Source organism: Pyrus communis, chromosome 7, assembly GCF_041283825.1.
Source record: "Pyrus communis isolate YQ-2024b chromosome 7, ASM4128382v1, whole genome shotgun sequence".
NCBI lineage: Eukaryota > Viridiplantae > Streptophyta > Magnoliopsida > Rosales > Rosaceae > Pyrus > Pyrus communis.
In genome coordinates this window covers 28,688,265-28,801,609 of record NC_142571.1, presented here as the reverse complement: position 1 = coordinate 28,801,609, position 113,345 = coordinate 28,688,265, and the positions used below count along the sequence as shown (strand labels likewise).

Below are 113,345 nucleotides of genomic sequence, written 5' to 3'. Positions count from 1 at the left end.
CGCCTAGGCAACTGCTTAAGTCCACCTCGCCTAACTGAACGTTTTGGTCTAAATTGAGTTAGAGCTCCTCCGCCCAGCGCCTAGGCCAATTTTTAGAACATTGCGTCATGTAAACCCAACTTTCACTGCCTTGTTGCAACGAAAGTTTGTTGGGCTAATTTTTGTGCGACGTTTTTTAACTTTGCGCGACGAAGGATCCGCGTTGCGCAAAGTGTTTTTAGTACTTGTGAACTGAAGAAGGTGATATATATTGATTTGTTGTTGAAGAAATCAGAAGCATTTGCGAAGGAAGCACATAGATTTAAGGAACAATTGCAATATCAGATTAGAAGTCTCAGAAGGTTTTTTTGTGGCTAGTACAATTTTTGTTTAGGTTGGCCAAGGTATAACCCATCGCACCATTTGATAACGAGACCTCTTGATTAGAAGTAGATGGATGAACAAATTCTGGTTCAACAATGGATGAACCATTTTGACACAGAAGAATTGGTTTGCAGAATCTGGAAATATTGTATTTTCCAGTAAAAAAGTTTGACATTTCAATCAAAGACCAAAGATTGTCTGAGGAGATGCAACTGTTTGACAATTCCATATACATGTTCCCATGGGAATTTGGGAAATTATGTCGCGAAGTTTTGGAATAAGAGCATATTACGGGACTGTGGTGTCTCGACATGCTGATGCAAATTCATGTACTGTAAGAATTGCTAGGTTTGGTATGCTATCAAACTTCACTCATTCATTCTTCTAACGTGGTACAAATAGTGAAATAATACAAAACGTTGAAGAATTGCATCAAGCTTTTCTCCACGATAGTGTGATGGTTTATTCTTGTATCTTTCCATATATTTTAAAAGGTTATATGGACATGATTCATTCATTTGTACAGTCGTCCAAATTTAAAAGAAGTGAGCGATGTTGTGGACACTAAAAGTATTTGAGTAAGTGTAGAAATGCATTTGTCCCTTTTAGGACTAATCTGTATTACGTACACTACAAACGTATTTGAAATGTGTCTACAAGGCAATAGCCATGAGAACTTGGAGAGTTTAAAGTGCTAAGAACCATGAAGGTGCCTCTAAATAAAGTGCCAAGTTTTCCTAATTAGAAGGGCTGATGAGGCTAAAAGGCTTGGCAAGTGAAGATAGACGGAGAACTTATCTATCACATGTTCTTACTTCTTAAAGTATGAAAGTGAATTATTAATAGCATTAAAAAGCAACCACAAAGTGAGTGAATTGTGGGGGAGTGACATAGTTATCTTTGGATTATATGTCAATTTAAGTAGAATGAAAAAGTAATTTGCTTCTAGAAAGAGATAAAGATTATCTCTTGCAATTAATGGTATTTTTAAGGTATTGAAGGGTTATAGGCTTTTCAATAATAAATACCTTAAATGTGGGGGGAGTTTACCCAAGCATAGGCAAATTACTTAGTAAGTCCCAATATATGTTTGAAAAACTTAACATTGGAAAACAACTACTCTCAAAGGAAATAATTTCCATGCATGGATATAAAGTTTGTAATGGCCATAGAATGAGTAGTCAACCTAGTGGTACCAATTTTTAAAGGTTTGACTAGAGAGTAAGTTGTATCATCGAGGGGAATGGGTGAAAGCCTACGTCTTAAAAATTTCCATAATGGCAACCCAACCTAGCTGATTGGAGATCCCAAGATCTAGGTTCAAAGGGACAACCGAATTGTGGATGATTCAATGGGAGCGCTGCGAAGATAATCTCCTACCATATCTTATGATGAAACAGTGTTATTTGCAGCATATTTAGGATAAGCTTTGATTTTAATGATTCATATACTTGGAAATAACAAGTGGGATATTGCAGGGCTTAGTTCTCTAAAAGCATTAATGAGAAACCAAGAATTATTCAGGGCCAAAATGAACACAACCGAGCAACCACGGGGTGTCTAAAAGGGTATTGTATGATTACTATTGTCTTGGTTTACACAAATGGTTGAGCAGTTCAAGACATCGCGTTCACTGATTAGCCAAGTGAATCCAATAGTAATCAGTACAGAAGGTTCAAAGACAAAAGCCACATATCCCAATGCAGTACTTTTCCTACTGAATTCTCTCTCTAGTGTCTACATTGTCATTTGGTTGGTATTGAGTCAATTTCCATTCATGTAGGGAATTGTTGGAAAATTTAATAATAATATTATTATATTAAATTTATTAATTGAATGGAAATTAGAAGTGGATCCATTTGGTAAAAAGATGTGTCTACTCAAATAAAGAGTTGCAACTTTTGACTCTTTACAAATAGTCACATGCTTTCCAAAGAGGTATTTCACATTCTATAAATAGGGAAGTCCCCTATAATCACAAAAAAAACCTTTCATTTGTTTTAAATAATTATACATAGAATGCACTAAATATTAGAGAGTCTCATTGAGTCCATTTGAGAGGGTTTTCAACACAATTGTGGTACATGGAGCCTTGTGATTTGGAGTGCTATTATTATAAGGATGTGGTCGTTGTATCTTGGGAGACATGCGCCGATTAACCATGAGCACCATAATGGGACATAAACTTGTGTTAAGGATAAAGTGTCCAACACTTACCTCGACCATATTTCCAAGTTTTTTTAATCCATTATGTCATGTTCATTCAACATTGATTACTCATGTGCATGCATTAATTTTGATATATAATTGCATGAATTATTTCTTAGTTTTCTATGTGATTTAATATAGCAATTAGACCATATTTTTCTAACAACAACAACCCCAACGTTTCAAGAATGGTACGTACCCACACACACACACACACGAGATACCGACGGGCAATTGGTCGGTTGATCAGTCCGACACGAATCAGCTGTCGTTTTAATTGGACCAAGAATAAATGTATCAACTAGTCTTTGCTGACTGCCGCAACAACCAAAGCAGAATCGCCTTCAGTTTCCACCTTCCACCTTCTCCAAATAACTCCTCCATCGATTGCCCAGCTCATCTAGCAACCTATACATACCAGCATGTAAAGGGGACTATATAATATAATCCGTTATTGTTTCTAGTCAAAGCAGGAACATAAAATAAAAGGTGGAAGAAAAAAAAAGGAAAATAGAGTCATGGAAAAAGTAAGGGTTAAGCAAGATAGTTTTCCCAACGAAATCAGGAGTAGACTCGTATAAATAAATCTTCGGCTCTTCAAACTACCAAAACATTCACCCAACCTGCCTATACACTCAAACGAATACTAAAACCCCAATTTGCATGCCTTAGCTAGTTATCACACAAAAAATCCTCATACCTAGCCGCTGCAATGGCAGGCCAGGATTACGAAACATCCAAAGCGGCCTCTGATTCGACACTGGAATCGGAAGCAACTATGAGCAAAATGTACGTTTCAAAGAAATCATTTTTGGTGTTGTTAGAGAATAGAGCTTTGCGTCATAGATATAACAAAATAATATACAATTTATATATAAGAAAGATTCACTACTAATATCGCGGAGACCTTTTACTAGTTGGTTAAGTTGAAGACATGGTGGTTTTCCATTTCTAAAATAAAAATATAAGTTTTTATGCAATTGTTTGTAGTATAAAAAGGTAAAACCAAGAAAAGTATAATATGGCTATTTTAGAATAGGATTTTTATTACAAATGGTCCTTGAAATTGACCCACACCATCAAGATAGTCTTTGAAATTGAAAATCGATCAAGAGTATAGCATCAAAACGCGTTGATGGTCAGTCGGTGCAGATCCAAAAATATATGGAGTCGAGGACTGTTGGAACCAGGTGGGAAGGGTCGGAAAAGGAGAGGGAAGAAAACCATGGATATGGCAATAATGCTATTCTTACCACAATTTTATACCACATTTATTTACCATCTTAGGTGGCAAATGAGTTGATTAAGCTACATCATTTAATTTCAGTCTTTTTATTAATTAAAATACTTAAATAATCTTAGGTGGAAGAATGAGACTCCTTATATACCACAATCATCATTTAATTAACAATATTTTTATTAATTATTGTTTAACATTTTGATTAAATGCTAATTAATTTAGATGATATGACTGTCTAACTCATTTGGCACCTAAGATGGTAAATAAATGTGGTATAAAATTGTGGTAAGAATAGCATTATTGTGGATATGGAGGATGACTGTAACCACAAACGATTATTTAATCAATAGGGCTTGACTTGAAACACTAATAACTGAAAATCCTTGGTTTATTACTTTATTTCTTAATAAAAATACTGACAGAATTAGGGTTAGCACAATCTTCATCTCCAAAGAGATTAAAGCGGCTGAAATACTATTGGCAATCCATAGGAAGGCCTCATTGTCAGCATAATACAAGGAGAATGGCAATATGTCGGAGAGATGGTAAAAGAAAACCTAGATAGAATTAGGGTTAGGACAACCTTCATCTCCAAAAGGTTAAATTTCGACCAGTGCACATTCTTCCTCCAAACCCAAAAGATAAGTACCCCATCTTGTGCTTGCAACCTCCATGGATGCCGTCCTTGAACCTCTCTGGCTTGAACTTGTTGACGTCGTCGCCCCATAGGGCTGGGTCGTGGATCATGCCGACTATGTCGATCCACATATATGTTGGTTCCAATGGGGTCTGTTAGGTCATCATTCACTCGGATGTTTCCTCTTGCTTGCCGTTGGGAATTTGGTGCTGAGGGATACAGTCTAAGTACCTCACTTTTCACCCATCCCAACTGCAAGTTAATTACACGATAAATAAACAGATAGAAGCGATTTTATTGAATCAAATCGGAAAGAAAATAAAAGAGGGAGCAAAAATTGTCTTGGGTTACTTCAACTCTATCACTATACGAGGAGAAAACTCAAAATAGCTGTCGACACTAGTTGTGCAGAAAAAGGTGAGTAAAAGGCGTATCAGTAGGTAATGGTTCAGAGTAAAGGCATATCAGCAGCTAATGAAGTTGTTGAGAATGAATCCTATATTGATGTGGGAAGGAATTTTGCATGAGCTTATAGGTAAGTTGGGGTAGTTCCATATTGCCAATTGGTTATATGGTCGAACTTCAATTTTTCTTATGGTATTGGAGCAAGTTGTTCCGTGCATGAAGCTCAACTGCCATGCACACGTGCCCCACATTACCCGATTTGTGTTGTTCACATTCTAGGCTTGAGTGTGTTGAGAATGAATATCACCCTAATATCACCTTAATGGAAGACCTTGTATAAGCTTAGAAGTAAATTAGGTTACTTCCCATATTTTTAGTTGATTTTATAATGAAACCTCTACTTTTTCCGAAGTTATTAGCCAACGATGAGTGTTCTACCCATCTCATTTTGCATTTAATATCTTTGCCTAATAATTGTCTAGTTTTTATTAGTATATTTCATAGATGGTCCCTAGTCTTTACACCAGAGACTCGCATGCATACACGCACCGTAGAGCTCTGGTACATGACACAACTAGCAAGTACTGATGCATTGATGCATGCATGTAAACAATTGATTCGATATAATTAATCGTTAATTAATTAGTTATGGAATACCTTCTTTAGTCCAGCAAGCCTGTCCACGTCAACTTCAATATCTCCAATCACTTCCCTAATATCTTGTCTCAATTGGTTTTGCCACTCCGGATGCATAGCCAGAAGTAGCATCGACCATGTGATTGCCAATGCTGTTGTGTCATGACCACCAAAGAAGAAGGTCTTGCACTCATCCACCAGTTCCTCCGTCGTTAAACCCTTGTTCCTAAAGACGGCGCTTCCTATTGATTCTTCTTCACTACTCTCTTTAAGCAATAACCCAAGCAAATTGGAACGCGGCTGAGACTCAGATGATTCTCTTATCAACTATTACAAGTAGAGTTGTGAGTGTAATGTCTTTGTCCAGTGGTTATTTTGATATAAAGAATATAAATACAAAAGCAGCTTTGCTTCTACTTCCTCTTCTTCCATAGCCATTTCTATTACTGCTTGCAGGTTGAATAGGGTCCTGAGATTTGTGATCCTATCAACGGCGGATTCTTTCTCGGGTAAGTCCGATTCAAATTTTACAAAATTTGAGATTCTGAAACCCTAGTTTCTACTGTATTTGGTATTTGGGGCATGTGTGGGATTGGATTGCAATGTCAACGTCAAACCCCTGCGAATTTAGGGTTTTAGGTGGATTAGCTTGCAATTTTTTCTTAATTGTGTTGTTAGTGTGTTTATGTGCAATTACTAGCACTAATATGAAAAAATGAATTGGTTTAGTTGTTTTTCTTTTAGGGTTTTGGTTGAAATTGTGTGTGAAGCACTCTCTTATTGCAAAAGAAAAAAGCTTGAATTGGATTTTTGGTAATTCAGTTTGATTGTTGGTTAAGTCAATCGAATTGGGTTCGGGGTTAATTGTGATTTGTTTATAGCTCTCTTATTTTTAAGTGGATTCGTTGACTTGTGTTGATTTTGTGTTTTACATCTGGACTGGATCCAGGATCATTTCGTTACTAGGCTTTCCAGTATCTGCTCCTGATGTAAGCACATCAGGCAAATCAGAAATAATAGTAATAATTATTATGTTTGTTAGTTTGAAGGCTTTAGGGTTTTGATGGATTCTCCCGAACGTAGTTGAAGTCATGTGAAACGAGAGTTGGCGGATAGCTCAGATTTGAGGAGTGATAAGGCTGGAGACGATGAAGAGTGGGAGGGCAGTGATAAGAGGGAGCACAGGTCAAGCCGATGAATAAAGTCTGGCAATGCATAAGACACGGGAGGAATAGAGAGCGGTGGAAGAAGGAGAAGTTATGGGGACAGAAGTGAGAGCCGAAAGAGATCAGGCGGCTCTAGCATTGTAGATAGTGATGAAGATGATTATGACTCAAGGAAAGAGTCGCGTTCTAAGAAGATGAAGCAAAACAAGAGAGCAGTTTAGAAAAGTTCAGCAGTTGGTATCAGGACGGCGGATTAGAGAACAGGCAAGATGGCGGAGATAAGTCGGGAAGTAGAGGGTCAATTCGAGCTGAAGAAGGTGATAGAAGGAAAACGAGCTCAAAGCTTACACATCATGAGGATACTCAGAGTGAAAGTAGGAGTAAAGAGGAAAACCCCATGAAGAAGAGCCCGAAAAGACACTTGGTAGAGATTCCAGGCATTCAGAGAGCAAGGAAAGCGGGGCGAGAGGACGCATGGTTCTTCTGAACAGGTGAAAACCTCAAGAAGAAGATGGGATGAATCAGAAGTTGGGAGAAAGGCAGAAGAAAGTCATTATGAAAAATCTGATTCAAGAAGCAGTATGCCTTCTGATCCTAAGTATGAGAGTTCTAAAGAGAAGAGTGTCTCTGCGAGAAATGAACCCAGTGACAGGAGAATCCGTGGTGTGGATTCAAACAGTGATAGGCCTACCAAATCTAACAGGGAAGAGAGAAAACCTGATGTGCAAAAGAGTAAGAGCAAAAGCAGGACAGAAACACTGGAAGAAGACAACAGGGATAGTCCTGCCACCTGTGAAGATAGATCAGGCAGGGAGAAAACTGAAGGGCATAGACAGCAGAGAACTCCAACTGGTCGGGATGTTGCTGAAAGCAAGGAGAGGTCTTTGAATGCAGATGAAGAAACAAATGGGGGGACGAAAGACAAGGGTCCTAGAGAAGTAGGAAGTACCACCAGGTTGAGGACATCTGATAGGAGTGGGATGTTGGAAATTCAAATCAAAACAAGTTGCTATTGTTGAAAATCAATGTCAAAGTTAGGCATTGAAAGTTAGGCAATGTTAGGTATGGTTGAATAAAAATTATTAGGTGCAATTAATGTGTTTTGTGTGGTAATAAATAATTTTAGTTTAATCATTTGGTTTGCTATAAATACCCAAGTTCTCAAGCATTGTAAATCATCCCATCCAAATCCCACTTCCAATTGTGAAGAAGCTTGTAAGCTTTTTTATTCCAACAATTTGTAAACCTTTTCATATATCAAAGTCCAAGTGTTTTGCCAAAGCTTTTGCTTCCCTCCTTTCTCTATTTCTTTCTTTGTCCAATTTTATTTGAGAGTGCAAAGTGAAAGAGGTGTGATAGAGTTTGTAAACTTATCACCCACATATTTTGGTATTGAGTTAGTAAACTGTCAAATACTAACAATTGGTATCAGAGCCAGAATACCATTCTGGCAGGTGCAGCAGTTATGGCGTCCAACTTAGTGCAACTCCAAGTTCCCACATTGAAGAAAGAAAATTATGAAAGATGGTGCATCCAATTCAAAGCATTGTTTGGATCACAGGAGCTATGGGAAGTTGTCAGTAGTGGGTATGTTGTACCCACTGCCGAGCAAGAAGCCGTATATACTGCGGATCAAAGGAACACTCTCAAGGACTTACGAAAGAAGGACCAAAAGGCGATGTATCTTCTATACCAGGGTTTGGAAGATTCAACGTTCGAGAAGGTTGCAGAAGCAACAACGAGCAAGCAAGTATGGGATACACTCAGTACAATCTACAAAGGAGTAGATCGAGTCAAGAAAGTGAGGTTACAATCACTTCGAGCAGATTTTGAAACTGCTCATATGAATGAAGGGGAGAGTATCTCCGACTATCACTCAAGGCTCATTGTGATAGTAAATCAGATGAGGAGAAATGGCGAGAGACTCGATGAAGTACGAGTTGTGGAGAAGATACTCCGGTCACTCACATCTAAGTTTGAGCATGTGGTGACTGCCATTGAGGAATCCAAGGATTTGGAGGTGATGAGCGCAGAAGAGCTACTAGGATCCCTCCTAGTTCACGAGCAACGCATTCAGAAGAATGCAAGCCCCACAACGCTAGAGCAAGCTTTGGAGTCAAAGTTGAATATTGACAAACCAAATAAAGGTCGTGGGCAGTGGAACTCACGTCGTGGGAGCTCATCCAACCGTAGCCGAGGACGAGCCCGAGGAAGAGGTCGAGGCTATGCACAAAATCAAGGTCAGTCTCAGGAGTGGAGATCTACTCGAGGAAAGGCGCATATCCAGTGTCACAACTGTAAGCAATATGGACATTATGCCAATGAATGTTCACATAAAAATGGTGAGCATGTCAACATGGCAGAATCAAGTGGAAATACTGATGAAGAACTTACAGTCTTACTAGCACACCATGATTCCAGTAGCCAACAAGATGTTTGGTATTTGGACTCTGGTGCAAGCAATCACATGTGTGGAAAGAATGAGTTTTTTGCCGAACTCAAAAAAGGGGCCTATGGATCTGTAAGTCTTGGTGACTCCTCAAAGTTGCCAGTTGAAGGCAAAGGGAAGATCAAGATCATCCAGAAGGATGGAAGAGAAGAATACATCTCCGATACCTACTACATACCAGGTATGAAGAGCAACATTCTGAGCATTGGTCAACTGCTCCAGAAAGGGTACATTATACATATGGAGAACATGCTTCTCACTCTCAGGAATGCAAGGAGAAAGCTTATTGCACGTGTTCGAATGTCAAAGAACCGGATGTTTCCGTTGAATTTGAACACAAAGATTGGAAGCTGCAACATCGGTGTAATGGAAGATGAGTCATGGAAATGGCATCTTCGATTTGGCCATCTTAATTTCAATGGCCTAAAGTTGCTGTCAAGTGGAGGAATGGTTCGTGGTCTACCCCAGATTGAAGCCACACGCCAAGTATGTGAAGGTTGTGTGCTTGGTAAGCAAGCACGACTATCGTTCCCTGTTGGTGATACATGGAGAGCAAAGGCACCACTGCAGTTGGTGCACACAGATATATGTGGTCGATTGGATCCCATGTCTTATGGAGGTAATATGTATTTTATTACCTTCATTGATGATTTCAGTAGAAAGACTTGGGTCTATTTTCTCAAGGAGAAGTCAGCTGCCCTAAAAATTTTCAAGGAGTTCAAGGCACTCACAGAGGCAGAAAGTAACCACAAGCTTGTGGCTGTGAGATCAGATAGAGGTGGAGAGTACACCTCCAATGCTTTCCAAGCATACTGCAAGGAGCAAGGAATTAGGCATCAACTTACTGCTGCCTATACCCCACAGCAAAATGGGATAGTCGAAAGAAAGAATCGAACCATCCTTGACATGACAAGGTCCATGCTTAAGGAGAAGAATTTGCCAAAAGAGTTATGGGCAGAAGCTGTAGCTTGTTCGATTTATTTGTTGAATCGATGTCCAACAAAGAGTGTCAAGAGGATGACACCACAAGAGGCTTGGAGTGGATACAAGCCGAATGTTACACACCTAAGAATTTTTGGGTGTGTTGCATATGCTCAAGTTCCAGAAGCCAAGAGGAGGAAACTTGATGATAGAGGTGAGAAGTGTGTGTTTGTGGGCTATAGTGAAGAGTCCAAGGCATACAAGCTTTACAACCCACTAACTGGCAAACTAGTGGTTAGTAGAGATGTCATCTTCAGTGAGGAAGAGACATAGACGTGGAACAACAAAGAAGTCAGTAAAGAGAAGATCGTCTCCACTGATTTTGAAGAACCAGAAGTTGTACCACCGATTGAGCAACAGCCGGCTCAAACAATCACAACAACTCCAGTGCACAGAATTGCAAGGAGTGGTCCTACATCTAGTGAGGAAAGCAGCTCCTCAACTCCAGTGAGGTTAAGGAGTCTCACAGAGATTTATGGACAAGAAGAAGAAGAAGAAACCAACCTTTTCTGCTTGTATGCAGACCACGAGCCTTTCTCATTCAATGAAGCTGTGGAAGAAGATTGTTGGAAGAAAGCCATGGAAGAAGAGATCCATGCCATCGAGAAGAATGACACTTGGGAGCTGACAAAGCTCCCACCAAATCAGAAGGCTATTGGTGTCAAGTGGGTTTACAAGATCAAACGCACTGCAGATGGGAGTGTGGATCGATACAAATCAAGGCTTGTAGCAAAGGGCTACAAACAGAAGTATGGAGTGGACTATGATGAAGTCTATGCTCCAGTTGCGAGACTTGACACGGTAAGATTGTTAATCTCTCTTGCCGCACATCATAAATGGAAAATTTATCAACTAGATGTCAAGTCAGCCTTCCTTAATGGAGTACTTGAGGAAGAAGTGTACGTGGAACAACCGGAAGGCTTCCAAGTACAAGGAGAAGAAGATAAGGTGTATCGTTTGAAGAAGGCTTTGTACGGCCTCAAGCAAGCACCACGAGCTTGGAACTCAAGGATCGACAACTACCTTCACCAAAATGGATTTCAGAAATGTCCATACGAGCATTCAGTTTACATGAAGAATGGTGAAAAAGGGGAGTTCTTAATTATTTGTCTCTATGTAGATGATTTATTGTTTACAGGAAACAATAAGGCAATGTTCCATGAGTTCAAGCAATCCATGTTCAGTGAATTTGAGATGACTGACAATGGATTAATGTCATACTTTCTTGGCATAGAAGTGAAGCAAGAAAGTGATGGTATCTACATCTCTCAACAAAGGTACATGAGAGACATATTGAAGAAGTTCAATATGGACAAGTGCAACACTGTCAATACCCCAGTCGCAACTGGATTGAAGCTGTCCAAAGGAGGAGAGGGTGAGTTTGTAAACTCAACAGTGTACAAAAGCCTCGTTGGAAGCCTAAGGTACCTTACAATCACAAGACCTGATATAGTTTATGGTGTTGGACTCGTGAGTCGATACATGGAAACACCAAGGGAGTCTCATTGGCTGGCCGCCAAGAGAATTTTGAGGTACATAAGAGGTACTCTAAACTATGGTCTATTTTATAATTTTGGTGAAGATGCAAAATTATTTGGTTATTCAGATAGTGATTGGGGAGGTGACCAAGATGAAAGGAAAAGCACAACTGGCTATGTGTTTTTTCTAGGATCAACAGCTTTCTCATGGACTTCAAAGAAGCAATCAATTGTTGCTTTGTCATCATGTGAAGCCGAGTATGTTGTTGTAGCCTCAACCGTGTGTGAGGCAATTTGGTTAAGAAATCTGTTGAAGTTAGTGTGTCATCCACAAGTGGAATCGACTGTGATTCACGTAGATAACGTGTCTGCAATCAAACTTGCAAAAAATCCTGTTCAACATGGAAGGAGCAAGCACATTGATATTAGGTTCCATTTTCTAAGGGACCATGTGAAGCAAAAGACAATTGAACTTATCTACTGTCACACCAAGGAACAAGTGGCAGACATCTTCACAAAGCCATTGCCAATTGAAACATTCCGGCTACTGCGTGAAATGCTAGGAATGAAGGCGTTTTGATTTGAGGAGGTGTGTTGGAAATTCAAATCAAAACAAGTTGCTATTGTTGAAAATCAATGTCAAAGTTAGGCATTGAAAGTTAGGCAATGTTAGGTATGGTTGAATAAAAATTATTAGGTGCAATTAATGTGTTTTGTGTGGTAATAAATAATCTTAGTTTAATCATTTGGTTTGCTATAAATACCCAAGTTCTCAAGCATTGTAAATCATCCCATCCAAATCCCACTTCCAATTGTGAAGAAGCTTGTAAGCTTTCTTATTCCAACAATTTGTAAACCTTTTCATATATCAAAGTCCAAGTGTTTTGCCAAAGCTTGTTGCTTCCCTCCTTTCTCTATTTCTTTCTTTGTCCAATTTTATTTGAGAGTGCAAAGTGAAAGAGGTGTGATAGAGTTTGTAAACTTATCACCCACATATTTTGATATTGAGTTAGTAAACTGTCAAATACCAACATGGGAGGCGTTATCAGGATTCGGAATACTTTAAGATGGATTATGACAGGAATTTTAATCTTAAGCGGAAGGAACTGGAAAAAGATGGTTATAGGAATGATCGACCTAAAGGCAGAGATGATAAGTGGACTGGCAGGAGTAAGGACCAGGAAGGTTCCAAAAATGGGGACATCAATTATGATCATGGTAGGGAGTGAGAGCTGCCACGACGCGGTCGTGAGAGGACTGACAATGAAAGGCCTCACGGTTGGTCTAGTAATAGGAAAGATGGAAGATATGGTGGAGCTGTGAAGACCTCATCAAATTTTGGAATTTTAAATGAAAGTTACGATGTGAATGAGATCCAAACTACACCTATAGATTAAGGAAGAGCAGAATCAGTATCCTACTTTGCTAGGAGGACCGAAGCTGGTCAGCAGTCTGATGGGAAATCAGCACCGAGTGATGAAGAGTTGGCATATCTGCAGGATGACAGGACAAGGAGTGATGTATGGATCCGGGCCACCTAGGGAAGATTCAAAGGAAAGATATACAGATGATATTAACTCCTTGCGAGATCAGAATTCATGGAGGAAGGACTCTGATGCCCATGGAGGCAAAGGAAGAGGACAGAAAGGTTCCATGCCTGGGTACGGTACTGGTGGCCAAAGTTCTGGGGGGTAGTTCACAGCCTCCATATGGAAATGCGGAGCCAGGTTCCTTCAATAGAAATGTTTCGCAAGGGATGAAAGTGGGGAGAGTTGGTAGAGGAGGAAGGGGTAGGCTTACTGGAAGAGATAGCCAACCGGTAGGAATCCCACTTCCAATAATGGGATCGCCGTTTGGCCCTCTTGGAATGCCACCACCTGGACCTATGCAGCCACTTACACCTAGCATGTCACCTGTTCCAGGTCCACCGATGTCCCATGGTGTCTTCATTCCTTCATTTTCTCCCACCGTGTGGCCTGGGGCTCGGGGAGTTGACATGAATATGTTAGGTGTCCCACCTGGTCTCTCCTCAGTCCCTCCTGGATCATCAGGCCCAAGATTTCCTCCTAACAGGGGTACTCTGACAAACCCTGCCATGTTTTTTAACCAATCTGGCCATGGAAGGGGAGTTCCTCCAAACATATGTGGCCCTGGTTTTAATCCTGCAGGACCAATGGGACCAGGAACTCCGGCTGATAAAAATCAAGGTGGGTGGGTTCCTCATAAAAGTGGTGGACCTCCTGGTAAAGCTCCATCCAGAGGAGAGCAGAATGATCACTCTCAAAATTTTGTCGATACTGGTATGCGACCCCAGAATTTCGTCAGGGAGCTAGAGCTTACAAATGTTGTGGAGGATTACCCCAAGCCGAGGGATCTTATACAGAAAAAGGATGAGATTGTGACCAACTCTGCTTCACATCCCATGTATTACGAGTGTGACCTGAATTTCTTATTCAGGAGGTCAAGGAATGTGCTATATCTTGCATGGGTCTAGTTGTGTCAACATTCGGGGATAACCTTGATGTTGAGTTACCTGTATGCCTTCCTGTGCTTGTTGATCGAATGGGAAACGAGATCACTCGACTTTGAGCTGTGAAGGTAATTATTTTGCTCACTTTTGTGATTCTGCGCATGTTCATTTTTTTTTGGGCTTTCTTTTCTCAAGGCAAAAACACGGGACTCTCTATTTCAATGTTTATGTGTTTAGTTTTTAAGGTCTTAAGTGCTTTGCTTCCAGGCATTTTCCGTCATTGCTGCTTCTCCACTGAAAATAGATCTGTCCTGTGTGTTGGAGCAATTGATTGTGGAGTTGACTGCATTCCTAAGGAAGGTGCGGTAATTTGCTTAATTTGATGTTGAATTGATACTTTGTACAAATATTTTTTATGACATTTGTTTTAGAACCCCTCAAACATGTATGGAATTTTTTCTAACATTCTTTGCCTTTGTGGAAATCAGGCCAATCGGCCCTTAAGACAGGCCAAATTGGGGACCTTGAATTCCCTAATTATTGCTTACGGCAACAAAATTGGTTCAGCAGCTTATGAAGTTATTATTGTAGAGCTTGCTACACTGATAAGGTTCTTTTGCTGCTTCAACCTTTTTTTCTTTTTGTTCTATTCATAGTATTGTCTGATCAGTAGCTGGGTGGTTTAGTTTCTGAACCCTAATTTCCTTTCAATACCCCTTTACAGTGATTCGGACTTGCATATGACGGCCCTTGCCCTGGAACTCTGTTGCACCTTGATGGCTGACAGGTCAAGCCCAGTTGTTGGTTTGGCTCTTAGAAGCAAAGTTCTTCTGCAAGCACTAACGTTAATTAGAAGCTCATTGCTGCAGGGGCAAGCCCCTTCGGTAAAAAATTTCTATCTAGCGGGTGTTTTGTTATGATATTGAAACTTTGCACATGTTTGAGAACATACTTTGTTGAATAATGCAGGCTTTGCAAAACTTTTTTGCTTCCTTGGTGTATTCTGCAAATACAAGTTTTGATGCCTTGCTAGACTCTCTTCTTTTGAGTGCTAAACCATCTCCTCAGCTGGGTGGGATTGCAAAGCAAGCTTTGTATTCAATAGCTCAATGTGTGGCCGTCCTTTGCCTTGCTGCTGGTGACCAGCAATGTTCATCTACCGTGAAAACGCTCACTGAAATTCTCAAAGATGACAGCACTACAAATTCAGTAAGTCGTCCTGTTCGGAAAAAAGATGAAATCAACCCAATTATGATTATATTCACGGATGACAGGATTTGGTGGTGTAAGCAAACTGTCATTGTACAGTTGAGGTAGCCTAATAGATTTTAGAAGAGATTAAATCCACTACCACGACCATATAGAGAATCAACGTTAGTTCTTAGGCTGAAAAAAAATAAATAAATAAATAAAAGTTGCATGTAGGGTTGATGTTTTTATTCTTAACACATTAATACATCAATGTTAATTGTATAAATATAAAGTCTTCTACGATAATATTTTCTACATTAACCTCTACTTCTTCAAGAAAAATATATGAGTGAGGTTTCGCAATGCAGACTTGTGTACATATCTTTTTCACCAAAGTGAAAAGACTTTAGGAATTGGATTATGTAAATTATGGTTTTAAAAATTCATAACATGTCAATATTCTTTTCCAAAGAGAGGAATGTATGAATGGGTTGAGATGGGTATAACATTTTTAAGAGAATTAAGTTGACTGTTTTCTTGTCCAAAGACTTGAAATCTCGGTTGTTTTCTTAATCTTTTACATGACTGTTATACGATAAGGTTACATAATCTATTATCAAATTATGGCTGTTTATGTTTCTTGCCCAAAGGTGTAACATAATCATGCATGAATAATGAAAATTAATATATAGTGGAGCAGATGAAGAAGGCGAAATTCATAGTTTTTGGGTATGTTTTCTGTACCAATGATTCTGCTGTTTTGGGGATCAATTTTATTGGAAGCATGACATAGAAACTGCATTCGGTATGATACTAGATACCGACCCCTGAAATATGTTTGCATCTAGTTTTCACTCAATGATTCATGGTAATAATATGTTTTGACCCTGTGTGCCATGAGTTTTCAGTAGAACTCCACACCCCTGTTCCATTTGGGTACAAACTCTTCCAAAACTCAGTGTAGCTCTTGACAATGTGTTACCACTGGTGCAAGTTTTTTCAGCACCGTACTTCCTGCTACTCTCTGATAATTTAGTACCTATTGAATATGTATTTCATGAGTAATTTTGGTGAAGGAGTGTTTTCCCAAGTGGGAGAATAAAAGTAAAAAGTTTTGGGCTACATACTCATTAAATTGTTCCATAGGCATTGTGTTCTAATTGTATGTGGGAGTTGTTTTTGTATCGTCCTAACACATGAAAATGAACTAAAGTTTTACCATATGTATTAAGGTTTCCTTCTATGTTGAATGTATGTGTAATACATTAGCAACTAATTGTTGATAGCAACTGATTGTTGAAAGAATTACCGTTAAATCATGCTTCTGACAATGACAACATGATTAAGTTGCATAAGTATATGATGTATGTGTGCATTGTCAAACTTCTGTCTCTTGCATATGGTTGCCTTGGATGGTTGCATGTTGATCTTTAATAACGAGTATGATGTTAATAAGACCTAAAATTAATACCTATATCTCTGTAGGTCTAATTATCCCTTACTGTTTGATTATATATTTTGGGTATCCATCGTACATGTTGAAACGAATGCCAACAAATAGATGAGATATCTTGTGAAGGACAGACCGTGATATTCTTTTATTGAGATTGTGATTAATTTGCATGCTTAGGAAATTTTATGGTAATATGCTTATGTATAAACTGATTGACGTAGTAAAGTGGCTAGTAAAGCGTACATGTTTCAAAATTTTATCAAAAGTGTTGTTCTGCAATCAAGTTATGATGTTGTAGATTAAGATAATTCTATATTGTTTTGCATTATATCTTGCATATTAACCTAATGTACGCTTATGCAGTAAGGATTCCTTTGGTTTATTTAAAGGATGTGTGCAATAAAGAATCATTGTGGCTAACCAGTTAGAAATTGGCTAATTCTACTGCTATAAGAAAGTCTTTTAGACATTAAGTTGTTGATATGCTAAATTAGTGGGAGTGTTGTTTGCCCTATGTTATTTCTGTTTAAGACTATTGTGTTTTCAATTCAATTCATAGTTGCATGTCACGGTTATTCGTTGAATAACTAGTTTAATTGTGTATGGAAGAATTTGTTCTTCACTGGAAGTATATTGGCAAACTCATTGGAGTTTGATAAAGGACCAAAGTAACAATGTTTAAAGAGCACGTTGCAAAGATGGGAGTACCGGAATCATTTGATTTAGTATATATGTGGGAGTGAACTTCCAATCTTGTTTGTTTACTTTATAGCTGTTTGCTGCCAATGAATGGAACTTGGTGTTTGTTTCTCATATAACAAAATATTCGTTAATTTTTTTTAATCAAATTAGAAGTTATTTATAATTGAACAAAAGTGAGGACGAAAGAAGGTCTACTTCTTTTTTAGAGTTGAAAAAGCACTTCTGGAACCATGAAGTAAAAGAAGAAAAGGTAGACAACTCATACTAAGAACCTAACATAACAAGTAATGCCCCATGCCTTTCTTTGAGAGAGTTTTTTTTTTAATCCAATTAGATGTCTTAAATATTTTCGATTTGGTTAATGTTTTACAAGAATGATCTATAAGGTACAATTTGAAAAATAAACGGTTCGGGTAGTTAAAATTCAATATGATGTGTATCCCACAACTAATCCCCATTAAAAAAAAAAAAAAAAAATTAGAAATCTCCTCCCTTAAAGGTTTCCTTTCGTCACGTTTTCTGCAGTCAGCACCAAACCAGTCTATTATGGGGTGACGACGGAGGCATATTGAAGCAGCAACAATCGATCGGGAGGCGCTAATCTGGCTATAACGAGTGAGTTTTCTGATCAGAGTGAGTTTGTCCGTTTTCATGATACACACATTGCTGCTACAATTTTGGGAGATCAGTTATGAAATAAGAACTTTGCTTTTTATGCGATCCAATTTGGAATGGATCAAAAGTGTTCTTTAACAACTAAAAACGCTTTTGATTAAGTCATGTTTTCGAGTCATATTAATAAGAGTTACAATTAGTGTAGAATCAGAAGTCATGGAAGAGCATGATAGCATCATCAATCTTCAATTGGGATGCGTGCATAACATAAACCACATTTCTAAATCTTTGCCATTGTTTCCCCAATGGCCCCGTTCGCTTGTGCGCTGGGAGAAGTTGTACCTGCAAATATGAGACAACTTCGATTGTTCAGAATCCGAACGTGAGCCGTTTCCGAACTGAACATACTAGAACCATAACATTGTGTGTTTTTACGAACCTCTTTAATCTGTTCGTCCTCGTATGCCAGTCGAAGACTCAGATTCAGCGCTGCGTGGAACATCTCATCTAAAACATGTTTCCAAACAATGGGCCTGTCTACCTTCCACACCAAGAACTGTGCCTGTCTGGCTCCCGTCACAGCTAATCTCTGCAACGAGATGACACATTGTCGTAGAGAGCAAAAGTAAGAACACTAGCACGGCTGCGTGTGCGTGTGCATGTGGTACATATAACAGGGAAGTGCTTTACCTCCATAAGCAAGTACTCATCCTTCCACAGCTTATAGAGAATTGTAGGAGTTTCCTTCTTTTCAACAAGTGTCATATCTGAAATCTATAAAGTATTGGGGTAAGTATTCGAAATATCAAATGTGCTATTCTAACAACAACAAAAACCTTGACTTGCTCCAAACACGTTAAATTCTGTGGTCATGCTACCAACGCTCATGATAAACTGAATAATTCATCGTACAGATGCGAGCGGTGGAACTCATAACAAAGTTATTACCTTATCCGTCTCAAGTGCACGACTTGAAGTCGACAGTAGCCTAAACATTTTATAAGCATCTCTCCCATATCTTTTCAAAACAATTGACTCCACCTGCAGAAAAGAAAAGGTACTTAGACATCGGTCCTGGTGAATAAAAATGATTGAAAGAACAAAATCAGATAAAACCTCATCATTCTGAGCCAGCTCCAGAATTTTCTTCAAGTCTGTACAAGAAATAAATGCGTCAATGAAAACTCAGTGCAAATCTGTTACTATGTTATCCATAAGAAAGATAAAGGAAAAATAAAAACCAGAAATCAATTGTATGAGAAGAAGCGAATTGTACCAACACTATAGGACTCATCCTCATCTACATCTCTTTCATCGCACAACAGGCTGAGGGAAGCTTTGACGCGATCACATGTCAAATTACGACCAGCTTCACTGTTTATCACCTCCTCATAAATAGTACTGAATGATACAGGAACTGCAAAATCAATCAGCAAAACAATCAACGAAACTATTCCTTCGTTTCATTTATTAAGGTTTCACGTTATTTCTAAAATAATTATTATTTGTATTTGTTGGTTTAATTTATTAAGGTTATTCCTTGGCTAATTTTCGAACTTTTCTTTTTTGTTTGATCATACTCCTCCCCAATTACTATTGTTAAATTGTTTGTATTTTAAGTAGTTCTGAATCAACACTGTCTTGGCCTATAGAAATTATTAACGTATCATGTTATTTCTAAATTCATCAACATTTTCTTGGCCGAATAATTGAACTGAAAATAACCAATTCACCACGCAATAATCCACACTTCAAGTTTACCTGAATTTTCCATCTTTACTTTCTTCTCTGCAGTTCTAGTTGACTTAAGCATTGCTCTTAAGACAAGTGCAGCTCCGTCATCCAGACGTGCTCTCACATTCTCGACGCAAGCCTAGACCACAAAACAAAAATTTACTTTCACCTCAGGCAGACCATGCAGAACCATATCAAAAGATAAAGGAATGCATCTCGTAAAATGATAAGGTTACGTATAGGAACACAATTAATAATGCAGAGAAAGAACTCAGGTAGTATTTGGACATTCCACGGAGGATTTCCCTTTCCCTTGCATAATTAATTCTTTTTTGTCAACCAAGCAATGCCCATTTGGATGTTCAGTCTACTCTAAGGTTCATTTCAATGAACCAAACTCTATACTTACAAAAGAGGGAAATGTTTGAACTTTGAACTCAAATGGAAACCCAACATGTAGTTTCTGAAAAGCATGGCAATATTTAACTCACTCTTGACCTTCTTCTAGTCATCGAAAACTGAACTATCTCTACCAGTTAGTATCAATAGAGCATACAGAGCATCCGCATAAACAAATCCAGATTATGCCAAAACATACGCAACATATAATGTTTAACCAGAAAATCCAACTGCTCTCATTAGTATGAATGGATAATTATAATTCAAAAGAAAGCAGACAGAAAACTGACCTTGTGCCTTAGGCAGCGAATGAATTCCTCAAAATTAGCACGCCAAATAACCACTTCATTATTAGCAAATTCTTCATCCAACTCCAAAGCATCATGCTTTCGCTGTAAATGCAGAAAATAGCACATTAGGATAGAGTAGCTTTTCAAGAACTTCTATATTAGAACAAACTATCCCTGGTGTCTAAAAATGACCATACTTATACCAACCTTGTCCCCAGTACTCATACTAGAAGAACTACCCCCATGAGCATCGCTTTCAGAATCAGTCAGGATTGAAAATCTCATAGCTGCTGAAGGTGCTGCTGCTGCTACAACACGTTGTTCTATAGTCTCCGGTACTTCAACAATCTGTTAAAATTCCAAAAATGATTTATAAAGATACACTTTTGAAAAAACAAAGTAAAAAATGTGCAACTTAAGGAGGTGCATAACTAAAGATCTCTTTTCTTAATTTTCAAGCATACAAGTGGAGTCTTTACCTTGGAAGACTTAGGACCTCGCTTCTTTGGAGCATCTTTACTTGCTTCTTCAAGAACTGCTTCAGGAGCAGGGCAGCGTTCCACAAAATGAGCGTTCACAAGTTTAAGAAAGCTTTTCTCAACAGTATCCTTAACTGCATATTCTCCTGCTTTGAAAAATAAAACAAAAACCTATAATTTACAAAACAAAAACATAGCAAGTTATGGGAACTGATACTAGTTGTACGCTCAAACGCAAGAACCCAAATAGCTGTAAATTCAAGCAAAACCAGTCAACAAAAAATGCAATCAAACGCTGAGAAAAGGGTTACCTTCAGTTATTTGTTTTAGTGTAAGCCTACCATTCTCAAGCAAATCCTTAATAATTAGTTCACACTGCAAAACAATGAGCAAAAGGAAGTAATCTGAGAATTGATCAATTAAAAACAACAAACCAAAGTCAAAACCAAAAGAGGCAAAAAACTAGCCTCTTTATCGAATTCCTGGGAAACAACCGTCATGAATTTGGCAAACCTCCATCGATGGAGTATGTTATCGAACAGCGCTACATACTGAGTGACTTTCGGGCCCTCTGAATCACATTCACAAACCAAGTCACTCACTTTATCATGCACATTGATCAAATCAATCAAATCCCAAAAGGGGTCACAAAATTTTCAACAAACACTAAGATTGTTAGGGTTAGGGTGTGAGAGAAGTACCTGCTTGGTCGACGGAGAAGGGCTGAACGCAATTGTGCTGGATTAGGATGAGGAGGGAGTTCTTGCCTTGCTGAGGGGTGAGCTCCGTGAACCCAATTAGGAGTCTCAGTGTTAGGGGTCCTCGTTTCAAAAGATTTTCACACACATTCTGCATCCGTAAACACATTAATTAGTAATCATTACAGAAAAATTAGGAAAAAAGAGGGGGGAAAGGTGGAAGCTTTAGAGAGAGAGAGAGAGAGTACAGCGACAAGATTGCCGAAGTGGGAGGTGATGATGTGTACGGCGTACTTGACGCCGAAGTGGGTCGCCGGCATCTTCTTCTTCTCAGTTGAGGAGCGGCAAAGATAGGCGGGAAATGATCAGAAAACTGCACAGGCGAGAGTTGCAGGCTCTCAGGGTTTTTTTTTTTTTTTTTTTTTTTTTTTTTTCTTTAATTCAAACACAGCCGATTGAACCCTATTAAGCTAATACGGGCCGATTAACAAGGACCAAATTTTAGCCCTTAGTAGGCCTGGTCCATAATTTGGGCCGAATGGCAACCTCTAGACTGGATTTGTTAAGAGAAACATCATCTCTTTGTTTGAAACAGGAGAAACATCACCTCAATCCGTTAAATTTAAAAATGATATTATCCGGTAAAGAGTTTGTAACTCAATTGGTTAAGAGCATTCGTGCCTAAATATGAGATTTTTAGATTCTCCCTTCATTCAATATCGATTGTAAGAAAGAAAAAAACTACCGATCACCTTGAGAATTGTTGAAAAGTTCAATTGGTTTACTTCAAGGAACGTATTGAGATTACGTCGTTTATATATTTTTATTTTACTTGACACACTAAAACTTGTGTATACGATCAAAAATATATATAATTTTCCGTATTTATGAATGATTGAAACGAAAATATGTCATATTCAATGTTGAGACTTGAGAGGGGTATGGTCATGGTTAAGCTGCAAATTAAACTATGCACTTGCTAGTGGTAGTTGGCTTCCTTAATTTTGTCTTAATATAAATGTCTTTTCGATCACATTCAAATCAACCCCAATGCAATTAAACATTTGTTCATGTGACATCTAGGTTAACAACATTAATTTCTTTTACTATAAATAAAGTCGTGTATGTATACGTGTGAACATGCGTGGACAATGTTAAATATACTAAAATAATTAAAACTCTCTATATATGAAGGGAGAAGGCAAATTGGTAACTCATTCATAGTACCAAAATGCCCCTCCCTTCTTACAACTCTGAACAAGAATAGTTTAATTAAATAAGACAAATTAGTAAAATAATCAAAAGAAAACAACCCGACGTAAAGAGAGTTACTAACCTTTATTTTTCAAATTATAGACAGTAAATTAATTTTTTAATACAATTAAATATTTAAAATAATAAAAATTAAATTTAAAAAGAGAAAATTACACGCGTGTAAAGCAAAATGTCATTTTCTATATAGGGAATAATGCTGAGTTTTTTGGTGGCAAGAATAGATATTTGATTACAACTTTTACCTGCTTTATATGAACATGCAAATGCAATTATGCAGTTGCCCCCATATTATCTTGTCGGTTCCCTTTACTACTACTATACCCCGTTTAGAGATTGATTACTTTTGAACCGATTGAATGCCGTAGGCCACATATGTTCATATATGATGTGGTATTCATTCGTTATTACATACATAATACCCCCCATTAATTAATTGCCCAAATAATCGATACATACAACTTACTTATGGTATATGAAGAAATATTTGAAAAGAAAGTATTAGCGAGATCATATTTTTGTATTGCATGGCATTGTCGCTATATGTCATATTATTTAAGAAAAACTAATCAAAAGGTTTTGAAAATTTTGAGTTTTAACGATAAAGACAAAAAAAATGATAAGGTGAATAGTACCAGAATTGACATTTTAGTGTAACAATGTGATTTTTCGTTAAAGTAAATAATACCAGGAGTTTTTTGTTAAGTTCCCTATTATTTAAGAGGAACGGATACATGACACCATTTCTTTACACATATTTTTGTAGGACCCACTTCGTAATGTATTTAAATGATCCGAATCGTCTATCGTTTAGATATTTCCTAAAATATCATGTCTACAAAAAATCACATAAATCTAAAACTCTTAAGAGTTTAGGGTTTCTTTGTAGAACTGTATTCGTCTATTTTTTTTACTACAAATGAATATCTAAATGGTAATGAATTTGTCTAATTTTTTTCAAGGATGACCTAGGCTATGAATGATCTTCTAAAAGATAAAAGACTCAGATCGTTAAAATACATTACGAAGTAAGTTCCATAAAAACTTATATAAAAAAATGATATCATGGATCCGTCCTCTTATTTAAGAGGATTTATCTCTTTAAATATTAATTGTATGCATCATTGATCACGTACGTAGCTAATATATTATTGAAATGTGGTTTGAAAGCGTGTGGATTCTGACAGTACTTGTTGAGAAAAGTAGTTGGCTGACCTTTAGTAACTAGGTAGATTGGAAAAGATAGACTGATAGGAAAATAAGCATCTCGATTCTCATGACTCATACGCAAATGAACTTTCCCATCACACGAAATGCATGAACAGAACAAAAAGGGCTTAGCTTGTGCATTTAAAAGACAGCTAACCTTCTCATCAAGAACCCAAATAACCAGTTCCTGAGACTTGAATCACCATATACGCCATATGCATATTTCTTTTGAGAGCTAGGATTTTGAAGAATATATATCTAGTGCAGGTGGAGGCTTCCAAAGGGATCGCATTGATCTAATTGATCATATATGTCAAACATCGTCAATACAGACATGGCGGGTTATGTTTTCGTCTATGTAAATAGTTGGATCATGCAATCCCTTCGGACGTTTCCATCATCTGCTCTAAACTTCTAACTCATGTGATAATCGGTTTATCCAGGTATGAAATCAAAAGTAAACCCTCGTTACTTTGCGAATTAATTTGATGAATTTTTTTAGAGCTTATTAACTTCATGATTATAATTTAGTTAATTTAGTTAATTCGCAGCTGGTTATTATAGGGTGAAGCATGAAATGTTTGCAGAAACTTCACTGGCTAGGTTTTTTTTAACTGGAAAATAGTTGCAAATAATATATCCACCTAAGTGCTAGATTGATCATAAGCATATAGCTGATGAGTATATCACTCGTCAATATTATTTATGGAATTATATGTGTGTGTGTGTGTGTGTGTGTGGTTACTTGTTCTTGTGCTAATTTCTTGATAGGGTTCGTTCTTAGTTTGATAATGGTTGTTCCATTATCATCGGAGTCTCCGTGCAATTCAGTTCACCATGCGCCTGCTGTGATCACGCAGGGCAAAAAGATGGATCATTTCATCATCCATTTTTTTTGTAGAAATTCATCCATATTTTTATAGAAATTCATAGCCATGCATATTATCATTGTCAAGAAACTGTGATGTTTTAAATCACTGGATTCAAATAAAATAAGATTAAGAACAGTCTTCTTACACTACAAAATCCTGCACGAGATATTTTATCAGACAAATGTCGAAGTCAACGTCTCATCAAGAAATTTAGTATCAAAGCAGTAATTATTGTCGGATATTTTCTTGCCTCATGGAGCCATGGGGCCTCGCTGATCGACACACACACACATATGTTATTTATGCGTATGCATGAGAGCTGAACTACTACTCTGATCCCTTCATTTTTTTTGTTTCATTTTTTTTGTCGTTCTGGAATCAGGGCCACATATATGAACATGTACTCAAAGACATGGCAGGTGTGAAGGAACCCCGCATGATTAATGAACGAATAATCATCAATAAAAAAACAAGTTAAAGCAACAGGAACACCATTATACTGGATATTTATTTATCACTGTCTTTCGCTAGCTACTAGTTTCTACCAATCCGTACAGAGCATCATATTCCCATGTTCGAATTGCTGAGCTATAAGCTCTGTTGGTGCAAGATCGAAGAATTGAAGCTTTGAAGAATCAGTTTCTGGGTTCTTAGTTAGAAATGTTCTTAAGTTTTTATGTTTGTTCTTATTTGTAATGGATGCCCAAGATTAAAACATTAAAGGGTGTATATTGTGTCATCTGTCAAATTAATTGATGTAAGTAAGTGGTCATGTCTCTAGCACATCATCAAAGCTCACGCTGAAAGTGTGAAGGATTGGAATGGTGGCTAATTCCCTCATGCTTGCAGTGTGAGGTTTAATCGATTCAGATCAAATCTAAGGGAGCAACGTACTCACTTTTCTTCATCCACGGTCTCTGATAGTAATTTGTGTAGAAATGTTAATATATATGGTTATTTAAAACATTCATAAAGTAAATACTTTTATATATACACATCATAAGCCTTGGACGTCAAGAAATAGAATCTCGGAGAGTAAGAAGGCGATGCATGATCACTCTTGAGGATCCATAGATTTGTAACCTAATGTTCATTGCAATAATGGATATTATAACTGCCTGCTACTAACCAGGGGTGCGTATTTCATTTTTCTTGTTTTTGAGAATAAAGAGAAATGCATATTTATTGGAAAAAAATAATTACAAAAATGTTTGAAAAATTGCAATTGGATCTCATGGAAAATGAAATGGTTAAGAAGCCCAAAGTCCCCAAACCCTCTTAACGATAGCTCTTAACAGAAGCCCAAACCATGTCTAAAAGTCACAGACTCACAGTTCGATGCATGGAAGTCAATTACGATTCAATACCTCAAGTCCCATGCATGGAAATCCTCTTCCGCACATCATTTTTAACGAGTGAGCGTTTAGATTTAACCAAATGAACAGGAGAGCATGTTTCATGTCATGCAAACAAAGGCGAAATATTAAGTCTTCCAAATCAATTATCATATCTTATTAAATTAAATTGAGACTAAAGTCCAAAGCAATTTAATATTACTCAGTACTACAATCTATTAGTATTCCTCTTATAAGTTAAAGGTCTTAAGTCTGAATCTCGTAAATGATGAGTTTGATACCAATTTATTCTATCCACCCTTTAATTAAAAATATCATTTGTATTAAAAACAAAGCCAAATTTTTTTTTCTTGATCCCTGTGGTGACACGGCACTTTCAATGTGACTCTTGTGGTGAAAAAGTTATTAATTAAACCTCCGTGGTGAGCCCTGTTAGCAATTGAGGTCCAAATCCAAACTTTTGTTAATGATCCGTTAAATAAACTCATGTGACTATCATGTGGATGAATCAAATTCATCATTTCAATTCAAATTACATCCTATTCCATGGACATCTAGCATGACTTAGGTATACCGTATACATGTGCTCTTTCTGGGTGAGTTATGACATGCACTTGTTTCTCTTGTGAGTTGGCATTTGATTCCAATGTACAAAGCAAATTGAAACAAAGGGGAGATAATTTACATTAACCATTCATGAAAGTCATCATTTCTCATACCATAATGTATTTTGCACACTAATGACAAAAGCATATATCCAACCCAAAAAAAAAACACACACACACACACACACAAAGACAAAAGTATGTCTTCCACAATATATTGTGGTTCATCATAACAAAAAGTCATTAAAAATATTTTCCACAAAATAAACAAATAAAAAGTCAATCCTAGTATTATTCATTTTACCCTTTATTTTGTCCTTATTATTAAAACTCAAAGTTTTCAAGCATTTTTTATTAGTTTTCCTTTTATTTGAATGAAGAATAATGGAAGTTTGAATTGGACCTCAATTGCTAACAAGGCTCACTACGAGGGTTTAATTAACAACTTTTTCACCACAAGAGTCACATTAAAAGTATCGTGTCACCACATGAATCATGAAAAAAATTTGGCCTAAAAACAATGTCCGAATCAATAAATGTGCAATATACTATATATTGTGTCGCATACAGTACATTCCACTTCGTCCGCAAACGCAGAAACTAGGAGCTACTGTTTGTGGGACAATTTTTCTCGTTCCCATGAGTTAATTATGACTTAATACTTAACGTAATCATTTGAGTTTAAGTGCTTGACAAGAAATTCAAAAGAAAGTTAGGTCTAATCACACTTTTGTTCCGACACCCGGAGTTAATTTCGGGGTAACAAAAATTCAAAGAATTGAGGAAAGCATGGCTCCCCAGACATTAAAATGGGCATGGAATTAATAGGCAAAAAGGAATTCAGACTTGAATGTCTAAACTGATGTCTCAGTCGGTTAACAACTATTTCTGCGCCTTAGTCCATGCCCTAACAACAGCAATCTCAAACCATTGTTTAGTCAAAGCTTTGACTCCGCAAACCACGGGGGAGAGCATTCCATGTTATATGGAGGTAGTTTTTCGTCAACATTTATAATAAATTTATTTTCATGTAACTGGAATCACGTCATATTAGTATACTACTCAAATTATAATATGGATATTTATGAATCAGTAATGTTATTCATACCATATTTTTATATCATATTTTTATACCATCTTATGTCGCATTTGATGTGAACAGCCACATCATTTAAATTAATCAGAATTTAATTTAAATTAAAAACATTTAATAAACCAATAATTAAAAAAAAAAAAGCTAGAATTAAATGGTGATTGTGGCATGCGAGGAGTCTTCTCCTTCCTTCTCCGTTCAATCCTGCTTCTTCTCCCGTTTCTTCTTCCACTATTGAATCAAAGAACTTGCTGGAATGATCTTCCATTTTTTTTCCTTGGTGGGGTGGTCTCTGCTCTGTGAATAGCTCTGGTGTGGTGAGTCTACTTATTTATATATTTAGGTGAATAAGAATAATATTTCTTACTGTTTTAGACACTTTGTACTGTTTGATTTGATCTTTTTGGCGCCAAGTTAACTTCTTTTCCAGTTAAGTTAAGGGAAGTAGATTACTTGTTGCAAAGTTTCAATCTTTGGTTAAAACGATGGAGATTGGATATATCTGCCTAAAGGGTTGAAAAGTCAGAATTTTTAAATGTGATTTTGTTTCTGGTGTACCGTCGTTTCTTTATTTGGGGTTTAGTGAAAGCTTTTTGTGATGTTTAATGTTGTAGAGTTTGATCAAAACTAGTTTATTATGGTGTTGTTAGAAAGCCATCGATATAAATCTTCAATATTTAATTTGGAAAATAAAGATTTGATTAATCCTGAAAGAAAAGAAGGAACTTGGGATTTATCTACAATATGAAAAATTCGCATTTTTGAATGCCATTCTGATTTTGGTGTTTTGTTTAGTTGGGGTTTAATGTAAGATTTTTGTGATGTTTGATGTGGTAGGGTTTCAATGAAGGTCATAGAAAGAGAAAAGCTTTTCAAAGGTGGGGAAGTAAGCACGTCGGAGAAGTTTCTTCCAATGGAGGTGAAGTTGTACTGGAAGTTCGAAGCGAAGAGATAAATGCAGCAAAAGGATCTCCCTCCAAAGGCTCAGAATATGCAGCTCCCAAGCAAAGCAAAGTGGACTCACCCGCCAAAGCATCGGCTGAGTCCAGCTTTTTTTTTTTTTTTTTTTTTTTAATTATTGATTTATTAAATGATTCTTAATTTAAATTAAGTTCTAATTAATTTAAATGATGTGGCTGTCTCCGTCAAATGCCACATAAGATGATATATAACTGTAGTATAAAAACATGTTGAATATTCGAGACGTACAACCAACGGTTTTTACATGTATAAAATTCTAACAGACCACCTTATTGTGTTAAAAAAATAAAAATAAAAATTAAAGATTGTAGTTTTTCTTGTATATAATGTTCAACAAGGTCTTACGGAAGCCGGTCTACGTTTTACTTTTCAATAATTTCTTCCAAATACCAGTAATTGCCATGGCCCATGAAATAGGGAAACGTATGTTTTATTCCGATATAATGTGTTAGTTTTCTCTCCACCAAGCTGACCAAGAATTGACGAAAGACCGGCTTTAAGATCTGTCCATAAAACATAGACCTGCTGCCCTATGAAATATGAATCATCTGAAATTAATCAGGACAAAAACAAGAATCATCATTTTAAATGAGATGTTTTAGATGCGATTCTCATTAAAAACGAATTTAAACCATATTATTATTATCTAATTGTGAGGTTTAGCCTACTTCCTTGCTCTCTTAATGTAGATAATATTGTTAGTAAAAAAAAATTAAAAAAAAAAAAAAAAGAATCATCACAGAAATCAACATCAAATCAAATGTAATATGTTTATGACATTGCGCATATGCGTACAACGTGGTAGATCATGCAATTTCGTACACAACTTTGCATGCATACGCCTAATTAATTAAGACTTTTCGTTAATTAATCCATATATAATATTGTCATATTTGTAAAATGGTCGAGATTTGTGGGTTGGCGCCATAACTTTTAGCCATGCATATTATATTTATACGGTACAACTGAAAGTTGGGCTGATAGATCGAACTAAATTATTAATTGGTTTACCATACATCATAACGTTTAAGACAAACTTTATGCCTTTTCTTGTTTATTTGTTGGTATAAAATTTCGTTTTTAATTAGTACTTTTTTGTTAGTTAGTAGTATTGTCTAGTTGTGTTTTTCTTCACTTGTAATTGAGAAGTCTTATATTTGATTTTTGTCATAGGCGAAGTTAAATCATATTATTATGACAAGTTCATTGTAAGGCTTAACTCACTCTCCTACTTCCTTAATGTAGATACTATGTTTGTTAAAAAAAAATAATAATAATAAAATACTCTTTTTTGTGATTGTGTTCGTTGGAACTGGAACTATTGCTGAAAGGAAAAGAAAGTATCGATTGGTTTTACATGGGATGCCTTTTGCCATTTAGGCGTCGTTATCAAATAGTGTGGAACGTTAGCTCCATTGACTTCACTAATACAATCATAGAAACCTTTTCGTCAAAATGAATTTTGAAATTGCATAACTCTTTATTTTAGTTAGTAGTATTTAAAATCGATAGAAGGGTTTTTTATTTTGTTCACCATAAATTATTTTGATCTGTCTGTGAAAAATCTGTCAATATCATCGTTAAGTGAATGGGTTAGTTTGACAAAAATAATCTTAAAAATGTGGTCATGTCGTTCATGTGACAATTTAAAATAATCACATAGTCCTTCATGTGATAATTTAACGAGAATATTAACAGATTTTTCACAGACAAATCAAAATGATTTACAGTGGACAAACTCAGCGACCACTTTTACTGATTTTCATTATCAAGGATCAGAATGAGGAGTTATACGAATCTCAAATAGCATTTTGACGAAAAAGCCTTTGAAATATAAAATTATGTTGAGGTGAATTTCTTCGTTACATTGAAAATGAGGTTGGTTAAGTTGATAAAATAACATGCATTAGTTTTGAACCAAAATTCAAAGAAAATGAGTGTGTAATGGAGGACAAAATTTTGGGGTGTAATTAGAGTATAATAGACAAAAGGAAAAGTCACTTAGTACTACGGTATAGTAGTATTTCTCTCTACTTGTATGTGAGAAGTCTTACGTTCGATTCTCAAAGACGAAGTTGAACCACATTATTATGGCAAACTCATTGTAAGGCTTAGCCTGCTCTGTCGCATCCCGGCCCAGGGCGGATCACTTCCCGGGCCCGCTCTACCACCGTAGCACGATATTGTCCGCTTTGGGCCCCTACCACGCCCTCACGGTTTTGTTTCTGGGAACTCACACAATAAATTCCCGATGGGTCACCCGTCTTGAGAATGCTATTGCGCGCTACTTGCTTAACTTTGGAGTTCCTACGGAACCCAAAGCCAGTGAGCTCCCAAAAGGCATCGTGCTAGGTAGGGATGGAAATATACATATAAGGATCACTACCCTGGACGATGTGGGATGTTATATACTCTCTCACTTTCTTAGGGTAGATACTATTATTTGTTCAAAAAACAAAAAAATAGACAGAAAGAGAGAGATACGTCTGATTACATGGTGGAATTTTTTTTATTTTTTTTTAATACCATAATTTTTTACTTTTTGGATTGACTGATGTTATTTGAACAAATAATTCATTTTGTTGTTTTCCATTAAATGACCATAATGATTAGCAAAGTAGGTTAAGTAAAACAGCATAAATTAATTTGGTTTTTTTTTTCCACTAGAAGAAGCATAACATAGATTATATCACCAGCATAACTGATTAACTTAAAAAACAACAGAGCGTTCAATTAATTAGCATTTCCAATCATGAGTCATGCTACATGTACCAATAGTATAAGTATATTTATGGGTACAAAATATGGCATATATAATATACACTAGTGATTATGAAACTCTGTGTTAAGCGAGAGATTTTTTAGTGTGCCAGGAATATTGTTTGGGACATTATTTGTCATAATATAAGTGGTTGAATATTTGAAAAAGAATTTTTAACCACTTGTATTATGACATTTGGTGTATTAGCCTGTATTTCCGGCACACTGAAAAATTATCTTATGTTAATTAAGGATATACCTACACAATCTCTCATGACCTGACTACAGCAACTGGTATATTGATATACATATATACAAAACCATGCATTTACGCCACTGATAACGGAGGAAAGAAGTTGCGACATATACAATTTGACTTGTAAGTTAAAATTGTTGTTAAGGTCAATATAGAGAAACCCCTCGAACACGGGGTTCGCTCGTGGAGTCCTCTATCTCACCACTAAAATCTAAAGTAGGGTTCACGTGTATTTTTTCACATATTCAAAGTCGACCACCATCTGTAAATTAATATTTTAACTATATATTTCTCTTCCTATATACTACAGTAAACATACGATTATATAAAATGGCTCTCCCCACCATGCATTTTTACAACATACAATACAAGTTTCTCCTCCTCTTCATCTCTCTAGCTCAAGTTCACAAACCCTAGCTTCTTCTGTTCTAATTATAGATGGCTTCTACCATGTGCTTGAAGAACATCGCAGTGTTGGCTCTTTCCCTTGCCGTTTGTGTCCAAGCCACTCTAGGTTTGTTTGTGTTAATTACTAGATCATTTTTTTTTTTTGGTAAAAATTACTAGATCGTTTGATATTAATTTGTTTTCAGTTTTCAATTTTGTTTTTTTTGAAAATTGAAAACTTGTTTAGTAAATATTGTCGGTTTTTAACTTTCTTGAAAACCAACAATATTTATCAAACATGCTGTTATCTATCGAATATTTATCGAGATAACTAGCCAATTATGTGCAAAAAATATGTAATACATTGCATGCTTGCAGGAGGAATAACATGTGAGAATCTAGACCACGATGCATGCGCATTCGCGGTGTCATCGTCCGGCAAACGCTGTGTGCTTGAGAAGCACGTGAGAAGAAGCGGGGAGGAAGCATACACGTGCCGAACATCGGAAATTGAGGCCGATAAGTTAAAGGACTGGATCGAGAGCGAGACGTGCATCAAGTCTTGTGGGCTTGACCGCAAATCCTACGGCATCTCATCAGACTCTCTCCTGGAGTCTCGCTTCACACAAAAACTTTGCTCCCCTCAGTGCTACGGCAGTTGCCCCAACATTGTTGACCTTTACTTCAATCTTGCTGCTGGTGAAGGTAACTATATATTGTTAATTAAGACTGTAAATTCAAACTGCGTATTCGTACATATCAACGTGAATAATTTTTCAATTCACAATCTAATAACATAAGTCAAGCAACGAAACATTTTCGAAAAATCTTAATAGGAATAACATTTTGGTTGTAGGTGTATTTCTACCAACACTATGTGCAGCACAAGGATCAAATGCTCGTCGAGAGTTGTCGGAGATTCGTAGCTCTGGATATGTCGCACCAGGACCAATCAATGCGAAATTGACAGCACCAGGACCAATCAACTCAGGGAAGTTGGCAACTGCTTATCCACCAGTGGAGGTTGCCCCAGCACAGGCTCCTTGCTAAGTACACCAGCATGCATGCACTAAGGGCTCTGAGTTTCCGGCCGGGCTTGATAATTTACACCAGAATATCATTATGTGTTATTTAAATTATATATACGGAACTCAGAATTCAGAAATACAACTTAGATTAATTAGGTGAGATATATATGTGTGTATGTGTGTATTTGTGTATGCAAGACTGTGTTCTAGCTTGTGTATGCTTTAATATCCGGATGGATTTGATAATAAAGATATTTTTCTACAACTTTTATGTGCTTTGTTTGTTCCTTGAGTTGGCGTCATTTTTGGGAGGACAAAATGTAATTTTTAGTTTGGTATATGGAAAGCTAAAACTTAAAAATAAAATACAGTACTGAGGCATAAGTCAACATTTAAATTTAATTTGAAAACGGCAAGTGATAGACTACCTTGATGGTTAGAACATTTTTTTACTATGACTCTGGTTCAAATTCTTCCTCTCCCTTTAGAGTATTTAAGAAGTAGAGCGATAGTATGTATTTAAGAAAAATTAATTTGAAAACTAAAAGTATTCAAAAGAAAATATGTATCGATTAACTTAGCGGACACACCAATAGCTTTGTAGTTTGATCGTCCTAAACGTTGGACAAATTGATATCACAATATTATTAAGAGGTGGAGATGATTCGAAATTATTGTAATAATTTAAAGCAAAGAAAATTTTAAATCCGTTAACTGTTACAATAATTTAGTGAATTTTACTGGTTTAATTTTCTCTTCTACAATCGTTCTCTTATTTTTTTCATTAATGCCTCCTCGAATGTAATTTTAAAATAAAAATCAAGAGTACAAAAATCACCCCTTCATAAAAATAGTCCATCAGAGCCCAAGAGACTAAGTTGTGAAGAAAATTAGCCCACCAAATTCCATGTAGGTACACACCTTAAATAAAAAAATAATTCAACTATTTGTATTATGATATTTGGTGTATTAAATCGTATTTTATGCTCACTGAATAAGACATTGCCCAAGCATATGCTTTTGAGCACGTCAGTTTGTCTGTCAAATTGTGTTCATTGATAAGCATTGGCATTTTGGTGGGTTTAGGGTTTGGCCCCCAGGGACCCGGACGATAGAGACATCCAACTGAAAGCACACATTAGTATTTAGTATGATGGCTTTAATTTTAACTTACTCCTCCATCACCACTCAGACTCCATTCAAAGGAGGACCACTCAGATTCAACCATCCAAAGGAGCAACAGTCCACAATAAATTAATTAACGTTGACGAGGAAATAGAAAGTATGGCTGAATGACTATGACAACGCTGGCGTTGAGTAAAATCACATGGCACCAGACCAATAAGAATTTTTTTTTTTGTGCCAAAATGTTGGACGAAGTAGGTTGACCTCGGTTTAGGTACATACCATAATGCAAATGCTAGACCGTCTGTTGTGGTTTGAAGTTTGAACAGTCTACTTGATCCGACCATCACGAAAAATTTTTCCAAGTGACGGGAACACCATGACACGTGGTGTTCCCTCACACATTAGGATTTAGTTTTATTTATTTATTGAAATATAAAATTGAAAAATATTCAAGATGTCAAATCCTAATGTGTGAGGGAACACCACGTGTCATGGTGTTCCCATCACTTGTAAAAATTTCTCGACCATCACACACAAAATTTTATTGACACCAAAGTATAAAAAAGTTTCGTACTTTTTTGAAAAATGTATGTAATCTGAAAACCCTATCTAGAAGGAACCCAGCAGCCTTTCTTTCATCCCACAGCACCCGCTTGCCTCAGTGAGCACATGCAAACAAATCCGGAAATTAGTACTTTTCCAGAATTTCACATGTTGTCTATCTTTTTCTTTTTGCTTTTCGTACTTTCTATCAATTCATGAATACAATGCAAAATATGGTACTAATAAATGCATGATAAATAGGTCGTGTTCGTATTATTTTTGTGTTATATTTATTATTTGAACCGGTTGTATCGTGTCAAACTAGTTATCTTAACAAATGATTTAATAACAACTCGATTCATTAATAAATCGTATCGTTTTGTGTCCGATTACGGATCCTGCAAAAAATTATCATACCTAATGTCAAAATCTGATAAGATATCGTTTGTAGATTTTTAATGAATGACCTAATAACAATCCAACTGATTAACAGTTTTTTAACAAGTGGCTCAATAATGACCAAACTTATTAACAAATTGACCCCAAACCTGTTACATTATGTCATTTTGTGGCGAGTTAACTGAGTCATCAAGAAATTTTGAAGCCCTTAAATGTAAAACAAAGATTAAAAGAGGCCATGAAATAAACCCACCATCAAACAAAATGCACTTTTAATCATCACAATGTTTACTTAACACCAACCTCATATCACAGACTCGATTAACAGATTCAATAAACATATTTTCAGACCACTGAACTGCTACCATCTAAAAACTAAGAAAAATGAAAAAAACCAAACAGGTGAATAATGGCCGAAGAACTGACGAGAATCCAGCAATCCAAACCCCAAATAAGGAATTAAGAAACAAAACCATAATTAAATCCACAACATAACTGAAGCAAAACAGAGAACAGATGAGAATCGAGATCCGAGATCAAGCCTCCTCCTGAACTTCCTCCTCTTCTTCATAGTCGTACCCCTCCTCATCGGCTGTAGCATCCTGGTACTGCTGGTACTCTGAAACGAGGTCGTTCATGTTGCTCTCTGCCTCGGTGAACTCCATCTCATCCATTCCCTCTCCGGTGTACCAATGCAAGAAAGCCTTTCTTCGGAACATAGCAGTGAACTGCTCACTCACCCTCCTGAACATTTCCTGAATGGAGGTGGAGTTGCCAATGAAGGTCGAGGCCATCTTCAGACCGGTTGGTGGAATATCACAAACAGTGGACTTGACATTGTTTGGGATCCACTCAACAAAGTAGGATGAGTTCTTGTTTTGCACATTGATCATCTGTTCGTCAACTTCCTTGGTGCTCATCTTGCCACGGAACATGGCTGAAGCAGTCAAATACCGTCCATGACGTGGATCAGCAGCGCACATCATGTTCTTTGCATCCCACATCTGTTGAGTGAGCTCTGGAACAGTAAGGGCCCTGTACTGCTGTGATCCACGGGATGTGAGTGGAGCAAACCCAACCATGAAGAAGTGCAGTCGGGGGAATGGGACGAGATTAACAGCAAGCTTGCGAAGATCTGAGTTGAGTTGACCAGGGAAACGAAGGCAGCAAGTTACGCCGCTCATGGTAGCAGATATAAGATGATTGAGGTCGCCAACTGAACCAAGAAGGAATCATTGGTTAGATTATGTAATGTTTCACAATTTAGCAGCAGGAACAAAAAAATACAAACATTTATAGGATATAAATGTAACAACAGAGCCATTTTAAGGCCAATTTCAAAAGGCATTTGAAAAATGGTGCATCAAAGAGTGAAACAGTGCCTAAGAAGTTACGGAATACAAGTGAAGGAAAATTTCAAAGGCGCCAAGTAATTAGTGTTCCACCTATAAGCACAAGGCTACAGGCTTCTGTGTTTATAAGCAGGACCAATTAGTCCAATTGCATAACTTATAAAATGGTGACCCGAAAGAAAAGGACCAGCAAGATAACCTTACCAATGCAAGGGGACTCAACCACAATTTGTCAATATAAAAAAAAGGGCAACCCCTAGCCAACAATGCTTCTTGCTCTGCAAGGGTCAGGGGGAATGTCTATCTTACGCAGCCTTACTCTTACTTTGCAAAGAGTGTCTCAAAGACTCGAACCTATGACCTTTTTGTCACAAAAGGAGCAACCTTTTGGTTGCGCCATGTGCATAACTATTGCTGCATACAATTTGAATCTTCTGCACTTTGGATACGGATACAAACAAAGATAATATGAACAATTCACTCTCGAAACCCAAAGTAATAATCACTATTCAACCAAGTCAAAATTCAACTCCTTTTTACTTGACATAAGCATACTAAACACAATATCGAATCCCACATACTAATGCCGAATCCAAGATAGTATAGCATAAACATATTCAAATTCAACTAGGTAAATTTCAATTACGATTCAACAGGATATATTATACAAACAAAAGAAAAGAAAACTCACAGCTGGGAGTAGTGAGCTTCAGTGTCCGGAAGCAAATGTCGTAGAGAGCTTCGTTGTCCAAAACCATACACTCATCTGCATTTTCAACAAGCTGGTGAACAGAGAGAGTTGCATTGTATGGCTCAACGACGGTGTCAGACACCTTTGGCGACGGAAACACGGAGAATGTGAGCATCATTCGGTCCGGATACTCCTCTCGGATCTTGGAAATGAGAAGAGTTCCCATTCCGGACCCGGTCCCGCCTCCCAAAGAGTGACAAACCTGAAATCCTGTTGCCAAACAAGTCATAAACCTCACAATTCGGACACTGTAACGCAGAAATTGTATCCAAAAACTCGAAATTTTGGAAAATGCACACTGATCTAATGATCTAGCAACTAAAATCGAACTCGAATTATACCTTGCAAGCAATCACAGTTCTCGGCCTCCTTCCTGACGACGTCGAGAACGGAGTCGATCAACTCGGCGCCTTCGGTGTAGTGACCCTTGGCCCAGTTGTTTCCGGCGCCGGACTGGCCGAAAACGAAGTTATCTGGGCGGAAAATCTGGCCGTATGGCCCAGATCTGACGCTGTCCATGGTTCCCGGCTCGAGATCCATGAGGACGGCGCGTGGGACAAACCTCCCACAACTGGCCTCGTTGTAGTAGACATTGACGCGCTCGAGCTGGAGCTCGTTGTCGCCCTGGTATCGGCCGGTGGAGTCGATGCCGTGCTCGGCGCAGACGACCTCCCAGAACTTGGCGCCGATCTGGTTGCCGCACTGGCCTCCCTGGATGTGGAGAATCTCACGCATTTTGGAGAGCGGTGGAGGAGAGAGAGAGACTGCAGAGAGAGAGAGGGGGAGAGAGAGAAGAATGTTCTCGTCGAGAGAAACGGTCAGGGAAGAAGACGAAGGGTTTGGGGAAGTGAGGGACTGTCGTCTGGGGATTTATAGCGGGGTGAGATGACGGACGAGTTTGACGGCGCCGTTTGGTTTGAGTGGGAATTTAAATTTTGAAAAGCGAACCTGTAATTTTGGGAGGCAGAAGTCTGCCACACTCTTGCATTCATGATAGGTACATGATTTTATGTAAGCCGTTGATATGGTTGGTTATGTGGGAGTCAACTGTGATTGACGGTTTAGATGATAGGAAATACGGATGGATTGGTGTGGTTGCAGGGACGCGGTGTTTAACGCTTGAGAAACGACTGCAGAGATTGCTATCTACGCGCTGAGGTGGATGACGGGTACGCGCCAGCGGTAGTGTGGGGTATGTCGGATTGGTTTGGATGGTGCACAGAGAAAGTCTTGCGGAGTCGCACATGAGTCTCTCACCGGGACACGTGACTGGAAGTAATAGGCCATGTGAGTGGCACCTTCTTCTTCTTCTTCTTCTTCTTTTTTTTTTTTTTTTTTTTTTTTTTTTTTTAACGAAAACTATTAGCGACAAGTTACAGATTATTCATTCTTTTCGGAGATTAGGAAGACTCGTAAAAGCATTTCAACTTCTCCATAGCCACAAGCCTGACTTCCACATCAGCAGCGGACTTCGAACCTGAAACCTCTAATTTTTAGTTTTTTGTTTTTAGTTTTAAGAAAATTTAGTATGTGTTTATGTTGTTAAACTTGGAGAGGGTGCTTTTTAAGTAAGTGTTTTTCTCTTTTTTCTCAAAACTTTGGATACATCACAAAGCATGTGTTTATATTTATAGGATCATGTCTTAGTTCTTAGATTGACTTATATTATGTGGTTATTGGGTCACACATACAAGACATATTTTTTTTTTTTTTTTCATATTATGGTTTCATCCTCCTTTCTTTTATATCTCACTCTTAGTGACCGTTACACTTATACGGTCATCTGAGCACAAGAAATTGTGTTCTCTTCTTTATAAGGTGTTATCATTTGTGATATTAGTACTAGAACATATCTTTGATGGTAACCACTTATAAACTAACTCTAAGAAAGTCTAATCATATTACTCATTCTAAAATTGTACTAGGTTTTAAGTTCGAATCTCTCTTCTTATTAATAATAAATAACAATAGGTATTTAAAAAAATTTAGAACAAATCGTGGATAACTATATGAATCGTGATTCGGACTCTCACATCATCTATTAGATATAAAATCAATTACATTAAGTGTGGTCTATGCTTGTTTATCAACACTTCAACAACTTTGGGATGTTATATGGTTTAGATGTCACATATCAAGCTTTTTCCTTAATATATCTTTGGGCCACAAGTGACGTGAGATACTTAGTTGGAGACGAAAATAATGATGGCCTATACCAACTGCACATTTCACTCAATGTTAGATTAGTGAAAAGTGGCCCAAAAGAGAAAGAAGCAATGTCGTCATCATCGTAATCATAGCAAGATCGAGTATACCCATCACTCAACCCTTCGTGCCAAAGCTAAAAAACTCCATCATTTCTAATTTTATAGGTCAAGCTACTAATAAGATATGGCAAACCCATCAAACCAACTTACTTGTCACATGTTTCATCTCCATGTGTTCTACGTGATGAAAGACGCAGAGAGATGAAGTTGTAAAACTTGTTATATGCATGTTATTCCTTACAATTTGAGGCATATGTGTGTTTAAGTGATGAAAAATGTAAAGGGATGAGGTTGTAAAACTCGTTACATGCAAATTATTCTTTATAATTTGATGACAAAAATTTATAACAATATTCAAAATTCAATTATGTCTTGTCATCCATTTTAACTTTATCGCATTACATTGTGTGATTGATTTGAGATACCAAAAAAGTAATTGACTACTGAGGAGAGGTTGACCTATAATGAGAATACCACAATCATCGTATTCGAGCGAGTCCTACATTAATCATGCGTTTTAACTTTTCAACTCTAACAACAATATAAACTTAATTTGCGATCATGTAAAACTGCCAAAATGACACTATCGTTTCATAAAGGTATTCGCCGGTTTTAGAGAGGGCTTATTGGCTTAGCAGGAGGTCAGTGGCAGAGAGCAGAAAAGTTATGACTCCGACAAGGATTCAGTTTGCGACAACCTTACGCTTTAGTTTGCTGACATTCCAAGCAAACCCAACATTCATGTTCTTGAGTTTAGTATAATGTAACTGCTTTTGGTGGGGGAGGGGGTCGTCACGTAAGTTGATCAATATCTATAAGGATCCTCGCGGATCCTCTTCCTGGAGATTTGGGGGATCCCATGATCGTGTCCGTTTATCGTATATCATGCGGTCAATTTTCGTTAGGTACTATTTATATTTGAAGTTAAAATTTTAAATAATTTATTATCGCATGATGTACAATGAACGAACATGATTATGGAATCCTCCGGATCCCCAGAAAAATGATCATTTTCCAATCAATATGATAGGATGGTCTTTATACTTGAGATTGACCAAGGCTGAAACTGTATTGGACCATAAGCCCAATAGAAATGTTCTGAAGTTCGAATTCTCGGCCCATTTAGTGATCATCCCTATCGGGCTAACACGAACGCCTCAAAGCCCATGAGGCAATGAGACCATGAGGCCTGGAGCCCAAGTCAATAACTCATTACGATGAATTCCATATTGCACATTGAAATGTCGGCCTTAATTTACAATTAATGTTTGTTTAGTTGTTTAATACTCCAATTAAATTAGCAACGTGAATAACGTGAGAGTCGTTTATGAAAGTGCATAAAACTCACACTTGCACATAAGGATGGGCAATGGTTATGGCGGGTAGGTAACCGCGGTTATTTACCAATAATCATTTAAGCTCTTACCTGCGTAATCCTTTACTCATTAGGTAATTGTATAAACGGTTATACCTATACCCATAACCGTTTATAAACAGTTAACCATACACATAACCGCGTACCCATTTAACCGTAACTATTTACCCGTTTTAAACTCGTTTACCCTTTTTTACTCATTTTACCCCTTTTTTTTTTCACCCGTCACATTTTTTTAACAACTTGAAAATTAAAATAGAAATTTGTCATAATTTTTTTTTCCTGACAATTAAACACCGTTATTGGTATATTTAACATGTATTTTCGCATTTTAATATTTTAAGTCCTCAAAAAACTTATACTTATTGTTGTATCATTGATGAAAAATGTTACGATTGCCGTATGCTCACGTCATGCAAGTCGTTCTCGTTACCAAACTTGTGTGGTTGGCAATCAATTAATATTATAAGAAAAAAAGAAAATAAAACAAATACAGAGACATTCAAAATAGCAACTCGGTGTCCATGAAAATAAATTAGGAAGCAGTCTAGGACTCCCGCATGGAGATTAGTCAGCGGCACCACAAACAATTGCTTCCCTTCCTCAATTATTTATCACATGTCAGACCAATCCAAATCTCCAATCGAATTAATCCAAAATATAAATCATGGAATTTTGAATAAAAATAAAAAGAGAAAACTGGGTTTTGTAGTTGATGGAAGTCAGAACGAGGCGGAGATGTGAGACAGAGAGAGAGAGAGAGAGAGAGATGAGCGGCAGAAGTATGGGAGAGGTCGAACTATTTAGAGTTTTTAGTTTTTTTTCATTTACATATATTAAAATGAACGGTTAAATGGGTACCCGTGGGTAATAATCATATTCACTCACTGAAATTTCACAAGTAAATGGTTATACCCATAAGTATTTATTTGTTTTAAACAGTTACCTATAACCATAACCGTGAGTTTCAAATGAACGGGTAACCACGCTTACCCATGCCTGAGGTTATTTTGCCCATCCCTACTTGCACTATTAGAATTTTAATTGCCGCATCCATAGTCTAGCTAGGCGAATTTTATGCATCATTGTTTGATACAGTAATATACTACACTAAGAGATGATAAATTTGATTAAGTTTCACAACCGGCGAGTCATTATAAATAAGAATCGAACTCTTACTAGTCGATTGGTTGTAATTTTCTACAAGTGGAGCCACTGACTTTCCTTTAGGAGGCTATCTTGTGTAAGGAGGCAAAAGCCATGTTGGTTTTTATTGTGTATTCCTTGCGGATGTTTTAAACACCCACACACTCCATCCAAGGATGATACTATAGGAGAGTCCAAGCTGCTCAGAGAAAAAACAGGCACAAATAGTAATAATATAGCAGATCAAAAGTAAATGATTGGTGCAGCAAATCTTGATGGGGACCAACCTCACAACAAAGTACCAGTAGTTCTGGCAAATGGCAATAGCCATAGCAACTGATGATGCTTTCATTGCTTTGGATGATGATTTTTTAATTACTGCAGCTGCAGGTTAATGAATTTACTCTTTCTTCTTTCTTGTTTGCTGCAGCTGGAATCCATCAATCCAGTTGGATTTTATCATTTGAAGATTTTCTTTTAAACTTGATATAACAACATATTACATTTAAGCGTGGAGCGGTTTAAGTTAAGTTATGTAATGGACGAGTAGTAGTGAATCAGAATTGATCTCGTCATTTATAAAAGTCGTATATAAAGTTTCTCATTTACTAGTTTAGGAATACCACTAAAAATACTTAAAAGGGTATTTGGTCGATTATAAGAATCGAGAGGGACATTCGTTTCACTTCCGAGAGATGTCTACTTTCTAGACTTAAGAGCAAAGAACCCAAGGTTATGATTGTCTTACATGCATGGTTTGTTTGTGGGTGGGTGGTTGCATTGGGTGTGTGTAAATAGAGAACAATTAAATTGGATGAGAACAAATAAATTACATTTGGTATAATATTTTGGTGGGTATGAGTGTTAGGTTTCTACCCATACGTCTCGTCTCGTGCTTGAAACTCTCTTTTCTTTTAAATTATTGTAATAGTTTCAACATTGAACATTCACACTTGGTTATAATTTGTAGAAAATTTATGTTTATTTCAAGGGTAACAATCTTCCTAAAATCACTTGTTTGTTGGAAAATTAACTAATCTCATTGTCAACGAGCTCAGCTAGTAATGTCTATATGGTATTATAAAAAATTATAAAAAAAAAGATCAGATGATCGCTAAGCCACGATTGTTCACTATTTTGGAGACGGAAAAGACTCCAATAGGCATATACATGTGGTACTTGGTGACATTAGTTTAAAGGGTGTGATATTCACACACCTTTTTTTACTTCTCACACACCTTTTTAATTTTCCGCAGTCGGATCGATTGAATTGAAGAAGATCAATGGACAGAAATTAATAAAGGGTGTGAGAAGTAAAAAGGGATATGTGGATAGCACATTACTACTAGGCTTTACTTTACTTGTACATAGCAACAGTACTTAATTATGTGGACTGCACTCTGAAATTTTATTTATCACAAATGAAGATTACACATGATATATGGACCCTTTATGAAATGCTCATTTCACTTAACGATTCCCTAAAAGAAAAACAAAAAACTTAACCTAATTAATAATTTTTTATAATGCTTAATTAATGATGTTTTTATGCATGGTTGAGGTGCCTAACCAAAACAAGCTTTACCATGTTTGTAATGACTAGTGCACCCAAAATATCAATTCGTGAATTGTGAAGCAAAACAAAAACATTATACACTATCGGACATATATGATATGCACATTTGTTGCCACAAAACCAATGAAGCAATGAGAATATGAGGCCCGGTGCCCAAGTCAATAACTCATTACGATGAAATCCGTTGACTTTTAGTTAAACGTAAGAACTAACTCCATTTTACTCCCTCTTTAGTTTTAATTTTCTCCATATTGCACATTGAAATATCCACCTTAATTTATGATTAATGTTTGTTTAGTTGTTTAATACTGCAATTAAATTAGCAACGTGACATATGTAAGAGTCGTTTATGAAAGTACATAAAAATCACACTTGCACCGATATAATTTTAATTACCGCATAAAAATCATACTTCCCACCTTAATTTTAATTACCGTCATTGTTTGATACAATGATATATTGCACATAGTGATAAATTTGAGTAAGTTGCAAACCGAGTGAGTCATTATAAATTAGAATTAAATTCGTGTCATCTACAAGAGTCAAAAATAAAATATTTTATTAAAAAAATATTACTGGTAATAGATTATCACATAATCTTATTCTTATTAGAAGATTTTTTGTAAAAATATATATATATATATTATTGGTAGAATGGTTTTAATTTTCTACAAGTGGGTCACCTAAGACTTCTAACTTATCAATAAAGAAGAATATCACTAGATTGTTATACTAAGTGATATTCCTTGCGAATGTTAGTATCTCTGAACATCTTGAACTCATCCTGATCTTGAACTCATCCTAACTAGGGTGTGATTCAAACATTCCTCAAGATGAGTTCAATACGTTCAAAGATACTTGGTACTGTCAAAGAACGAGCCTTGGACCTAATATAATGATTCATATTAGTGCAGCAAATTTGGAGGGACCTACCTCACAACAATGTATATGGTTCAGCTTGGGGATTTTCATCGTTGTTTCGGAGTATGATACTTTTGTTTTTTTTTCACTGTTAAATCTTTAATAAAAAAACATAGATTATGCTTCGACGGTTAAAACGCACGAAATATAAAATGCTTGAAGCACCATGGAATTTTTGCTCAGCTTGTTCTTGCAATAGGCATATCGGATTTTAACTAGCAAGTGATACTATTTCGAAACATTCGTTTGGGAGAAGGTGCTTCTTGGATTAGGATAGCAAACCTCTGGTGATACATACTAATGTATCTACAGAACCTCATACCTTATTTATATTATATATAAATTTGCAGAGCATATTGTTACAATATGCATCATTATACTTTCAATTTCAGTTGATATAATTCCGTTCGCCCTAAGGCATTCACTTAAATTCAAGAACGACATTGATCGTAGTTGAACTGAATGACCAAAGTAAGCGAACGGGTCAATTTTAGAAACTATTTGTAATAAAAAATCCTTAAAGAATAAAAACATCGAACAAACTTGATGTCAGTAACATAAGTTGAGGGAAGTTTCATTTTTCAAGTGTTCGTCCACTTATATAATAACGTATGTTGTACCACCCGGTATTCCGGGTACTTGAAAAATATCTCCATTCCTTACGGATGTTTTAAACACCCACACACTCCACCGAGGGATGATAATATAGGAGTGATCAAGCTGTTTAGAGAAAAAGACTGGTACAAGCAACAATAATATAGCAGATAAAAAATAAATGATTTCTGAAGCAAATCTTGAAGGGGACCAACCTCACACAAACTACCTGTTCTGGCAAAGTGGCAATAGCCTTAGCAAGTAATGATGCTTTGGGTGCTGATCTTTTAATTACTGCAGGTTAATGAATTCACTCTTTCTTCTGTTCTTGCTTGCTGCAGAGCTGGAGGACACAATGTATTACTGCATCCATAATTTAGGTGGATTTTCTCATTTGAAGATTTTCTTTTTAGCTCGATACAATAATATATTTCATTTAAGTGTGAGCTATTTAGGTTAAGTTATGTAATGGAATTATTGTAGTGAATTAAAATTAATTTAGTCACTTATAAAAGTCATATATCAAAATTTTCATTTACAAGTTTAGGATATCACAAAAAATAATTAAAGGGTATTTTGGTCGATTACAAAAATCGAAAGCGACATTCATTTCACTTTCAAGAGACATCTACTTCCTAGACTTAAGAGCAAAGAACCCAAGGTTATGATTATATGCATGCTTTGTGGGTAGGTGGTTGCATTGGTTGTGTGTAAATAGAGAGTTAATAAATTTGAAGAGAACAAATAAATTGTAGATGGTCTAATATCTTAATAGATAAGGTGTTAATTTTTCACTCATACGTCTCGAATTCGAAACTCTCATTTTTCCTAAATTATTGCAATAGTTTCAACTCTTCTCTCCCCCTCTTAATAATAAGAATAATTTATAAAAATAAAATAAAATGGATGAGAACAACATTGAACTTTCACACTTAATTATAATTTACAGAATGTATATGTCTATTTAAGGGTAACGATCTTCCTAAAATCACTTGTTAGAAATTAACTATTGGCATTGTCAATGAACTCAGCTAGTAATGTATGTATCCTAGTTTTTTTTAAAAATATTAGCAGATGGTTATGCCATGATAATTCACTCATTTGAAAACCGGAAATACTCAAGCCATAATATTTATATGGTAGGTTGGACATATAAATACTTAATTATGGGACTGCGCTATGATACTTTATTTATTACAAAAGTCGTTTTTCATTCCATTTTGGATATATATTTTATTTTTTTTACATTTTTTCCAAGTATCCTTGCCCTATAAAAATATACCTCCATCTCTCCATGTACTCTAAGTCCCTCGATCTGTTTTCTTTACCCTAAAAGAAACTCCTTTGTTCTAGTTTCTCTCTCCCAAAACTCTAAATTTTATACGTCCAAAATGTCTCAAACATTTCGTTGCCATGGCTGTACCAATCAAAGCAAGATCTTCGGAACAATTGAAGGCTTGAGGATCCATGTTCATGACAGGCACCTTGCAACACATTGCGTTTGCTCTAAGAAACCGGTGTGTGCTTACCCAGTGTACTCCAAGCACCACACACACGAATGTGTTGCCACGCATGTACGGAATCCAACCAAGAACGAGCTGAAGAAGAAGAGGAGGTCAAAGGAGGAGGAGGGCGTAGGTACTTCTGAAGCGTAGATCCGCCAGGTCGTAGAGACTCCGAGTGTGTAGGAACCTCTTATTCTAGGTACAAGTAATAATTCCCCAGCACTTGTGGTCACTCGGTGAGGCAGGCATGGCTCGTAAAGTTGTGGAATCCAGAGGCTCTAAGTTATTTAGGAAATGCTATAAAGCTTGCTGAAGCTCATGATCGACGTAACAATATGTAGCTCCACAGTATCTTAGATAATTACTCCATATATATATTTAAACTGCAGTTTTTAAGTGTGTTGCTTTGTTGTGTGTTGCACTTATGCTGTGATTAAACATGTTACGAGAAGTGGCAACGCTCGCATTAGAACATAGATAGAGTACTGGAGGGTTCACTTAGTATTTGAAACTCACACCCTGCCCCCTTGCACTCACCACCACCTCTCTTTCGGCTTCCCTGCTCTCTCTTTTCATGTTATTTTTGTAATCTTCCTGGGGTTCACAAACCAACACATATGCAAGCACCCAGAGATAGATTCTCATCAGGTTCATAAAACTAGACACGTGCACGCGCACAGGTAGTTTACAGCAGGTGACCACATATGCATAGCTGCATATATTTTAGTATCTAGTAACGTGAATTCGACGCAATAGGCGGACTGACAGTTTGATGAATCAACCATTCGGTTGGAACGCACAACGCAGTGAGGAGTGCATTCTATTCCTGGAACTCAGTTGCTTTCAGTTATGAGTTGCTGCAAGCGCTATATATCTTGTTTAATTTCCCTTCGCATGTAATTGTTTCCTAGGACAGTAAGCTCTTTACTCTTCTAGATCAGCTATATATATTGATAAATTGACAGACAAGTCTCCACCAAAGAGGAACCTTACAATGGATGCCATTTCCTGAACTCATTTTCCCCCTTTCTAATTCATCCACTGAACCTCCCGACCCCTCCCTCCCTCCCCAACATCTTGTAATTTATCAGCTGATTATCTTGAATTGTACTTCATCTTGTAATTTTTTTAACAAACAAAAAATATATATCAACTATCAACTAGGTCCTGTAGCTATATACGTTCCAAACAAGACCTCATATATTAACTTTAAAATAATAGTCTGAGGGACAAATAATAAATTGTTACATGTAAACAATTGGTTGAAACATAAATGGAGGGTACCTCGTCCTCTTCACTGGGTTCCTCAAACATGTAGGTTTTGTAACACTTTGACTTTTGACATTATACACCCCGAAATCATCAAATGTATGCCAACAATGTATACCTTCATTGTCATTAACGAAGTATATGCAGTTTGACTGACATCCATAATGCATTGAAGCAACCACGGATACTGAATCATTATCACCCACAAACAAAGCAATATCACCTAAGTCGTTGTTCTCAATCCATTCGTCATTAGAATTCAATTCAAAAATGCTGAACTTCCTCGACTCGCGGGTAAACCGTCGATACTCACTAAATCTGTAAATCATCAGTAGTCCTTTCTTCTTTGAACCGACAAGATAAATCTTCTGAGGTCGATCTACTATTCCAGTAGCAACCAATTGTACATCTACGGTGGATTTGGACGTAGATTCAAAAGCCCAAAGTTTGCTCTGACTATCGACAGCGTAAATCTTATCTTCAATTAGAACAACATCTTTAATCCATGGATAGATTTCATCACCATGCTTATCAATATAAGTCCATCTTGTGTCTTTACCAAGTCTAATAAAAGCCAATTGACTAAGAGGCTCATACAGAACCATAACAATGCAATCTTTGGAGTTTGAGATCGGGTCTGCTGACATCGTAACCTTGACGACAAAATAGTCAGAATGAGCTTTAGCATAACCTCGTATTTTGTAATTAATTTGAGGTTTTAGCGGAGGAAGACGAATGATTGAAGGCCTCCTTGTCCTCCCTTTAACATCATATTGTGGATTCCTTAGGGTTACAACAAAGTTCTCCACTGTTATTATCCATCCGTTGGAAGCCCCACAAAATCGCGTCTTTGGTAATTTTAATTGAAAACCGAGGACTTGATTGTTCACGATATCATATGCATTCCATGTATTTTCTTTCCTCTCAGAAACGAAGACCATTGGAGTTGTCAACCTAGCACGTTTATATTTTCTGTCTTTTTTCATACAACCCCATGACCTGCAAACGGCCATGAATTGTACGCAATCTGATGCAACAGACAACCTGTCGTAAATCAAAGACAAAACATCTGTTGGCAAGTTCGCCCAATCTGACAAGCAAAAAAGAAAAAACATCAGAGATCAGTTGACGATGATAAAAAAAGTTACAGTTTTTTTGTGGAATGATATAATAAGAAACTAGGAAAAGATTGAGCGTTTTAGCCTATGTAAAAAAACGTAAGAACAACATAAAATAGCATATACCTGATCGCATGATGTCAAAAGTAGAAGAGGTGTATTTTTTTACAGAAGAATTGAAAAGTTTGATGTTTTCTGGTTTTCTGGGTTGAGACTTGAGATAGAGAAGATATCGATACTTTATCAGAAGACCAATTGAAGGTTGAAAAGATGTGCCTTAGAAAACAGGTCAAACCCTTTTATTTATAGGTGTACCGTATGCTCAATTACTTGTTCCTATTTCCCAAGGGAAATAAGGAAATAGGAATATATGTTCCAACTTCCATGAAGAATGAGGAAACTAATGAGTGGTTTTCCTAAATGACGAGAAATTTTGGAATTGAAAACATGATGGGATTTTAGGAACTACCATAATAGGTAACTGCAATTTATTTTTGGATTTGATTCTTCACCGATGGGATGTTGTGGGGGCGTGATTTGGGGGAGATAGGGGAGGGGGTTGGGTGCAGAGAGAGCGTGAGGGCAGGTGCACGATTAGGGGGACAGAAAGAGAGTTGATTGGGTCCACCATGAGCGGAGCTCCTTTGAAGTTCGGAAGCCCGATCCGAGATGCAATTTCCATAATCCGGTTCGCCCTGAAATCCGACAACGTCCTCATCTCCTCTCGCGACCTGTAAGTGTTACACCACTTTGGTTCTCGGCAATTTGGAATTTGTAGCACTTTTGGCTTTTCAATCGTAAAAATTGATTCTTTAAATATTCTTTTTGCAGATCTTAAGATTGTACGACCCAGAAGCGACGGGCAGACCAAATGGAAGAAGACTCATGTCAGCCGCCAAGCTACCCGAAAAGTAAGGCTTCAAATTTGAGTTGTCTTGCATATCTGTGTGATTTTGATTTCTTTGGTTCTGGATGGGTTTTGATTTCTTTGATTCTGGGTGGATTTTGATTTCCTTGATTTCTGGTTTGGCTAATTTACATGAAGTGTGGCGGTGTTTCGACATTAGTAAAAGTGAAACCTAGGCATTTCCTTAGAGCTAGGAAGCAACGAGATGGTTAATTTTTACCTTGAGTAATGGATATTCTTTTCTTTGGTTTTGAATTATTGTTCTAACTTCGTGTTTTTCAAATAATTCATGCAGGTTTTCGAAAGACCTGAATTTGGATTTAAACAATTGTGCAGATTTTTGGTATGATAGATGAGGAGATGGAATACAGGGTTGAGTTGTCCAACGAGCAAGTTTTTTGCATGCCATTGTTAATTTGTTGTATGACTATGTTTACTTTTCGTTTTAATTATTCACTTCAACATCATTAATATGGTTAAAAGTTATAATACTAGACTAAAATAGGTTTCATATACAACTTTCATTTGATCCCATAAGGAACTGTAGAGTTCAATTTGGTGGAATTAGAGTTTAACAACTTAACTGCGATTAATATGTAAACATTTTAAATTCAATCAGGTGCATAGACTTGAATTGCAAGTTTACATTTCCACTGTAATTTATAATTGCACCATAGAGAACCACTATAATTGTTAATGTTGTTATGTTAATTAAATGCTTAATAAAATTTGTAAAATAAAATAATCTGTATATGGTTCCCACAAATTTAGAATGTGCAAGAAGCTAGGAAAAGGAATTTGTATACATTGTTTGTTCATTTGATTTTGCTAAATATTAATTTTACTGTAATTGTTTGCTTTGTGTTTTAGGTTTTTGGAATTTTGATTTTTGGTGGTTATTTTATGTTTCGATTAAAACCTTTGGAGTTTAAGATCGTGTCTGCAGATATCGTAGCGTGGAAGACAAAATGGTCATGATTTGTAGCCCAACAACCAGTTTTAGGCTTCAGTGAAGGAGCCCTTCTTCTACGTTGAACCCAAATTAATAAATTTATTAGAGTTACTACAGAATTTTCATCTATTGTTATTAACCATCCTCTTGAAAATCCACAAAATCGCTTTTCTAGAAAGTCTTAAATGCATGGACTTTATTCCGTGTATCCTTTTTATTGTCTGAAATCTATGAGAGATTTTTCAATGTGACCGTCATATGAGGTAGTACACTATGTGTCCTTATATAAATGGTGTGTTATGTGTGTTAAAAGGTTAATAACTTAAAAATTAAAATTTTCCACCATTTGCATAAAAACACGTTGTGTATCATCCGTATTTCTGTCACAAGTAAAAAATTCTCAAAACCTAGAGCAATGGAGTCGTCAACTTAGCACGTTTACATTTTCCGTTCTTTATCAGACAATGCCATGACTTATGCAAATGGCCATGAATCGTCTACAGACGGTCAAAATTAATCATATACAAGTAACATATTCCTTAAGGGGGTAAATTCAGAGGGAAGAACAACAAGACCCCTTATTCCATAAGTCCAAGTAACTTAACTCTAAAATAATATTCTAAGGGACATAATAAATTGTTACATGTAAACAGTTGGTTGAAACATAAATGGAGGTACCTCGTCCTCTTCACTGGGTTCCTCAAACGTGCAAATTTTGTAACGTTTTGATTTTTGACATTATACATTACAAAATCATCAAATGTATGCTGACAATGTATACCATCGTTGTCATTGACAAGGTATATGGAGTTTGACTGACATCTTGAATGCATTGAAGCAACCACAGATACTGAATCGTTATCACCCACAAACAAAGCAATATCACCTAAGTCATTTTTCTCAATCTACTCGTCATTAGAATTCAATTAAAAAATTCTATACTTCCTTGACTCGCGGGTAAACCGTCGATACTCACTAAATTTGTAAATCATCAATCGTCCCTTCTTCTTTTGAGGTCGATCTGCTATTCCAGTAGCAACCAATTGTACATCTACGGTGGATTTGGACGTAGATTCAAAAGCCCAAAGTTTGCTCCGACTATCGACGGGTTAAATCTTATCTTCAATTAGAACAACATCTTTAATCCATGGATAGATTTCATCACCATGCTTATCAATATAAGTCCACCTTGTGTCTTTACCAAGTCTAATAAAAGCCAATTGACTAAGAGGCTCATACAGAACCATAACAATGCAATCGTTGGAGTTTGAGATCGGGTCTGCTGACATCGTAGCCTTGACGACAAAATAGTCAGAATGAGCTTTAGCATAACCTCGTATTTTGTAATTAATTTGTGGTTTTAGTGGAGGAAGGTGAATGATTGAAGGCCTCTTTGTCCTCCCTTTAACATCATACTGTGGATTCCTTAGGGTTACAACAAAATTCTCCACTGTTATTATCCATCTGTCGGAAGACCCACAAAATCGCGTCTTTGGTAATTTTAATTGAAAACCAAGGAATCGTTCACAAAATCATTTGCATTCCATGTATTTTCTTTCCTCTTAGAAACAAAGACCATTGGAGTTGTCAACCTGGCACGTTTATATTTTCTGTCCTTTTTCATACAACGCCATGACCTGCAAATGGCCATGAATTGTACGCAATCTGATGCAACAGACAACCTGTCGTAAATCAAAGACAAAACATCTGTTAGCAAGTTCACCCAATCTGACAAGAAAATAAAGAAAAAACATCAGAGATCAGTTGCCGATGATAATAAAAGTTATAGTTTTTTTTGTGGAATGGTATAACAAGAAACTAGGAAAAAATTTGAGCTTTTTAGCCTTTGTGTATATAACTAGTGCACAATTCGATAATTTTGGTAAAAAAGCATAAGAACAACATAAAAAAGCACATACCTGATTGCATGATGCCAAAAATAGAAGAGGTGTATTTTTACAGAAGAATTTAAAAGATTGATGTTTTCTGGGTTGAGACTTGAGATAGAGAAGATTGAATAGATGTGCCTTAGAAAATAGGCTAAACCCTTTTATTTATAGGTGTACCGTGTACTCAATATATTTGTGAATCCAGGAGCTCTTGCAGAGAAAATGCATGCATGTGTTAAATCTTTGATTTTTCCATGAAAATAAACCCAATAGAACTAAATAGTAGCCATGAGAGATTTTTACCTTCGGGATTTAATTTTAGTCCCAAACCTCTCGTCAACCATGGCAACACTTATGCATTTGTTGGCAAATTGGAAGATTATAATATGCAAAACCCCAACAAAATAATTATAAAAAAAAAAAAAAAAAAAAACCCATTTTAATTCAGAAAATCACAATATAAATCATATTCATTTTGATTCAAAAATTACCTGTGAGATATCGAAAAATCCGGATTAGAATCTCCCAATTCGGAGGGGTTCCGATTTGAAAGGGGGGGGAGGGAAAATCATGGTTTGGAAGAAGGAATCCATGAGGAGGACAGGAGAAGATTGGAGAGAGTGATTTGGAGGAAGAGAGAGAGAGAGAGATTGAAGAAGCAAAGGCAGAGACTCAGGGAGGGAGGAAGCAGCGGAGGGGAGAGAGAGTTTGAGAAAATGTGAAAAACTGAAATGGGAGTGTAAGTGACGATTTGGGTTTGTAACTTAAGAAATTTTATGAAGTGTTAAATATTAGAAACCTATAAATATATTACCGGTACAATCATAACAACACAAAGATTATAGTCAAGTTGGCGTCAAGCAACTACCCAACCTGGAGGTCAAGGGTTCAGACCCTAACGCCAACATTTTATTGATTATTTGTATATGATTTTTCTTTTCGGTTATGTACCTTAAAAATTGAAACCGAGCTGGCCAGATTTGATTTGGTTCGGTTTTGGCAGTTTTAGTTTCATTTTTTTCGGGTTCGGTTAGGTGCGGTTTTCGATTTTTTTCAATTTTCAGTTTTTTGAACCTAGCCCTAACCAAAATTCCCAAATAAAGTCAAGATTCTCACACCCAGTTTGTTGGTGTGTAACCTCTTCAGCCGAAACCTGGAGCCAAAGAAACAATTCAAATGTTTATTTTAATGGTTGTTTTCAGTTTAAATGTAGACCCTTGGATCATAATCCATATGGCACACTCACTTGTATCTAGCTTAAGTGATAAATTAAGACATGTGGCATCATCTCATAGGATGATAGCAATTAAGGGTTGAGATTGTATCTTGGTTTGGTGAGGAAGGATCTCCATTCCTTTCCATGTATAACGGTAACAAGCACACACATGTTTTTTAGTGTGAAAAAAATCAGAAATATATTCCATCATCTTCTCTCTGAAATTCTCTATACATTTTCTGCCATTTTCAAAGGTTGCAGAAAACCTCCATTGAAATACACAGTGAACACACAAACACTAACACAGTTGGGCACCAGCCTTAGAGATTCTCACACCGACGGCTGATGGTGTGACTGACTGAAGCTGCAGTTTTGAGAGAGAGATTTGTGCCGGGCACCAGCGTGATTACAAGGGTGGCTGCTGCTGCTGCGGTGGTAGTGTGGATAGCAAGTATGTTAGTTGGATTGCCATTATCCAAATGTGTTGAATGTTACCTTAGTGGAATACTCATCAATTTCGCCTTCTTCAAGTGTGATATAACTAAATATGAGAAATTTGTGCCCAGTTTCAATGCTCCTCCCGTCCACGAAAATTTAACCAGAAATATTTGTAGTCCATTTGCTAGCTAGGGTTGCAAACTTCATTCGACAATATAAAGATATTAATGTGAAATTTTGAATGGTGTACCGGTGTTTGCCTTTTGTAGATGTACTTATAATAATAAATTAGAACAACCAAAGGATGATTTACTTGAACTTATATGATGTTAGAGGTGAATGTATTGCTAGTAGTTTCATTTGCTTTCAGAGTAAACTATCAATTCCCCCCTGAAATTTTACTTAACTTTCAATTTCCTCTCTAAACTTTTCAATTGGAAAATAAAGCACTCAAACTAATTTTTTTTGGCTGATTTTCCCCTGATGTTAGTTTTTATTCATTTCATCTGAATTTTTGCTCATTGGAAGTCTGTCCACAACATGTAACGATAGTTCAATCACTTCATTTTTAAAATTAATTGGAAACCCTAGATTTCTACAATGTCAACCTGTGCAAATATATGTGTGATTATATAGTTTTGTGTCTGAAAGTCTAGTGAAGTGATGCTTTTATCCACAAATAAGTGTCACGTGGTGTGCTTGTGATAAGAGTTAACATTTTTGGATGGAATCTATGGAAAACTAACGGTTGGGGGAAATCGGCCAAAAAAATTAGTTTAAGTCCATAATTTTACAATTAAAAAGTTTAGGAGAAAAATCGAAAGTTAAGTGAAAGTTTATGGGGGAAATTGGCAGTTTACTCTTTGCCTTAATAATAGGTGAATTAGGTTCCGTTAAGGGCTTGAGTGATATTGCAAAAAATAAAGCTATGGGTGAGTTATGATTGATTGTCCTTGTAAACAAATAAAAATCTCATGTTGCGAGAATAATTTTTCAAACCGTGATGCCACATGTTCCGAACATACATCAAATTAATTTTTTGAGTGACAAGTCAAAAGATATGATAAATTCTTTCTGCATGTTACATGTAAAAAAACTGATAGGGTCTTAACAGGTGAGTCATTGTAAGTCTTTGACATTAACATTATACCTCCCGAAATCCTTAAAATGAATACCAAGCACCTATCGCGTCGTTATCATTTTTTCGACCCATATATGGAATGCATTGACGCCACAACACATATTGAGTCGTCATCACCAAGAAATAGAGCAATTCACTATCACACCACATGCATAACCATAACAATGCAAATCTGTCGAGTTTAAGATCGGATCTGCTGATATCGCAGCGTTGAAGACAATTGGTCATAATGTGTAGCCCAACAACCAGTTTTAGTCTTCAGTGAAGGAGCCTTTCTTGTGACATCCCACATCGCCCAGGGGAGTGATCCTTAAATGTATATTCTCATTCCTACCTAGCACGAGGCCTTTTGGGAGCTCAGTGGCTTCGGGTTCCGTAGGAACTTCGAAGTTAAGCGAGAAGGGGGCTAGAGCAATCCCATGATGGGTGACCTACTGGGAAGTTGCTCGTAAGTTCCCAAAAACAAAACCATGAGGGAATGGTAAGCCCAAAGCGGACAATATCGTGCTACGGTGGAGTCGGGCCCGGGAAGTGGTCCCGCCCGGGTCGGGATGTGACAATTTGGTATCAGAGCCTAACCTTGGTGGCGTGTGTGCCGACGAGGACGTCGGGCCCCTAAGGGGGGTGGATTGTGACATTCCCATGATGGGTGACCCACTGGGAAGTTGCTCGTGAGTTCCCAAAAACAAAACCGTGAGGGAATGGTAAGCCCAAAGCGGACAATATCGTGCTACGGTGGAGTCGGGCCCGGGAAGTGGTCCCGCCCGGGCCGGGATGTGACAATTTGGTATCAGAGCCTAACCCTGGTCGTGTGTGTGCCGACGAGGACGTCGGGCCCCTAAGGGGGGGTGGATTGTTACATCCCACATCGCCCAGGGGAGTGATCCTTAAATGTATATTCTCATCCCTACCTAGCACGAGGCATTTTGGGAGCTCACTGGCTTCGGGTTCCGTAGGAACTCCGAAGTTAAGCGAGAAGGGGGCTAGAGCAATCCCATGATGGGTGACCCATTGGGAAGTTGCTCGTGAGTTCCCAAAAACAAAACCGTGAGGGAATGGTAAGCCCAAAGCGGACAATATCGTGCTACGGTGGTGGAGTCGGCCCGGGAAGTGATCCGCTCCGGGTCGGGATGTGACATTTCTTCTAATTTGAACCCAAATTAATAAATTTAGGCTTATTATATTAACACCCTATAAATTATTAAATAAATCTCACATACTTAATACATCTCACATTTACTTTTTCACTTAAAAATATCTTAATACACCCCACGTATTTTCCCATAATACTCGCACACCCCACATTCTCAATATACACCTTATATTTTGTACATACACCCCACATTTTCTATACATTCTACATTTCTCAAATCTTATAACACTCATTTTTAATTTTCAAGAACTGAATCTAACCATTTGAACATTTAGTTTGCCGAAAGATTTCAAATCATGTGAACGTTTAGTTTGCCAAATGATTTCAAAATGATGATTTGAAATCATCTTAGTATAGTTTGCGTCGACATATGTCTACCTTCGTTAAGTAGGGTAACATCAACAATGGCTTCATTGGGTATTATTGATTGATTTGTCATTGTTCTCTTATGTTGAGCTGCTTAGAGGTCAAAAAGCAGATAAAGTGGAGGTCACTATACAACCTGAAGAATTGGATGATATGGAGACTGTTTTGCCTGCAAAGTAAGTCCGAGACATGAAAAAATTGTACGTTACTTTAACAATGTACCTTATCAGCAGTAGATAGCTTATAACTAGTGTGTCGCATTTAACAAGTACGAAGAAGCAAGGGAGGAGGAGAAGCTGCGAAGTCAGACGGAAGATTTCAGTGACATGGTCGCAGAGAATGAGAAGAAGAGGAAACGTAAGCAAGACAAGGAAGGGAAAAACAAGAAGAGGGGACTTCAAGTTTTAGGCTCTATCTGTATTGTTATTACCAATTTATTGCTGGATGGGAAGCCACCCACCCTCCTGACGTTGAGATTTTGGTGCCGGTGTTTTTCCGAGAAATATGATATTTTTGCTCTGCTTGTACAGCTTTGATACACACTTAGTGATCTATGTCGTAATACAAATACTCACTTTTTGTCATGTTAATTTGTAACCCTTCAGAGTAAATCAATTCCAAAATAAATCTAGGAAGGACTCATAAAAAGTTCCTCACAAAACTTATTTTACCGAAAAACATTTTAGACAACTTTTTTTCAATATACATGAAAAATATGAAGTCTTACCTCATGTGAAACTTCCAAAACATAGATTTTGTGTTCCATTCGTCAAAAACAATTTTTCTCAATCAACATGTTTGTAGTTTTGTTCAACAATGGAGGTTGGGATGATGTTGATAGTTGAGAAGATAAATAATACGCTAAAAGTGATTTAGGGTGTATTTAGAAATTTTTATTTTTATTGTAAACCTAGTAAGGTCAAAATTGTCATTGCATAGTGGGGTAAATAAGTCATTTAATATTAAATTTTAATATGGGGTGCATTCAACATTTTTTAGGATGCTAATATAAAAAGCCTAAATTTATTAGGGTTACTAAAGAATTTTCATCTATTGTTAATAACCATCCTCTTGAAAATCCACAAAATCGGTTTTTTAGAAAGTCATAAATGCATGGACTTTATTCCGTGTATCCTTTTTATTGTCTGAAACCAAGAGCAATGGAGTCGTCAACTTAGCACGTTTACATTTTCCGTTCTTTATCAGACAACGCCATGACATGCAAATGACCATAAATCATCTACAAACTGTCAAAATTATTCATATAAAAAAGTTCAATCGCAAAGTCGCCCAATCTGATAAGACAAAGGGGGTAAACTCAGAGAGAAGAAAAACAAGACCCCTTATTCCTTAAGTCACAGTAACTTAACTTTAAAATAATTCTAAGGGACATAATAAATTGTTACATGTAAACGGTTGGTTGAAACATAAATGGAGGGTACCTCGTCCTCTTCACTGGGTTCCTCAAACGAGCATATTTTGTAACGCTTTGTCTTTTGACATTATACACCCCAAAATCGTCAAACGTATGCCGACATTGTATACCATCATTGTCATTGACAAAGTATACGCAATTTGACTGACATCCTGAATGCATTGAAGCAACCACAGATACTGAATCGTTATCACCCACAAACAAAGCAATATCACCTAAATCATTTTTCTCAATCCACTCGTCATTAGAATTCAATTCAAAAATTCTAAACTTCCTCGACTCACGAGTAAACCATTGATACTCACTAAATCTGTAAATCATCAATAGTCCTTTCTTCTTTGAACCGACAAGATACATCTTCTGAGGTCGTTCTGCTATTCCAGTAGCAACCAATTGTACATCTACGGTGGATTTGGATGTAGATTCAAAAGCCCAAAGTCTGCTCCGACTATCGACGGCGTAAATCTTATCTTCAATTAGAACAACATCTTTAATCCATGGATAGATTTCATCACCATGCTTATCAATATAAGTCCACCTTGTGTCTTTACCAAGCTGAATAAAAGCCAATTGACTAAGAGGCTCATACAGAACCATAACAATGCAATCTTTGAAGTTTGAGATCGGGTCTGCCGACATCGTAGCCTTGACAACAAAATAGTCAGAATGAGCTTTAGCATAACCTCGTATTTTGTAATTAATTTGAGGTTTTAGCGGAGGAAGACGAATGATTGAAGGCCTCTTTGTCCTCCCTTTAACATCATATTGTGGATTCCTCAGGGTTACAACAAAGTTCTCCACTGTTATTATCCATCCGTTGGAAGACCCACAAAATCGCGTCTTTGGTAATTTTAATTGAAAACCAAGGACTTGATTGTTCACGAAATCATATGCATTCCATGTATTTTCTTTCCTCTCAGAAACGAAGACCATTGGAGTTGTCAACCTAGCACGTTTATATTTTCTGTCTTTTTTCATACAACGCCATGACCTGCAAACGGCCATGAATTGTACGCAATCTGATGCAGCAGACAACCTATCGTAAATCAAAGATAAAACATCTGTTGGCAAGTTCGCCCAATCTGACAAGCAAAAAAGAAAAAACATCAAAGATCAGTTGACGATGATAAAAAAAAGTTATAGTTTTTTGGTGGAATGGTATAATAAGAAACTAGGAAAAGATTGAGCGTTTTAGCCTTTGTAAAAAAACGTAAGAACAACATAAAATAGCATATGCCTGATTGCATGATGTCAAAAGTAGAAGATATCGATGCTTTATCAGAAGACCAATTGAAGGTTGAATAGATGTGCCTTAGAAAATAGGCTAAACCCTTTTATTTATGGGTGCACCGTATACTCAATTACTTGTTCCTATTTCCTAAAGGAAATAAGGAAATAGGAATGTATGTTCCAACTTCCAAGAAGAATGAGGAAACTAATTAGGTGCACAGTACGGGTAGACAGGCTTAGTGGCTTTCCTAAATGACGAGAAATTTTGGAATTGAAAACATGATGAGATTTACTTTAGGAACTACCATAATAGTTAACTGCAATTTACTTTTGGATTTGATTCTTCACTGATGGGATGTTGTGGGGGCGTGATTTGGGAGGGAGTTGGGTGCAGAGAGAGGGTGAGGGCAGCTGCACGATTGCGGGGACAGAAAGAGAGTTGACTGGGTCCACCATGAGCGGAGCTCCCTTGAAGTTCAAAAGCCCGATCCGAGATGCAATTTCCATACTCCGGTTCGCCCTGAAATCCGACAACGTCCTCATCTCCTCTCGCGACCTGTAAGTGTTACTCCACTTTGGTTCTCGGTAATTTGGAGTTTGTAGCATTTTTGGCTTTTCAATCGTAAAAATTGATTCTTTAAATTCTTTTTGCAGATCTTAAGATTGTACGACCCAGAAGCGACGCTCAGACCAAATGGATCCATGGATGGATGAAACTCCGAAGAAGACTCATGTCAGATTTGAGTTGTCTTGCATATTTGTGTGTGATTTTGATTTCTGGGTAGCCTAATTTATGTGCTTATTTATTTCTTTATGCAGCTTTGAAATCTTGGGTGAGTTTTTCAATGACTTGCACACCTCGATTCGGTTGTTGCGGTTGAGGGGATTGAAGCCCAGTTTCAGCAACATTTACTCCCAAATCGAGTGTTTAACGGATAGGTATTTTCTTTTGCTTGGTTGTTGAGAAATGAAAGGCTGTTATGTAAATTGATCGTTTTTATCTTGATTTTTTTGTATTAATTGGACGACAGTGATCCTGACATGGCAGATCCTCTTCTTGATGTTGCCTGTTCCTCGGTTTGAATTGATTGAATAGCGAATGACTGAAAAATACTGTCCCATCACTGCAGAAAATGAGCTGTTCATTGTGAGCATAGTTCATGGAGGTAATCTCGCTGTCGAACATTTTATGAATGACTCTCCCAGTGCTAAAATTGAAAACCTGAAATATAGATGTAGAAGTTCCACCAATCAAATACAATCACTTAAATTGATAATATCCTTGCAACCCTATAACGTTATTGGAATAAAAATAAAAAATTAACTCCCTCATGCTTCAGGAAAAGGGTAAGGAAAAATCAAAGTAGCAATAAAAACTTTATTGTGTGGGGATGTCTACTGAGATGTTCCATTGTCATTGTAATGCAATGCATGCGATAAATGGCGTTTTGTTCATCTTATCATGAGCAGTAAGATCTTTAGTTATAAAGTATGAATCTGTATTCATATTAATTTGAGATCCAAGATGTTTTTTAGACTAAAAGAAAGAGTTATAAAGTAAATATGGCTGCAGGACCATTGGACCAGAGGACCACATACTCTAACAATATATGATGAAAAGTACTCATTGTTCTCTTATTCATTTTCTAATTCTTCTCTTTAAGGTATACTATGAAAATCTTATTTCAAAATTGTGTTTTTTCCCTTCAGAGAAAATTTGGGCTATAAGAGCTCGGTGCAAAGCTTCCTGTAAGCATGGGAAAAAACCAAGGCACAGTTCCACGCAAGGTAGTTCAATCTTTCATTTTCGTCTGATTAGTACTTGCCCTCCAAGTATTAGATTTCTTGTAATTTTACTTTTACAGTGTTCTTATAGTTTGCCATTTTGTTTTGAGATGCTTTTAATTCTTATCACATAGGGGAGCAGTAGTTCATGTGTGTGAATTTTTGTTTCGTTGTGTTTGGGGTTCAGAAGTGAATGCATTACGTAGGGATTGCTGGCTGTCAGCTTATCCCACGTATCCTTTATGTTTTCGCTTTATTCATGTGCTGAATTATGGTTCCTCTCTAAATTGAAAAACTAAAAATGGAAAGCAATCTAAAAAGCAATTGGTTTCTCATCGTTTCTTTGTTCTGTAATTTTCATTTATTCATCTTCTTTTGACAGTAGTTTATTCAATTGTATTTTTGGTTTTCCCTGCTTTGTTTATTTTATGCTTGCGTGTTCTTTTATATGCCTGATGTCTTTCTGTACAAGCGATGCATGAATATTTGTTGTTGTTCTTAGCTAACAGATATAATTTCACGGATTATGTTTTTAAAGTCAGACAAAATACTTCTTGAGGATAACTGGGGTTGTCGGGACCTGTTTTCACTACAAATAGGATGTATCTTTTATATAAAAGAAGAAAATGGTGAGTTGCCAAAATTTCATTCTTCATCTTGATTTCTTTCATGATGCTTTTTCTTTCATTTTGATTCTTCGATTAGCTTTGCTAATTGCTACCACTGAATTTGAAATTGAACATCAATTAAATGCTAAATGAACTTTAGAGATCAAGGAGGGAGTGGAATGAGAGGAGAAGTCGTCACTTTCTCTCAGGTCTCTCTTGACAAGGTTTCCAAATAGTTTTCCCTTATTTTTTGTAATTGGTATTTTTTTTAGTTTAATGAGATGGAATTAAATAGTTAAGTTACCATACTAATGAATGTACTTTATTGAATTTTTAGTAATAAGAATGTGACAAAATGAACACCTTTTTGTGTTTTTAATTTTTCTCACCTTTTCGAATTTAGTCCCACGCTGCCATGTCCAGCTCACTCGGTTACCATAACCGACACAAAAATTGCAAGTGCCATATACCCAGTCACATACACTTAGGATATGATGTTAGGTTTTCACTCATACGTCTCGAGTTCGAAATTCCTCATTTTTTTAAATTATTGCAATAATTTCAAATTCTCTCTCATCCTCTTAATAATAAGAACAATTTATTAAAAAAAAATTGGATATTATAATTTACAGAAAGTATATGTTTATTTTAAGGGTAACGATCTCCCTAAATAAAGTCACTTGGTTAGAAATTAACTAATGTCATTGTCAATGAGCTCAGCTAGTAATGTATGTATGGTAGTTTAAAAAAAAGATATTAGTTGATGGCTAAGTCACGATAGTTCACTTATCTGAAGACTGAAAAAGACTCAGAGCCATAATATTTATATGATAATTGGTGATTTATAAACACTTAATTATGGGATTGCACACTGAAAATTTATTTATCACAAAAAGTCGTATCACAAAGAAAGTTTACACGAGATATATGGACGATTAATGAAATGCTCGTTTCACTTAACGACACCCTAAAAGAAAAAGAAAATACGAGCAGTGCTGAAACATAATAGTATCATTGGAGAAAGAAAAAAACACTGCTTTTAGGTTTTGCTTTTACCATCTAAATTAAATTGTGTTTTTCTAGTTTGATTAATTAATTAGAAATATAAGTTGCAAAAGAAACTCACGTGGATATTAGCCTAGACGCTCCAATATGAAACGCACGTTTCATTTAACGCTTAAAAATAAGTGAAACGCGAATAATAAAGTCATGGGTGAGTTATGGTTGATTGTTCTTATAAAAAAATTAAAAAAAAATCACATGTTGCGAGACTAATATATCTATCAAACCGTGATGCCACATGTTCCCAACATAGCTCAAATTAATTTTTTTGAGTGACAAGTCAAGAAATATGATAAATTCTTTCTGCATGTTGTATGTAAACAATTGACAGAATATTAACAAGTGAGGCTTTGAAACTTTTTGACTTTAAACATTATAAATCTCAATTCCTTATATGAAATACCAACCACTTGCTGTGTCATGTCATTTTTTCGACGCACATCTGTAATCCATTGAAGCCATAACAGATATTGAATCGTTATCATCAAGAAATAGAGCAATTCACTATCACGCACATACATAACCTGTTAGAAATCAGAAACGCAACTACACAAAACAATCTAACAGAGTTCCAGAGCAATATTTTGTAAAGTTGAGAAGATGAAATGAGAGAGAGGAAAAACACTCAGAGCACATTCTGAAACAACTATCTTTGTATTTCTTACAGAGCAGTGTAGCTCGAAGAGTCACTTAACTGGTAAGAGAGAGAGAGAGAGACATATCCTCAATTCAATCTCAACCAACCATTACAACCTATCTTAAGATCAAGACACTTGTCAAATGATAAGCCCTATGAGACTTAATCAACACATCACAGATTTACACAATAGCTCAGCCTATGAGCTGAGACAACACACATAACAAACTTGTAACATTTTCTAATTAGCTCAACAACTTATATACTAACACTCCCCTTTAAGTTGTGAACTGATTTCACCCCAAGAAGATTTCTCAAATAAGTGAACTGCTCCCTTGCCAATGCTTTTGTAAAGATATCTGCTATTTGCTCCTTAGTAGGACAGTGAATCAAATCAATTACTCCTTGCTGCAGTGCTTCCTTTATGAAGTGATATCTTCTGTTTATATGTTTGGTTTTCTGATGAAAGATGGGATTCTTGGTGATGGCAATGGTTGATGTATTGTCACAATTCATTGGTGTTGCAACTATTTGCATCTCACCAAAATCCTCTAGAACAAATCTCAACCAAGTAGCCTGTGCTGTTGCTTCAGAAGCACTGATATACTCTGCTTCAGCTGTTGATAATGCAACACATTGTTGCTTGACTGAAGACCAAGAGAAAATCCCATTTCCAAATGTAAAAGCATACCCGGACGTGCTTTTCATATCATCATCTGAGCCACTCCAGTCACTGTCACAGTATCCCATTAAGAGTGTTCCTTCACCTTTCTTGTATTCCAACCCGAAATCGAGAGTTCCTTGAACATATCTCAATACTCTCTTTGCTGTTCCATAGTGCTTGTTAGTGGGGCAATGCATAAACCGAGCTAAGAGACAGGCAACATACATTATATCAGGTCTAGTTGCTGTGAGATACAACAGACTACCTACAATCTGTCTATACTGAGCTTCATCTGCATTTCCACTTCCATCTTCTTTTCTCAGTTTATCACTTGGAACCAAAGGAGTATGTACTGATTTGCAATTCTGTAATCCGAATTTCTTCAGAAGAGATAAGGCATAATTTCTCTGATGAATAAAGATACACTCCTCAGTTTGGATCACTCCCATTCCAAGAAAGTGATGTAACAGACCAAGATCTGTCATCTCATACTTATGCATCATCTCAGCTTTAAAACCATCCATTAACTCTTGACAATTTCCAGTGTATATAATGTCATCGACATAGATGGATACTATGATCAAATATGTGTCTCCCTTGTACTTGGTGTACAGAGTTGCCTCACTGATGCTTTTCTTAAATCCACAGAGCATTAGATATGAATCTATTTCACCATACCAGGCCCTAGGTGCCTGTTTTAGACCATACAAGGCTTTATGTAATCTGTAAACCTTTTCTTCCTCTCCTTGCACCACAAACCCATATGGTTGTTCAACATATACTTCCTCTTCTAATACTCCATTCAGAAAAGCTGACTTCACATCTAGTTGAAATAACTTCCATTTATTCTTTGCTGCCAGTGCAATCAAAGTTCTAACAGTGTCTAACCTTGCAACAGGTGCAAAAGTCTCATTAAAATCAATCTCAGGCTTTTGTGCATAGCCTTTTGCAACAAGTCTAGCCTTGTTCTTCTGCACTGTTCCATCCAAATTCAGCTTTGTTTTATACACCCATTTTACCCTAATCACAGGCTTATTTGAAGGTCTTCTCACCAACTCCCATGTCTGATTTTTCTCAATCATATTCATTTCATCCTGCATTGCCTTTTTCCAAGCTGCATCCTGTGCAGCTTCATCAAATGATTCAGGTTCAACAATACATAAGTGACACCTCTCATAGATCTCACTCAAGTTCCTATACTTCAGTGGAGTATTATCATACTGAGGTGAGACCAGTGAACTACTTGACTCACAAATAGCAGTACCTGAATGACTTCCAGCTTGAATTTGAGACCCATCAGATTCTTCTTGTGCATGAACATCAGTCAACTCATCAATTCTATGAAACTCTGAAGATTCAGCTGCAGATAAAGGAATACAAACTTCCTTGACTTTGTTTTTCTCCCAGTCTCATCTACCATTCTCATCAAAAATTACATCTCGAGATAACAGAACCTTTTAAGTTAAAGGATTCAGTATCCTATACCCCTTTTCACAAGTGCCATATCCAATAAAAACACCCATGACACTTGTTTCTTCTAATTTGTGTCTTAGATTCCCTGGAATAAGTGAATAACAAACTGAACCAAACACTTTCAAGTGTTTAACCCCAGGTTTTCTTCCACTAAACTTCTCAAAAGGTGTAGTGTTCTTCACTGCTTTTGTAGGACTCCTGTTTAGCAGATAAACAGATATGTTTACTGCTTCACACCAGAGACTGTATGGAAGTTCTTTCTCAAAGATCATGCATTTTGCCATCTCCACAATTGTCCTGTTTTTCCTTTCTGCTACTCCATTTTGCTGTGGAGAGTATGCAATTGTGAGCTGTCTTTCTATCCCCAAGTCTTCACAGAATTTTCCAAACTCGTTTGAGTTGAACTCTCCTCCTCTATCTGTTCTTAGCTTCTTAACATGATATCCACTTTGAAGCTCAACCATGGCTTTAAATTTCTTAAACACATAGAAAGCCTCAGATTTGTTTCTCAAGAAGTATACCCAGCACATTCTTGAATAGTCCTCTATAAATGTAATGAAGTATCGATTGCCACTCAAACTTGATGTTTGCATGGGACCACACACATCTGAGTGTATTAGCTCAAGTGGTTCCTTTGCTCTCCACATTGATTCTTTGGGAAATGGTTCCCTGTGATTTTTCCCCAGTGCACAACTTTGACACACAGTTTCACTGTCTTGGATTTCAGGCAGCCCCAAAACCATCTCTTGACTCTGTAACAATTTGAGACTTCTGAAATTTAAGTGACCAAACCTCTTGTGCCAAATTCTAACACACTCCTGCACATTTGTCCTCAATGCAAGCTCCTTGTTTGTGTTGAGAAATAAAGGAAAACATCTGTTTCCTTTCTGCTTCACACTGACCACCAGATTTTGTAAGGATCTATCATCAAACACATCCACTTTGTAATCTCCAAATAAAAGAAAGTAACCGTGCTCAGTCATTTGTCCCACACTTAACGGATTTTCTGCAAGACCAGGTACTAACATAATTTCTTTTATATATCTTCGACCCTTTACAGTTTCAATGATCAGTGTACCCTTCCCTTCAACTTCAACCAAAACTCCAGTGCCAACTTGGACTTTGGCTTTCACTTTCCTATCAATATCAACAAGTAAGTCTTCTCTGGATGTCATATGATTACTACATCCACTATCTATATACCATTCATCACTTATCTTCCTCACTTCTCCAGAATGATTTGCATAAAACAAATTTCCAGTTTCTTCAACCTGATTAGCAAAGTTCACATGCTGCACAGCCTTGTTCATATTACAATACCTTGCAATATGCCCAATTTTGTTGCACTTGTGACACTTAACTTTGTTTTTAAGCCAACACTCTCCATAGTGAAGTTTATCACAAAATTTACACTTATCCCCAGTGTTGTTTGCCTCATTCTTCACAGTGAATCCACCCTTATTACTCCAATCACCCTTGTTACTCCATTGTTTCTCTTTTGGCTTAAAATTCTTGTGATATTTGTTACTGTTTGGCTGACCACATAATCTATTAGACTTCTGGACAAGTTTCAAACTAGTGAATGCTTTCTCCATACTACTCTCTCCATGCCTATCCAACCTTTGTTCATACCCCTTCAAGATAGCTACAACATCTTGTGCATCTATGGTGTCTAAATCCTTAGTATTCTCTATCACAGCTGCTATACTATCATAGGACTTAGGTAAACTGATTAATAATTTCTGAACAACTCTTTGATTACTCAGATCCTCACCATAGCTCTTCATTTGATTAATCAGATCAAACAATTTAGCAATATACACAGAAAGAGATTCACTATCATTCATGCGAGTGTATTCAAAATCTCGCCTAAGACCTTGAAGTTTCACAGATCTTACTTGTTTATCACCAACAAACTCTTGTTTCAGAATGTCCTACGCAGCCTTCGCACTTTCCTGAGTTGCAATCCTCGGGAAAATTTGATCTGAAACCGCACCTTGAATAATACCGAGTGCTCTAGCATCCTTAACGACATTCTCACGCAGCAGCTTCCTCTCCGCCTCTGTGAGTTCCTCGTCCTTCGCCGGAGCTCTGTACCCACTCTCGACCATATTCCACAGCTCATACGATCGAAAAATGGTCTTCATTTTGATTTGCCAGAAATCAAAATTCTCGCCATTAAAAATTGGAGCCCGAAGCTCTCCTCCTCCAGATCCAGCCATACTAGACACTCAAATCACTGCAATAAGCTTTTGCTGTGATTCCGAGCTCACCCACTCGTAGAAACAACGCCCAGAAGTTTTAGATCGAACTCGGCTCTGAGGCCATGTTAGAAATCAGAAACGCAACTACACAAAACAATCTAACAGAGTTCCAGAGCAATATTTTGTAAAGTTGAGAAGATGAAATGAGAGAGAGGAAAAACACTCAGAGCACATTCTGAAACAACTATCTTTGTATTTCTTACAGAGCAGTGTAGCTCGAAGAGTCACTTAACTGGTAAGAGAGAGAGAGAGAGAGACATATCCTCAATTCAATCTCAACCAACCATTACAACCTATCTTAAGATCAAGACACTTGTCAAATGATAAGCCCTATGAGACTTAATCAACACATCACAGCTTTACACAATAGCTCAGCCTATGAGCTGAGACAACACACATAACAAACTTGTAACATTTTCTAATCAGCTCAACAACTTATATACTAACATAACCATCACAATGCTGTCATTGGAGTTTAAGATTGGGTCTGCTGAAATCGTAGCCCTGACCACAAAGCAGTCACGATGTTAAGCCCAACCACCAGTTTTAGGCTTCAGTGAAGGACCTTCTCTTTTACCTTGAACCCCAATTAATAAATTTATTAGGGTTCCTGCAGAATTTTCATCCGTTGTTATTAACCATCCTCTTGAAGATCCAAAAATTGCTTTTTTGAACTTAATTGCATGAATTGTATTCCGTGTATCCTTTTCATTGTCCGAAACTAAGAGCAATGGAGTTGTAAACTTAGCACGTTTACATTTTCTGTCATTATCATACAACGCCATGACATGCAAACGGTCATGAATCGTCTAAAATCTGATGTCCTCAACAATCTGCAGAAAATCATATACAAAAATTCCATCACAAAGTCGCCCGATCTGATAAGACCCCCGCCGGGGGGGGGTTGTGGGTGGGTGGGGTGGGGTGAGGGTGCGGGGGTAAGGTAAATTCACAGAGATTACAGAACCCTTATTCCTTAATTAGGTCCAAGTAATAATTTCCCCAGCACTTCTGGTGAGGCAGGCATGGCTAGGAAAGTTGTGGAATTCAGAGGCTGTAATCCAAATTTCACTGTGTACAGCACCTAGTAAGTTATTTACAAAATGCCGGAAAGCTTGTTGAAGCTCATGAAGCAACAATATGTAGCTCTAGGGTATCTCAGTTACACCATGTACCCACACCTTGTATCAGTTGTCTCTGAAGGTGAAGGAGAAGACCTCATATTTTTATCTAATTTATCTAGTGCGAAATGATCCTATATATAAACAGCTGTTTTTAAGTGTTTTGCTTTGTTGTGTGTTGCACTTATGCTGTGATTATACTGGTTACGAGAAGTGGCAACGCTCGCATTAGAACATAGACAGAGCACTGCAGGTTTCACTAAGACTTAGTATTCGAAACACACTCCCTGTCCCTTTGCACCCACTCGCCACCTCTCTTTTGGGCTTCCTGGTCTCTCTTTTCATGTCATTTTTGTAATCTTTCTCGGACACACGCGTACCTGCATATATATTTCATTAATAGTTACATGAAGCAATGGGCGGACAGTTTCACAGATCAAATCGTTGTTTTCCTTTCCATTTCCCACGCGTATTCTATATATTTTATATACTCTGCATTTAACTGAAACCATATTCTATTTTCTGCAGTAGTCACTCATATTTTATACAATTTAACTAAGATGATCACCACCACTCTTTTGGGCCTATTTTATTACATATAATTTTGTACGTTTCCTATTCCAGCATACGGGTAAGTATTTTATTTCCAAAAGCAAGAATCTATGGCATTGGACATGGCTGGCCACCTGCTGTTTGTAGTTATCGCATGTTACGCATCACACCGCAACAACAATGACAAACGAATACAACCCTAAAGAGTTGTTGAATTTTCGCACTATACTGCTCTCAATAACAGGATTATACACTTTTCACCTGCCCTCTTTAACAAAACCAAATATCCAAATGTATTACCTTAATTAATCAAACGCAAAACCTTTTGGCACTGGTCGTATGAAACAGGTCTCGCGTATTTGCTACAACTATAAAAATAGCGTACTCATTACTGTATGAGACTCGTTTCATGCAAGCGGTACAAAAATCGACAAACAAAATAGGCATGGCGCATGACTTCATTTCCAGCTCAACAATGATGTAAATTATATAATTCAATGCTTAATTCCACCGAAAGATTTTTCAGTGTGACCGTCACACGATGTGATACACTACGTGTCCTTATATAAATGATGGGTTATGTGTGTTAAAAGGTTAATAACTTAAAAATTAAAAATTTTTAAAATACGTGATGTACTCATGATTGTATGAGACTTGTTTCATTCAACCGGTACAAAAATCGTCAAACAAAATAGGCATGGCGCATGACTTCATTTCCAGCTCAACAATGATGTAAATTATATAATTCAATGCTTAATTCCGCCAAACCCATCTCAATAATTAATATAGCAAATAAAATACGTGCAAAACTCAGTTTTGTGCAATAATCAAATCACATTCATGCACCAAAAACAATAATTAAGTCAAATTCATGTAATTCCTTTCCAAGTGAGTGCACGGGGCGTGTACTCATGGCTTGGTAGCCGCCACAAAATATGACGCCAGCCATCATATTCTTTGCACCTTTTTCTTAATTTCAAACGCGACAAATTTGAAAATCGTATCAACTCCTTCATTGTCAGACGTGGACATAACCACATTGTTAGACCACATTTTCTTTTTTGGTCACTTGAGTTCAAATCAGAAACTACTCTCACCGTACAAATATTAAATTGAAGTAGAATATCGCTCCAAAAAATTATCCCTCCACCAAAGCCATTTGCTTCAATGCTACATTGTTTGCTTGATAATATCCAATTACATGCGTTTGCCCTTTTTATTTACAACCCCTAAATTAAACTAGCCTATTGCCACACACGGTCTGTGAAAATTGGTTTTTTTTATTTTTTTTATTTTAAAAAAAAAACAGAAAAACAAAATAATAATATATTTTTTCAAAAGATAAAGTTAGTTACGGGAATGGATTTTTTATGAATTCTTATTTTATTTAAAAATTTAATGAGAAATGGCAATTTTGGGATTATTAATGTTTCACCATTTTCACCATCTCCCTATATAGATAGATAGACAAACCATCGTACATAACTGCTAATTTACTAGAAGGAGAAAATATTACCATGAGAGATAAAATTTGGTAACTCTTTATTTACTTTTTGTCCTCCTTCTTTTCTTCTTTTTTCTCCTCCTTCTTTTCCTCTTTCTTCTCCTCTTTCTTTTCCTCTTTCTTTTCTTCTTTCTTCTCTTCCTTGGCTGGTCCGATAGATATTATGTCTACTTTCCCGACCTTCTTCAACTTCTTCACTACAGCCACTGGATCCATCATTCCTACAACTGTCAGCTTCTGGTCCTTTAGATCTGCCGCGATTGAATCAATCCCTGTTCACGAAATAACCCAAAAACAAAATAAATAAGAGAGAAATAAAGAAGCTTTAATTAGGTTTAATAACAAAAGCGCTTCGGTAATGTTTGGCAGAAAAAAGTTAAAAGTAGTTTTAGTTATTTTTTTAAATTAAAAAAAAAACCCTTGTTTTCAATGAAAGCGTTTGTGAATATAAGTGCTTTAAAGAAGAATATCCAAACAGAACCGTATAATTTTGAGAATTTCATTTTATATTATTGAACTATTGAAGATGTAAACAAAACTGAGTAAAGATAAATGAAAAGAAATACCAAAAATATCAGCGACAGCTTCAATGGCTTTCTGCTTTGTTTTGTCATCAGTCATGGTCAGGACCTTCAGGACCGCCTTCTGCTACAAAATTCACACAAAAATTACAGAAAACAAAAAGAAGGGTTATGATCTATGTTCTGAGGTGCTTGTGTATATGCATATGCTTGAAGGGTTTGTAAGCATGATAGGTGAAGTTAAATTGAATAAGAAAAAGCAAGTTAAAGTCAGAAAAGCACCTGAGCCATATTGCTGAGAGAGGAGGAATGGAAGAACACAAACAAAAAGGGGAGAGAGAGAGAGAGAGAGAGAGATTTTGTGATTTTGTGGCTTTACCCTTTTTATAAAGGTTGAAAATGTGAGGTTCAAGTGGGCTTGGACATGGGTTGGGTTTGGGTCTGAATTTGGGTGTGTCATGCATGTGGGTGAGAAGTTACATCCAACAGATATGGTTTCGGTTTGGGTCTGAATTTATGTGGGTCATGCATGTAAGAGCATTTTCAAGAGAATTTTTGAACTTTCTGTTAAACTAGTTAGTAAATGGCATCAAAAAATTATTATGTTTACTTTTTTTACTTCGAACAACAGTCTATTTTAACAAATTTTAAATGGTTTATTATTAACAATTCAAACTCAATCCGCAAATTTTTTTAAAACATCAGTCTCTCTCTTTCTTTTCTTCTTACTTAACGGTCAACTTTTGAGTTTTATTACTTTTTCAATATTTAGTTGATGAATAGTTGCTCTGTAAATTTAAAGATCGGTTTTTCATTTTATTGTTATAGAGAATCTTTTACAACATTTCGTAGAGATGAAGTTTTTGAGTTTGGCTCTTTAAAATAGAGTTTTGTTTGTTTTAGAGCATCTCTTGAAGGTGCTCTAACGTATCTTTCTTTACCATTTAAGTGGTAGGTATTTTTTTTTCTTACGATTCTCTTTGTCATAAATTGTTAATTTGAATCGTTGGATAGGTCAAAATATTTACTCACTAAAAGTGTTTTGCATTTGTTCTTTCTATTAAGTGCATTCTAAATTACTATAATTGATTGAACTACCGAACTTGAGTGTAATGAGAAGACATTACCTTGATCGCGGGAGCAAAAGTTAAGCCTCAAGTAACAAGTTAAGGCAAGATAAGAAACACGGGGTTTGGAGCCCTAGACTTCATTACTTATAAAAGAACAATTAACATTGTACAAGAAAACCTACGATATTGTTCTACTTTTTTTAAGTATATATATTTAAGCTTATGAGTGTTTTTTTTTTTTTTTTTTTTTTTTTTTTTTTTTTTTGCGCATAAACAACTTAAAATGCTATTCTCATAGTTGGGACACTTACAAATTTGAACTTTTATTCTGACTAATTAACCTAACTTACATTTGTCTCGTAGTCTTAACAATTACTTTACCATAGAGCTTATAGATGAACAATTGGTTATGTAACATCACTCTCAATAATTTGGGGCTACCGGACCCCATTTTCAAATTCATGCTTCTCCTCCCACGTTCCCATAAAGACGAAATGTTCAATCAGATTCCACTTTGGCTCGGGCACACCTACTGAAAAAAAACGATAGACTTTGGTGTTACTCTTTTTCAAGATTGTCTTCATACGCAGAACTTTTTGCTTGCTCTCAATTATCCAACTTTACTATTTCCTAGTGGTGTCGTGAATGTTCAAATTGCAAGTTGGAAGCTCAATATGTTTCTCCAAGTAATAACGTTTAATTAATCTAACTGAAATCCAGGACTTAATTACTTCGAACATATTTAGGTGGTTTAATTAGTACTACAGTATTTGTTTTTTCTTAAAAAAAAAATAGTACTACAGTAGTGATATTCATCTTCATTTGTAAATGAGAGATGTTACGTTCGATTTTTGCTAAAACCTATTCTCTTTAATTGTAGATAATATCGATTTCAAAAACGAAATTGTGCGAGTGTATATTGAATTTACTCTTGTTTTTTTTCACTTGACCGATTGAGATTAACTTTTCATATTGGGTCAAAATCCTATTGTGCCCATTATTTTCTTTACAAAACCATTGGGCCCTTTCTGACATGATACTTTGTTACTCTGTTATTCGTATAGGCTATTGTTCACACTTCAGCCCAAGAATAAAAGATAATGACCACAACATCCCAAAATTACCCTCCTACTCCACCAAGAGCATTTTCAAATAAAATGTCAAATCTTAGATGACATGTCACACAATTATTTAGGCACGAAGAAATTTTAACGGATAAGTCAAAACTACGTGGATTGATATAAGAACTTTTCGCTACCAATTTTGACTTATGAGCCGTCAATTATTTTTCTAATTGTTTTGTTGTGTGTGTCCCACTAATGCATCAATTGCAAATCATGAAAATTTATCTTTCTTGATTTCCTATTAAAAGTAGGAGATACAAATATTATCATAACAAAAACTGGAATAAGAGAAAATTTGATCATCCCAATTATTAAATTAACATTTGAAATCTCCATTAGAGATGCTCTTGCAACCTCACAAGAACATGCCTATCAAACTATGGTTACTACCCTACCATTTATCAATCCCGATGGTGCATCACCACCCCCCACGTGTCCAGGATATTTTTGTTGGATATACGAGAATATTAGGTCGTGGACCCACACAAGGATGACGAGAGACATGATAGAGATGACCAAGCAGCCCGGCTGTAGAAGGAAGATTCTCTTCTTTTTCTTATTTTTTTCATGCTCCTTTCTTTTCTCTTATTTGAACGATTACGATTAAATTACATTAATATTTTATATTAATTTTTTCTTATAGAGACAAAAGACAAAAAACAAAGTGTGAGAGGAAGAAAAGAAATGGAGGAATAGGACTTATATTTGACTACGATTAGGGCATCCATATTGGAGTGGTCTGTGTTACCATTTTTCCTTTTTTTTTTTTAAATCGAGTTTTGAACTTTTTTTTTTTAATAAATGATATTGTTTATACTAAAGGGGATGAGTGGGCTTAGCCTCATAAGGGGTTATGAATAATGTAGTTCAAATTTGTTTTTGGCAAGAATCGAACTTAAGATTTCTCACTTACAAGTGAAGACGAATAATTCAAAAATTCATGATGCATTGAAAAAGATAAAGATAGACCAGTATGCATGTGCTAAGTATCTAGTATATATGTATACATGGAATGATTAGCAAAGGAGATCTTTATGTTCCCCATTTACTTGTTTAACTAATTTGTAAAAAATAATTGTCGTTTTCCTTACCTACAATTATTTGTGATTAATATAGAAAGAACCAATATAATAAGAAGAAAAAAATGAAATAGTTGACACAGCTGGTGAAAGGCATGACGAATGTGGATGAAATCAAGGTAAAAGGAGTTGATCGTTGTGTGGATAGAATTGAGAGCAAATAGCATTCGATATTTTCCTTCAACTTTCCATAACCATGGAAATCAGACACTGTCAACGTTGAGAGCACACGGAACCTGTCGAGTATATATACGATGCATCCTTGATGTTTCAATTCACACCCACATAAAATTCTTCAAACCAACAAGCAATAGCTAGCATGAATTTGTTCACAAGAAATCTAGTGCTAGCGCTGTTTTTGCTTACAATAACCCTATGCGATGCAGGTATAAGTATTCATCGGAAAAGAAGACATGTAAGAGTAAAAAATTTATTGCAACTGAACGGAACTCTGTTCACGCTTACCCTTCACTGCAAATCCAAGAACGATGATCTTGGTGAGAAAGTGATCCCCTTCAATAGTTCATGGGAATTCGATTTTATTCCTCATTTCCTTGGCGCAACATTATACTACTGCGGTTTTACATGGCCAGGTCAATTTAAGTGGTTTAACGTATATAACGACGACAGAGATATTGACCGTGCTAGTAAGTTCCAGTGGAGTATATATCCTCCAGGCCCATGTAGGGTTAATTGGTTCAACGAGTCAATTGTCGAGGGAACATGCTACCATTGGAATGGTGAAGCTCTTTAGACGCAAAGCATGTAAACTTGACACTCTAATATGGGTGGGTTCTACTATTGTACGGAGGACCTATTTATCTGTAGTAGAGAGGGGAATGTGATCAGTTTGCGTGTCTAAATATATATCGTACAAGTATCTTCAACGAATAATCAAAAGTACGATAGTGTCCCTATTTTTGTTTTTTTTTTTCCTTTCTTTTCTTTGGTTTAATGATTCTGGATGTGTTGGATGCCGCGATAACATATTTGATGAGAACTGAAAAGATAAGATAGCTGGGGAGGATGAACGAGGAAAAGGAAGGGAGAAGAAAGAGTTGAATAGGAAAGATAGAATTAATGAAAAAGAATTAGTGAGATAGGATAGAGAATTAAAAATCTTAATTACAAGAGGTTTTTAGAATTTTGTTGCCAAACCAAAATTATTTAAATAAATTAAATTAGTTGGACTAATTAGATTGCATCTAAACCATTAAATTTGTTAGATAAAAACATTTACAATGATTTCTGACTGCATAATGTACGATGAATGAATGTGATTGGAGAATTACCCGGATTCGATGATGCTCTCTCGATAAAGACCTTTTGACTGTTTCCATAGAAGGATATATATTTATCAAGATCAAACAAATTTGATTTTGGAAATTAAACATCAAATAATTATCATACGCTCTTAAAATTTAAACTACTTAAAATAAGTAGTGAACAACTCAGACCAAAGTGTGAGATTAAGAAGCACTAAAAAACAAGTACAAAATTAACAAATTAAATAAGAACAAAATTTAAAAAAAATAATAATAATCACATGATTGCGCAAGCATGCGGATTGTCGTCGCTGAAAAGTGAAGCAATGGCCTCATCGGATGCCACGGCGACGGAATGCGACGGAGTGTGGAAGAAGGTGTGCACGCCGCTGCTGGTTTCGTTCTTGTAAGTGTCTTAGTAACGGTTGACAATGTAGGTAGGGTACTTGTAAAACGAGGCAAAAAATTATGCCTGTAAGAGCATTTTCAAGCCTATCTACTTGTAGGTAGGGTACTTGTAAAACGAGGCAAAGGGAGACCTGGTTTGGTACTGAGGTGATTTTGAAAAAAACTGGTATAAAAAAAAGCTGAGAGCTGTTTTTGTGTTTGGTAAACATTTAGCTTCAGCTTTTTTTCACAGTTTTGGGTGAAAAAAAAGTCAAAAACAAGAAGCTGCAAAACCTAGATTTGAAAAGCCAAGTTTTTTTCACATATGTTTTATATAAAAGTTTACTAAACACTATAATACTGTTTTTTTTTTTTTTTTTTTATAAAAGCACTTTTACAAAAAAGTTTATCAAACATTATGCTGCTTTATTTCACAGCTGCTTATTCTTACAGCACAACAAAAACAGTTTTTTTTCAAAGCACATCAATACCAAACCAGCCCGGAGGGTATCCAGGAAAAGGCCATGGCTCTGCTGCTTTTCCAGCTCCCTTAATTGCCTTCACCACTTTATTTTCCTCCAATGCATAACCCCTCACTATTATTTTCTGGATCTCCATTTCTACTTCCACTTTTTCTACACCTGTTCAAATAGAAAATTGCATTTTTAATAATTTGAAATTTCTGGTTTGAAATGTTGGGTGCCATCTAATATTTCAAGGAAAATATATACGAATAAAACTAGTTACGAACTTTTAATTAAAATAAAAAAATTAAGGAAGACTAAGACGTTATGAAATAGATACTAAACTGCGATTTATGTACAATACGACTTATTCTTTATTTAATGTATTTGCAGTGGAAAGAATTACATAATATGGGGCTCAAAAGCAATGAAGAAAAATACCCTGTTTATTAGTTTGTGTACCTTTGAGTTTGGAGAGAGCTTGCTTCAACTTGGAAGCACATCCTTCACAATCAAGGTTTGCAACTCTCACCTCCACAATCTGCAAAACATCCACACTTTGTCAATATATTTTGTTGTGAAATTTTTACATCTAATCACGGATATGTATCAGTATCACCCTATTTCACTAATCACGTATTGAGTGAGATAAGTTAATCATGACAACGATTCTTTTCAGAAAGAAAAGGCTTTTGGTGCTAGCCCTGCTAGCTTCCATATGCAGATTCTTACATATTACCGAGGTATATTTTGTGTAAGTATAACTCTCATCATGTGACTCAAGTACGATATAACCCGTGACGGCCAAGTGCTTCCAGGCATCCCAAAGTTGCAGAAAATAAGCGTGGTTCTGGTAAAGCCAGCCCCATGTTCTGTACTATCTAGTTTCAAGACAAGGATGGTACTGTAATTTGATGAATGGCTTTATGATAATGTATTAAAAGGAGACAACTTTTGGATCCACATGTACGAAATAAAGTCCAATTTAAAAGGTGAAGAGTTTTTTTTCTTTTGGTCAAAGCTTCAGAGAGTAATATTTATTATAAAACAAAAACACAAACTTTACAAACAAAAAAAACAAACACAAACCAAGGGCCCAAAGCTAGTATATGAACAAGCAAAAAATGGGCCAAAGAAAAACAAACAAAAGCACAGCTCAAGCAACAATTTGAGCCCATAACAGGAAAAAAAAAAAAAAAAAAAAAACAGTTTGAGAAATTGACTGCAGCCACGGTTGCAACATTCTAGCACAATCCGTCCAATTTCACTGCTCCAACCTCACGTTAGCTCATCGATCGTAACATCCAACTCCAAGCACCACCAGTTACGCAACCTCAATTAAAGAAACCCAACAGCTAGATGAAGAAATCCAGCTGCTAGAAGAAAGAAGTCTGTGGGAACCCACGAACAACACAGCTGGTGAAGGCAAACAAAGATGAGAAGGTGGTGGTGTTAGGAACACCCGAGCATGTGCAAGCACTGAAGCTCTACACACCATCTCAGTAAAGCAGGATTGCAGATAGGAGTAAGGATGAACGAGGAAGAGGGACGCATGTGGGATGGGAAGAAAAGGGCAAATCGAAATAGAGAGCATGGGAAAACGCAGTTGAAGGGTGGAAAATGAGACAATGAGAGGGGAAGGGGAGAACGGCTAACCAACTTTAGCCGAAGTTAGGATTAGCGCCATTAGATCTGTACAAATTTGGAGTTCTCACATAGACAATGACAAAAACTCTCAAACTGAGAGAAAGTCTCTTACAAGGAGAGAGTCTCAACGTTCATTAAAAGGTGAAGAGTTTGCCAAAAGGCCCGTTACGCCATTTGTCTTAAGTCCGTTTTCATTTAATGTAATAATAATGGATCATAATTTATGTTTTGCCAGAATTGAAATAAAACAAATAATTGAGACTGTCAATTACCATCACACAACTAAAATTCCTAAAACAAGAACAAGATATATGTTAAAGCAAACCAACTTTTGTTTGGATTTGAAAAATTGCACTAAGAAAATAAATTTCAAGCAAACCAACTTTGTTTTGTAGCCAAAAAATGAAAATTTTCAAATAAATTAAGGGAATGTTTGGAAATACCTTTAAAATAGTTAAAAACGTTTTTTGTATAAATGTTTTTGGAATTAATAAATAGTAAAAATGTAAATAAATCATAAAATAACACTTGAAATGAATGCTTATTGTAAAGAACATTTCAAGTGCTTTTAAAATCCAAAAATATTTTATCTAAAAACGTTTTTAATCATTTTTAAAAACACTTTCAAACGAGCTTTAAAACAAATTGCATAAACGGTTTGCAAAATGATTTATGCATAATTTTTTTTCTTTTTCTTCTACCCTTTATTTATTTACCCTACAAATTATGGTGAAAAATGAAAATAGATACTAATAGAGAGTTGGGTACTAAATTGGTAAATTTAGAAAGTTTTGTAAATGGATCCTAATGTTGGTAAAAGAAGAATAATATGAAGCACCAAAAGAGGAGCCACATTCTACTTTGTAAAATGTATTGACCCTTCACCTTGTGTGTTCTTATTCCCCCATCTCTCCCTTTCGTCCTTTTCCGATCCAACTTTCCTTTTCTTCTCTCAGTCTCCGATCTACTATTACCAAAACAATCCTTTTCAATTTGGTCATTTTCTCCATTTTCTTAGGCAACTTCTCTCACTCCTCACGATCTACAAGACTAGATCTCATTTCATTTTCTTAGGCAAGTTCTCTGCCTCCTCCTTCTACTTCTTCTGGTATTATTTCAAATTCCACACACAGTTACCCAACAAAAACTCAACCTTTTTCCATTAGCTCCAAACCAGATGCGCCAACTTCATCTGCTCCATACCGCTTCAACCAGCCAAAATTAAACCCGACCCATTTCAGGAAACCAGCTCCTCCACCTGCCCAGTAGATCAAATCCCTGGAATCTGATTCCAACTTGGGATAAGAATCATGGTTCTCGGAGAACAAGAGGGAGGGCAAAAGAGTAATTAAGAGTGTATGCAGAGAAGATATATATGAGAGAGAACGACAGTATGCAGAGGTGCTTGTACAGTCACTTCTCCGAAGCTATCTTCTTGTTGCGGCCATTTATGAAGTCACCTGCGAGATTTTCTGCTGTCTTCGTCTTCGTCTTCCTCAGCTTGGGTGCGTTTGTCTGTACGCGCCTTCTCAACTTCCCTGTAAGTCTCTTTGCTCCACACTGTTTCTGACTCACCTGTTTCCAATATTCATTTTTTATTTCCTGCTCTTTTATTTATTTATTTATTTGTCCAAATAACTCATTCCCGGTCTTTTATTAATATTTTTATTTTTATTACTTTACTGATAGTCTGGTAGTAACCATTAAGTTGAAGAAATATTATTTTTCTTACTTAGAGAATTTAATAGATGGAAGTTGGACTGCGGTCTAATGAAGACAACAACTAGGGCTAGAAAGTACGAAAGCCAAACGAATCCATAGTACGCCGTGATATAATAATGTACCAACAGGATCCGGAGAATCGTGAAAATTCGTTCATCGTATATTATGTGATTAGTTTTTGTCAAATATTATTTATATTTAATTTTAAATAAAAATATTTAAAATGATTTCTGATCGTACGATGTACGATGAACGGACACGATTCACGAATTCTCAAGATCCTTACAAAGGGAATCCAGATTCTAATAATGTAATAATGTAGGGCTGCTCAACATGTGCCGTGAGTGTCGGTGAACGTGGTGTGGGAGTGTGCGAATTGACTACGTAGTCCAGCACGTAGAGCCCGCTGTTGTGCACCGCCTCATTTTCTTCATTTGAAATTTATGTTAATCTTAAGTTACTAATTCACCCAAAAAAGATTTATGGAATAGATTGAAAGTGCTTTTAAATGATTGAAAGTATTTTTGGTAAAAATGTTGTTCAAACCAATCATTTAGTAGAAATTCAAATGGATCTTGAAAAAACACTTGAATGCTTTCTGCAAGTGTTTTTGGAACACAATATCAATTCGACCAAAATCGCTTTTGGTGTTTATAGTTTCAGTTGTTGCTATTTAAAGTCATATACTAACCGTGACATCAAAAATGTTTTCCTAGTTATTAGGTGACAAGGGAATGCATGCTTATTTCCCATGAGTTTGATATCTAAGTTGAGATTAAAACGTTAAAAAACTTTCATTTATTCTCTGCTGTGAATCCTTGGTCACTCATCGACAGCAATTTAACTTTGTAAATGTGATAGCCATTAACTTAAGTCGTGGCAATTGAAACTGCATGAATCAAAGTGAAACTTAGCTAGTAACAAAAACTCATACTTTCTCTTTATGGCGGACAGTTTAGTGACCTATAGTCTTGATTTAGATTTAGGTAATTTTTATTTTGATACTCTTTTTTGTTGTTCAGTTAGTTTTATTCGTGACGATCGATTTGAAATGTCCTGGTCTAGATTTATTATCGAGTAGGTTTGTTTAGGCTTTTACTTTTAGCCCCCGTTTTTCAACCAAAAAAAACTCATACTTTGCCTAGAGAAAATATTGGAAGGTGACCTTTGGTGTTGTGTTTTATAGGGAACATAGTACAAATTTCTTACCTCTTTCGGTTTATTCGTCAATATACTATTGGACTATTATGTGACGTGAGTAATTTTTTTCTGTTTGGTGTGACAAATAGAATATAATTGATACTTCAGCACAAGGATCAATCGTAACGACCAGAGCATCCCAAAATTACCCTCACAAAACTCCTAATATTCCCAAAAGGCCCCCACCCAAGTTGGAATTCCCACTCAACTGCACTGCCTACGACCTGACACGAACCTGCCCATCAAACTACCCTACCACCTTCAACCCAGAGCAAGGTCCCGACAGTCCATCACCACCACCAACGTGTCCGGAGTACTTCCGTTGGATATACGAGGACCTAAGGCCATGGGCGCACACAGGGATCACGAAAGACATGGTACAGAGTGCCAAGAGTACGGCCAATTTCAAGTTGGTGATCATGAATGGCAAGGCTTACGTGGAGACATATCAGAATTCGTTTCAGACGAGAGACGTTTTTACATTGTGGGGGATCCTACAATTGTTACGGAGGTATCCTGGGAAAGTGCCTGATTTGGAGCTCATGTTTGACTGCGTTGACTGGCCCGTCATTTTATCAAGGTTCTATAGCTGGCCCAATTCCACTGCTCCGCCACCCTTGTTTCGCTACTGCGGTGATGACAGTTCACTCGATATTGTCTTCCCTGATTGGTCATTTTGGGGATGGTAAGACTTCCTGACCTTTTCTTTTGCTTTTGAAATCATGTTTCTCATTGATATCATAATTCATAGCTTGTGCTACAAGTTAAGTGAACATATCGCTATTTTGGTAGTGATGCGAATGAATTTGTCCAATTGGGTACACGGTCGCTCATTGTGTATCAGTCCTCTTTGTGCACTCATTGTAGATTCCTGTGTTCGTTTTGTAGGTCTGAGATCAATATAAAGCCATGGGAGCTTTTGTTAAAGGACCTAGAGGAAGGCAACAAGAGGAGCAAATGGATAGACAGAGAACCGTATGCTTATTGGAAGGGAAATCCATCTGTTGCTGAAACCAGGAAAGACCTCGTCAAATGTAATGTTTCCGACCAGATGGACTGGAATGCTCGTATTTATGCTCAGGTACCATTAACCAATTCCTCCTTCATTTAACTGTTCCTAACTTCCTATTGCACCTCTAATCTGCCTTTTATAGCAACAGTTTCGTTAACCAATTTCTTCTTTGGTTAACTGTTCCTACAGTTTGCAGCTTAGTAGAAAAATTCTGACAATATGTAGCAATAGTTCAGAGTCTGACAGTATTCTTCATAAATAAATTGCAGGATTGGTTAAAAGAATTAAAGGAAGGTTTCAAGCAATCGGATTTGGCAAGCCAATGTGTTCATAGGTAGAAACATCCCACTATCAGTAGGAGTTTAATTTGGCGTACTATGTACAACCACCTGCTTTAATTATAGTCAACATCTATGATCCACTATACTAATTGCCTGACTTTTTTTTCTTTTCGATGCACAATCGTTGCAGGTATAAGATCTACATAGAAGGGTCTGCTTGGTCTGTGAGTGAAAAATACATTCTTGCATGTGATTCTGTTACCTTTATAGTAAAACCCCGTTACTATGATTTCTTCACGAGAGGTTTGATGCCAGTGCACCACTACTGGCCCATAAAAGATGATGACAAGTGCAGATCTATTAAGTTTGCTGTTGATTGGGGCAACAGTCATAAGAAGAAGGTAATAATTTCGAGTATTAGGCTCTTTCTGCAGATTTCTGTGTTCGTTTTTCTTATTGCATTGGTTTTCTGTGGTTTCTTCAGGCACAATCCATTGGAAAGGCAGCAAGAAAAATGATTCACGAGGATTTGAAGATGGACTATGTGTACGACTACATGTTTCATCTATTAAGCGAATACTCAAAGCTCTTACAGTTCAAGCCCACCATACCTCGAAAAGCGGTTGAGCTCTGCTCGGAGGCAATGGTTTGCCAAGCGCAAGGATTAGAGAAGAAATTGCAAGGATTAGAGAAGAAATTTATGATGGAATCTCTGGTGAAGGGTCCTGCCGAGAGGAATCCATGCGCCATGCCTCCGCCTTATGATCCAGCAACTCTTTTTGCAGTACTTAGGAGACAATCAAACTCAATCAAACAAGTAGAAACGTGGGAGAGAAGTTACTGGGAGAATCAGAGTAAGCAATCATAGAGATAGGGTTATATAGACTGATGTATGCTGATGATTTTCCACTATTTTTGTTGTGTAATTACTTTCTACGGATAGCAGAAATATTTTTCACTAAAAAATATCATATTTTAATCATATCACCTTATTCCGAGTTTGTATAGAATCCCATGTGTAATGCTGCAACAAAGAAAAGAAAGAAGACGGGAACTGAAAGAAAAATAGAAATACTCGTTACCACTCTCCTTTGATGTCAGGGCAATGCCGGCCCTGAGGAGAGCCGGAAGAGGCGATCGCCTAGGGCGCGCATTGCGTGACGCTGCACAAAAAAAACACTGCTCACGTTCTCCTGCATCTTCTTCTTCCTCTTGAATTAATTCGAAGTACAAACTGAATTAACCAATAAAAATTCAAACTTTGAGTTTCATCAGGAGCAGTCATAGAGAGGGTTATATGCACGCACATGTATATGTATTGGTGTAGACGACCAGTTCTGGGTACTTACAACTTAACTTATTTCTAAGGTATTACTCCTTTCTGGATGTTATTAGCAGAAAGATTTTCCACTAAAAACACATCAAAATTTAATTTTCTTTTCTTGTGAGGATCTTGTCATCTTGATCTCAATTGTGAATTTTCGACCGCTTGAATTTGTACTTTGAGATTTCTGAAGCATAAATAAAACATCGTATTGACTAGATTAAACACAATGATGTAAGAAGTTGCAAATTGATAAAAGAATCCATAATATTACATTAAACTACATGGTTGGTATTGAACCCATACAACAAATAAAAAAGAAGAAAAAAGTATAAACACAAAATGTCTTCTCAGAAAAATAGACAAATGTAATTGTCAAGGAAGGGTCGAAGATCTGCTGCTTAAACTTAAAGAGCTCGGCCTTTAATAATGTCGAGGCTCATTTCGCTCGGATCAGTTGCCTGCAACTCGACTTGAATGCCGTCGAGTTCCCTCTTGAATCGATCTTTAGAGCTTGCATACACCATCTTCATTCTCACCTTTGATGTCTCAGGAGACCTGAGAAAATAAAGTTTCATGCATAACATTAGCACCTTAGAAAATGAAGGTTAATTAAGGAAGGAACTAAACAAATTAGCCGAGTCAGTTGATTACCATGCAATGAAGAAAATCTTGCTTTTCTGGCAGTTCTCAGCAGTGGTGAAATCAAAATCAAAGACAGCATAGCGGCACTCATCAGCAGGCAGCGACGCCGCGAAATCCTCGTATGTTTCATCTGGGCTGCCAACTTTCTCTACCACCACTTCTTGTTTGTCAATCTTGAATACGATGAATCGATAGTTTCTCTTCGCTTTTAGCTCCACGAACTTGAGCTTGCATTCATCATTCACGGCCATGCCGGACGCCTACCCCAAACCAAACCAACCAAACAACCTTTCATAAAAAACCTTGTACGTAATACATATTTGAGGGAAACGACGTAAAATTCAATTCAGATCATCCCCGCTAAAGAATTGTAACGTGCATCTTGACCATTTTAAGTCATTAATTTGTTTTGAGAGAGAGAGAGAGAGTTGAGACATACCATTTTGTCGTCGGAAAAGAGACGGAGTGTAGTGCGAAATGAAGAAGAAGGCCGGAAAAGAAAGAGAGATGGAAAGTTTAGCAGCAGAAGGAGAAATCCTTGTTTTTGGGGGGAAAGGCTGAGACCAGAAAATTGCGGAGGGGAAGAGAATTTTAAGGGGCAAAACAAAGGCTGAGAATTCTCTAAAGCTTCTGTGGCTGATCATGTCCACAACTAATCGTCTCCATAACTACGTTTATACACCAAAGAAATGAAAAGTCATTATCTTAGGCAAAATAACTCGAAACAAATTACGGTAAATAGATTAACGATTCAAGGTATTTTACATTTAGAACTACAAAAATCATTTCTCAACACTGTCAGACTATTTTAGACCTACGGCAAAATCGTGGACGGTGCCATACAAGGGAAAGACTGAAAATTGACATGAATTTCTTCTACATATGTGAAACATCCCTATCCAACGAAATTCACTACTTTGGGTCCTTGTTTCTTCTTTGATTTTACAGTGCTTTCTTGTGAAAGAGAAGCAGGACAGACTGTACCAGCGGACTTGTCTTGTGTAACGCCATTTTTCTTCTCATCTATGAAACTGAAATCATCCTCAAGATCGTCTCCACTCAGAAATTTGGTAACCTTTCCTCTTGGAAGATCACTTTCTTTCCCTGAAAAAGAAAAGGCACTAAACTAAGAACACTGCCAGATCATCACGATGAAAAGCTTGAAACATATGCCTCAATTTGAGCATTTATGTCAAATTAGTCTACTACTAATTTCTTGGTGAGAAGATTAGACACTGAACAAGTAAATTGAAAACTCCCAGGAACTCCAAGGAAAAACAAAGGAATTCGGATGGAAAACTTACATGAGTGAGCAGATCTACCAGCGGACATTGAACTGCTGCTTTTGTTTGGACAATCCTTCGCCAAATGTGTTACACCTCCACACATTTTGCAACTACCACCCTGAGAGATGAAAATCATATCGGAAAGTGTCATATTTCATTCACGGAGGACATTGGCTTGGATGGCCCAAACATAAGGGATAATCCGAAATCAAATCACAGGTGTTAATCAAATTACCTTTGGATAAATCCCATGAGTATTTTGAGGGCAGTTCTTGCTCAAGTGACCAGTCCCATTACAGATGAAGCACTTGGCAAATTTAGTTCCTCCTGCATTACCAAATAAACAAAATGAATAACGCAGCGATGACATAAAGTAAAAACGTTCAAATCACCAGATTGACTTATGTCCTATGTGTAACCGGATCCTCATTAGAGCCATCAAACCCAATTGATGATAAATTTGGTTGATAATCAAATGTGCTTCAACATGACATATACAATTTGAAATATAAAAAATACGATAAACAAATATCCCATTTGTATTTATCTGGATAACAAAAAATAACACACAATGAAAGACTTCTCTTCGGTAGCATGCAGTTCCGGATAACAATAATTCACTTAAAACCTCCAAACTATTCAAGTTCCTGTTTCTTCAAGCTTCCATTCAAATAACTTAGCGCGGGGATTACCAAATTCAGTAAAGGTAAATGATTTTAGCTGGAAATTGTTCAAACTTAGTGCTTGCTAATAAAGTACGTCCGGTAATGCTATGTAAACCTTTGCATTGCTCATGTAAACTTCAAATGCATGCTGTCATGCAGAGTATAAAGCGGTTGAGCGAGATGTGTGATACACTACTACACAAACACACCACATAACACAGTTTTCTGCACGAATCATCCGAGTAATAAACCTATTTGATGCACTCTAAATGATTAGAAGGGTTACCGTCTTCAAGAGGATAGGGGCAATTAGAAAGCGAATGCCCATTTTCCCCACAATTATAACATAACTTCTCAGCCACGGATGTTAAAGTTGTTGGCTTAGGTTTCCTTGTTTCTAGGGCTACTCACGTAGTTGGTTTTGTAGCTGTTAATAAATGCCTGATTCTTAGGAACAGGTTTGTTGCACTTTCAGTTTCAAGCTTAGTCAAATACCACGATTCTAGGAGCTGTAAAATCGTGGGCTGTTGCATTTACATTCCTTTATCTTGTAAAGCCTTTTAAAAGGCCATTATCATCTTTGAATTAATTAGCAAATCCTTCCTGAAAATAGTGTGCATCAGTTTTTCTCCTTGCTCAGGTTTCTTGTGGTTCTTTGGGTTTTAACATCTGGTATCAGAGCCCCACCACGGGGCCTGATCAAAGTCTTAAATCAAACACGAGTTCAGTGAGAAGGAGTAACAATATGGCTGGTGAAAGCAGTTTCGTGCAGCCAGCCATTCCTAAGTTTGATGGGCACTATGATCATTGGAGCATGCTCATGGAGAATTTTCTGCGATCCAAAGAGTACTGGGGTCTGGTGGAAGTTGGGATTCCTGCAGCAGCAGAAGGAGTGGATCCTACAGAGACACAGAAGAAGGCGATCGAGGAGCACAGGCTTAAAGATCTAAAGGCGAAGAATTATCTGTTTCAAGCTATCGATCGATCGATATTGGAGACAATCTTGAAGAAGGACACATCGAAGGACATTTGGGACTCCTTGAAGCAAAAATATCAAGGCACGGCTCGTGTAAAACGTGCACAACTGCAAGCTCTTCGTAAAGAGTTTGAGGTACTTCACATGAAGACAGGAGAGTCAGTGAATGACTATTTTGCAAGAACACTCACCATTGCCAACAAGATGAGATTTCATGGAGAACAGATGGGTGATGTGGTGGTCATTGAGAAGATTTTACGGTCCATGACGCCTAAATTTGATTATGTTGTGTGCTCCATAGAGGAGTCCAATGATATTGACATTCTGTCCATTGACGAATTTCAAAGTAGTTTACTCGTCCATGAACAACGAATGAGTAGGCATACCATGGATGAACAAGCACTGAAGAATATGAGGACAGTGGTGAAACTGAAGACAGTGAAGATGTCGAAGAGGTGGATCATGGTGCTCAAGAAGATTCACCTCATGAGGCACGGACACGAAGACCGCCAACATGGATGAATGATTATGAGAGTGGGCAAGGCCTTTCTGAGGAAGAAGACTTTGTCAACTTGGCTTTGTTCATTGACAGTGATCCCATGTTTTATGAAGATGCAGTAAAAAATGAGAAATGGAGGGCAGCCATGAACGTGGAGATCGAGGCAATAGAAAGAAACGATACGTGGGAACTTACAGAGTTACCAACTGGCAGTAAAGTTATCGGGGTGAAGTGGGTCTACAAGACGAAACTCAATGAGAATGGAGAAGTCGACAAATACAAGGCGCGACTCGTTGCAAAAGGGTACAGCCAAAAGTATGGGATAGATTATGATGAGGTATTTGCACCTGTAGCGAGACTAGACACGATTCGAGTTGTGATTTCGATGGCTGCTCAAAAGGGATGGGAGATCTATCAACTAGACGTCAAGTCTGCATTTTTGCATGGAGAGATAAATGAGGAAGTCTTTGTTGCTCAGCCTCCTGGCTATGAAAAAACGGGACAAGAACACAAAGTGTACAAGCTTAAGAAAGCCTTGTACGGTCTTAAACAAGCTCCACGAGCTTGGTACAGCCGTATAGAGACTTACTTTATTAATGAAGGTTTCAAGAAGTGTCTATATGAACATACTTTGTTCATCAAAGCAGCAGAGGGAGGTAAAGTTTTGATTATTTGTCTATATGTTGATGATCTCATATTTACTGGAAATGATGAAGTTATGTTCAAAGATTTCAAACAGTCTATGATGATAGAATTTGATATGACGGATCTTGGAAAGATGAAGTACTTTCTTGGCATTGAGGTATCGCAGAGATCTGATGGTATCTTCATTGGGCAACGAAAATATGCGCAGGAGGTGCTCGACAGGTTCAGAATGGATCAATGCAATCCAGTGAATAATCCAGTAGTTCCTGGATTCAAGCTGGTGAAGGACGAAGGTGGAGTTAGGGTAGACAGCACTTTTTACAAACAAATTGTTGGAAGTCTTATGTATCTGATTGCTACACGTCCGGATATGACATATGTAGTGAGTTTGATCAGTAGGTACATGGAGAGGCCTACTGAAATGCATTTACAGGCAGCAAAAAGAGTATTGAGATATGTGAAGGGGACTATTGGTTTCGGGGTGTTCTATAAGAAGGGAGGAAATGAAGAGCTTCTGGGATACATGGATAGTGATTATGCAGGTGATCAAGATGACAGGAAGAGCACTTCGGGGTATGTGTTTTTAATGAGCTCAGGTGCTGTATCTTGGTCCTCGAAGAAACAGCCAGTGGTCACTCTTTCCACCACTGAGGCTGAGTTCATTGCTGCAGCGTCTGGTGCTTGTCAAGCTATCTGGCTAAGAAGAGTTCTAAGGGAACTAGGTTATGATCAAAGCAAGGCTACGGTGTTGTTCTGTGACAACGTATCAACCATCAAACTCTCAAGAAATCCAATCTTGCATGGTCGTAGCAAACACATTGATGTTCGCTTTCATTTTCTTCGTGATCTTACGAAGGAGGGAACTGTGGAATTGGTTCAGTGTTCAACCCAGGAGCAAGTTGCAGATATTCTTACAAAGCCCTTGAAGTTTGATGTGTTCGTGAAATTGCGAAGTTTGATGGGTGTTGGTTCTTATCCAACAGTAAACTGAATAACTTGGTATTCAGTTTAAGGGAGGATGTTAAAGTTGTTGGCTTAGGTTTCCTTGTTTCTAGGGCTACTCACGTAGTTGGTTTTGTAGCTGTTAATAAATGCCTGATTCTTAGGAACAGGTTTGTTGCACTTTCAGTTTCAAGCTTAGTCAAATACCACGATTCTAGGAGCTGTAAAATCGTGGGCTGTTGCATTTACATTCCTTTATCTTGTAAAGCCTTTTAAAAGGCCATTATCATCTTTGAATTAATTAGCAAATCCTTCCTGAAAATAGTGTGCATCAGTTTTTCTCCTTGCTCAGGTTTCTTGTGGTTCTTTGGGTTTTAACAACGGAATCGTCTTTCTTGTTAAGGCAATTCTTGATGCTATGCCCACGTTGGCGACAATATAAACATATCTGCAAGAATCAGATAATCACAACAATATCAAAACGGGAATTTCATCCACTCCACAGTCCAGTCTCCACACCATAAATAACCATATTTCAAATAAAAAAACACCAATTCCACTATTTTCTGCAAAAAACCAAATTCGATTCGAGCGCCCACCACCATTTCCAATCACTAAGAGCTAAAACAAAACATACCCACAAAGTCATATGCATTTATAATCCATTTTCCCAGTTACCCACATGAATTTCGATTTGACAACATATTCCAAGTTTCATCAATCGGAGATATACCCAGATAAAGAAAACTCGAACTAAATCAGAAAATTGAAAAAAGACCACACCTTGTGCTTGTCCCACTGAACTTTCTCGGGGCAGAGCTTGGCGATATGTTCGGTGGATTTACAGATGAAGCAGCTATCTCCAGGCTTCATGCCGGGCACTCTGAGGGGGTGTTTTCTATGGGGGTTTTTGCTGGATTTGGCTGGGTCGCTGGGTGCCTTCTTGCGCTTGAAGGAGCTCTTCTTCTCTTTCTTCTTGGTTGGGTCTTTTGGGGGCGTTGGCTGTTTAGCCAGTTCTGGGTGTTCTGCTCTGAATTTCCTGCGAGCTTCTCTCTGTCTCTTGCTCACCATTTTTGTGAGACGCCGAAACGAGAGCGTTGGGGGGTCGGGAGGGTTTTGGGAGAAGCAGGAAAGGGTTCAAGGGGACGGGAGATCAGCTGCGGCCACAACCACCGTAAGTTTCTTAGGTATAATATGTAATCACATTTTACACCCCGTTATTTTTGTTGGTTTTTAAAATCAGCCCTAGAGTCTCAGTTTTTACATTTTTATACCTTTGATTAGCCGTGACGGTGACCGGTGACTAGTGACCAGGACAACATGCTTCATATACCGAAACAAAACAATAACAAGTTGGATGATTTTGAGAGTTAAAAACTGAACATCTGTTCATTTTACAAATTAGATATTTGTTAATTTGCTCTTGAATTTGTACAGAGCTATCAATTTTTCTTCTAAACTTTAATTTTAGCTGATTATCTTTTTAAACTTTTGTAATTAGTAAATTTCTCTTTGAACTTTAATTTTAGCCAATTCCCATCGGAACTTTTATAAATAGTCAATTCTCCCTATGGCATTTAGATTTTAAAAACTTTCATTCAATTTTCCATTATTTTGCCCTTATACAGTTGTCATGAGTTGTTTCCGTGATCAAGATGAATGAAATTTTGGATGAATATTTTTAAAATCTAACGTCAAGGGGTAATGAGCTATTTATAGAAGTTTATGGGGATAATGGGTTTAAATTAAAATTTCAAAGGAGTAATCGATTAATTATAAAAGTTAAAGAGTGTAATCGGTTAAAATTAAAGTTAAATGAGAATTGACAACTTCATACAAGTTCATTAAATGGAATGCATATGATTTCATGAACAACCAAGTCCCTTGTTTGCAATTAGAATCACCAAAGAAGCGATTTTGTGGGTCTTCCAAAGGATGGATAATGAATCCACAACTTAATGTCGAATGGAGGACAAAGAGGCGAGATTCAATCATTTGTCTCCCTTTCTATAATTAAAGACTGAATACACGGGCCGAGATGCGGACAATAAACGCAATGAACTTTCCTATGTCGAAGTTCATTCTGACTATTTTGTCGTCAAGGCTACAATTTCAGTGGTTCTGTATGAGCTCTTAGGGTTGGTTTGGTATTACTGTGTTTTAAAAAAAAACTGTTTTTCTTGTGCTGTGAGAATAAACTTATTTTTGCTGTTTCACGTTTTTAGCTTTTTTTTTTCCACCAAAAACCGTGAAAATAATCTGTTTTTAAGTGTTTACCAAACATTTTTTTTGGCTCAACTTTTTTTTTTTATACTCACTTTTTATAAAAGTACTTCAGTATCAAACTAGTACTTAGTCAATTGGCTTTTATTATTAGACTTGGTAAAGGCACAAGATGGACTTACATTATGGCTTTTATTCATATTTCATATAAATTGATCTGGCTCTTTAGAGCAAATTATATTTACTTGATGATGCCATCCCAGCAATGATACAAAAGTTGTATATTCGTATTATAAAAGTCATTTTCTTTAACAAATATAAAAGTCATTCTTAGCAAATAAAAAAAGTAAAACTAATATGAAATGGGTAGATATATAGTTACTGTAATGTTTTGATCTAATAATATAATATTATGTGACACTTAGTACTACAATATAAGTGAAAGGTCTTAGGTTCGATTCTCATTAATGTAGATATTATCACTTGTTTAAAAAAAATATATCGTGCATAATTTCTTTCCATAAAATATTACGTTATTAAATAGGAATTTCACCCGACATTTAACCTGTTTCCCATAAACTGCTTTAGAGAAGCAAGCATATTTAAGGAAGAGTGACTTTCTTGGTTCTCTAGATTATTTAATATTTTAAGTGTTTTAACTGTTAAATTTTTGTTTAAAAACTACATAAATCAAGATCTTATAGTAAAAACACCGAAAATACTGATAATCGGAGCACCTAAGAATTTTTGTTTGAATTGTTATCTTTTTCTGTTGGATCAAATACTTTGAATTGACATCTCAATCGTAAAGATACATGAGTACATTGCTTTATCTGAGAAAGGTCTTCCAAACGAAATCTCTCCTCATAAATTTGAAATCTTTATATGGAGATTCATCCTATTCACTTTTGGCGTTGCTAGACTTAATTCAAGGGTGGTGTTATTTTATTTTTATTTATTTATCTATAACTTTACGCCTTTACGGTTTCTGATGAAATGGCTTCGACTCAACGAGGATGACTACCCATTTCTTTCTCCCTGTCGTACAAAATGACTTGGTTTTTGTACCCGTGGTACCTCGACTTTGAGAGAGGATTTTCACCGGATTTTTTAATGAAGATCTTGAGAGTTATTTAATCATATTCCTTTATCGTGCAACATGCAACGTATAGTCAGCTTTCATCAAATATTTTTTATATTTAATTTTAAATAAAAAATTACAATAAGTTATTATCACAATGTAAAATGAATAACTATGATTTAAGAATTTTCAGAATCTTCGCAAATAGGATCCGACGAGTATCCTCACTGCTCCACCTTTGCTGCCCGCTGTTTCTGTGGCCACCCAGAGTTGGCACTATCACCCACGTTGCCCTCTGCGCAACCCGTGCCTCTTGCTGATGGGACTACACCGGAGACTGATGACAAAGCTCCATCGCTACAGGGCTGTCATCTTTGGGCAAGAGTCCTTGCTGGAAGACTTGACCAACCAAGTTTGCGCTGTAGCATTAGGTGCACCACGTAGGTTGGATGAATCGAGTGTGAATTTACGAAAATGCTTCTATTATTAGTTTGGTAACTTTGTAAAAGGATCCGTGATATGACATTATTTTTTAAATTTAATTAAATAGGATTTGACTCTGTAGAAATAGAAATTTGTCAATGTATTGAAAATACAGTCTGATATATTAAATTTATAATATACAAAATAATTAATTAAATATTAAAAAAATGAATATATGAATAACTTTACCTTATATAATACATAGAAATAAATCATGTTACTTTCTACAAAAAAGCGGCAAGCCACGTATTCTATAGTAGCGATGGGATCGTATTCAGTCACATGATTTCTCCGTCTAAAAGTGTAATGTGAAGTGTCTGTTTTTGGTCTTTCACGTAATAATATATTATTAAATTGTGACATCATTATGACGATTATCATGGCTCTTTACAGCAAATTATATTCACTTAACATCATTTTGAATAGGATTTTCTTCCATCCTAATTTCTCCTCCTTCTATCCCTCCTATTTAAATGGTTATGATTATACCATGTTTGCATTTTGTTTTGAATTTTTTTATAGGGTTGTGATATCCACACACCCTATTTTACTTCTCATACACTTTTTTAATTTTCGACCGTCGGATCAGATGAATTGAGGAAGATCAACGGACATAAATTATTAAGAGGTGTGTGAGAAGTAAAATGAGATGTGTGGATAGCACACCCCTTTTTATATAGAGAATAAGATATAAAAAAAAGTGTGAGAGGAGGGGATAGAAGAGGATGGTAATAGGAATGGAAAGAATCCTACTTTGCCGTCAATGATACAAAAGTTGTGTAATCGTACTATAAAAGTTATTATTAGCAAATAAAAAAAGAATAAGTTATATGGAATGGGTGGATATTGCTGTCACTATCGCGTTTTTATCTAATAATATAATATTATGTATAAATTTTATTGCATTATTGGATCAGAACTTCACCCCATTTGAAATCGTTCTATGGAGATTCTTTCTATTCTAGGGTGGTTTTATTTTTTCTATTCCTATTTATTTTTGTTGGAAAATAACAACGAAAGTTCTATTTATTTAGGTTTATTTGCCTGTGTGGATTGAGAAAAATGATTCGGGTGATATTACTTTGTTTGTCAAGTTCCTAGTTTTAAATGATATGGCACACTACAAAAGCAAAACAAAATCACAAAATTGAACTAATTAGTTCTAGATTTCATCTACATATTGTTAACCAAGCTAAATCAATTAATTTCTTCATGCAAGATTGCAAGTAAATAATGCAAATAAAAGAATTTACCGTTTTAATATGTCTTGTATCCTTTGAATTTTGAAAGTAGATGGACATATTGCCTTTTCTCCATCATATGTGTTATTACTTTATGAGATTCAGCAAGCTTTTCAACATTTTGCAAATAACTTATAGATGTTGAACACGGTAAAATTTGGATTGGAGCCTCTGGATTCCATAACCTTGAGCATGGAGCACACTTCCTCAAACTTTCTTGCCATACAAATCGTCAAACTTTCTTGCCATCCACCTCCTCAAACTTTCTTGCCTCTGGATTGGAGCCTGTGTCACCACAAGTGCGTATCAAAATGTTGAACGTATATGCAGTAGTTGCATACCCTTTTCTCAATCATCTCATCAACCAACCTCCACATATGTGTTTGCTGTGTGCTTGTAATTTTACTCCCATAATCCATCTGCTTCAAAAAATTCAAACAGAATTTCCGTCAGAGGAAGCCCTGAAACCTCTATACGCAACTCACCCACAGCCACCTTTGTATCAACACCAGGGCCATCTTCTCGAAGAACTTTAAGAACCCTGCTGGTATCAATCTTCGAATTCTCAAAATCTACTAGTAATATTTTTTTTAACCATAAATCTTCTAGTAAGTGTAATATTAGGTGATAATCAATTACCAGTAATATTTTGTTAAGGAAATATCTTAATTTTTCACTCCCATAGATAACGTGAGTTCAATTCTAATTTATAAGGACTCGCGATTGTGCAACTTAATTATATCTATCACTTGTTATTGTCAAGAGGAGTTTTGCTGTTGCAAACAAGACTACGAGATAATAAGAATATTATTAAATAAACAAAAAAGGCGAAACGGCTACAAAATTTCAAGAAGTTATATCGTGACTAATCTATTATTCATACTAAACTATAAGCTATATTTATAAAGAGCAAAACCTAGAAACCCTAATTCGAATGAGCTAGCTCCATATATTAAACTAACAAGCAAACTCAAATAATCAAATAACTATAAAATAATAGTATTTTTCAACACCGTTAACGTAACTCGAGGAGTTTTGCTTCACTTGGAACTCTTATCTTTTCAGTTATTCCATGTTTGTAGGACTTGTTTTCAAATGTTTGTTATAAGCTAAAGCGTATAATCCTTTGTTTGATTTTTGTTTGTATTTTGAATTTCAAATGTTCAATGTAATTAGAGTTTTTTCAAACTCTGAATGTAATCTTGAAACCATTAATATAAATATATGCATCATGCCATTCAGTACGATGGTCAGATAATATTTCTCTTTACTTGTAAATAAAAGATCTTCGGTTTGAATATCGTGAAGTGCGAATTTGATACCAAATTAGATTGCTCATTGTGTGGCTTAGACGAACTCCTCTTCATCCTCCAACAGGTATGCCATTGAAGTGAAATCTTGTGTTCTTAAGTTTTACATGGTTTCTAGAGCAATCCTTGTTTTTTTCGCTTCCAAAAACAACGGCAATCCTTCTCAAACCATCAACTCTACACACCCCCAACAACAAGAAGTTATATGGAATGGGTGGATGACACACCCCGACCCAGAAAGTCCACTCGGACTCTGAATCGAGCTGTGCTGGCCGACACCTGGAAGGTGACGAAGCCATAAAATGTGATAGTGCATAAAAAGTGAATAAATTTGAATCTAAAAGTGTCTAAGTACCAGAGTGCGCTACGAGTGGGAGTGAACCCATTTCACACGCGATGTCAGAGCATAAGTAAGGTGCAGTAATGTGGGTAAGAATCATACCCTCAAAAATATCCATCAATACTAAGATTCGCCATAGATTCTTGTCAATACAAACTCAGCAGCTAAAACCTGGAGGGCACCAAACAGAAGGTGTGAGTAAGCAATAAAACCAAGCTTCCCAAAGTTACTACCTCTCAAAAAGTAATGCCCCTAAATGTAAAACCCGTATCGTTTTCCATAAGACAGTACAACATATATACATATATCCAAACCATACTTGGAAATGACCAAAACCACGGTTTGCCATCACATCCACCATACATTAATAAGTAGGCCAAATGAACTAAATCAATACAAAGTGATATATCAGTCAGAGTCAGCTAAAATGACATGTACAACTTATCCGTATCTCATCAATCATGGCTAGTATATAAGTCGGAGTCACCTATAGTGACCTGTACAACTTATCCATATCTCGTCAATCCTGACTAGCATATAAGTCGGAGTCACCTATAGTGACCTGTACGACTTATCCATATCTCATCAATCCTGGCTAGCATATAAGTCGGAGTCACCTATAGTGACCTGTACGACTTATCCATATCTCGTCAATCCTGACTAGCATATAAGTCGGAGTCACCTATAGTGACTTGTACGACTTATCCATATCTCGTCAATCCTGGCTAGCATATAAGTCGGAGTCACCTATAGTGACCTGTACGACTTATCCATATCTCGTCAATCCTGGCTAGCCAATAGCTCAATAAGTATACCTGCACACGAGTCGAAACCACCTAAAGTGGTCTGTACGACAGGACTAGGTGTAAATAAATACGCTCAAGTGCTACGATCACGTGAAGACTGGGCGAATAATCGCGGGTCACCTACAAGTCGGAACCACCTAAAGTGGTCTGTACGATAGAACTGTGCACCTACCTTGGATCCAAGGTGAGTGTAAGGTGCGGGAGGTGAACATCACGTGAAGGACTGTGCCCTGTCCACGGGCGGGAGCACTAACACCGAGGTGCAGGTTTATGAGCTCTCAATGCATCTCAATATAACATGTGCAACTCATGGCAACCAGACGACCGTATTGAAGTTGCCTAACTCATAACTGTAGTCATGCTATAACGCAATCGATTCAACTAGTACCATAAACTCACCTCAACTTACCTGGGTGTCCTGAGTTCACCTTTGCACTTGAAAGCATTCCCAATAATTATATGCAAGTAATATACATATGGATATATCATGATGCAAACTACCACTCAACCATGTCATAGCATTTTCAATTATAAACAATATAGTGTGAAGTGTACAATCAATAACGCCCTACTCCCAAACTACTTATTTTCAAGGATAATTATTCATGACAACCCAATTAACACTAATTTAACTAACTAATTCAAAAAAACTAAAACTTGCCTTAATCAATTTCCTTCGCATTACTCAATTTCCCAAGCAAGGCTTTTGTCTCAAATATTTTATGGCTGCATCTAACGTCTCGTTAGACTGCCTACGTACCCTAAACAGGGATCAAGTCATTCGTAGTTCACATAGTACTTCAAGCATTCACAATAATTATATATGAAAGTAATATGCCTAATCAATTTAAAGATGTCGATAGAACTCTCAATAATATGTACGATAAAAAGGAAAAGATGCACTCACCTGGAGTCCACGCTATGATTCTCTAGCGCACGCATCGAGGCATCCTGAATGATTGGTCCCTGTGACCAATTATCAAATCACATCTCAGAACTCTTATCCGTAGAATATGTAATTCACATAAAACACAACCTCAACGACATTCTAAAATAGTTTGAGACCCATTGACCACAAGTCAACCGTCGATCAAAGATTGACGGTAGGGTTTACAACCCTGTATAACCTGACCCGGAAGATCCGCATATCAGATTTCCAATCAGCAACTTCCAACGATCCACAATATGTTTCTAGAATAACATATTAAAATTTCATTACGATCCAACGGTCAGATCTCCGTCAATTGCCTAAAACAAGTGGCCGTGAACATTTATTTTACTAACTTACAAATCCAATTCGGGAAGATCCGTACATCGGATTCCCGATCCATAAATTCCTATGATCTTTAAATATTACGTATTATAATGTACCCAAGTTTGGTGACGATCCAACGATCAGATCGTCGATTCACATTTTCATCAAACAATGTATCGTAACGAATTTAGGTTCCAACGATCAACCTATGTCATTCTAATAACAAAACTGAATTCAAGACATTCGACATAGCCTAAAAATAGCATTGGCGGCCCACTGGCCACGCGCCGCCGCGGGTGGCGGTCGGCCGCCCCGATTCGCCGGAAAATCCAACTATTTCCAAAAATTCTCAAACTTCACAGAAATAAAGATCTCAGTGAGTAGAGCAACTTTCATACCTGCCACGAAGTCCAAAAGTGGACGGAAGATGGTCAATTTTGCCCACGAAGCCGGCGGGTGCCTAAAACTTCCCGACGTCGATTCGTCGTCTACGGTGGTCCAACGGGGTCAAGGTTGGTTGGGTTTTGCTCCTGGGATGATGGGCTACAAAGCCCAAGTGGTGGCATCGGCCATTGCTTTGCCGATTTGCCGGAAAATCGAAAAGGGTGGCCGGAGCACCATTGATTTTCGTCAACTTTCGTGGCCTCAAACCTCCACATCCCATGGTTAATCAAGGTGGTTCTTGGGTGGGTTTTGTAGAGGGGAATGAGAGCTTCAAGATGGTGGTGGTGGCATTGAAAAAATCCACCGGAGTTGGCCGGAATCGGCCTTGGAAAATGGGTGGTCGTGAGTGGGAAAACCCACGGGAAATGCTGGGAATTTTTTTTTTTTTTTCTTTCTTTTTCTTTCTTTCATTTTTCTGATTGGGCTTCACCTTAAATAACCAATTTCGAACGTCCGTAATTATACCGTTATAATCCGGACTCGCAAACGGCTTTCGCCTATGCGTTCACATCCACGAGTATTACGAGAATATGTTAAAAGAATAAGTCATACGTCTCTCTAGACGATGGTCAACAGAAGTCAAAGTCCTTGCCTCTAGGGCAATTTCGTAAATTCACGCTTTTAAAATAAAATAAAAACGTAAAATTTGGAACGGGTTGTCACAGTGGATATTACTGTCACTATAGCGTTTTAATCTAATAATATAATATCATGCATAAATTTTTTCTATATGGTATTGCATTATTGGATCGGAACTTCACCCCATTTGAAATCTTTATATGGAGATTCTTTCTATTCAAGGGTGGTTTTATTTTTATGTATATTCTTTCTATTCCTATTTATTTTTGTTGGAAAATAACAACGAAAGTTCTATTTATTTAGGTTTATTTGTCTGTGTGGATTGAGAAAAATGATTCGGGTGATATTACTCTGTTTGTCAAGTTCATAGTTATAAATGAAATGGCAGACACTATAGAAGCACAACAAAATCACAAAATTGAACTAATTAGTTCTAGATTTCATCTGCATATTGTTAACCAAGCTAAATCAATTAATTTCTTCATGCAAGATTGCAAGTAAATAATGCAAATAAAAGAATTTACCGTTTTAATTTAATGTCTTGTACCCTTTGCATTTTGAAAGTAGATGGACATATTGCCTTTTCTTCATCATATGTGTTATTACTTTATGAGCTTCAGCAAGCTTTTCAACATTTCGCAAATAACTTATAGATGTTGTGCACGGTAAAATTTGGATTGGAGCCTCTGGATTCCATAACCTTGAGTTGAGCACGAAGCACACTTCCTCAAACTTTCTTGCCATACAAATCCCACGAATGATAGCATTGTATATAAATACATTCGGAAGCTGCCCATTAGCGATCATCTCATCAAACACTCCTTGGGCCGTCTCAAGCTCCCCAGCCACAATATAACCGGTGAGCATTACAGTGTAACAAACAACATCCGGCATGCAGTCGTGCTTTGTCATCCGTTGATAGACCCATTCAATCAACATGTACTGCTTCACCACAAGAAGGGAATGCAAAATTGCATTGTATGAGTGTTTAAATGGCCTATAGTTAATCGTCTTCGATTTGATGAATCTTTCCACAACTTTCCTAGCCAAGCCTGCCTCACCACAACCACAAGTGCGTATCAAAATGTTGAACGTATGTGCTGTAGTTGGATACCCTTTTCTCAATCATCTCATCAACCAACCTGCACATATGTGTTTGCTGTCTGCTTGTAATTTTACTCCCATATTCCATCTTCCCTCACAGGAAGCCCTGAAACCTCTATACGCAACTCAACCACAGCCGCCTTTGTATCAAAACCAGGGCCATCTTCTCGAAAAACTTTAAGAACCCTGCTGGTATCAATCTTCGAATTCTCAAAATCTACTAGTAATATTTTTTTTTAACCATAAATCTTCTAGCAAGTGTAATATTAGGTGATAATCAATTACCAGTAATATTTTGTTAATGAAATATCTTAATTTTTCACTCCCAAGATGATGCGAGTTCAATTCTAATTTATAAGGACTCGCGATTGTGCAACTTAATTATATCTATCACTTGTTATTAGTGTCAAGTGGAGTTTTGATGTTGCAAACAAGATTACGAGATAATAAGAATATTATTAAATAAATAATAATACCGAAACGGCTACAAAATCCCAATAGGGTACATCATGACTAATTATTATTCATACTAAACTATATTTATAAAGAGCTTATAGTTTTTACATCATTACACTCAAATTTACATAGAAAAACGAAGTAATAAATTAAAAAGAATATAAATACTCAGCCGCTGACACTAATTTGCAGCTAGTAAAATACACTTACACTTTTTGTATATTGCTTCTTGACCCATAAAAGTTTCTCCTTCTCTTTCCACTAATGAAACAAAAACTGGCATGTGAGGTACACCAGACAAGCTTTCCTTCTGCATCAGTTCTTGTAAAAGGTTTTTAAACAAACCAGAATTATCCTATGAAAAGAAAAAGAAAGAGATATTTAGAGATGCTCAAAATTATCACATTTTCCAGTTTCTAGCAAGCTAGCTCCAAAATGGGGATGAAAAATGTTATTTCTAGGCTCGGTTTCCACCAATATATAAGTTCAGACAGAAGCTTCTCCAAGATATCTTTTATATTTGTGAAATATGTTGGATAGTGGCCAAATTAGTGCCATGTTTTGTGGCTTTTTGAAAGCAATGTTTTGTGGCTTTTTCAAAGCCATGTTTTGTGGCTTTTTCAAAGCAATGTTTTGTGGCTTTCGGATGGATGAAAGGAGGAGAAGAAAAGTGGGTTGTTTTTATTTAAATGACTTGCCAAAGGAGAAGGAAAGGATGAAGGTGAAAAAGAGCATCCAAGGGGGAGAGCATTCGGCTCTCCCATGGAAAAGGTTGAACATGGGTTGAGAGAAAATCAAGAGAGTTAGAGTGAAAAGTATTCTAGTGAAAGAACTCTTGGGGTAGAGTGAGGCTCTTGGGAAAATTCTGTGAGTGGGTGTACAAGGGATATGAGATTGGGTTATGTCGATTTAACTCATGTATACTTGTACTGTTATTCTCATAGTGAAGAGCAATATCTCTCCGGGGACGTAGGCAGTTTTTTGCCGAACCTCGTAAATTTCTATGTGTCTTTATTTCTTGTATTTTATTTTGTTCAACTGTGTGTGATTTTGGTGAGGTTGTAATCTGAATCTCGGTTCCGCACTAACGAACGGGCCAAGGCACAACAATTGGTATCAGAGCATCGTTGGGGGCTTTGGTTCGTTGGAGGTCCAGATTTGTTGTTCACCATGGAATTTTCAGTTGAGCAGTTTAAAGGGAGAGGCGGTTTTGCTCTTGGTAAAGGAGAGTAATGGAAGCCTGAAGAAATGGAAGCCGTGTTTAGGGATGCTTGGATCAACTGCGAAAGTTGATGTTGAGGAAGAAGACAAAGGCCTCTTTCTTCTTACCTCACTTTCAGATTTGTACGAGAACCTTGTGAAACTTTACTGCAAGGAAAGAAACAGTAAGTTTGGAGCAAGTGCAAGCTTCTTTGGTGTGGAATGATACACACAAGAGACCATGGATGATGGTGGGCACAAGACTGCTTAAGCTATTCAAGGTTGAAATCGTGGAAGAAAATTGGAAAGAGGATCTGAGAGAGACAGCAGGTTCGGATCCGGTTCCGGAGGCAAGGGTCCACAGTGCTACGGGTGCAAGGCCGGGTTAGCAAGTTTGTGGTGGAAGACTTTGAGTATGCCCTCTAGGTACTCGAAGCAACACTTCTCCTGGTGATGTTTAGTCTCAAGTGTTGCAGGGGTTTTGCAGCAGGTGGAGCTATGGGATTCACAGGTGATGAGAAGGTCCTGAGGTAGGAGGAAGTGTGGGAATGTTTGTCTGGCTCGACGGGTGTTGCTGGAAATGGGTGCACTGACAAGTTTCCAAGTTGCAGACAATGAAGAGGAGGAAAACCTGCTGGAGGAGACGAGGATGTGTCGAGATCCTGTCTGAAGCTAAATGTTTTTTTTGCTTGCAGCAGCTGCACATGCATTGGCAGTGACTGAATCGGAACAGGACCAACGAGGTTAATTCAGAGTGTGCATGCTGGTACGTAAGGCCAATGGACTTTGGTACAATTTGGCCAAGGTGGAGATTGTTGGATAGTGGCCAAATTAGTGCCATGTTTTGTGGCTTTTTTCAAAGCCATGTTTTGTGGCTTTTTGAAAGCAATGTTTTGTGGCTTTTTCAAAGCCATGTTTTGTGGCTTTTTCAAAGCAATGTTTTGTGGCTTTCGGATAGATGAAAGGAGGAGAAGAAAAGTGGGTTGATTTTATTTAAATGACTTGCCAAAGGAGAAGGAAAGGATGAAGGTGAAAAAGAGCATCCAAGGGGGAGAGCATTCGGCTCTCCCATGGAAAAGGTTGAACATGGGTTGAGAGAAAATCAAGAGAGCTAGAGTGAAAAGTATTCTAGTGAAAGAACTCTTGGGGTAGAGTGAGGCTCTTGGGAAAATTCTGTGAGTGGGTGTACAAGGGATATGAGATTGGGTTATGTCGATTTAACTCATGTATACTTGTACTGTTATTCTCATAGTGAAGAGCAATATCTCTCCGGGGACGTAGACAGTTTTTTGCCGAACCTCGTAAATTTCTCTGTGTCTTTATTTCTTGTATTTTATTTTGTTCAACTGTGTGTGATTTTGGTGAGGTTGTAATCTGAATCTCGGTTCCGCACTAACGAACGGGCCAAGGCACAACAAAATAATCTTCAAAACGTTTACTGTCTGAATGAGAAATGATCTCCTAGATAATTAAACAAAGTGCTTACAAACATAGTTGATAACATTTACACAAGTTTCAAATTTCGAATGAGACATAAATTATCTCCTAGATAATTAAATACAAATGGTGACTAACATAGTTGATCAACATTCACTCAAGTTCCGAATTTCGAATGAGACATTAATTATCTCCTAAATAATTAAACACAAATGGTAACTAACATACTTAATCAACATTCCACGAGTTTTGATTTTCTATTGAGACACAAATTATATCCGAGATAATCAAATACAAGTAGTAAGTAGTTATTCAACATTCTCACAAGTTTCGAATTTCGGCATTCAATTCAGGTCCTGAAAGTTTGAAACTATAAGACGTAATGTAGAAATTCAGAAATCTTTAGGAAAAGAAAATAATACAAAACGAATAGCAAAAATCCTTGAATGATATACCTGAAATCTTTTTCTTTCCTATCCCTTCCATTCCAAAAAGCTTTGTAGTTGAAGACATCTCTCCAGATACATCCTTTTTTAATTCGTTCATCGCAAAATCTGGACATATGGTATAAATATTAAGTAAAACTTAACATTGAATTTAAAACTAAACTTTGAAATAGCAAGTCGATAGAATCAACAGAACGTTTAGCAAAAAAGCAGACTTGGACATGGTGATTAAAACTGCTGATTATCATAGAGATTTTAGAAAAAAATAATTGAATATTCTAACCTCGAACAGCAACAGACGAGCCCTGTATAATATAAATGAAAATAATTGATTATCTGAGGGAGTCTGCAGCTGTAGAGACTGATGTGAAAGCTCCATCCCTGCAGAGTTGTTATATATAATCGATTTTCACAGCAGTGGTTTTTATCTGGATAAGGATTGTCTGCCCTTCGTGCCCCTTCTGTTTTGTGTGATTACGGTTAAGGCACGTTAATAGTTTATATTGTTTTTTTTTTATTTATAGAGATAATAAGACAAAAATGAATAGTAATATAAAATGTTGACATGGCTTAACCTTGACCACACAAACAGGAGGGCACCGGAAATGGAAGGGCAGACAACCCTTGTCCTTTTTATCTTGGGTAAGAGTCCTTGGGATCGAATGTAGCAGAGAAGGTTCGAGGGGAAGTGGAAGGGCTCGGATTCCTAGGTTTGGGTTGGGGATGATCAGATAGGTGGTTGAAGGCGAGATACTGGACAATGTAGAAGTCGAGGCCGTTGATGGTGACAGCGACAGAGAAGCAAGGGATGTGGTCGAGGCCAACCTTGGTAGTCTCATACTGAGGGATGTGGTCGAGATCAACCTTAGTAGTGTTGTACTCAGGCAACTACCGGCAGGTCTCCTGAAAGTCTGAAACTATAAGACGTTAATGTAGAAATCAAGACAAAAAATCTTCAAGAAAAATAGAAGATACAAAACAAAATAGCAAAATTTTTTGATGAGATACCTGAAGTGTTTTTTCTTTCCTACCCCTCCCATTCCAAAAAACTTCGTAGTTGAAGACTTCACACCAAATATAGCATTTCTTAATTCGTTTGTCGCAAAATCTAGAGATATGGTATAAATATTAAGTAAAACTTAACATCGAATTTAAAAATAGAAAAATTAGAATGTCTTACATCTTCTTTATAGTTGTTAGATTAAACATTCATCCATTTTAAAGATTTGATTAAGGTGCTTTGATCAATTGCCACCTCAATAATTTTCTTTTTATTTAATTTCCGTGTTATTAATTTAAATGCATTTATATAGAGGCATAAGGTAGCTTAGCAACCAATTGCCTATAATATAGGAATTTAATTTCGAATCCCCTTCTACGCATTAAATGATATTTTTTAATAAAATAAAATAAAAAATTAATTAACTAATCCCTCATTTCCTTATTATTAGTATTTAAAAAAAATATATCTTTCTATTAAAAATGTCTTAATAAAAAATCCTTAATACATATTTTTTTCATGCATAGATATATATAAAAAATATACTTAAAACTTATGGTACATTTAAGAACAAAAGTATCAACTTTTGGTACGTTTATATTTCAAATGTACTGAGAAACCAAATGTACCCATAAAACCAAATGTGCCCATTGTCAGGTAACCATTTTGGTACGTTTAGATTCCAAATGTACTAAAAGACCAAATGAACAAAAAATCCCAAATGTACCACAAAATCAAATGTCTCTATTAGATAACCCTTTTTGGTACATTTACATTCCAAATGTACCGAGAAATACAAAAAATCAAATCCACTATAAAATTAAATGTGTCCATATTATAGGTAACTAGACGTAGCTATATAATCAAACAAATCTTTATTATGTGTTGGGTCTTCTAAATAATAAAATCTGACAATTTTTTATTATAAATATTCTACTATATTCACAAAAAAGTAAAAATTATAACAAAAAATAAAAAAAAATGCATAGAAATGGATAATAAATGCATAAATATAGGGATAATAGGAAAAGGAAAAAAAAAAAAAAACGAAATGTCCAAGAGAAGTCGTGAAAAATTAAAATTCTAAACAAAATTGAACTTATGTGAAAAACTAAAATTAATAACAAAAAATTTAGAAAAACTTTTGATCAAATTTTCAAAAGAAATGTATGTTTAATCTAAAAAACTAAAAAACGAAGCGTCTATATCAAAACGTCCCTTTAAAAATTATACTTTGAAATAGCAAGTCTATAAAATCAAGAGAACATTTAGCGAAAAAAAAGAGACTTGGACATGGTGATTGAAACTGCTGATTGAGATAATAGAATAAAATTATTGAATATTCTAACCTTGAACGAGCCCCATATAATATATAGAAAATAAATGATCATCTGAGAAAGTCTGCAGCTACAGGGACAGATGAGAAAGCTCCACCCCTATAGGGCTGTTATATATAAACAGATAGTGGCAAGTGACGGATCGGGATTGGTTAAAAATTTTATTGGAAATCTATCCACAAAATGGTACATTCGGAAAATGACCTGTGGCTTGACAAGATCGGTTGAAAATATGATCGAAATCTTGGCTAAATTATTGTAAAAAGATAGTGACACGTGGCGCATTGAGATTGGTTGAAAATCTTATCAGACATATATCCACAAAATAGTATTTTCAGATAATGACATGTGGCATGACAAGATTGTTTAAAAATCCTATCCGAAATTAAAACTAATTTTTTTTAATATTATTTTATAAAAAATTTAATAATATTTTAAATAGGTTAGGTGCAAGCGCATTTTATAAGGATGTAAATCGTTTGTGCCAGCATAATTTTTAGACTTTGTGCCAATGCATTTTTTAGGGGTAGAGATACTTTTAGCCAATTACTGTTCATTGAATCTATCAGTATTCACTGAGTAGATTAAATGAACTGGTGCTGACGCATTTTGTTAGGGGTGGAGTTGCTTTCCCTATTCGAACTCAGATCAGTGGATTTTATCTTGGAGTAGGAGTCCTAGCTGGAAGACGTGAGTAATGGAAACTCTGCATGTGGTTTCGGCTTGTCATTGGCGTGTGGTGGCTGGGACATGGATACCCTTTGGATCCATTAGTCCTAATCCGCCAAATCCTGTAATTCGGATTACAATGACTGTTAGATCAAATTTCAATGGTTCGGATTACAAAATTTGATGGAATAGGATCACTAGATCCGGGAGAATCAATGTCTTGGTGGCTGTATCTTCTTGGGCGCTCACTGAAGTTTACGCTGCAGCAATTGGGTGAGTCACATAGGTTGGATGAATCGAGTCTAAGTTTACGGAAATGCCCCTATTACTAGTTTGGTAACTTCGTAAAAGTCTGTGAGGAATATTAATGACGTTATCTTTAAATTTAATTAAATGAGAATGGTTTTCTAGAAAATAAAAGTTAGCGGTGTGATGAAAATACGATATAGTACATTAAGTGTTATAATATAAAAATAATTAAATATTAAAAAAAAAAAAGGGTGAGTAACCGTATCCTATGTATTATATAGAGATAAATGAGAGAGAATAATCGAGTGTAGGAAGAAGTCAAGGCTGGAGGGAAATTGATGTTACTTTTTTGTCATGTAGATTGCTTTTCTTTTCTACAAGGGTAGGTGTGGTAAATGAAAATCATGTTATTTCCTGCAAAAAGCAGGCAACCCACGCGTTCTAATTCTATAGTAGCAATGGAATCGTATTTACAGTCGCATGAAGTCTCGGTTTAAAGTCCAATGTGAAGTGTCAATTTTCTGTCTTTCACGTCATAACATACTATTAAATCGTGACTCTACTATTTTTAGTGGAACAAGGATTGTCTGTTCTCCTACTTCTCGTGCCCTCATGTTTGTGTGGTCATGGTTAAGCTACGTCAACATTTTATATTACTATTCATTTTCGTCTTATTATCTCTGTAAAAAAAAAAAAAATATATATATATATATATATATATAAAATGTTGACGTGGCTTAACCGTGATCACACAAAATAGGATAAGACGGAAGGACACATGAAGTGGGAGGGCATACAATCCTTGTCCTTTTTAGTGGTTAAAAAAGATGACACTAGTGTTTTATAATTGAAATGTCAATTCTTATGCGACATGACATAAAATGATAGTAGAAGAGTTGTTGTTAAATTTAACAGCACCTGCAAATATATTTTTAGTGAATCATAATTGCTTTTTGTAAAATTTTTTATTATCTTTTGTTTTAAAAATACTAATTACAATTATGAAAAGTAAATAATGCGATTAATAATATTTTAAATTTGGCATAGCGGGCGAAAAACAAAATTTATAAAAAGATCAATGTGCCACATAAGCCTTCAAATTTAAATTTTGTGTTTAAAATTTGACATTTCCTTATGAGGTTAAGCTCAACACCCTTTTCTTAATGTAGATAATATCGATTGTTCAAAATTTTTTTTTTTTTGACATTTCCTTTGATGATGGTCTTATATAAGATAACCTCCCAAAGTAAAGTCAGTGGCCCACTTGTAGAAAATTACAACTAATCTACTAGTAATAATTTTTGGGTGATGCTATCTACCCACCTCTTTTTACCTCTCACACATTTTCTCAATTTTGGACGTCGGAACGAATGAATTGAATAAGATCAAAAAAGAGAAATTAAGAAGAGGTGTGTCAGAAGTAAAAATAAGTGTGTGAATAGCATAATCTAATTTTTTTTACCGCAAATCCACTAGAAAGAGTAATATATTAGGTGATAATCTATTACCAAAAATAAAAATAGATTTTTTTTTTTTGTCGAATCATTTTAAATTCCGTATCATGATATACAGTATTCTAAATTTTAAAGATTTCTCGTATTGTCGTAGTACTTGTACTGTAACACCGGTCCTTAGTTTTCAAAAAAAAAAAAAAAATGTTGATGAATTTTTGAAAAAAAATGTCACGAAAACAAAGGAAATTACGCCACAATTTTGAGTAAGAAAATTAAGTTAATAGTTCAGCTTACTCTTTCAATTTTGAACTAGTGACGGGAAACCACATTAAAAACGTAGACAAAATAAAAAAAGAATAATAAATATGTGTGCGTGTATAAATTAGTGACCAATTGCCAAATGTAAAACTATCATAACAATTGAACAAATAGATGGTTGCGTGATAGGAGTTATCTTCGGTTGAGTGAAAGACCAAAGGAGGACCTCAAACCGACAAAGTTCTCTGCTTTGAGAGAAGACTAATCTCTAAATATTTGAGAAATGTTATGAGAGACAACTTTTCTAATATTCTTATTTCTTTTTGTTGGAAAATAAAGACGAAAGTTTTATTTATTTAGGTTTATTTGTCTTCGTGGATTGAGAAAAACAAATTGGGTGATATTGCTTTGTTTGTGGAGGATAACGATTCAATATATATCCGTGGTGGCTTCAATGCATTAAGGATGTAAGTCAAACTGCATATACTTTGTTAATGACAATGAAGGTATACATTGTTCGCATACATTTGACGATTTGCATCGTAGGAAGAGAAATGCAATGCGGTCGAGTTGCATCCCCTCACAGCCTTCCAACAAAATGGTGCAACAGTATGCTACTAAGCATTAGAAACGAAAGTGTTGATTTATCAGTCAGTCCGCCTATTGCTTCATGTAACTAGAAACGAAAATGCATGCTGCTATGCATATGTGCGCACCTGTAATGTATCTAGGCGCACATTTTATGACCCTGATGAGTGTTTATGCTAAAGTGACAAGAAAAGAGTGGCCGTGAAGCCGAAAGAGAGGTGGTGAGTGTATCATGATGAGAATGTTTGCGGTTCAACACTCCCCCTTCTTCCTAGGGATGACAATTCTAACCGTTAAACCCGATAATTATAGATAACCGACCAAGCATCGGTTTTGATTACGATTGAAATTTTGCTTTAATATGCAATTAATTATCCATTCAAGCATCAGTTTTGATTACGGTTTCAGTTGTTGCTTTAATCTGCAATTGATTCTCCATGCAGACATCAGTTTTCGTATTTGAGACATTGTATTAGCGTCATTCAAAGAAATATGAAGACAAGGCCCTGCTCGCTCATGAATTGAAGAAATTTTGGGGTTTGTGTCTTCACTAATTTCGTGTAATTTGAGAATTAAAATGGTTAAATTTTGGAGCGTAAATTTTGGGTGGTTTGACTTGAACATGTAGGGGAGTGCAAATTTTTTCATACGGAGGTATTCCTTATTTTTGTTTAAGGTACTGAATCAGAAGATGTTTTTTGGTGGAGAAAACATCACAGTGCAGAGGAAAATCAGGTTTTCTTTTGCAATTTGCACTACCAAAATATGTATGACTATTCATCTTCGTACGGTTGTCTGTGTAAAAATATATTGTGACCTCTTTACATTTGTTTCTCTTTCTGCAGTTTTTCACCAAACAAACAGATTATAAGCAACTTTTTTTTCCAATTTTTTCTTGCTTTTAATGATCATGAGGTTTGTAGATTGATGGTATAAGAGTTTGCTCTTTTGTAACTGTTGACTCTAAAAATTACAAAACCTACGTGGCGCGCAGGCCGAGTAACTAATAAGCTCACTACGTCCTTCGGTTGAATGCGGGACGTGCCAACTCGTCGGCCTAGCTTGGCCGAGGAGTAAAATTTGTTGATGTCGCTTTGAGCGCGTCGTTGACTTCTCTATCTTGCGATTGCGACCGAGGAAGGAACGCTCTCGGTCTCTGGGTTCTACAGCCTGAAGACAAGGCTGCTAATTCTGCGGAGTTCACAAGTCGTCGGAACCCGATTCGGTCACTGTGATTATATTCGTAAGAGTATAAGCACGTCGAATCGAGACCAAACTATATGGGCACAGGTACTCAAACGTGATATATGTCTTGATGGTGAACGTAGTTCGGCCGTCGGAATGCCGAACCCTGAAACTCACTTGCGAGTATCCAATCATAAAACCACTCGGCGTCCAGTACGCCGAGTAATGCAATTCGTAACACCTAACTATGCCGAGAAGGCTAGTAAGGTGACCTCTGCCAACAAAGGTTCGAAAACCCTTCTCGACAGAGACTTAGATAGATAACCGGTCGACCTCGACGCAGTGCTGTTTATCCAAACTGAAGGTGCTTCTTGGTCGGCTGATTCTGTGGCAGCAGTGCTGTTTATCCAAACTGAAGATGCTTGCCGGGTGCTTCCACAGTGCTGTTTATCCAAACTGAAGGTGTGTCGGCAGGAAAAGAAAAGGAAAAAATCTCAAGGTGTTTGAGAGGTTTTGCGCAGGGCAATTGTATGCTGATTTTTGAAGGGTCTTTCTGTTGTATGATTTCTTGTATTTATAGTGCTCAGTTCCTTGAAACCAATTCTGATTTGGATTGGGAGTCCTTGTCCTATTTCGCCTCTAACTCGAACAAACCTACTCCTACTGGGATTCTGATTTTTCTTTCTTTTCGGGACTCCATTCCTTGCCGGTCGAGAATCCTGGTCGCACCAGGACTTCCTCGACCTTTTCTATTCATCCGGACTACTTAGGATAGGATTTGGCCGACCCTGCCAGCTGGCCCGGGATTTATTATTCGGCCCATAGTATTTATCATTACCTTGGGCCGAGCACATCCTGCTGCTTCGGCCCAACAATAATATTTTGGGCCCAAACATTGCCCCCTCGCTTCTGAGGTCGCCGACTATTAACTCTTGGTCGGGCCTCGGCCTTGAAGAAGCGAAAACATTTATTGCCTTTTTTGGACTTTACTTCCTTAATGACCATTATTCCTGTGCATTTATGAGACATGATTGCACTTTCCACGTTGCCCCCGACGCGTGGCCACATGTCGATTCTCTGCCGCTCTTAAAAGCTTTCAATCATGGGCCTCGAAACCGTGCACTAACTGAAACGCCTTATCCTCATTAATGCATTAAAACTGACGCCGCACGCAATCGTGCGTCCTGGATTTTCGACTCCTCGATTCCATCTTCGCAGGTTCCCAAAATATCCGAAATGATTGGAGACTTTCCCGGTTAAATTTCCCCCCAATTTGAACCAGTGCTTTTCGAATTCCATTGCTTTTTCGAATTCCAGACATTTGATCTGCACTCTGAAAAGCCTATAAATACCCACACTTTTGTCATTTGCATCTTACGCTTTCAGAAATCCCAAAATCTCAAATTCATCATCCTTGTTCGTTCAAACCAAACCTTCTAGTTCTTCCTTCTGCAATATTTTCCCCAGTTCTTCTCTCTGCAATATCCTCTTCTTCCAAATTATCTCCTATCATCTCTACTAATGGCCTCCTTTATCTCGAAACTCTCTAAATTTAAAGATATTCTCATATTTTAAACTTTAAAAATCAATAAAAAATAGTTTTAGGAAAAAAAATTCAATGGAAAAGAAATTCAATGGAAAAAGAAAAAGAAAAAAAGAAGGGGTAAAAATGTTACGATCGGTACTTTTCTTC

The 113,345-nt window shown here is 36.7% G+C and overlaps 9 protein-coding genes, 4 long non-coding RNA genes and 4 pseudogenes across 26 annotated transcripts; 5 read left to right on the top strand and 12 right to left on the bottom strand.

Moving 5' to 3' along the window:
- Positions 1-4,268: 4,268 nt before the first annotated feature.
- Positions 4,269-5,927, bottom strand: LOC137734535 (cytochrome P450 734A6 pseudogene; annotated as a pseudogene).
- On the top strand, positions 5,430-18,094 carry LOC137734881 (uncharacterized; annotated as a pseudogene). Its single transcript, XR_015964233.1, has 8 exons — positions 5,430-5,998; positions 6,439-7,637; positions 12,603-14,161; positions 14,301-14,393; positions 14,522-14,643; positions 14,758-14,917; positions 15,003-15,242; positions 17,905-18,094. The product of XR_015964233.1 is annotated as an uncharacterized LOC137734881 (transcript).
- A 30-nt stretch (positions 18,095-18,124) lies between these two features.
- Positions 18,125-22,187, bottom strand: LOC137734880 (uncharacterized). Of its 2 annotated transcripts, none has more exons than XM_068474194.2 (14): positions 21,843-22,187; positions 21,598-21,745; positions 21,364-21,467; positions 21,208-21,271; positions 20,897-21,042; positions 20,625-20,765; positions 20,418-20,519; positions 19,756-19,867; positions 19,271-19,411; positions 19,111-19,148; positions 18,943-19,035; positions 18,685-18,768; positions 18,434-18,583; positions 18,125-18,336 (listed from the first exon to the last, which is right to left on the bottom strand). In XM_068474194.2, the coding sequence occupies exons 1-14, from the start codon at positions 21,912-21,914 to the stop codon at positions 18,202-18,204; spliced, it is 1,530 nt and encodes a 509-aa protein (XP_068330295.1). In that variant the 5' UTR covers positions 21,915-22,187; the 3' UTR covers positions 18,125-18,201. The 2 variants fall into 2 exon arrangements, with proteins under 2 accessions (XP_068330295.1, XP_068330294.1); XM_068474193.2 differs by having other exon boundaries at positions 20,897-21,045; positions 21,843-22,048.
- Positions 22,188-24,174: 1,987 nt separating this feature from the next.
- On the top strand, positions 24,175-25,854 carry LOC148696023 (uncharacterized). The gene is made up of 2 exons (XR_015964559.1): positions 24,175-24,518; positions 25,330-25,854. It is a non-coding gene; the product is annotated as an uncharacterized LOC148696023 (long non-coding RNA).
- Positions 25,855-32,345: 6,491 nt separating this feature from the next.
- Positions 32,346-33,677, top strand: LOC137735565 (uncharacterized). Its single transcript, XM_068474988.2, has 3 exons — positions 32,346-32,511; positions 32,763-33,089; positions 33,241-33,677. The coding sequence occupies exons 1-3, from the start codon at positions 32,436-32,438 to the stop codon at positions 33,432-33,434; spliced, it is 597 nt and encodes a 198-aa protein (XP_068331089.1). The 5' UTR covers positions 32,346-32,435; the 3' UTR covers positions 33,435-33,677.
- A 2,049-nt stretch (positions 33,678-35,726) lies between these two features.
- Positions 35,727-38,532, bottom strand: LOC137733758 (tubulin beta-1 chain). Its single transcript, XM_068472937.2, has 3 exons — positions 37,927-38,532; positions 37,526-37,795; positions 35,727-36,698 (listed from the first exon to the last, which is right to left on the bottom strand). Exons 1-3 carry the CDS (start codon positions 38,318-38,320, stop codon positions 36,019-36,021), a joined length of 1,344 nt encoding a protein of 447 aa, XP_068329038.1. The 5' UTR covers positions 38,321-38,532; the 3' UTR covers positions 35,727-36,018.
- A 9,636-nt stretch (positions 38,533-48,168) lies between these two features.
- Positions 48,169-49,492, bottom strand: LOC137734534 (putative F-box protein At1g44080). The gene is made up of 2 exons (XM_068473779.2): positions 49,483-49,492; positions 48,169-49,328 (listed from the first exon to the last, which is right to left on the bottom strand). Exons 1-2 carry the CDS (start codon positions 49,490-49,492, stop codon positions 48,214-48,216), a joined length of 1,125 nt encoding a protein of 374 aa, XP_068329880.1. The 3' UTR covers positions 48,169-48,213.
- Positions 49,493-49,928: 436 nt separating this feature from the next.
- Positions 49,929-62,852, top strand: LOC137733200 (uncharacterized). 11 transcript variants are annotated; one of them, XR_015964224.1, is made up of 8 exons: positions 58,696-60,011; positions 60,115-60,641; positions 60,738-60,816; positions 60,903-61,022; positions 61,115-61,249; positions 61,794-61,871; positions 62,411-62,497; positions 62,637-62,852. It is a non-coding gene; the product is annotated as an uncharacterized LOC137733200 (long non-coding RNA). The 11 variants fall into 11 exon arrangements; XR_015964232.1 differs by lacking the exon at positions 58,696-60,011 and adding an exon at positions 61,657-61,703 and having other exon boundaries at positions 60,150-60,641; positions 61,132-61,249; positions 62,411-62,852; XR_015964230.1 differs by lacking the exon at positions 58,696-60,011 and having other exon boundaries at positions 60,194-60,641; positions 62,407-62,497.
- Positions 51,855-53,144, bottom strand: LOC137733474 (uncharacterized; annotated as a pseudogene).
- On the bottom strand, positions 58,821-60,100 carry LOC137733473 (putative F-box protein At1g44080). Its single transcript, XM_068472623.1, has 2 exons — positions 60,091-60,100; positions 58,821-59,935 (listed from the first exon to the last, which is right to left on the bottom strand). The coding sequence occupies exons 1-2, from the start codon at positions 60,098-60,100 to the stop codon at positions 58,821-58,823; spliced, it is 1,125 nt and encodes a 374-aa protein (XP_068328724.1).
- An 8,748-nt stretch (positions 62,853-71,600) lies between the features above and the next one.
- LOC137734600 (heavy metal-associated isoprenylated plant protein 39) lies at positions 71,601-72,713 on the bottom strand. Of its 2 annotated transcripts, none has more exons than XM_068473839.2 (3): positions 72,557-72,713; positions 72,320-72,398; positions 71,601-72,025 (listed from the first exon to the last, which is right to left on the bottom strand). In XM_068473839.2, the coding sequence occupies exons 1-3, from the start codon at positions 72,563-72,565 to the stop codon at positions 71,796-71,798; spliced, it is 318 nt and encodes a 105-aa protein (XP_068329940.1). In that variant the 5' UTR covers positions 72,566-72,713; the 3' UTR covers positions 71,601-71,795. The 2 variants fall into 2 exon arrangements, with proteins under 2 accessions (XP_068329940.1, XP_068329939.1); XM_068473838.2 differs by having other exon boundaries at positions 72,320-72,401; positions 72,557-72,699.
- A 4,376-nt stretch (positions 72,714-77,089) lies between these two features.
- On the bottom strand, positions 77,090-78,532 carry LOC137734533 (heavy metal-associated isoprenylated plant protein 31-like; annotated as a pseudogene).
- A 1,555-nt stretch (positions 78,533-80,087) lies between these two features.
- On the top strand, positions 80,088-84,526 carry LOC137734817 (uncharacterized). Its single transcript, XM_068474108.2, has 6 exons — positions 80,088-80,850; positions 82,322-82,917; positions 83,121-83,313; positions 83,514-83,578; positions 83,716-83,926; positions 84,010-84,526. Exons 1-6 carry the CDS (start codon positions 80,686-80,688, stop codon positions 84,391-84,393), a joined length of 1,614 nt encoding a protein of 537 aa, XP_068330209.1. The 5' UTR covers positions 80,088-80,685; the 3' UTR covers positions 84,394-84,526.
- Positions 84,527-85,098: 572 nt separating this feature from the next.
- LOC137734766 (actin-depolymerizing factor 7) lies at positions 85,099-86,158 on the bottom strand. Its single transcript, XM_068474051.2, has 3 exons — positions 85,934-86,158; positions 85,504-85,754; positions 85,099-85,407 (listed from the first exon to the last, which is right to left on the bottom strand). Exons 1-3 carry the CDS (start codon positions 85,934-85,936, stop codon positions 85,257-85,259), a joined length of 405 nt encoding a protein of 134 aa, XP_068330152.1. The 5' UTR covers positions 85,937-86,158; the 3' UTR covers positions 85,099-85,256.
- A 51-nt stretch (positions 86,159-86,209) lies between these two features.
- LOC137734765 (uncharacterized) lies at positions 86,210-91,678 on the bottom strand. The gene is made up of 6 exons (XM_068474050.2): positions 91,291-91,678; positions 90,893-90,955; positions 87,732-87,810; positions 87,016-87,107; positions 86,799-86,898; positions 86,210-86,598 (listed from the first exon to the last, which is right to left on the bottom strand). The coding sequence occupies exons 1-6, from the start codon at positions 91,576-91,578 to the stop codon at positions 86,390-86,392; spliced, it is 831 nt and encodes a 276-aa protein (XP_068330151.1). The 5' UTR covers positions 91,579-91,678; the 3' UTR covers positions 86,210-86,389.
- Positions 91,679-95,531: 3,853 nt separating this feature from the next.
- LOC148696022 (uncharacterized) lies at positions 95,532-100,102 on the bottom strand. Its single transcript, XR_015964222.1, has 3 exons — positions 99,645-100,102; positions 97,288-98,957; positions 95,532-95,954 (listed from the first exon to the last, which is right to left on the bottom strand). It is a non-coding gene; the product is annotated as an uncharacterized LOC148696022 (long non-coding RNA).
- A 585-nt stretch (positions 100,103-100,687) lies between these two features.
- On the bottom strand, positions 100,688-102,296 carry LOC148696021 (uncharacterized). Its single transcript, XR_015964223.1, has 2 exons — positions 102,040-102,296; positions 100,688-101,559 (listed from the first exon to the last, which is right to left on the bottom strand). It is a non-coding gene; the product is annotated as an uncharacterized LOC148696021 (long non-coding RNA).
- Between the last annotated feature and the right edge of the window lie 11,049 nt (positions 102,297-113,345).

What these genes read in the sequence shown, in the direction of transcription:
- LOC137735565 (XM_068474988.2), top strand. Translation starts at nt 32,436, where the DNA reads ATGGCTTCTACCATGTGCTTGAAGAACATCGCAGTGTTGGCTCTTTCC. An exon ending in TTGTGTCCAAGCCACTCTAG is followed by an intron (nt 32,512 to 32,762) that starts GTTTGTTTGTGT and finishes GCATGCTTGCAG; the next exon opens with GAGGAATAACATGTGAGAAT. An exon ending in CAATCTTGCTGCTGGTGAAG is followed by an intron (nt 33,090 to 33,240) that starts GTAACTATATAT and finishes TTTTGGTTGTAG; the next exon opens with GTGTATTTCTACCAACACTA.
- LOC137734766 (XM_068474051.2), bottom strand. An exon ending in AAGATTTTCTTCATTGCATG is followed by an intron (nt 85,408 to 85,503) that starts GTAATCAACTGA and finishes TTATTTTCTCAG; the next exon opens with GTCTCCTGAGACATCAAAGG.
- LOC137734817 (XM_068474108.2), top strand. Translation starts at nt 80,686, where the DNA reads ATGAGAGAGAACGACAGTATGCAGAGGTGCTTGTACAGTCACTTCTCC. An exon ending in GCAAGCCAATGTGTTCATAG is followed by an intron (nt 83,579 to 83,715) that starts GTAGAAACATCC and finishes CAATCGTTGCAG; the next exon opens with GTATAAGATCTACATAGAAG. An exon ending in GCAACAGTCATAAGAAGAAG is followed by an intron (nt 83,927 to 84,009) that starts GTAATAATTTCG and finishes TGGTTTCTTCAG; the next exon opens with GCACAATCCATTGGAAAGGC.
- LOC137734765 (XM_068474050.2), bottom strand. Translation starts at nt 91,578, where the DNA reads ATGGTGAGCAAGAGACAGAGAGAAGCTCGCAGGAAATTCAGAGCAGAA. An exon ending in GCCTTAACAAGAAAGACGAT is followed by an intron (nt 87,811 to 90,892) that starts TCCGTTGTTAAA and finishes ACAACTTTAACA; the next exon opens with TCCGTGGCTGAGAAGTTATG. An exon ending in CCCCTATCCTCTTGAAGACG is followed by an intron (nt 87,108 to 87,731) that starts GTAACCCTTCTA and finishes TTGGTAATGCAG; the next exon opens with GAGGAACTAAATTTGCCAAG.
- LOC137734600 (XM_068473838.2), bottom strand. An exon ending in AGCTGTCGCTGATATTTTTG is followed by an intron (nt 72,026 to 72,319) that starts GTATTTCTTTTC and finishes TTTCGTGAACAG; the next exon opens with GGATTGATTCAATCGCGGCA.
- LOC137734880 (XM_068474193.2), bottom strand. Translation starts at nt 21,914, where the DNA reads ATGCCGGCGACCCACTTCGGCGTCAAGTACGCCGTACACATCATCACC. An exon ending in AGTAAAGATGGAAAATTCAG is followed by an intron (nt 19,412 to 19,755) that starts GTAAACTTGAAG and finishes TTGATTTTGCAG; the next exon opens with TTCCTGTATCATTCAGTACT. An exon ending in GGATGAGTCCTATAGTGTTG is followed by an intron (nt 19,149 to 19,270) that starts GTACAATTCGCT and finishes TTTCTTGTACAG; the next exon opens with ACTTGAAGAAAATTCTGGAG.
- LOC137733758 (XM_068472937.2), bottom strand. Translation starts at nt 38,320, where the DNA reads ATGCGTGAGATTCTCCACATCCAGGGAGGCCAGTGCGGCAACCAGATC. An exon ending in GAACTGTGATTGCTTGCAAG is followed by an intron (nt 37,796 to 37,926) that starts GTATAATTCGAG and finishes GTTTGGCAACAG; the next exon opens with GATTTCAGGTTTGTCACTCT. An exon ending in GAAGCTCACTACTCCCAGCT is followed by an intron (nt 36,699 to 37,525) that starts GTGAGTTTTCTT and finishes TTCTTGGTTCAG; the next exon opens with TTGGCGACCTCAATCATCTT.